The sequence below is a fragment of the Ranitomeya imitator genome, chromosome 7 (assembly GCF_032444005.1).
Source record: "Ranitomeya imitator isolate aRanImi1 chromosome 7, aRanImi1.pri, whole genome shotgun sequence".
NCBI classification, from domain to species: domain Eukaryota; kingdom Metazoa; phylum Chordata; class Amphibia; order Anura; family Dendrobatidae; genus Ranitomeya; species Ranitomeya imitator.
In genome coordinates this window covers 16,369,609-16,500,902 of record NC_091288.1, presented here as the reverse complement: position 1 = coordinate 16,500,902, position 131,294 = coordinate 16,369,609, and the positions used below count along the sequence as shown (strand labels likewise).

The following is a 131,294-nucleotide window of genomic DNA, read 5'->3' as shown; positions in this document are numbered from 1 at the left end:
AACAATGAAGAAAACCAAATCTGACTGAATTTGTGTATTATTTATTATTATTATTATTATTATTAGTATTAGTAGTAGTTTTTTTAAAAGGAGATCTATAAAATTGTCTTGGTCACCCATAGCAACCAATCACGGCAGCGCTTTCATTTTGTATTCTGCTTATGAAAAATGGAAGCTGCCCGCCGATTGGCTAAATTATGCCAATTGCTGCTCTGCTTTCATTTCTTATAAGCAGAATACAAAATGAAAGCTGCACGGTCATTCGCTGCTGTAAGCAAAATATAAACATGGTAGTCAATAGTGACGAGCAAATCTTCTCGTTGCTCGGGTTTTCCCAAGCACCGTCGAGTGGTCCCCGAGTATTTGTTAGTGTTCGGAGATTTAGTTTTCATCGCCGCCGCTGAATGGTTTACAGCTATTAGCCAGTTTGATTACATGTGGGGATTCCCTAGCAACCAGGCGACCCCCCACATGTACTCAGCCTGGCTAGTAGCTGTAAATCATTCAGCTGAGGCGATGAACACTAACAAATACTCGGAGACCACTCGAGCGTGCTTGGGAAAACCCGAGCATCGAGTATATTTGCTCATCAGTAGTAGCCAATCATAATGCAGCTTGCATTTCTTATAAGGGAAATGCAAAGTGACAGCTTAACTGTGATTTGTCACTGTATGTGTATTGTATAGATTCAACTCGTTGGTGGTTGACCTTAGGTAGTGTTCACACAGGCAATGCAGTTTAGGTCCAGACACATGCAGTTTTTATTGCTTTTCACAGGTTGCACAGCACTAAAACACACAAATTTCGGCCTTGTCCAGGCGCTAGCCGAACAGACCCTGCCTGTTTGTACACAGCTGAGCTAGCCCCAAACAAAATGGCTATTGTCCATGGAAACCACTGATACTTGCGGTTCTCTGCACACAGACTTTTCTTGCAGAGGGATTCTGGCCTTTCTTCAGCTCCAATAACTCCTGTCGGGTGCCTATGGTCTGTGCATTCACCAGCGAACACATTTGTCTCTGCTACATCGCGGCAGCCATTTTCCTGAAGCCGAGATGCGAACTCGGCTTCAGGAAAATGGCCGCCGCGATCTCCATCTGCGCACGCGCGGCATCCCGCGGCCATTTTCCTGAAGCCCCGGGCAGCAGAGGACTCCATATGCGCACGCGCGGCCTCAGGAAGATGGCCGCCCCCACAGATCACCAGGGAAATAGCGCAGATCGCGCGTTTTTTCTTCTCCTGCCCAGTGGATTTAGAAGATGGGCATGCGCAAACCACTACGCCACCAACGGAAAAATATGCAAGATCTGGGGGAAGAAACAGCGATGTCGCCACGCCCATCTGACCTGACCAGCCTGATTGACAGGCGAAAACGGCGACTTTGGTAAGTTATTTCGGCAGCATAGGTGGGGAATCGGGGTACACAAAATACACTATAGTAACGCACAGCTCAGGCCCTATTTAACAGTATTCCTATCTCGTACTGAAAAAATGGGGTGACAGGTTCCCTTTAAGAGAAACTATGCAGGCGCTTCTAATCAAACACTGCAGAGCTGGGATGTAACTTCCATCCCAGCTATGCTACACTGTGTATCTGTATTGTATATATCTATCTCAAGCATGCTCACAGTCTCCTATAGCGACCACTGACAGCACCACTTTCTATCTTGGGGTATGTGTCCACTTTCAGGATGGCCGGCGGTATCGCCGGAGCGGCTTAGCCGCTCTGCGTTAAGCCCCGTCCCCTTTCTGGGACGCGATGATGCCGGATGTGTTCACAGCACACATCCGGGATCATCGCTCCCCACCACAGGGCCCTGTGCTATATCTTGCGGCGACGCAGTGTCGCCGCAAGATATACGGACATGCTGCGATCTGAAAAGACGCGCAGCATGTCCGGAGTCGCAGGGCCGCCGCGTGCGTGTTACCACGCATAGTGGAGATGGGATTTCATTCAATCCCCTCCACTATGCTGTAACATCTGGACACTGCGTGTCTGACGCTGCGGCTCTATGCAGCGTCAGACACGCAGCGTTTCCTGCACGTGGAAACATACCCTTATAGAAAGTTACGCTGTGGTTGGTTGCTACAGGCAACAATCTTTGTCAGCATGTGTTAAATCTGACATCTGTAAGATGTAAATGTCAAATATGGTGGAATACTTCTATGGTTTTGGTCAGGCTGGGTGACCTGTATTTGAACTGTTTAACACGGCCAACAATTGCGGTCTGCAGTGGCCACAGCCTTCCTGATCTGAACTCGCCCTCCACATACAGTGGGGCAAAAAAGTATTTAGTCAGTCAGCAATAGTGCAAGTTCCACCACTTAAAAAGATGAGAGGGGTCAGTATTGGGACCTGTTCTCTTCAACATATTCATTAATGATCTGGTAGAAGGTTTACACAGTAAAATATCGATATTTGCAGATGATACAAAACTATGTAAAGCAGTTAATACAAGAGAAGATAGTATTCTGCTACAGATGGATCTGGATAAGTTGGAAACTTGGGCTGAAAGGTGGCAGATGAGGTTTAACAATGATAAATGTAAGGTTATACACATGGGAAGAGGGAATCAATATCACCATTACACACTGAACGGGAAACCACTGGGTAAATCTGACAGGGAGAAGGACTTGGGGATCCTAGTTAATGATAAACTTACCTGGAGCAGCCAGTGCCAGGCAGCAGCTGCCAAGGCAAACAGGATCATGGGGTGCATTAAAAGAGGTCTGGATACACATGATGAGAGCATTATACTGCCTCTGTACAAATCCCTAGTTAGACCGCACATGGAGTACTGTGTCCAGTTTTGGGCACCGGTGCTCAGGAAGGATATAATGGAACTAGAGAGAGTACAAAGGAGGGCAACAAAATTAATAAAGGGGATGGGAGAACTACAATACCCAGATAGATTAGCGAAATTAGGATTATTTAGTCTAGAAAAAAGACGACTGAGGGGCGATCTAATAACCATGTATAAGTATATAAGGGGACAATACAAATATCTCGCTGAGGATCTGTTTATACCAAGGAAGGTGACGGGCACAAGGGGGCATTCTTTGCGTCTGGAGGAGAGAAGGTTTTTCCACCAACATAGAAGAGGATTCTTTACTGTTAGGGCAGTGAGAATCTGGAATTGCTTGCCTGAGGAGGTGGTGATGGCGAACTCAGTCGAGGGGTTCAAGAGAGGCCTGGATGTCTTCCTGGAGCAGAACAATATTGTATCATACAATTATTAGGTTCTGTAGAAGGACGTAGATCTGGGGATTTATTATGATGGAATATAGGCTGAACTGGATGGACAAATGTCTTTTTTCGGCCTTACTAACTATGTTACTATGTTACTATGTATGAGAGGCGTCTGTAATTTACATCATAGGTAGACCTCAACTATGGGAGACAAGCTGAGAAATAAAAATCCAGAAAATCACATTGTCTGTTTTTTTAAAAATGTATTTGCATATTATGGTGGAAAATAAGTATTTGGTCAGAAACAAACAATCAAGATTTCTGGCTCTCACAGACCTGTAACTTCTTCTTTAAGAGTCTCCTCTTTCCTCCACTCATTACCTGTAGTAATGGCACCTGTTTAAACTTGTTATCAGTATAAAAAGACACCTGTGCACACCCTCAAACAGTCTGACTCCAAACTCCACTATGGTGAAGACCAAAGAGCTGTGAAAGGACACCAGAAACAAAATTGTAGCCCTGCACCAGGCTGGGAAGACTGAATCTGCAATAGCCAACCAGCTTGGAGTGAAGAAATCAACAGTGGGAGCAATAATTAGAAAATGGAAGACATACAAGACCACTGATAATCTCCCTCGATCTGGGGCTCCACGCAAAATCCCACCCCGTGGGGTCAGAATGATCACAAGAACGGTGAGCAAAAATCCCAAAACCACGCGGGGGGACCTAGTGAATGAACTGCAGAGAGCTGGGACCAATGTAACAAGGCCTACCATAAGTAACACACTACGCCACCATGGACTCAGATCCTGCAGTGCCAGATGTGTCCCACTGCTTAAGCCAGTACATGTCCGGGCCCGTCTGAAGTTTGCTAGAGAGCATTTGGATGATCCAGAGGAGTTTTGGGAGAATGTCCTATGGTCTGATGAAACCAAACTGGAACTGTTTGGTAGAAACACAACTTGTCGTGTTTGGAGGAAAAAGAATACTGAGTTGCATCCATCAAACACCATACCTACTGTAAAGCATGGTGGTGGAAACATCATGCTTTGGGGCTGTTTCTCTGCAAAGGGGCCAGGACAACTGATCCGGGTACATGAAAGAATGAATGGGGCCATGTATCGTGAGATTTTGAGTGCAATCCTCCTTCCATCAGCAAGGGCATTGAAGATGAAACGTGGCTGGGTCTTTCAACATGACAATGATCCAAAGCACACCGCCAGGGCAACGAAGGAGTGGCTTCGTAAGAAGCATTTCAAGGTCCTAGAGTGGCCTAGCCAGTCTCCAGATCTCAACCCTATAGAAAACCTTTGGAGGGAGTTGAAAGTCCGTGTTGCCAAGCGAAAAGCCAAAAACATCACTGCTCTAGAGGAGATCTGCATGGAGGAATGGGCCAACATACCAACAACAGTGTGCGGCAACCTTGTGAAGACTTACAGAAAACGTTTGACCTCTGTCATTGCCAACAAAGGATATATTACAAAGTATTGAGATGAAATTTTGTTTCTGACCAAATACTTATTTTCCACCATAATATGCAAATAAAATGTTAAAAAAACAGACAATGTGATTTTCTGGATTTTTTTTCTCAGTTTGTCTCCCATTGTTGAGGTCTACCTATGATGTAAATTACAGACGCCTCTCATCTTTTTAAGTGGTGGAACTTGCACTATTGCTGGCTGACTAAATACTTTTTTTGCGCCACTGTATGTGCATTCTGAGACTAACCTCAAGCCAGGAGACCTACGGTCTTGGAACCATAAATGTGTGAATCCGGTCGAGGTTTAGCTTTTATCTCCACTAGATTATTGAAGACGTTTTTACACCTCTCTTTTCTAGAGTTGTTATATATTCTCTCGTCCAGATGTTTTGATCGATGTATAATTATGAATTTTTGGAATGTTGCAAAACTTCTACATCGTGATGCACCAATACCCTAGTGGAGTAAAAAAAAACACAAAAAAAACCTTAACTATTTTATTTACACGCTTGAAGACCGCCCAACTTATTTGATTTGTTGAATTTTGTCTTTTTCTGTTTTTTTTTTTTTTTTCTCAGCACCCTGTTAAATCCTTAAAATTTTTCAGAGAAATCTGATCTACTTTAATCAATTGCCATTTTTTTTTTTAATCGCCTGAAACCATCCCCTAAAAAAAAAAAAAAATTGCAGATACACATGAAAAAGATTTGATAAAAGGTTCATATGTAAAGAATAAGGCTAGGTTCACACTGCGTTAGTGCAGTCCGTTCAAACAGTGACGGACCCGGAAACGCTGCAGCCCGCGTCTCGGGTCCGTCACTCAAATGATGGCACATCGCTAGCGCACGCCCATTGTGGGTGTGCGCTAGCGATGCGTTCGCTATTGGAAGTAATGGCGACGTTAACGGACAACGTTATGCCGCGGTGTAACATAGTCCGTTAAACGGGTTCACACTAATGCAGTGTGAACCCAGCCTTAGGTGCAATTGAAAAGCGGGTGAAAGACCAAAAAGCGCAAATGCAGTAATGAGTCGGGTTCTAAGTAGAGTTGAGCGAATTTTTCAAAATCCGCTTACGATCGGCATCGAATATTATTTTTTGCAATATTTGCCAACCGTCATTGGAGTCAATGTGAGTAGAAATTACCGGATATGTTCGAAACCGATCATCACAAACAAATTCAGCACGAATATGGCAAATTCAGATTCGGTGACCGAATCTGAACATATTCGCTCGACTCTAGTTCTAAGTGCTCATTCATGTTATTCACTACTACAACTGCCCATTGTAGTCTACGCAGCTGTTGACATCCATGGTTTTTATTCAACGTTCGCAAAAAAAAACAAACGGAAACTGGTCCAGCTCACATGTCAAACTCTCACATTCACCTGAGTGGGTCAGTATTTAAGTTAGTAAATCTATCAGTAGAAGATTTGAAGTATTCTTTTCCTTTTGGTCACCGGCTCCACACCTCCTCCTCTACTGCTGGAGCTCAATCAGGTTTCTCACATTCCTGAACTGAGTCCAATTTCTTGGGTAACATTTAAAGAGTCAATGTCTGACTTCTGCTCCCTCCCTTCTCATGTCTTAGCAGTGATGTCTGTGCCTGCACCGAGTGTGATGAATCAGATATTAAACTGAGCAGACGTTTCTCCGCTGACACCTAGATGTGCACCCAGCAACTATAGAAAAGTTACGTAAGATTTCCGTCTGTACAGTATTAACGGGCTTTGGAATGAGGATAAATGCATAAAACACTGTGCAATAGGGTGAAGACAATGAAAATATTATGTTGATGCAGAATGAGTATTTCCTGAAGGGACTAATCAACCAAACCAACTTATTGCTTGTCTATTTATGTAATAGCTACAGCTTTAGAACTGGTTCAGTGTGAGAAAGTGCTTTAACTGTAAAACATGGCTGCTGATCAGATCACTTTCCTTCAATTGCTGCCTCAACCAATTAGCAAACACATTTAATCCTAATCTTTTAACAACTGCATAAATTTATAGCTTTTATAATGCAGTCCCCTAATTGGAAGAATCACTGATCTAATGCTCTCTCATGTATAATAGAAGTGCTATAATACTGCCCCTATGTACAAGAATATAACTACTATAATACTGCCCCTATGTACAAGAATATAACTACTATAATACTGCCCCTATGTTGAAGAATATAACTACTATAATGCTATCCGTTCTTACAAGAATATAACTACTATAATACTGCCCCCTATGTACAAGAATATAACTACTATAAAACTGCACCTATGTACAAGAATATAACTACTATAATACTGCCCCTATGTACAAGAATATAACTACTGCAATACTGCCTCTATGTACAAGAATATACAGTGGGGCAAAAAAGTATTTAGTCAATCAGCAATAGTGCAAGTTCCACCACTTAAAAAGATGAGAGGCGTTTGTAATTTACATCATAGGTAGACCTCAACTATGGGAGACAAACTGAGAAAAAAAAATCCAGAAAATCACATTGTCTGTTTTTTTAACATTTTATTTGCATATTATGGTGGAAAATAAGTATTTGGTCAGAAACAAAATTTCATCTCAATACTTTGTAATATATCCTTTGTTGGCAATGACAGAGGTCAAACGTTTTCTGTAAGTCTTCACAAGGTTGCCACACACTGTTGTTGGTATGTTGAACCATTCCTCCATGCAGATCTCCTCTAGAGCAGTGGTGTTTTTGGCTTTTCGCTTGGCAACACGGACTTTCAACTCCCTCCAAAGGTTTTCTATAGGGTTGAGATCTGGAGACTGGCTAGGCCACTCCAGGACCTTGAAATGCTTCTTACGAAGCCACTCCTTCGTTGCCCTGGCGGTGTGCTTTGGATCATTGTCATGTTGAAAGACCCAGCCACATTTCATCTTCAATGCCCTTGCTGATGGAAGGAGGTTTGCACTCAGAATCTCACGATACATGGCCCCATTCATTCTTTCATGTACCCGGATCAGTCGTCCTGGCCCCTTTGCAGAGAAACAGCCCAAAAGCATGATGTTTCCACCACCATGCTTTACAGTAGGTATGGTGTTTGATGGATGCAACTCAGCATTCTTTTTCCTCCAAACACGACAAGTTGTGTTTCTACCAAACAGTTCCAGTTTGGTTTCATCAGACCATAGGACATTCTCCCAAAACTCCTCTGGATCATCCAAATGCTCTCTAGCAAGCTTCAGATGGGCCCGGACATGTACTGGCTTAAGCAGTGGGACACGTCTGGCACTGCAGGATCTGAGTCCATGGTGGCGTAGTGTGTTACTTATGGTAGACCTTGTTACATTGGTCCCAGCTCTCTGCAGTTCATTCACTAGGTCCCCCCGCGTGGTTCTGGGATTTTTGCTCACCGTTCTTGTGATCATTCTGACCCCACGGGGTGGGATTTTGCGTGGAGCCCCAGATCGAGGGAGATTATCAGTGGTCTTGTATGTCTTCCATTTTCTAATTATTGCTCCCACTGTTGACTTCTTCACTCCAAGCTGGTTGGCTATTGCAGATTCAGTCTTCCCAGCCTGGTGCAGGGCTACAATTTTGTTTCTGGTGTCCTTTGACAGCTCTTTGGTCTTCACCATAGTGGAGTTTGGAGTCAGACTGTTTGAGGGTGTGCACAGGTGTCTTTTTATACTGATAACAAGTTTAAACAGGTGCCATTACTACAGGTAATGAGTGGAGGAAGGAGGAGACTCTTAAAGAAGAAGTTACAGGTCTGTGAGAGCCAGAAATCTTGATTATTTGTTTCTGACCAAATACTTATTTTCCACCATAATATGCAATAAAAATGTTAAAAAAACAGACAATGTGATTTTCTGGATTTTTTTTTCTCAGTTTGTCTCCCATAGTTGAGGTCTACCTATGATGTAAATTACAGACGCCTCTCATCTTTTTAAGTGGTGGAACTTGCACTATTGCTGACTGACTAAATACTTTTTTGCCCCACTGTAACTACTATAATACTGCTCCTATATACAAGAATATAACTACTATAATACTGCCCCTATGTACAAGAATATAACTACAATACTGCCTCTATGTACAAGAATATAACTACTATAATACTGCTCCTATGTACAAGAATATAACTACTGCAATACTGCCTCTATGTACAAGAATATAACTACTATAATACTGCTCCTATATACAAGAATATAACTACTATAATACAGCCCCTATGTACAAGAATATAACTACAATACTGCCTCTATGTACAAGAATATAACTACTATAATACTGCTCCTATGTACAAGAATATAACTACTATAATACTGCCCCTATGTACAAGAATATAACTACTATATTACTGCCCCCTATGTACAAGAATATAACTACTATAATACTGCCCCTATGTACAAGAATATAACTACAATACTGCCTCTATGTACAAGAATATAACTACTGTAATACTGCTATGTACAAGAATAGAACTACTATAATACTACCCTTATGTACAAGAATATAACTACTATAATACTGCTCCTATGTCCAGGAATATAACTACTATAATACTCCCCCCTACGTACAACGATATAACTACTATAATACTGCCCATATGTACAAGAATATAACTGCTATAAAACTGATCCTATATACAAGAATATAACTACTATAATACTGCCCCTATGTACAAGAATATAACTACTATAATACTGCCCCTATGTACAAGAATATAACTACTATAATACTCCCACCTACATACAAGGATATAACTACTATAATACTGCCCCCTATGTACAAGAATATAACTACTATAATACTGCCCCTATGTACAAGAATATAACTACTATAATACTGCCCCTATGTACAAGAATATAACTACTATAATACTCCCACCTACATACAAGGATATAACTACTATAATACTATCCGTTCTTACAAGAATATAACTACTATAATACTGCCCCCTATGTACAAGAATATAACTACTATAATACTGCCTCTATGTACAAGAATATAACTACTATAATACTGCCCCCTATGTACAAGAATATAACTACTATAATACTGCCCCCTATGTACAAGAATATAACTACTAAAATACTGCCCCCTATGTACAAGAATATAACTACTATAATACTGGCCCTATGTACAAGAATATAACTACTATAATACTGGCCCTATGTACAAGAATATAACTACTATAATACTGCTCCTATGTACAAGAATATAACTATAATACTGCCCCTATGTACAAGAATATAACTACTATAATACTGCCCATATGTACAAGAATATAACTACTATAATACTGCTCCCTATGTACAAGAATATAACTACTGCAATACTGCCTCTATGTACAAGAATATAACTACTATAATACTGCTCCTATATACAAGAATATAACTACTATAATACTGCCCCTATGTACAAGAATATAACTACAATACTGCCTCTATGTACAAGAATATAACTACTATAATACTGCTCCTATGTACAAGAATATAACTACTATAATACTGCCCCTATGTACAAGAATATAACTACTATATTACTGCCCCCTATGTACAAGAATATAACTACTATAATACTGCCCCTATGTACAAGAATATAACTACAATACTGCCTCTATGTACAAGAATATAACTACTGTAATACTGCTATGTACAAGAATAGAACTACTATAATACTACCCTTATGTACAAGAATATAACTACTATAATACTGCTCCTATGTCCAGGAATATAACTACTATAATACTCCCCCCTACGTACAACGATATAACTACTATAATACTGCCCATATGTACAAGAATATAACTGCTATAAAACTGATCCTATATACAAGAATATAACTACTATAATACTGCCCCTATGTACAAGAATATAACTACTATAATACTGCCCCTATGTACAAGAATATAACTACTATAATACTCCCACCTACATACAAGGATATAACTACTATAATACTGCCCCCTATGTACAAGAATATAACTACTATAATACTGCCCCTATGTACAAGAATATAACTACTATAATACTGCTCCCTATGTACAAGAATATAACTGCTATAAAACTGATCCTATATACAAGAATATAACTACTATAATACTGCCCCTATGTACAAGAATATAACTACTATAATACTGCCCCTATGTACAAGAATATAACTACTATAATACTCCCACCTACATACAAGAATATAACTACTATAATACTGCCTCTATGTACAAGAATATAACTACTATAATACTGCCCCCTATGTACAAGAATATAACTACTATAATACTGCCTCTATGTACAAGAATATAACTACTATAATACTGCCCCCTATGTACAAGAATATAACTACTATAATACTGCCCCCTATGTACAAGAATATAACTACTATAATACTGCCCCCTATGTACAAGAATATAACTACTATAATACTGGCCCTATGTACAAGAATATAACTACTATAATACTGCTCCTATGTACAAGAATATAACTATAATACTGCCCCTATGTACAAGAATATAACTACTATAATACTGCCCCCTATGTACAAGAATATAACTACTATAATACTGGCCCTATGTACAAGAATATAACTACTATAATACTGCCCCTATGTACAAGAATATAACTACTATAATACTGCCCCCTATGTACAAGAATATAACTACTATAATACTGCCCCTATGTACAAAAATATAACTACTATAATACTCCCACCTACACACAAGGTATAACTACTATGATACAATCCATTCTTACAAGAATATAACTACTATAATACTGCCCCTATGTTGAAGAATATAACTACTATAATACTTCTCCTATGTACAAGAATATAAATACTATAATACTGCCCCCTATGTACAAGAATATAACTACTATAATACTGCTCCTATGTACAAGAATATAACTACTATAATACTGCCCCTATGTACAAGAATATAACTACTATATTACTGCCCCCTATGTACAAGAATATAACTACTATAATACTGCCCCTATGTACAAGAATATAACTACTATAATACTGCCCCCTATGTACAAGAATATAACTACTATAATACTGCTCCTATGTACAAGAATATAACTACTATAATACTGCTCCTATGTACAAGAATATAACTACTATAATACTGCTCCTATGCACAAGAATATAACTACTATAATACTGCCCCTATGTACAAGAATATAACTACTATAATACTGCCCCTATGTACAAGAATATAACTACTATAATACTGCCCCTATGTACAAGAATATAACTACTATAATACTGCCCCTATGTACAAGAATATAACTACAATACTGCCTCTATGTACAAGAATATAACTACTATAATACTGCCCCCTATGTACAAGAATATAACTACTATAATACTGCCCCTATGTACAAGAATATAACTACTATAATACTGCCCCTATGTACAAGAATATAACTACTATAATACTGCTTCTGTGATAAAACACAAAATCACTTCCAAAACTTCTTTTCTACCAACATATAGGTGCTTTGTGAAATAGCTGAACATGAAGTGGTCTCTAGTATGATGTGAATAGGTAGATTTGCCGTTCTGGAGTTGGAGCTGGTTCCTGCTGTGATTATGATCTATCGTTCTATTTCATGCACAGTAATTCAGTCTGAGTCTTATGAGGGATTACACTATTCCTAGTGTCTCGGCTGTGACATTTGTCTGGTCATTGACTTTCACGGAATGTTCTTTTCATGACGTCTTTGTTCAGAATGACAGTATGGTATTAATGAATGTATTAATTGTATTTTTTTGTTGTTGTTGTTAGAATCAAGCTGATGCAAATTATTTTTTTACTCTTTTTTTTTTTTTTTTTACCAACCCTCAAAATTATGATATAAAGGCCACAAGCAAGAAGTCTCATTTAGAGCCTCATTTATTTTGCCTGGGGGTCATTTGGTGGGTGCAGAGCACCCATAGTCTTGTGTCTATGATGATATCACGTAGACACCACAATATCTAGTGATCCCTCTAGTGGCGGTAAAGGAACACCGCAGATAAAACATACATTGTATCTTGCCTGAATCTGCACTAGACATATTGTATCAGTTTTATCAATCAAATGTTATTTACAATATTTTGACACATAGAATATCCAATGTTATCATTGATGTGATCCAAGGGCTAAGACTTTTATCAGATATGTACAGCCAGGATATATATATATATATATATATATATATATATATATATATATATATATATAATTTTTTTTTTCAGATTTATTTATTTTTAATAATTTTCTTTTTTGTTGTCATATTCTAGATCAAATCTCTTTATTCTAAATGTTTGCAAAAAGCCAGAAAGGTGAAGACATAAATATATACTAATTTTTTGCAGATTGAAGCGTATAGGAAACAACGAATCTCTGGGTACCTGTGCAGTCGATCGCCTTCCTTCAATCCACAAACTTTCTGATGGCGCCTGCAGGGTTATTACATTGGAACTGAGGCACTGATAAAGGAACTTTGATGGGTTTGTGCCATGTTCTGTCTTCAGGAGCGCACTGCTCTCTTGACTCGCGGCTTCCATTTTCCGGGGGCGATGTACCCCTGAAGATTGGTAGTTGTCTCCGGCGGCATGGTTGCTCTACACTACAGCTTTATCTCTGCACCACTGGAGGGGCTCTGTCCAGATTTAGCAAATATTACCTAGGAAAGTGGCCACCTCTGATGGGCAAGAAGCAGTATACTAAATAAAATTTTCCTCCTTGAGGACATGTTCACACTGCATCTTTTTCCAGCGTATTTTGACCAGCTTTGCTCCCAGAAAAAAGCACTTAAAAAATGCTCCAAAAAAATCATCCTATTTGTTTCCATGGAGAAAAAAAAAATGACTCGCGGTTCATATTTTCAGACTTTTAAAAGCTGCAGACTTAGAAAGACGCAAAACAAAAGAAATGACATATCCATTCTCCAAACGTTTTCCGCTAAGGAAACGCTCCATACTGTACAATGAAAGTCAATGGGAAGGCTTGAGCATTTTTTTTCTTAAATGACGTGAGTATTTAACTCATTGCTTAATGGATTTTTTTATTTTTTTTTAAAAGTCAGAAGAGCCCCAATAAAAAGCACAAAAAACTCTGAAAACTCCTTAACCAAATAGACTGGTGAAAAAAACCAACAAAACGCTTTGTGAAAGGACCAAAAACACTAATAAAAGGCTCGGGCTTAAAAAAAAAAAAAAAAAGTATAAAACGATTAATTAGGCGTCTTCTGAATGAAAAAACTGATGTTTTTGACCACTGTAGAAAGTCGCAGTGTGAACATACCCTCAGGTAATTCGCAACATTGTTTGTTTTGATCAGTATTTTTCAATTGTACCCATTTATGAAGAAGTCACAACCTCTGACATTGCAGAGAAAATGTATAAAGTTATTAGCAACAGATTTTTTTTTCTTTTGTTTCCAAAAAGCCGCAATGAATTTTGCATATATATTTACACAAAAATTTGCAACTTGTTGCTATTTTACTCTGCACTTGCAACTTTCAGAAAGTTGTTAAGAAAGCAGTCATGGTTAGATTTAGGAATTGCAAAAGCTTGAAAAAAGATTCAATTTGTTCTTCATTAGAGGGAGGTATACAAGGGTTGAAGCCTCACTAGATAGAAATGTGTCAAATTTCTCAAAAACTGTGCAACACTTTGAAGAATTTGGCACAAATAACTAATGAACTTACAAGCAAAACAGACTTTAACATTTCCCCTGGTGATGAAGTCCCACTTTTGTGCTTAAACTTTCTGCAGTTTTAGTTAACGGTTTCATTGCAGCAACCTTTGGCCATAAGTTCATGGAGTTTTTTTTAGGTTTCTATAAAAAAAAAATCCTGCTCAAAACCACTTGGAAAAGTTTTTCTATTCGTATGTATTTGAGATCCACTTTTGCTGTTTTTGAGCTTTAATTTTTTAATGTATGGGTTTTGAAAACGTCTGGTAAAAAAAAAAAATATGCAAATTGCCTCTTCTGAGAAAAAGAGGACTTAAAAAAAGAAAGTGCTTGTTTTTCTTTGACACCAATCCTGAAGGAAACCTCTACATAATAGGCACTGTCCAATCAAATGGCTGCAAAGAAAATTTCAGGGAAAAAAAAACACTTTTCCTCAACTCTTCAATGCCTTTTCAAAGCCGCGTCAAGGGATTAAGAAGCGTTTCTTAGAATGGTTTCAGCTTGAAAAACTCATCGTTTTTCGAAGACTCAAGAAGTCCATGTGAACATAGTTGTAGAAAATGTATCTCTTTAAGTTAGTTACCTACAAAGTTGTGATTTTTATTAGCAGATATAGTCAGTGATTCATCATGTAACCAAGAACATACAGACAGACCATGGGGCAGTTTTTGCTGCTTTAGCCCTGGTTGGCCCCAAGTGGGGAATTGGGTAGGGATTGGGCTTAAGGCCGGCGTCACACTGGCTTTTAAAACGGCCGAGTGCAATGCGATAAAAAATCGCATTGCACTCGGACCAATGTTAAGCTATGGGGCCGCTCCCAGCAGCCGACTTTTTGTCGGCCGTTTTTCTCGGTCCGAGACAATCGCAGCATGCTGCGATTGTCTCGGACCGAGGAAAACTCGCGGCTCACTCGCACCCATATAAGCCTATGGGTGCGAGTGAGACAGCGCACACCACTCGGATATCATCCGAGTGATGTGCGCTATAAGCGGACCCCAGCAATGGAGGAGATGGAGAAATTCATTTCTCCGCCTCCTCCGCAGTTGTGCTCCGATCCTCCCTGTGCGAGAGAATCGGAGCACAGACGCATGACTGCGAGCAGGAGCCGAGTGTCATTAGCATATCGCATCCGATGTTCCCGCATCGGATGCAATACGCTAGTGTGACGCCGGCCTAATGGCCATGGCGGGATTAACAAACTCAAGGCTTTTCTGTCCTGAATGTTAAACCTCAACACCATAACATTTTGATCTTTGCTATGAGTCGCCCTCTTTTCTACCTACATCTGACCTAACCATACTACAGCATAGAGGAAGAACATAGTTGCCTAATCTTATATAACGACTGGAAATTCTATACTTTGGACATTTGGGTTCAGCTACAGGCGCAGTCTTGGGTCAGCAAGTTTGGCACCGTTTCATATCGGAAGGAGAATCCACCATCTGTGGTGGTGGTGACTCTCAAAGGCTTCATGGTGCTGGGTAGTGCTGCACAACAGTTCCCCCAGTGTAGAGCTGTACTTAGACCATGGTTTGGGGAACAAGTCCCATGGCAGTAGTGAAACTGGAAGCTTCCAGGATGGACAATCCACTGGTTCCAACCCAACTCTTCAAAGGATATGTTGAGTGATCCACGATGACATTGAGTACTGTCTGCTCCAGGTGCTGGAGGCCTCTGCAGAAGCTCCAGAGCAGATGGGGACCATGGAACTCCTGACCTCCGACCACGCTGGCTAGGATGGGTGCTGTACATTAGGAATGGTGTATGTTCAGGCTGCTCAGAACAAGGACATGTGGGACAATGGACTAACAGAACAAAAAGGCTGCTTGTGACATAATTCAAGAAAGCAGGAGCCAGGTGAAAGACTGTCCAGTCATCTATCTTCTCTACTTTGGACGTGGCCACAGTGACCGGCTTCTGCTGTGATAGTACCTGTATGTCCACTACATGATGGAGTGTCTCCTCCTTAGTGATACTATTGACAGGTGAGACAGAATCCTCTTTTTCGCCCACTTTTTCATCTCCGAGGGTTGTGGACTCATGAGATGATACTTCTGTCACCATAATAGGTGGCTCTGTTGTCTGGACACTTGCATCTTCTGTGGACATGTTCTCGTACCAGGTGAAGTTGGCTATCGGAGACTCACCGGTGAAAAACCAGAATTGCACAGAGGAGACGCGACGACTCAAGATGTGCGGAGACGGACGGAAGATGTAGGTGAAACTGTTGCCTTCTTCTGCCATTGGAACATCAAGAGATGGAGTCTCACAAAGAATATCTGCAAGAAGGTCATATGTCATAACAGTCATAAAATTATATAAAAAAAAACAAAAACTAAAGATCCTAACACACAACCATATCAAATCATCCAGTTTTCAGCCTTCCTCATCCTATTACCCTGTGAAATATAGAAGGACTAAGAAAATAATAATACTACTAATAGTAGTGGAGGAAGGGTCGTTCATAGATGGAGACCTTAACAGCCTTCTGGGTGTAATTACAGGTAGAGCGTGAGAGACCCCGCACTACACATGGAGGACAGGTAGAGAGTGACACATCCTGCACTACACATGGAGGATAGGTAGGGAGTGACAGACCCTGCACTACACATGGAGGATAGGTAGGGAGTGATAGACCCCACACTACCCATGGAAGACTGGTAGAGAGTGACAGATCCTGCACTACACATGGAAGACTGGTAGAGAGTGACAGATCCTGCACTACACATGGAGGATAGGTAGGGAGTGATAGACCACGCATTACACATGGAGGACAGGTAGAGAGTGACAGATCCTGCACTACACATGGAGGATAGGTAGGGAGTGATAGACCCCGCACTACACGTGGAAGACAGGTAGAGAGTGACAGACCCCGCACTACACATGGAGGACAGGTAGAGAGTGACACATCCTGCACTACACATGGAGGACAGGTAGAGAGTGATAGACCCTGCACTACACATGGAGGGAAAGTAGTGAGTGATAGACCCCGCACTACACATGGAGGGAAAGTAGTGAGTGATAGACCCCGCACTACACATAGAGGACAGGTAGAGAGTGACAGACCCTGCACTACACATGGAGGGAAAGTAGTGAGTGATAGACCCCGCACTACATATGGAGGACAGGTAGAAATATATGCAGCCGCACACTCCGGTCCCAAGTGCCAATGGCAGTGCCGGGTATTGATGCGTGAGACTCGAGCGAGTTTTTCCCATTGCAGTCGCCAGTGTGACCCCGGCTGTAGTCTGTGAACAGCGCACACGGTAGAGATGATGTGACACCAACTGGCAGCTGGAGAGAACTACACCCAATGCAACGCTTCACCGAACTGGGGCAATATTTGCTCTTTTGTCAAGTCCAGTTTGCTGCAAATTCTAAAATATCCCTCAAAACCTCCAGATAACCTGAAATATCTAAACCTGCAGCTCCATCACCTGAGAGGTCATACTGGGTCCATTATTGGGCATATTTGCAAATTTTGTTACTTGCGGTTCGGCAAAATATTTTATTTACTAGCAGAAGTCCTGATGGTGCCCCACTAGGACCTCCATCGCAGTATATTGTAAGAAATCTGTCCCCAGTGTAGACCGATGTCTTCATGTTTCCCTTCATCTGGAATCTAAAGATTCAGCAGAGACCCCAAATCTGACTCTGACGGAAGCTGAGAGATGTGGAGCTGTTTGTCCTTCCATTGAGTAATGGACATGAAATTCTATACTTCACTCTTTGACCATGAAGAATTACCTTTTTATTAGCAATATAGGACATAGGAGAGGTAACATGCTTCACATCCACCCTTACCAAAGAGCGTGGGGCTCCTGGACAATAATGCTCGTGACCACCTTGCCAGCCACCCTGGTTGCAATACACCTCAATAAGGGGTTGAACTTTTAAATATTTCTTTAGAAATCCACACCGCTCATGTTTACAGGTTATGTGTGCTACTGCAGCTCAGCTTAATTCTACCAAGATGGTGCTGAGATGCAATACTAGATGCAACCTGTAGATGGGTGTGGCGCTGTTTTTGGAAAAAAAAGCAGCCATGGTTCCCTAATTCTAGAAAACCTCTTTAATTCAGATGGTCACTGGCCTTTGAATAATGTCCCAATATCTAAAATGTTCTCACCTGATGACGGGAAGAGAATGACCTGAGACATGTCCTCCAGTCCAAGCCTTCTCGTGTGGCTGTGCCTCTTGCGTAGAATCCTCTCCTCCAACTTGATGGGTCCATTTGGGTTTGGAGATGGAGCAATAGATGAGGCCGTAGTTGGCGGAGGAGACCCCAGCGCCTCCACAATCCTCGTTTTCACCTTGCCCAGGATAACCTGGCGGTCGGCCTCAGGCATCTCACAGCCTTGGCTTATCTCGGTGACCATCATGGCAAAGTAGAGGACAGACACGAGAGCCATTGACGAGTGAAGAGTGAACCAGCTATTAGGGAGTAATGTGGTCTCTGAACGTCTCTTGTAGGAGCGATCACTGGGACTGTCCCCGCCGTTTCGTCTCACGTGTCTCGGTTCTGCCCTGGCACTGGGTACGTCTTCTCTCTTGACCTCCTTGGACTGTGATACATGGACTGAAGCTGACTGTCTCCAGAAGTGTCTGCTCCCTGCGGATGTCTCAGAATGCTCTGTCCTTCTGCACAGTTTTTGCATGTTATCAAAGTTGGCAGAGAGAAAGTACTGGGCACAGAGAAAACTATCCGTAACAGACGCCTGGAATGTATTGTTTGCCCCAGAGATAATGCAATCGGACCACCCCAACCGGCCGTTTCACATGGGAACCATCCCCTTCCTCCCAAACAGACCTTGAGCCCAGTAACAGCGGTAAATGTTTTATTATTTTATGCATATGGATTATAACAGGGACAATCAGCTACAACCAATGAAAAGAGAGGAAATGTGTAGTTCTGCTGAGCAGAGCGCCCTCTACAGTACAGTGTAATTATAGGAAAATTACCACCTTGGGTATTTTTGGCGTATTCACAGCACTCAGGATCAGTGATCTGATTGCTCCTGGACGCTGCATTCTCCAGACCCTTCAATAGTCTTTGGATCTTCTTCCTAATTGATTAACGCCCCAGTGGTGGAACGTCCGCCTATCCAGCATTTATATTGTATCCCCTTTAATTTAGAAAGTAATACCTCCAACGGATCCTGCAAATGTGCCCGCAGGATCCGTTTTTTTCCCCATAGACTTGTATTAGCGACGGATCGCGACGGATGGCCACACGTCGCATCCGTCGTGCGACGGATCCATCGTGTTTTGGCGGACCGTCGTCTGGAAAAAACGTTCAATGTAACGTTTTTTGTCTGCATCGGAAAAACGTGTCACGACGGATCCTGCGGCATACGTCGTTGACTAGAATGGAAGCCTATGGACGCAGGATCCGTCGTGACACGTCGTATGACGGAATCCAGTGCTGGAATCTGTTTTTTTTACACTGAGCATGCTCAGAATCAGGAATTTGTAGCCAATTGGCCAGACAGGCTCCAAATCTACATAAACTTGGCCTGGGGCGTCACCCCCAAATGTGCCAGCAAGGCTCCTGCCAGCTTGAAGACAGCCAGCCAGCCAGTCAATATATTGGTTTCCCTATTTTCCAGTAGCCAATCACATTTGGGAGACTCCCATTTTTAGGCATGGAAAACCGATCCATCAAAAAAAAGGATGAAACGGATGGTAAAAACGGATGCAACGGATCCAGTTTTTCGACGGAACCGTCTAGCGGATCCGTCGAAATACTGGATGCGTTGCATCCGCTTTCGCTATTTTTGACGCATCCGTCGATACGTCGCGCCGACGCATTGTGACGGATTTAAAAAAAACGGAAGTGTGAAAGTAGCCTTATGCACAAGAACAAACCTAAAGGAGTTGTACCTTTTGTAGCCGGTTGCTACATTACCCTAATGTTGAAGGGATTTGGACCCTCCGCTCGGGCTGTGCACCCTACTGGGGTAAAGATGGGGGTCTCAGGACAGGACAGGGACAAGGACTGAGCAACCAAAACTCAGTTCTGGCCCACAGCGAACACAAACACGTGTGTCCTGGACCCACTTCATGCCATTTGTTTGATTTGGGTGTTTCCTCCTCAAAAAAAAACCTGTGTTGACTACGTCCTCCTCTTCCACCTACACCGTCACGTCCACCTCCTCCTCCAGTTGGACCTCCGCCCCCAGGTTGTAGCTTGTTAGTTTATTTTGGGTTTAGTTTACATTTTTTTTAAGTCAGTTCCCTAAAAAAACCCCACAAAAAATAAACAAACCGTGCTGGATTACTCCTCCATTGCCACTTCCATATATACCTCCACGTCCACCTCTTCCTCCACTTTTACCCGCGCTTCTTGGCTTTAGATACCTAGTTTTAATTTGGTTAAATCTAGATTGTTTTAAGTCAGTTCCATAAAAAAAAAACAAAAACACAAATAACAAAAAAAAAATATTGGATTACTCCGCCCTTGCCTATTCCACCCATAACACCATGTCCACCTCTTCTAGATAGCTAATTTTTCTTTTGTTAAATCTAGGTTGTTTTAAGTCAGTTAATTAAAAAAATATATAAAAATCATGAAAAAATATATAAAACTATATAAAAATATGAAAATAACAAAAAAATTAGAATGTTGGAATACTCCTCCCTTGCCTCTTCCAGCCATACTGCCACGTTCACCTCTTCCTCCACTTGAACCAACTCCTCCTGGTTCTAGATCGCTAGTTTTAGTTTTGTAAATTCTAGGTTGTTTTAAGTTAGTTCCATAAAAAAAAAATAAAAAAAAATGACAAAAATATATAAAAAAAAATACAAAAAAACAAGAGAGTGTTGGATTACACCTCCCTGCCTCTTCCACCTATACCGCCGTGTTCACCTCTTCCTCCACTTGGACCTACGCCTCCTGGTTCTAGATTGCTGGTTTAATTTTGAAAATTCTAGGTTGTTTTAAGTCAGTTTTATAGTGAGGGGCATGAGCCTCGAAGAGAGTTTTCTGCAGAATTTCACCATATACATTTATACGGATATAGAGCGAAAGGGACGAACCTCAGATTAGGGTTTAGTAGTCCCGTCTCCTGGGATCCCTCTACGGCACGTACGCCCTGGTAGGTAACCGATACTTCAGTGAGGTTTTAGCCATCTGTTTGTGGCTTCAGACCAGATAAGATGCTGGTAAACCATGACCTTGTTAGTGAGGATGAGACAAACTTTCATGTGGGTTTGTGCTGCTTATTATTATCTATGAATTCTTCCTCCGGAAAACTGCATTTTTTTTTAATGAATTCTTAGTTAACAATTTATTAGCCATTTTTTTTTGTCAGTACAGGATAAATAATGTGATGTATGTACACAGTGACTGCACCAGCAGAATAGTGAGGGCAGCTCTGGGGTATAATGCAGGATGTAACTCAGGATCAGTAATGTAATGTATGTACACAGTGACTGCACCAGCAGAATAGTGAGTGCAGCTCTGGAGTATAATACAGGATGTAACTCAGGATCAGTAATGTAATGTATGCACACAGTGACTGCACCAGCAGAAGAGTGAGTGCAGCTCTGGAGTATAATACAGGATGTAACTCAGGATCAGTAATGTATGTACACAGTGACTGCACCAGCAGAATAGTGAGTGCAGCTCCAGAGTATAATACAGGATGTAACTCAGGATCAGTAATGTAATGTATGTACACAGTGACTGCACCAGCAGAATAGTGAGTGCAGCTCTGGAGTATAATACAGGATGTAACTCAGGATCAGTAATGTAATGTATGTACACAGTGACTGCACCAGCAGAATAGTGAGTGCAGCTCTGGAGTATAATACAGGATGTAACTCAGGATCAGTAATGTAATGTACTGTATGTACACAGTGACTGCACCAGCAGAATAGTGAGTGCAGCTCTGGAGTATAATACAGGATGTAACTCAGGATCAGTAATGTAATGTATGTACAGAGTGACTGCACCAGCAGAATAGTGAGTGCAGCTCTGGAGTATAATACAGGATGTAACTCAGGATCAGTAATGTAATGTGTGTACACAGTGACTGCACCAGCAGAATAGTGAGTGCAGCTCTGGAGTATAATACAGGATGTAACTCAGGATCAGTAATGTAATGTATGTACACAGTGACTGCACCAGCAGAATAGTGAGTGCAGCTCTGGAGTATAATACAGGATGTAACTCAGGATCAGTAATGTAATGTATGTACACAGTGACTGCACCAGCAGAATAGTGAGTGCAGCTCTGGAGTATAATACAGGATGTAACTCAGGATCAGTAATGTAATGTATGTACACAGTGACTGCACCAGCAGAATAGTGAGTGCAGCTCTGGAGTATAATACAGGATGTAACTCAGGATCAGTAATGTAATGTATGTACACAGTGACTGCACCAGCAGAATAGTGAGTGCAGCTCTGGGGTATAATACAGGATGTAACTCAGGATCAGTAATGCAATGTATGTACACAGTGACTGCACCAGCAGAATAGTGAGTGCAGCTCTGGAGTATAATACAGGATGTAACTCAGGATCAGTAATGTAATGTATGTACACAGTGACTGCACCAGCAGAATAGTGAGTGCAGCTCTGGGGTATAATACAGGATGTAACTCAGGATCAGTAATGTAATGTATGTACACAGTGACTGCACCAGCAGAATAGTGAGTGCAGCTCTGGAGTATAATACAGGATGTAACTCAGGATCAGTAATGTAATGTATGTACACAGTGACTGCACCAGCAGAATAGTGAGTGCAGCTCTGGGGTATAATACAGGATGTAACTCAGGATCAGTAATTTAATGTATGTACACAGTGACTGCACCAGCAGAATAGTGAGTGCAGCTCTGGGTGACACAAATGTAACTCTGAGGGTTGAGAAGTAATATGACTGGCAATGTTAGATTTTAATCAGACAAGAATTTAGGAACAAGATATGACTTCTCACACTTCTAGACTATAGGCCACAATGTGGTAGAAATGATGATTAGACCAGTGTTTCCCCATCTCCAGTCCTCAGGGCCCCCAACACATCATGTTTCAGGATTTCTTTAGTATTGCACAGGTGAGAGAACTTGTGGCAGTTCCTGATGTCTTAATAATAATACTAAGGAAATCCTTAGAACATGATGTTGGGCCGTGAGGACTGGAGTTTGGGAAACACTGGATTAGACACTGCTGTTTTTGATATAATAACACAATCTGCGTCATTGCACGGATCAAGGCCATATAACTGCAAGGCGTGTTATGTGACCAAAAGCCAACAACAAATTCCCCGACCCTTACCCTTCTGGAGAAACCTTTCTGCCATATTTCATACAAACAGCTCAGTGATTGAGAGCAGAAGGTCTGATGCAATGACACCGTTAATATACTTTATAAGAACGCTGAGGACTGCGGGCAACGTGAAATGTATGATGGGATTGTAGGAGTAATGTAGATTCAGCGGGTTTCACTAAGATCACCTTCATTAAAGTGAAGTCCATTATAGGTCCTATACCTCTACAAGGGGAGCTTTATTTTTTTCTGAATTCATATATAATATAATTTTGGCTCCTTGTAGCCACCACTAGGGGGAGCTCCCTGGGATCTGTAGGTCTGTAAATACCGATGTAGAGAGCTCCCCTAGTGGTGAATGCAGGTAGGACACCTGACAATGTAGGGCTCCTTTCCCTGACACATCGCAGATCCGTGCTCTGCCTCTGTTACAAACTACCTGAGTATTCAGAAACAAAAGACAAGGGGTCAGAGGGAGAGGTTTATTAGCAAAGGCCAAAAGTGGAGAGTACACAGGCGGAGGGACATGTAGAGACAGTCTCACATCTTCTGGGAGAAGCAAATCCCCAGCAGCGTGGTAATAAATTAATTCACAACAATCAGCCCCCAAAATACACGTTACCTAGATCCTACATCGGACTGCGAGTGCAATATTCCTTTTTTAGGTTTCAAAATTTTGGAATTTTTGTAAAACAAACGTTACTACCCTCACTTCACAATCTAGCGCTATCTGCCATATCTTCTCTTGAAAGCTTTAATGGGCAGTCCAGTGAAAATGTTTTTTTCTGAGAGGTCAGATACATGTGAGGAGTCTGCAATCTAGGGTTGTACCGAACACTGAAACCCCTTTGGCACGACACGGAGACTTCTATTAATGGAAATGTAAGACAGCATTCTAAGCAAAGCCAATCTAAACCGTACCAAAGGGGCTGGAGAGCTTTACAGAACCTTACCTATCCATGGTGGTCTCAGATCACAGATTTTACCATATACCTCACAACTTTTGATCGTCAGGGAAATTAGGGGTGCACAGAGCCCAAAATGTCCATACTTAACCTTCCCCCTTTTTCAATGTCACAACCATTCCTATCTCTGTACCCGCGACCCCAAGACACTAAGCCACAGAAACCTTCCAAGGTCTCTGGATTCCAGGAGTTTACGGACAGTTTTGGTGGGATCAAGGAGACGTGACGATTCTTCCTGGAGTCTGAGAAGTCTTTGGGAGTCTTCTGAATATTCCTGAGGACTTGTCAATTTAAAAAATTACCATTTTCTGTTCCAATCTGAAGATATTTCCACTGGATTTTCCCTTTAAAGTGGACCCGTCACTTGACATAAATAGGAAATGTAGCCTGATGTAAATGCTTCTGTTCTCTTGAATCCGATGTTGTTCTTCTTTTGTTCCTGCGCCTTTCCGTTCCTGAGATATGGTCCTTTCTTCCGTGTATATAAACCTAGTGTTGTTAGCCAAGTGGGTGTGATCCTCAGCTCTACTTCGTGGTCATCTTTTTTGAGGACCATGCCCAGTTGACTAAAAAGAGAAGAGGGACGAGGAGGCCATATCTCAGGAACGGAAAAGTGCAGGAATAAAAGAAAAACATCGCCGGACTCGGGAGAACAGCTGCAGTCACACTACATGTAAAAAGTTACATGTTTATGGTAGGTCACAGGTTCCTATTAAGAGTGAAATTCGGGGTCAACATCAAATTATATCCAAAAGGTTGTATCGTATATCTGCAGGTAATTAAGATGATTTTTTTCAAAGGTGTTTTTGTCCCAAAACCTAAATATTCTTGAGATCTGTGACCCCAAACCTATTTGTCAGTCATCATCACCCTACTGATCCGAAGGTATTCCACAGTGGAATGTGACTATTAAATCATGCAGTGGACCCTTTACCTACAAACCATAGATGTGACTAGTAGACTTTGGGTATTTTGGTGTCTATGACCTTGTGACCAAGATTTTCCTCCATAGTTATTAAAAATGGCTGCAACTTAGCTCTTCCTAGATACACTTACAACATAGGTTCTCCAGATGCCAACTCTCCAAGCATGCCACGACAGCCACAGCTGGACACCATTGATCTCCAAGAAGTGGTCAGGTTTGGCTGTATCACAAAATTTGCTAGATATTGCAGTCCCAATAATTTGTGGGAGATTCTATGAATCCATTTGGATAAAACACACCTAAATTTAAAGCATTGTGTGACTACATTTCCATTTTATCATCCATTTTCCAATACTCCGGTGTCTTCTTGTATCACTCCCATAGCTCCATCTTGTCCATATTGTCCCTTGTCTCCATCCACCAGTCACTCTCCTGGTCTGTATACATCCATCCACTTGTCTCACCACCTTCCAGTTGTGGAGGGAAGGTTTAAGGTGAGGGGTAGAAATAAATTAACGAGCGCTGAGAATACAAGGGTTTAAAACTCATTCCTAAGAAAAGCTTGGCTTCAACCGAGCCTTGACACTTGGCATTGGTATGAGCTCTGCTCTACCTAATCTGGGGCTGGGAGGAGAGGAACCCGGGCTCGAAAATAGTGCTAACACTTATGGAAGAGATGATGCTGGATCCAGCAGACAGACACATGTTTCTATTGTTCTGCTGAAAGACAAAAGCAAAGAAAATGTGTTATAACTTGTTTGGCCACAAAAACGAGCGTATGTCCACTAGGGCGTATTGTGATAGTGGAGCCTGACGTACACACAAGATCATTCGCAGAAACACATGACTGTCGATGGAAAGAAAAATATACTATGTATTCAGACACCTGCCACTGCTGCAGATGTCCAGGAGAGGATTATGAGAAGCCCCAGGAAATCAATGAGAAAATGGTCCAGGTAGGCGCAAGTCATGAAAGCAACATGTCTCTGCATACTGAAATCACTTCCACAGAAGCCACCGAGTGCTAGCAAAGATATGAGTCGGTGTTCTGTAATCGGCCAGTGGCTACGGTCATAGTTATTTGGGCTTCTGTTCTTACACTACCAGGAGGAACAGAAACATTGATGAATGGGTTAGGAGACCTTTAGGGGTATTGGTGGACCCAGTGATGATCTTTCTTCTCTAGCTCTCTAATGCACCCAAAAATTCAATATGGTGGACTATGCCAGGCCACCAGAATACCAGAGAATCCTCCAGTGGGCCCAGGATATGATACAATCGTGGACCACAAAGTTTCAACAGAAGACACCACATTTGGATCCAATCACTCGCTATTTGTGTTCTGCCCAGATGGAGGGTGGATCTAAGAATGATTTTTAGACCAAGAACTCTTATTGCGATTTCTCTCTTCGAGCCACAGACTTTTATTTATATATTTAATGGCCTTCGGTTCATTCTCAAGCCATGGCGACTTAATGGTAGAACGCTTGGTAGGAAGATCAATCATGGGCAAGTCTAGACAGGTCCACCAGGGTCTTCTCTGTCTTATCTTGTTAGTATCAAGCCATCGGGTCTCTGCTCTTCCTCTTCGCCTTGTTACTTCTATTCTTCCGACCATGATGTCCTTCTCCAGTGATCGCTCTCTTCGTATGATGTGTCCACAGTAGACAGTAGCTTGGTGATCCTTCCTCTGAGTGACCTGTCTGGCCTGATTTGTTCCAAAATTGATTGGTTTGTTCTTCTTGCCGTCCATGGTAATGACAATATCCTTCTCCAACACCACATTTCGAAGGTTGTCGATTGTTCTTCTGTCTTGTTTCTTTATCGTCCAGGTTTCGCATCCGTATGTTACCACAGAAAAGACTAAACTATGCATGAGCGCTAATTTCGTCGCCAATTAAATGTTCCTCAATTTGAAGACCTCGTCCAGTGGCTTCATTGTTGATTTGCCCATAACTATTCTCTGGCATCATCGCTACACAGACTTTTACCAGAACTTAAATATGGGGTTTCGCAATGGTTGGCTAATTGTACACTGTGCACAAAGGCTGGAAATTACAAGGCATAGGCAATATGTCTGGACTCTAGGACTGGCAGTCAGGATATATACACAGATATTGTCAGATCTGATTGTGTGGTGCTGTGTATGGAAACTTCTGTTACCTTGCACGATGAGCTGTGCTTCGGAACGTGTTTTCCCAGCTGCGAATCTGACGGTTCCTGACATTGCAGGATATGTATTCCGCAGGGTGAGCTTGTGCCGGTTCCCTCTGACCTCGATAGCGATGTCACCTCCGTTGTGCAACATGGCCCCATTTAGGCTCCACTGTGGAGGTCTGGATGGAGGAATGGAGACCTCACACTCGAAACAAGCGTCATCGGGGGCCGTCACTCTGACATCTCTCAGGTTTTTATATAGTTGAATGGTTAAACCTGAAACCAATCGATTTAAAGATTTAGAGACAATGTAATATTGCAACTCTCCAACTAGTATTTTCCCAGGATAGGACTTCTTATCCTCTGCTGTCATGTAAAACATAAACATATACAGTATTTTTTTTACTTTCTACTATAAAATAAGATGTTTATTCATAGGTATGTTATGTCACAAATCACTTTCTTGCCTCTTCAATTAGTAGAAACGTTGATTGGTGCTCACCCTCCACTAGCAAACGGCCTGAGGTCTGGCCTCCTGTGGTCTTCATAGTATAGAGGTCCTCATCTTCCGGGCCAACGTCATTGATGAATAGTGTTCGATAGGCGTCCTCACTGGTGATCTGGTACTTGTTACAGGAAGGAATCACTTGGCTTCCTTTCAACCAACTTACCGAAGCTCGTGCTGGACTGACCTTGCATTCAAATATGACACGATGACCTTGTAGAGCCGTCTTGTCTCTCAGTGATTTTACAATGCGGACAGGTAGCTCTAAAGGAAGATTAGATGAAGGCAGTATTATAGTAGTTATATTCCTGCACATAGAGGGCAGTATTATAGTAGTTATATTCTTGTACATAGGAGCAGTATTATAGTAGTTATATTCTTGTAAATAGGGGCAGTATTATAGTAGTTATATTCTTGTATATAGGGGGCAGTATTATAGTAGTAATATTCCTGTAATAAGGGGCAGTATAATAGTAGTTATATTCTTGTACATAGGAGCAGTATTATAGCAGTTATATTCTTGTACATAGGGGCAGTATTATAGTAGTTATATTCTTGTACATAGGGGCAGTATTATAGTAGTTATATTCTTGTACATAGGGGCAGTATTATAGTAGTTATATTCTTGTACATAGGGGCAGTATTATAGTAGTTATATTCTTGTACATAGGGGCAGTATTATAGTAGTTATATTCTTGTACATAGGGGCAGTATTATAGTAGTTATATTCTTGTACATAGGAGCAGTATTATAGTAGTTATATTCTTGTACATAGGGGGCAGTATTATAGTAGTAATATTCCTGTACATAGAGGGCAGTATTATAGTAGTAATATTCCTGTAATAGGGGGCAGTATTATAGTAGTTATATTCTTGTACATAAAAGCAGTATTATAGTAGTTATATTATTGTACATAGGGGCAGTATTATAGTAGTTATATTCTTGTACATAGGGGCAGTATTATAGTAGTTATATTCTTGTACATAGGGGCAGTATTATAGTAGTTATATTCTTGTACATAGGAGCAGTATTATAGTAGTTATATTCTTGTATATAGGGGGCAGTATTATAGTAGTAATATTCCTGTAATAGGGGGCAGTATTATAGTAGTTATATTCTTGTACATAAAAGCAGTATTATAGTAGTTATATTATTGTACATAGGAGCAGTATTATAGTAGTTATATTCTTGTACATAGAGGCAGTATTATAGTAGTTATATCCTTGTACATAGGGGTAGTATTATAGTAGTAATATTCCTGTAATAGGGGGCAGTATTATAGTAGTTATATTCTTGTACATAAGAGCAGCATTATAGTAGTTATATTCTTGTACATAGGAGCAGTATTATAGTAGTTATATTCTTGTACATATTGGCAGTATTATAGTAGTTATATTCTTGTACATAGGAGCAGTATTATAGTAGTTATATTCTTGTACATAGGAGCAGTATTATAGTAGTTATATTCTTGTACATAGGAGCAGTATTATAGTAGTTATATCCTTGTACATAGGGGTAGTATTATAGTAGTTATATTCTTGTACATACGGAGCAGTATTATAGTAGTTATATACTCCCCTCCAGCCACCGCTAACACAGGGTTAATGCCGGCGGTAACGGACCACATTATGCCACGGGTAACGCACTCCGTTATCTCCGCTATTAACCCTGTGTGTCCCCAACTTTTACTTTTGATGCTGCCTATGCGGCATCAATAGTAAAAAATCTAATGTTAAAAATAATAAAAAAACAAAAAACCTGCTATACTCACCCTCCGTTGTCCGCAGAGCCGGCCGCCATCTTCCGTTCCCGGCGATGCATTGCAAAATTACCCAGAAGACTTAGCGGCCTCGCGAGACCGCTAAGTCATGTGGGTAATTTCGCAATGCATCCTGGGAACGGAAAATGGCGGCAGCCGTGCGCTACAAGGGGCCCTCGGATTCGAAGGCGAGTATGTTAATTTTTTATTTTTTAACCTGTGACATGCATGGCTGGGCAATATACTACGTGGCCCTGTGCTGTATACTACGTGGCTGGGCAATATACTACGTGGACATGCATATTCTAGAATATGGGTAAGAATCTCAACGCGTTTCTGGAGACTAGGCTCCCTTAATCATGGGTCATGATTAAGGGAGCCTAGTCTCCAGAAACGCATTGAGATTCTTACCCATATGGTTGTGCTGAAGTCTGTATCCTCCATGTTTAAAGTTTGTGAATAAAGAAAACGCTTTTTTACGGACTCGGTGAAGCTGGACATTTCTTTCTTTTTTTGGATTTTGTACGCCTGGACACAGCGGGTCCGTGCTCCCGAGGTTTCGTTGTTGAATTACGGGTGAGCTGGTTTATGTTCCTTCTTACAATATATTCTAGAATACCCGATGCGTTAGAATCGGGCCACCATCTAGTAGTAGTTGTATTCCTGTACATAGGAGCAGTATTATAGTAGTTATATTTTTGTACATAGGAGCAGTATTATAGTAGTTATATTCTTGTATATAGGGGCAGTATTATAGTAGTTATATTCTTGTACATAGGAGCAGTATTATAGTAGTTATATTCTTGTATATAGGAGCAGTATTATAGTAGTTATATTCTTGTACATAGGAGCAGTATTATAGTAGTTATATTCTTGTACATAGGAGCAGTATTATAGTAGTTATATTCTTGTATATAGGAGCAGTATTATAGTAGTTATATTCTTGTACATAGGAGCAGTATTATAGTAGTTATATTCTTGTACATAAGGAGCAGTATTATAGTAGTTATATTCTTGTACATAGGGGCAGTATTATAGTAGTTATATTCTTGTACATAGGAGCAGTATTATAGTAGTCATATTATTGTACATAGGGGCAGTATTATAGTAGTTATATTCTTGTATATAGGAGCAGTATTATAGTAGTTATATTCTTGTATATAGGGAGCAGTATTATAGTAGTTATATTCTTGTACATAGGGAGCAGTATTATAGTAGTTATATTCTTGTATATAGGAGCAGTATTATAGTAGTCATATTATTGTACATAGGGGCAGTATTATAGTAGTTATATTCTTGTACATAGGGAGCAGTATTATAATAGTTATATTCTTGTACATAGGGGCAGTATTATAGTAGTTATATTCTTGTACATAGGGGCAGTATTATAGTAGTTATATTCTTGTACATAGGGGCAGTATTATAGTAGTTATATTCTTGTACATAGGGGCAGTATTATAGTAGTTATATTCTTGTATATAGGAGCAGTATTATAGTAGTTATATTCTTGTACATAGGGAGCAGTATTATAATAGTTATATTCTTGTACATAGGGGCAGTATTATAGTAGTTATATTCTTGTACATAGGGGCAGTATTATAGTAGTTATATTCTTGTACATAGGGGCAGTATTATAGTAGTTATATTCTTGTACATAGGGGCAGTATTATAGTAGTTATATTCTTGTACATAGGGAGCAGTATTATAATAGTTATATTCTTGTACATAGGGGCAGTATTATAGTAGTTATATTCTTGTACATAGGGGCAGTATTATAGTAGTTATATTCTTGTACATAGGGGCAGTATTATAGTAGTTATATTCTTGTACATAGGGGCAGTATTATAGTAGTTATATTCTTGTATATAGGAGCAGTATTATAGTAGTCATATTATTGTACATAGGGGCAGTATTATAGTAGTTATATTCTTGTACATAGGGAGCAGTATTATAATAGTTATATTCTTGTACATAGGGGCAGTATTATAGTAGTTATATTCTTGTACATAGGGGCAGTATTATAGTAGTTATATTCTTGTACATAGGGGGCAGTATTATAGTAGTTATATTCTTGTACATAGGGGCAGTATTATAGTAGTTATATTCTTGTATATAGGAGCACTATTATAGTAGATATATTCTTGTACATAGGGGCAGTATTATAGTAGTTATATTCTTGTACATAGGGGGCAGTATTATAGTAGTTATATTCTTGTACATAGGGGGCAGTATTATAGTAGTTATATTCTTGTACATAGGCAGTAGTATTACAGTTAGTAGTATAGAAGTTAGCTACATTCTTGTAAATCTCTTTACTCTTTTCTATATATTATATTTTGAGCTACTTTTGTAATTATCGCTGAACATTTTGATTTGCAAACATTAATCTCTTAACAAGCCCACCCAGATTAGGGAGAAGATTTTGTCTCTTACCTTTGACTTTGAGGTTTGCTCTTGACTCTACTCTTCTGGCTTGAAACAGAATTTCTCCAGAGTCTTCACATTGAGCCCCACAAATAAGAAGAAAGTGTCTTCTTCCTGCAGAAACATGAAACACTATGTAACAAAGCTGAAAAGGAGCATTTTGCAGTTGGGAATGCGTTCAGTTTGATGCTATTGTAAAAGATTAGAGTTCGGTCAATGCCAGCTCCCAAATAATTTAATATGGAGAACGGTATTTGTATTGATGTCTATGAAGAAAAATGTCTGTTGCAATGGTGTAATGGGGTATTGCATGGCAAAACTAAATGTAAATTGTAGTAACATTAGAAGAAATCATTTCTCTTATATAACATAAAGGAAGCTAGAAAATAATACAATACATTAGGTAAAATATAAAAAAAGCTTTTTGATGTATATGGGAGATATTTATTTTAATTCTCCAAGGCATGGACTGAATTACTAATGGGGGTATTGATTTTTCTATCACTTTGTATTGAAAAAACTTCAATCAGTGAAATGGCTGATAACAGGGAGCAATGGATGACATTCACCTGCATGGCATAGAGACATGATGGATTTAGGTGTATTGTCCCTATAAATCGCACTAGCTCATATGCGTTAATATGGAACATAATTATCTATATACAGCACTAAACACCTTCTTGTCGGATCTTCGTGGTGGATGTTACTTTGATTTTCTCCCCATTTTTGAACCATTCTCCTTTGGCCTGGGCGCAGGATAATTCGCAGATGAATGCCGCGTTGTCGTTCTCCGCGATCTCAACGTCCTGCAGGTCTTTTAGGATTTGTGGTTCTTGCTCTGTCGATATTGAACATATAGAACATTTATAATAATTTATTAGATGTAAAAAAAAACTACAAAAGCCCAAAATAACCTCTGTCAGGTACTATAATAAAATCAATTACCCTGTACCAGACGCCCCATAAACAAATTTCACAAATCTCAGACCAGACCCCCTCAATAAATACAAAACTCCGACCAGAGCCCCCATATAAGTATGATCCCCCAGAGCCTTTTAACTAATACAGACCCAGACCAGACCCCCTCTTAGCGCAGAGTCTGAGCCAGACCCCCTTTAGTAAAGACCCCAGATCAAGATATCCTAAAATGCCTCTCCCCATTACCCGTGCTTGCCAACTTTTGCTGTTTGAGGAGAGAGAAGACCTCACTCCATTTTGGGTGGTCACATCCCTCTACTCCAGACCTGGGCAAGATGCGGCCCGCGGGCCGCATCCGGCCCGCCTGACGGTTGTAAACGGCCCGCCGCCCCAGGCACCGCTCGGCTCCCCTTTCCTTCAGCCACGCCTGCGCCTGTGCGCCCTGCATTCAAACTCCTGTCCGCTGAGAGGCGCTGACCGCCGCTGGCACTTCCGCATCAGGGAAGCGCCAGCAGCAGGTGACGTCCCTCAGCGTGACACATGCTGCTGCTCTGCTCCGTTGCGCCGGACGCCGGTGTTCTGTGTGGCACTGCAGCGCTGTACTGAGGTCACTTGTGGAGTCGGACGGTGCCGGTGGTCGGTGGTAAGGGCTCTGGGTTATCTGCTCCTCAGTACTTGTGCACTGGGTCATCTGCTCCGCTGTATTTGGGCTCTGGGTTATTATCTGCTCCTCAGTACTTGTGCACTGGGTTATTATCTGCTCCTCAGTACTTGTGCACTGGGTTATTATCTGCACTAATGAAATCTGGACATTATGGGGGCACTAATGAAATCTGGACATTATGGGGGCACTAATGAATGAAATCTGGACATTATGGGGGCACTAATGAAATCTGGACATTATGGGGCCACTAATTAATGAAATCTGGACATTATGGGGGCACAAATGAAATCTGGACATTATGGGGGCACAAATGAAATCTGGACATCATGGGGGCACTAATGAAATCTGGACATTATGGGGCCACTAATTAATGAAATCTGGACATTATGGGGGCACAAATGAAATCTGGACATTATGGGGGCACAAATGAAATCTGGACATTATGGGGGCACTAATGAAATCTGGACATTATGGGGCCACTAATTAATGAAATCTGGACATTATGGGGGCACAAATGAAATCTGGACATTATGGGGGCACTAATGAAATCTGGACATTATGGGAGCACTAATGAATGAAATCTGGACATTATGGGGGCACTAATGAAATCTGGACATTATGGGGCCACTAATTAATGAAATCTGGATATTATGGGGGCACAAATGAAATCTGGACATTATGGGGGCACTAATGAAATCTGGACATTATGGGGGCACTAATGAATGAAATCTGGACATTATGGGGGCACAAATGAGATCTGGACATTATGGGGGCACCAAAATGAATGCCCATCATATGTATCATGTAACCCGCCCGCCATAAATTAATAGTACTCATGAAGAAAAGAAACCTTGCAATATTTATTGTATAAAACTGCATTTTCTCCTTCTGCAGAGAATCGTGACTCCCATCAGAAGAATTAGCCCTTACATATGTCTGCTAAAAAAAGAAAGATTGATGGAGAATGCAGAGTTTTTAACAAGGAATGGACTTCTAAATATTTATTTACTGAAACCAAAGGCAAAGCTGTGTGCTTAGTTTGTGGAGAGCAAATAGCTGTGTTTAAAGATTATAATTTAAATCGCCATTACGAAACAAAACATGCACAGAAATACAAGAACTTGACAGAGGCAGAGCGGGCACGGGCATCTGAAGATTTGCTATCAAAACTGCAAACGCAGAAAAGATTTTTTACAAAGCTCCACGCATCCAGGGATGCAGCCATCAGGACAAGCTTTGTAATATCCCACAAAATTGCTAGAAACAGTAAGCCATTCTCTGATGGGGAGTTTGTGAAAGAATGTTTGGTGGACTCTGTAGCAATAATTTGTCCTGAGAAAAAAGAAGCATTTTCACATGTGTCCCTCTCCAGGCGAACCGTAACAAGACGGGTAGAAGACATTGCGGGGAATTTGGAGTTGCAGCTTAAAAACAAAGTTGATCATTTTATTTTTTTTTCCCTGGCTCTGGACGAGAGCTGTGATGTCCGTGATACTGCCCAGTTACTTATCTTTGTACGCGGAATAACAAATAACTTTGAGATGACTGAAGAGCTGGTAGCTTTGCGATCATTGAAAGGTACCACGAAAGGGAGTGATTTGTTCACCGAAGTAAATGCATCCGTGGACAAACTGGGCTTAAAATGGAACACATTAGTAAGTGTTATAACCGATGGATGTCCAAATATGACAGGGAAAAATGTTGGACTTTTGAAGCGGATGCAAGATAAAGTGAATGAAATAAACCCAGAACAGAAATTGATATTTTTGCATTGCATTATACATCAAGAAGTGCTGTGCAAGTCGGTGCTACAAATCAGCCATGTTGTTGATGTTGTAACTAAGACAGTTAATTTCATCAGGGCAAGAGCACTGAATCACAGACAATTTGTTTCACTGTTGGAGGAACAAGAAAGTGAACATAGTGACATAGGCTACCACACAGCTGTGAGGTGGCTCAGCCTTGGGAAGGTGCTTAAAAGAGTATGGGACCTCAGAGCTGAGATTCAGACATTTTGTCAAATGAAAGGCAAAGACATCCCTGAATTCTCAGATAAGCACTGGATAGCAGATCTGGCCTTTGCCATTGATGTGACTACACTAATGAATGAGCTGAATACCAAGGTGCAAGGCAAAGGCCTCTTTGCACATGAAATGTTCTCCTTGGTGACAGCTTTCATGAGAAAATTGAAGTGTCTTTCTAGCCAATTGAAGATCAATATTCTCACTCACATGCCAACACTGAAAGAAGTCACACCATCAGCTGATCACCTCGACAAGTATTCATCCATGTTTGTGGCTTTACATGATGAATTTTCCAGAAGATTTGAAGACTTTAAAGCAGTGGAGAGTGAAATGCACATGGTTTCTTCTCCTTTTACATGCTGTGTGGAGAATGCCCCCAGTGATATCCAGTTAGAACTCATTGATCTGCAGTCTGACAATCTACTGAAAGAGCTTTTTAAATCCGTATCACTGCTGGAGTTTTATTCTTCTCTCAAAGAGGAAAACTTTCCACACATAAGGAGGCATGCTCAGAGGATGTTAGTTCTCTTTGGATCTACCTACGTATGTGAACAAACATTCTCACTGATGAAGTTCAACAAATCCAGATACAGATCCTCTCTCAGTGATGATCACTTGTGTGCTGTTCTTCGCATATCCACCTCAGATATTGAACCTAACTTCAGTGAACTTGTTCGGGCCCAAAACAGGCTAGATTACTCTCATTGAAGATTCTCATGTTATTGAAATGGTTAATGTACTGTTATTTACCAAGTTAAAGGGATGCCGGTTAAAAAAACTAACATATCTTGATCTACAACACTGTTGTAACAACAGCAAGTTTTCTACAGTTTTCTACAGTTAACACAAGCTCGTTGCAGTGCAGTTCATCATCTCATCATTAAATAATGATGTAAGTATGTCTTCCGTATTTTCTTTGTATTGTAAATCTCTGCATTGTTTAACATACTGTTTGTTCATGAAAATATAGCATATGTATACTACAGTATTGGGTAAAAATTAGTTAATTATATTAGTCCGGCCCTCTAAAACCATCCAAATTTCTCATGCGGCCCCATGGCAAAATTAATTGCCCACCCCTGCTCTACTCCCATTTTCCGCACTCCCATTTCATGGCCCCTGTCTACTTAAGACTGAAGGGCACATGAAATTGCCAATTTATGGGAAATTTAGAATATTTTCATGGTAGATTGTGGATTCTTTCTGGCGTCTGTTAGGGCTTTACTTTTTTCAGGAACATTATGAACTTTCTAGGAGAGTTGGCGGCAAGTACAGTATGTCAGAACAGAAGGATCTGTCAGCAGGATGTTCAACCACAAACTAAAGGCATGAGTGTAAAGTCCCTTTAATGTTCAGTGCATTCATACCTTGCTTGTAGTATTTTGTTGAGGCATTTTTCGAGAAATCAATTCTTGAAGTTTTAATCGCAAGTGCAGTGGGGCAGGCACTGCACTTCCAGCTCTGTTGTGTCTTCCCTTCACACCGCCTCTGTTTTTTGATTGACAGGTTACTCTTCTCTTACTGACCTGTCTCCCCAGCAGGTGCCGCCATCAGAAGGGGCAGCAGGTCCGCACCGAGCTCCTACTGATATTGCGGAAGCCGGTCTATTAATCTCACAACGTCATTGGGAGGTTATTGTGCATGAACTGCCCCTTTTTATTAATCATGCCTCAACAATGATGGTTCCTGCACAAGGGAGACAGGTCACTAAGAGAAGAAGACCTGTCAATCAAAGACTGGAGGCCGGCGGTGGGCAGGGAAAAGGGAAGCAGCACAGCAGAGGAGGAAGTGCAGTGCCCACCCCGCTGTACCTGCAATTAAAACTTCAAGGGTGGGCTTCTCAAAAGTGCCCCAACAAAATACAGCCAGCAAGGTATGAATGTAAAGGGTCTTTACTCTCATGCCTTTAATTAGGGCCCCTAGAGGTTGAATATCCTGCTGACAGGTCAACGCTAAGCCCTGGTGCTAAGACCAACATTAGGATGTCCAGGCATGATAAAGAGTGCGAAACTGGAAAGTTGTTGGGATATTTGCTGCTAGAGGAACTTGTCAGCTCTTCTGGCTTTCCAAAATGAGCATCTTAGTGGAAGACTTACCAAGAACACGCAACGTTGCAGAGGCACTAAGGTCGTCCGCGTGGCATGTGTACGTCCCAGCATCTTGAGGCCCACACTGACTAATGTGAAGTATTCTCCGGCGCCCCACAGAGAACATACGACACAATGTGCTCAGGACCAACTTTTCCCCGTCCTACAAGAAAATCGGAACAGTTCTGAGAATCACAGGGAAAAGTGTAAAATGCTCAGCATGAAACTTCAAACACCGCTCTGTATGTTCTGCTTCCTTCATATCTACAGTTAAATCTAGAAGTTTCCATCCACTATATAAAAAGACACATCTGCATTTTTTTTCTCAATATCTGACATGAGATCAGAACAAAACTTTCCTGTTTTAGGTCCATTAGGAATACCATAATTATTAATATTTGCCAAATGCCAAAATAATCAAAGAGAGAGATTGAGAATGTTTGAAGGCATTTTTATTCCTTACTGCAAAGTCAAAAGGTTTACATACACTAAGATTACTATGCCTTTAAACAATTCTGCACTGCCCATATGATGATGTTATGTGTTTGGAAGCTTCTAATATTTTTTTTTTTTTTTAGCAAAATCTGAGTAAATTAGAAACACACCTGTGGATGTATTTTAATGCACACCTGAAACACACTGCTTCTTTGTGTAGAATCATGGGAAAGTCTAAAGAAATCAGCCAAGATATCAGTAAGAGAATTGTGGACTTTCACAAGTCTGGCTTGTCCTTGGGTACAATTTCAAGATATTTGAAGGTGCCTCGTTCATCTGTACAAACAATTATACGCAAGTACAAGCAAGATGGGAATGTCCTTCCATCATACCGCTCAGGAAGGAGACGGGTTCTGTGTCCCAGAGATGAACATGCTCTGGTCCGACATGTGCATATCAACCCAAGGACAAAAGCAAAAGACCTTATGAAGATGATGGCGGAAGCTGGTAAGATTGTGTCAATATCCACAGTGAAACGAGTACTGTAGCAACATGGGCTGAAAGGCCACTCTGCCAGGAAGAAGACATTACTCCAAAAGAAACATAAAAAAGATAGATGAATGTTTGCAAATTCGCACAGGAGCAAAGACCTTAATTTTTGGAGACATGCCATGTGGTCTGATGAAACTAAAATTGAACTTTTTGCGCATAAAGACCATTGTTACATTTGGAGGAAAATGGCAGAAGCTTGGAAGCCTAAAAACACCATCCCCACTGTGAAACATGGTGGTGGCAGCAGCATGTTGTGGGGTTATTTTGCTGCAGGAGGGACTAGTACACTTCACAAAATAGATGGCAGCACGAGAAAAAAGAGATTATGTGACAAAACTGAAGCAACATCTCAAGACATCAGCCAGAAAGTTAAAGTTTGGGAGGAGATGGGTCTTCTAAATGGACAATGACCCGAAGGATACTGCCAAAATGGTGACAAAGTGACTTAAGCATAATATAGTCAATGTTTTGGAGCGGCCATCACAAAGCCCTAATGGCAATCCTATTGAAAATTTATGGGCAAAGCTGAGAAGGCCGATGCGACCAAGGCGACCTACAAACCTGGAGCAGTTACACCAGTTTTGTCAGAAGGAATGGACCCAAATTCCGATCAACTATTGTGAGAAGCTTGTGGAAGAAAATCCCAAACGTCTGACCCAAGTCATTCAGTTGAAGGGCAATGGTAACAAATACTAATGAAATGGATGGAAACTTTTGACCTTGCAGTAAGTAATAAAAATTCCTTATAACATTCTCTCTCATTATTCTGGCATTTGGCAAATATTAATAATTATGGTAATCCTAATTGACCTAAAACGGGAAAGGTTTATTCTGATTTCATGTTAGATATTGAGAAAAACATGCCGATGTGTCTTTATATAGTGGATGGAAACTTCTAGTTTCAACTGTACAAGTGAAAGCCCATATTCTTGTCCAATAGGGGGCAGTATTATAGTAGTTATTGTCTTGTCCATAGGGGCAGTATTATAGTAGGGAAAGGAACCCTTTGCGTTACCTTGCTCCACGTCACCACGGCTTCCTGTTTGGAGACCTCGCATTGGAATGTCGCAAGCCCGGCTTCATGGACGACAAAGTCCTGAGGTGGTTGCGTGATGGCAAGCGGGTGCTCAGTGACAGTCAGCTGCGCCATGGTTCTCAAAGTCTCAGTGGTAAAGGCAATCACTGAAGTATCGGGTAGTGCAAGGTCCACAAGACGTAGAAAATGTTGCCGCCCACTCGATCTTATGACGCAGCCATCATCAGACGTCAGGCGGACGCCACCTTTCCACCATTCTCCTTTCAAATCATCGTGGGACAACTCCACCGAAAACTCAATGTCACTTCCCTCCTCGCATCGCACGTCTTGTAACCCTTTCTTTATAGCAATACTTCGAGCTGTGGTGGAGAGTAACAAAGTAAACCAAAAGGGAACTGAAAAAGACTTAATTTTTTCCAAGAAAAATACTATAATACTTACGTAGCACATTGAGACGGCAATCGGTTCTGTCATGAAGACTTTCACAGCTGTACCTGCCCCGGTCGGAAGCATGGATGCCATGGATGGTAAGCGAATGGTTGTGCCCATTCTCCTGAATGGTAAATCTATCACTGGGCTGAATAACAACACCCTGCTTCACCCAATGAACTTCTGCCTTCTCAGTGGAGACCCGGACCTCAAAGCTGACATCTTGGTCTTCTTCCACCTCCATGTCCTCCAGCCCCTGAGTAAACATCACATGAGCCTCTGCAGAAAAAAAACAGCAACATAAGTCTCCTTAAAGAACTCTGTGTGTGAATCTCAAAAAATTAAAGGTAGACAAAAATGTAGCAATCACATATAAAGAGCATGAAGAAAAACCTCATCATGTTGTATCCGTTGTAACCACTCATCTATACCTTCTCAAATAACTGGCAATGATGTTGACATACAAGGCTAAAACCGTATGCCAACTGTGGCCCGTGTACCCTTTGTAGGCAGAAAAACATATTCATCGCTAAGAACAATCTCAGGTTCCACACATCAGTCCAATTCCCCACAATTGTTCCAACCCTACGATTCTATTCCAACCTAACTCCTTTTCTCTTCCTTTCTCAAAGGTGCAATTATTGAGGGACTGTTTTGTGGTTTTTGGTGGACAACCATTAGATTGAAAATGTAAATGTACCCAACTGGAGTCGGTTTTAACACTAGCAATGCATACGTTTTGGATTTTCACGTACAACTTTTTCCAATTTGCAAAATCACCTTCAATGAAAACCAAAACTTCTAGTCTACACCTCTCCTTGTATTCTTTGTTTTCAGACAATTATAACAAAGTCCAATGTTCGTGAATTCTTGTTAAAGATATCACATATTTAGTATCCGGCCAAAAAGAATGGGGTGAATGATAGGCAACAAAGGTATGGACCAGATCGTACTCGACGCATGTTCCTACCTTGGACTCTTAGTCTTGCCCGTGAGATGAGGCCTTCAGCATTAGCAGTGATGGTTCCAGAGTCGGAGAGGCGACAGCCATGCAAAGTCAACGAGTGACAGAGTCCATTACTCGCCATGCTGGCTCTCCGGTCTGAATTCAATGGGGAACCATTGAGTTCCCAGTTGAGAATCACATCCTCCGGAGATACAACACATTTGAAAGTGGCAGTGTCTCCTTCCAGGACAGTGATGTTCTGGAGCTCAGTGATAAATTCCACTTGCCGTGGGGCTAGAAATACAACCATCGAAAAAATATATCACTATGCAAAACGGCTAATGACATCACCAACCAACACAAAGCTGCCCCAAAAGATAAGATCCATATATGAACTAAAGGTCTTTACCTTCCACATGGACTTCAGTATGTAACTGATCCGTGCCGGCATCACAAGTGTACCTTCCGGAGTCTGAAGGTCGAACACTTTGTATGGTAAGTTGTCGGTGAACTCCTCGAGATATGATTTTGACCCGGCCTCCAGACACCAGCTCCTCACCATCTCTCAGCCAGGTCACCTTGAAATTTGGACGTGATAGCTCACAAGAAAGCACCAGGTCATCCCCGGTAATCAAAGTATGGTGCTCTGGAGTTCCAGTGTTGCCCACAATGGTGACCGGAGGTGCTAAGAGAGAGGAAAGCAAATTAGGGCCCAAACTAAAATATTCTAAATCAAAACCAAAAAATGACCGCCAAGCAAGAAGTGCAGCCCTTCTCAGCCGAAACAGCAAACGTCACTACGGGCAATGTCATCTGAGAATAGGCACTGACAGGGAGGCATTGCAAGCATGGGGGTTAGGAGGTTTGCAGAGGCACAGCACAATATAATGGAGGCATGACAGGAGGGAGGAAGGAGGCAAAGCAAGGACACAGAAGGGCAGAGGAGGGGATTATAGAGGGGCTTTGGAAAATTTAGGAAATTAATTAGCTTGGCTACAAGCAGGCAACATGTTAGATGCAGAAAACGTGTTATTATGTTTGATTTTTATGGTAATGACCACATCAAACTTTATAACGTGGGGATATATAATAGAAAGAGCAATACGTGTCATTATAAAAGATAGAATGGAAACTGCACCCAACAATTTCTTTTGAGCAATAACCATTAAATGATGCATGAGCTGATCGCTAAAAAACTCTTCACTACACTGACATCAACTCGCCAGTCCCTACAGGCTTACAACACCAGAGAAATTCCAGTGTAATATAAACTTTATATCCCTGTACATAGGGGCAGTATTATAGTAGTTGTATTCTTGTACATAGGAGCAGTATTATAGTAGTTATATTCTTGTACATAAGGGCAGTATTATAGTAGTTATATTCTTGTACATAGGGGGCAGTATTATAGTAGTTGTATATAGTAGTTATATTGTTGTACATAGGAGCAGTATTATAGTAGTTATATTCTTGTACATAGGGGCAGTATTATAGTAGTTGTATTCTTGTACATAGGGGCAGTATTATAGTAGATATATTCTTATACATAGGGGCAGTATTATAGTAGTTATATTCTTGTACATAGGAGCAGTATTATAGTAGTTATATTCTTGTACATAGGGGCAGTATTATAGTAGTTGTATTCTTGTACATAGGGGCAGTATTATAGTAGATATATTCTTATACATAGGGGCAGTATTATAGTAGTTATATTCTTGTACATAGGGGCAGTATTATAGTAGTTATATTCTTGTACATGGGGGCAGTATTATAGTAGTTATATTCTTGTACATAGGGGCAGTATTATAGTAGTTGTATTCTTGTACATAGGGGCAGTATTATAGTAGATATATTCTTATACATAGGGGCAGTATTATAGTAGTTATATTCTTGTACATAGGGGCAGTATTATAGTAGTTGTATTCTTGTACATGGGGCAGTATTATAGTAGTTATATTCTTGTATATAGGGGAGTATTATAGTAGTTATATTCTTGTACATAGGAGCAGTATTATAGTAGTTATATTCTTGTACATAGGGGCAGTACTATAGTAGTTGTATTCTTGTACATGGGGGCAGTATTATAGTAGTTGTATTCTTGTGCATAGGAGCAGTATTATAGTAGTTATATTCTTATACATGGGGGCAGTATTATAGTAGTTATATTCTTGTATATAGGGGCAGTATTATAATAGTTATATTCTTGTACATAGGAGCAGTATTATAGTAGTTATATTCTTGTACATAAGGGCAGTATTATAGTAGTTATATTCTTGTACATAGGGGCAGTATTATAGTAGTTGTATATAGTAGTTATATTCTTGTACATAGGAGCAGTATTATAGTAGTTATATTCTTGTACATAGGGGCAGTATTATAGTAGTTATATTCTTGTACATAGAGGCAGTATTATAATAGTTATATTCTTGTACATAGGGGCAGTATTATAGTAGTTATATTCTTGTACATAGGGGCAGTATTATAGTAGTTATATTCTTGTACATAAGGGCAGTATTATAGTAGTTATATTCTTGTACATAGCGCAGTATTATAATAGTTATATTCTTGTACATGGGGACAGTATTATAGTAGTTATATTCTTGTACATAGAGGCAGTATTATAGTAGTTATATTCTTGTACATAGAGGCAGTATTATAGTAGTTATATTCTTGTACATAGAGGCAGTATTATAGTAGTTATATTCTTGTACATAGGGCAGTATTATAATAGTTATATTCTTGTACATAGGGAGCAGCATTATAGTAGTTATATTCTTGTACATAAGGGCAGTATTATAGTAGTTATATTCTTGTACATAGGGCAGTATTATAATAGTTATATTCTTGTACATGGGGACAGTATTATAGTAGTTATATTCTTGTACATAGAGGCAGTATTATAGCAGTTATATTCTTGTACATAGAGGCAGTATTATAGTAGTTATATTCTTGTACATAGGGGCAGTATTATAGTAGTTATATTCTTGTACATAGAGGCAGTATTATAGTAGTTATATTCTTGTATATTGGAGCAGTATTATAGTAGTTATATTCTTGTACATAGGAGCAGTATTATAGTAGTTATATTCTTGTACATAGGAGTATTATAGTAGTTATATTCTTGTACATAGAGGCAGTATTATAGTAGTTATATTCTTGTACATAGGGGCAGTATTATAGTAGTTATATTCTTGTACATAAGGGCAGTATTATAGTAGTTATATTCCTGTACATAGGGGCAGTATTATAGTAGATATATTCTTGTACATAGGGGCAGTATTATAGTAGTTATATTCTTGTACACAGGGGGCAGTATTATAGTAGTTATATTCCTGTACATAGGGGCAGTATTATAGTAGTTATATTCTTGTACATAGCGCAGTATTATAATAGTTATATTCTTGTACATGGGGACAGTATTATAGTAGTTATATTCTTGTACATAGAGGCAGTATTATAGTAGTTATATTCTTGTACATAGAGGCAGTATTATAGTAGTTATATTCTTGTACATAGGGCAGTATTATAATAGTTATATTCTTGTACATAGGGAGCAGCATTATAGTAGTTATATTCTTGTACATAAGGGCAGTATTATAGTAGTTATATTCTTGTACATAGGGCAGTATTATAATAGTTATATTCTTGTACATGGGGACAGTATTATAGTAGTTATATTCTTGTACATAGAGGCAGTATTATAGTAGTTATATTCTTGTACATAGGAGCAGTATTATAGTAGTTATATTCTTGTACATAGGGGCAGTATTATAGTAGTTATATTCTTGTACATAGGAGGCAGTATTATAGTAGTTATATTCCTGTACATAGGGGCAGTATTATAGTAGTTATATTCCTGTACATAGGGGCAGTATTATAGTAGTTATATTCTTGTACATAGAGGCAGTATTATAGTAGTTATATTCTTGTACATAGCAGTATTATAGTAGTTATATTCTTGTACATAGAGGCAGTATTATAGTAGTTATATTCTTGTACATAGGAGCAGTATTATAGTAGTTATATTCTTGCATATAGGAGCAGTATTATAGTAGTTATATTCTTGTACATAGGGGGCAGTATTATAGTAGTTATATTCTTGTACATAGGGGGCAGTATTATAGTAGTTATATTCTTGTACATAGGGGCGGTATTATAGTAGTTATATTCTTGTACATGGGAGACAAGGTAATTTTTTCTGTGTTTACCATGTAACTCGCGGAATTCGACACTTACTGGAATTTCTCTTTAGGTCTCATGATGTGTGATACTATGATGTTCTTTTCTGCCATAATTCATTAGATTATTAATTTTTATTTAATGGTGATTACATCCAAGAGACTTTGTTGGGTGAAGCGAACATTTAACATCTCAGTGGGATGCAATACAGGGTCCCACAGCATAGGCTGGGTGGAGGGGTGGATGCAGGGGTTTAGGTGTTATGGGGCTATGATGCAGGAGGGTTTTGGTTGCAGTGCCTCTTCGTCACTCCTGTTACCTCCCACAGTGACATAAAAGCTGAAGCTGTCGTTTCGGGCATCGCACAGATATTCCCCTGCGTCATCACGCACTGCTCCAAGGATGGTCAGCAAGCGCTGTGCTCCCCGCTCCTCCATTAGTATGTGCGGATTGTCCTGTAGCCGCTCGCCGTCCTTGTACCATCTCACTTCACCGTCATATCGGGACAGAGAGAGTGCCAGCCTGAGGTCCTCAGACACAGTGCACAACCTCCGCGGCATGATCTGCTCACGCTCTAAGACCACCACTACAGCCTCTTCCAAGAACCAAACATCGAGAGGAATTAAGAGTCCCAGGTGATAACGAAGAGGGACAGAATTTAACTGTAATTTCAATCCCCCTTTTAATTAGGTTGCAAAGCACATAATATTGACAAAAAAAGGCAAATAAGGCAATGATCACACCACAGACGCAGCAGACATTCACCGAAGACATTTACCTCCAAGCCATAAAAAAAAAAAAAAAAAAATTCTAAAGTTCTAGGAAAATCTGATTACTAAGGCAAGTTGAGCCGTGGAACAGTATGAGATGACTATGTGTAACTTCCTGGCTTCAGCCAGCAGAGGGCAGAGTTGGCTTTAGTATTATGTGAAACTTGTTGTTTTACAGCTTTATTAATCAGATTTTTGTCAGCACGCATGCAGGTGGACGATCCCTTTAATTTGTAATTAGAAATTTTGCACATAAATTTAATTTCTTTATTACAGTTTGAGCTAAACTGCCTAAATTTGTTTATGAAATCCAAGCGCAAAAATCATTTTTGAACCCAACTGTCTGATAAAAAAAAAAGAAGCTATGTCTGCTTCAAAACTACAACTCCCAGCATTCTATGGCATTTACAGGCTGTCAGGGTATTTTAAAAGTTGGAGTTTTTCGAGAATTGGAGTGCCACATATTAGGTTAGCCTGGCATAGAGGAAATGACCACGATACTTTAGTGCACCACCGTAACCAGCTGTACCATCAAGGTCAGCAGCAAATCATCAGCCACCGATGGGAAGACACACGTGGCTGACAATATACAGATGTATCATTGTAACGACACATTCATCAATAATTGCAGGGGATTTATTATTCCGACCTAGGCTTAGATTAGATCATCAATATCATATTGGTGGGAGTCTGACAACAACCCCAATGATCTATATTTATTGGGCTGTGAAGCACTGGAAGTAAAACAGTTCCATACACCATGTAGTGCCCATGAATGGTACCGTCCTATAGAAGTTAATGGGAGACAGCATGCAGTACCGTTCACAACCACTACACATCATCCGGCGCTGTGGCATTTCTCTCCAGCTGTAGCTGATCGCGGTGATCGCCTGGGGTTCTGATTTTCATGACCAATTTTAAGGATGGGTCATAAATATTAAAGTTCCTTTAAATGATGTAATTCGATTTCACATATAATGATATATCTCTGTTTACTTCTGATACAAAATTTCAAACACCGTCCATACACATTTTTAAATGGACTGAATCGGGAACAACAACAAAAAAAATACACTTTTTGTTTTTTTGCCAATTTCTGTATTTTACGAGTATATCTGCTGCCCAGCTTGCACCTTTGTGTTGCCCCGACAGGTACCATGTGGTGCATAGAGATCGGGTGCGTGCCCAGGAGCACAGACTCTACGAGGTGGTGATATTTTTTTTATACTGATGGTCCTGTGCTTTTTATAGTACAAAAGTTTGATGACAATGCAACATTTGATCCGCACACGTCTACATGGCTTTATAGGCTGTTACTCACCATCCACTGTGACTTGGAAGGTGCGGGAGTCGGTGCCAACGCTGCACTCGTACTGCCCCGCATGCTCCGGCTGGGCACAGAGCAGACTTAGGGTGCACTTTTCTCCCTCGTCGTCCATAGTGAGATTCCCATCTGGTGCCACTTTGGTCCCATTCCTAAACCAACGAATGACATCTGGTGTACGAGACAGCTCGCATTGTATGGACAGCGGATCCCCCTCGGTCACGTGCAGCACAGGAGGGGAGCAGCCGGCGCTTACAAACTTGGCGGGGGGCTCTGAATAACATTAATAGAGACACAAAGGAAGTTAAATAAAAAATAATATTTGTAAAAAAAAATAAAAATCTAGATTTAATAAACTGAGCCCCCTGTTATTCAATAGGCAAAATCTTAGAAAAATCTGATCAATAGTGCCGGCTGAGACGAGGAATGACTGATGGGACTGATTCTTTCCTTGTGCGGTTGGAACACTAGGACTACACAGCTCTGATCTAGGGATGCACTGTCCGACAACATAAGCTTTCATATTATGGAGTTGTCAGACAGTAGATCCCGTAACAATCAGTCGGACTCGGAGTCCTCCCGGATTGTCAAGAATGACTACTGAGCTTCATGCAATTTAGGGTCAACAAGAATTAAGGAGGCTTGGAGCGGTGGGACTTAGACTAAATCGTTATTAATCAGATTTTTGTAGAAAAATAAAGAACTTCTTATTTTGAGCAAATTACTTATTTTCCTTATTAATCCAATTTTTGTAAAAAAAAAAAGTGAAAAACTTTTCATTTTGAGCAAATCTTTTACTGTCGTTATCAATCAGATTTTTTTGGAAAAAGTAAAGATCTTATTTTGAACAAATCTCTTCACTGTTATTAATCAGATTTTTGTAAGAAGTAAATAACTTTCTTATTTTAAGCAAATCTCTTACTGTTGCTATTAATCCAATTTTTGTAAAAAAAAAAAAAAGAAGAAAATATTTAGAACAAATCTACTGTCCTTATTAATCTGGATTTTGTAGAAAGTGAAGAACTTATTTTGAGCAAATCTCTTACTGTTCTTATTAATCGGATTTTTGTAAAAACTAAATAACTTCTTATTTTGAGCAAATCTTTTCCTGTCGCTATTAATCCAATTTTTGCAAAAAAAAAAACAGAACATATTTTGAGCAAATCTTCTACTGTCATTATTAATCTGAATTTTGTAGAAAGAGTAGAACTTTTTATTTTGAGCAAATCTCTTGCTGTCCTTATTAATCCAATTTTTGTAAACAGTGAAAAACTTTTTATTTAATCTCTTACTGTCTTTATTAATCAGATTTTTGTCAAAAGTGAACTTATTTTGAGTAAATTTCTTTCTGTTGTTATTAATCTGATTTTTTCAAGGTGTGAACTTATTTTAAGCAATTCTTTTACTGTCATTATTCAAATTTTTGTTAAAAATTGAAAAACTTACTTAGAGTTAATTTTTTTTCTGTTGTTATTAATCAGGTTTTTGTAAAGAGTGAAGAACTTTTATTGAGCAAAAACTGCCTTAATCACCCTCAATTTTGATACAGGAAAGAAATATATCTTGGTACCGTGTTAGCCAGTAGATAGGAAAATATTTAGAACTGAGAGTCCTCAGTGGTTGATACCTTTTAATGGCTAACTGAAAAGATGGTAATAAATTGCAGCTTTCGAGACTACACAGGTCTCTTCATCAGGCAAAGACTAAAACAAATTCTGAAGAATCACATATTTATGCACAACATGGCATAGAAGAAAAAAAAAGGAAAAACCATGGATAAGACAGGTGACATGAAGCAGAATTACCATGAGTGATAAACAGTTATGTCCATAAATATAGGGCCAGAATGGATCTACCTGTGGCAATACATTTTTGTCTCCCAAATCATAACATTATGGACATGAAATGACTTGTGTTAAAAGGTAGCTTCAAATCTCAGAGAGACAGAAGAGTCTGGGAATATAAACTGATGACGACCTTTGACACACTTAGTGCAGGAATGAATGTGTCGCATGGATTTATGTCTTTTTACATCAACTAAGGAACTTGCCCCTCAGACTATGAGGGGTCATCACAACAGAACCAGACCCCAATAAAACAATCCTTGTCTAAGAACTGGCCCAATATTTATGGACGTAACTGTGTATCACTCATGGTAATTCTGCTTCATGTCACCTGTCTTATCCATGGTTTTCCTTTTTTTTTCTTCTATGCTATGTTGTGTATAAATATGTGATTCTTCAGAATTTATTTTAGTCTTTGCCTGATGAAGAGACCTGTGTAGTCTCGAAAGCTTGCAATTTTGTTACCATCTTTTCAGTTGGCCATTAAAAGGTATCAACCACTGAGGACTCTCAATTCTAAATATTTTTTAATCACCCTCAGACATTTTTATGATTGTTCTATTGGCCACCCGGCATGTGGCCCAACTTTCTCCAAGGGATCAGGAGAAGATCACAGATAGCTTTGTCGCGTTCCAACCATCTCTTACTCTGTTCTGCATACCATAAAAGCCGATACTGTTGAGGAAACTGCCAAGTCAGGCTGCATGGGGAAGATCACCCTATATTTTCACAATTGGGCACCATGGTCAGTATTTAGATTGGCAATTTAGATTGGCATGGTTGGCGTAGTCACAGAGAGTTTCCAACATATGGTGAAGCTTGAATTTCCTTACCAGATATCTTGACATCAAATGTGATAGAGTCGCTGTCTGTGTCACAGATGTATTCCCCAGAGTCGTCAACATTGGCTCTTGACAAGATCAAACATCGTCGAGTTTCCTCTGAGATCACCTGCAGGTTCTCATCTTCATCAACCTCCAGGCCATCCTTAAACCAGCGGACTGCACCACCGCTACGTGATACTTCCAGTGCCAGCTCCACCCGCTCCCCTACAATATACTCTATCTCCTGTGAGCGGACTTCTGGGAACACAATCTTTGTGGGGGGCTCTAGAAAAACACAAAAAGTAATAATATTCATATATGCAGTTCATGAAAAGTGGAAGGAAACACAAAGTATGCTAAAAAAAAAACTCAGTAAAGCAAATTAGGCAACATGCCTACCGAATCATATTCTGAGTGACGACAATATGGAAAGGAATTTGAGTTTGATATGAAAGATGGGTGGAAAATGATATGGAAGAACAACGAAGTTATGAAGCAGGGTAACAGTATCAGGACTTAAGAAGGGTGGAGTTGTGGTAATGTTGGAGGACCTTGGAATGGAGATATGACAATCGTTGGGTTAACGCAAAAAGTGCAGGAGGGTGGAGAACGATGGAGGAGTGAGGATAATCTACAAAAGCATCTTCTACAAGAGTTGGTATCATGTAGGATGGTACATTTGTAGGGTGAGATTTTGTGCCCCACCTTACAGCGCCACTTTTCTTAGTGTTGCATAATATGGCGCTTACATGACCTCAAGGTCTCTTACCTGTCACTAATACACTGTAGAACACAGCATCGTCCCTGGCATCACAGACGTACTCTCCCGAATCCTGTGCCTGTGCCGAGCGTATAACCAGTCTGCGTATTCGACCATCAGACTCCAACCTGACGTTCTCGCATTCCTCCACCGTTACCCCATCCCTGTACCAGCGCACATGGGCGTTCTCCCGAGACACCTCACAACTTAATACCACAGGGTCCCCGTTCACACACGACAACTCCATGTCTTCACTTGTGTTGACAAACTTCACTGGTGGCTCTAGAAAACAATGGCAAAACATTAATAAAATATCTGTGGCCTGATATAGACCCTAAGATTATAATATGATATTACACAATTATAACACCAATATATCAGGATGAAATTTATAGTTTATTACCATATGCTGCTCAATTCTAGGTCTGACTCAAAAGTATGTGACCTTGTGGGCCCAAGATCTAATTTCTTTTTTGATGGCACTGATCTTTACATAATAATTGCTGTTTTTAGTGCCATGCATAGAGAATGAGGAGAAGCGGTGTTTCATCGCAATGATAAAAATGAGCATGCTTTCAGGTGCTGCTTGACACCAGCACACGTCTTTCACTTGGAAAGAAAGTCCTAATGCCCCATGACTATTTTCATGACTACATTTTCCATATGTTTCACCACTTATGGAGATCATAACCTTTTGCAGGTTTTCACTACCTATTGAAAATGGTAGCAAGACCAACCCAGAATTGGTCCATATTTCTTGGAGCACCATGGGTTGGATTTATGGTATGTGACACTCCAGGGTATTTTGCCTTCAAGTAGATAGAGTTGAGCAGATTGACCTGGCCAGCTCCTTTGCGTGGACCCACCAGATGCATTGGGTGGACAGGTTTGGCATGTTTTTATAATTGACTTTTATTCTAGTCTGGTGTCCAATCTTCAGTTCATGGTAAAGTTGGTTATTGACTCTCTTAATGGTAGTCAATGCTGTGCTCAGAAGCACCACCATCACCAGAGAAGTCTCCAGGATGAGACACCATCATCAGTGGTGTGGACCATAAACATGGCATTGTCAAACTTTTGTGGGGAAAAACCAGCTTCGCTTACTGGCAACTTTTACGTAGTAACTGATGCAGTCATCTCCAGCATCACAGATATACTCTCCCGAGTCTTGGGTTTGGGCAGAGAGGATGGTAAGCCCACGATGCGTCCCATCCGATTCCAGACTTATGTTTTCCATCTCTTCCACCAAATCTCCATCCTTGTACCATCGCACAGAGGCGTTCTCTCTGGACACCTCACATCTCAGCTCCACTTGCTCCCCGGCCAGATACATCATATCTGTGTCAACACTAGTATTCACCAGCTTCACTGGAGGTTCTGGAAAACAGGACATTAATAGACCATCACCATTCAAGAATGAACCATTGAAGAGAAGCATCAGTCTATATTCCAGTTGGAGATCATAGGACCATGGCATGTGTTATGCATGTGTCACAATCTATGGTGGAGACTGTATGAAGGAGCACTGACCTGTCACCAGAACATTATAGAAGACACAGTCATCTTTGGCATCACAGACAAACTCTCCAGAGTCTTTTACTCCAGCGTTTTGGATGATGAGTCTACGATGCTTTCCATCTGACTCCAAAACAAGGTCCTCACTTTCTTCTACCTCCACTCCATTTTTGTACCAACATACTTTAGCATTTTCCCTGGACACCTCACAGCTGAGTATCACTCGTTCTCCACTGAGACGCTTGTGCTCTACATCGTCACTTGTGTTCACAATTTTCACTGGAGGATCTGAAAGGAAAGAGAAGGAAATGAGTTTATCAATTGTGCATCCAAAAATAAGTTCCCCGCATCATATTATCAATGACGTTACTGGTCCCTGGCTGCTAAATATCCCTGCACTTATCTGCTAAAAACCATGTGCGTGCATCATAGGCTCAGCGTCCAGCCCAGGTATGGCTTCATATATATGTATGACAGACTCATGACTTCACATATTTCCAGTGTTGTTGTGTGCCAATATTCTGCATTATTATGTCACTATGCTAGTTTTCCAAGATTGCAAGTCTTGCCATAGTTCTAGGACACAGGGTGCAATGCGCAAAAGTTCCAGCTGCACAGCTGCATGTACTTTGAGACATCAGCCCCCTCTATATCATATACCGTACCTATGTAAGTGGCAATGACTTATTTGGTGAATATTTGTCTTAGACTCTCAATTCCCCCTGAATGATGGCTCCAGGGTATTAGGTTATTGTTCTAGAGCTCCAAGTGCATTTGAATTATTGTTCTAGAGCAGTGTTCCCCAAGTCCGGTCCTCAAGAGCCACCAGCAGGTCATGTTTTCAGGATTTCCTTAGTATTGCACAGGTGGTGCAATTATCACCTGTGCAATACTTCGGAAATACTGAATACATGACCTGTTGGTGGCTCTTGAGGACCGGACTTGGGGAACACTGTTCTAGAGCCCCAAGTATCAGTAAGCGATTGATTTTAAAATCTATATGTCAATGAATCATTGCTTTAAAGTTACGCATTTCATCAAACTATTGTTCTTTAGTCTTAATTGTCAATGAATAATTGTTCTAGAGTGCCAAGTTTTGCTATTTAAGCAACCAAGTCCAAGTGTTATCAAGTCACTCTTCTAAAGCCAAAGTGTCACTGAATCATTGGCATAGGTATCATTGTGTCCTTGTTCAAAAGCCCAATGTGTCAGTGTTTTGCCACTGAGTCATTGTTCTTGTGCCAGAAGAGTTATTGAGTCATCGCTCTAGAGTCCAAGAGTCATCGTGTTATTGTTCTATAGCCCCAAGTGTCATTAAGCCATTGTTCTAGCACCACAAGTGTCATTAAGTCATTTTTTCAGAACCCTAAGTTATTTGAGTTTGTATTCTAGAGGACTAAGTGTCAGATAATCAGAAAGTATCATTGAGTCATTGTTGTGGGACCATCCATAAATGTCATTGTTGTACAGTCCAAGTGTCATTGACTTATTCTCCTACAGCCCCAAGTGTTCAAGTTTCCAGTTAAAGTTTGAGCAATGCAAAAGTAATACTATAGGGCATACGGAATGGAATTTGAATGTCGGCTATGTCTTTGAGAATGGTGCCAAATTTAAGCAAATGAAGCAAACACAAATAATAGGCGCACAATCACGAGCTACATGGACCTCTCTACCATATTTGTGGCCTCTTGTGTTCTAAAGTTTCCTCACCGGTCACAGCCACATTGTAGAATATTGAGTCATCTCCAGCGTCACAGACAAACTCCCCCGAATCTTGTGTGTGTGCACAGAGGATGACTAGACGGCGACGTTTCCCATCGGACAGCAGCCGGATCCTCTCATTCTCTTCCAATCTCTCTCCATCTTTGTACCATCGGACGAGGACATCCTCCCGGGAGAGCTCGCAGCTCAACACCAGCTCCTCCCCGCTGAGACACCTCTCATTTGTGTCATCATCCGAATGCAGGATCTTTACAGGAGGCTCTAGGGGAAGAAAAAAAAACATGTTTGGATTTTTAATTTTTTTGCTCATAAAGTCAATGCATAATAATGATGGGATGAAAGAGATACGTGGTGGGCTGAAAATATGTAGGCTGTTACTCAGCTACTGATGTGGATGGTGGGTGACGGCACTTTTACCTTTATGTTCTTGAGAGTGCAATTGACATTGGAGTAGTTTTTGGGCACTACTATGGGAACACGACTGTCCCACCACCGTTTTGTCTCTTTCTGGCCACACTGGATGATGATGTCATGTGAAAGCTGTGACATCATAGCTCTCATGTACATGATGCCCAATGTGTGACATTATGAAGGGTACGTCGGGTACAACCAAGACGAGTACAGTAAGATACCAATTTATTTTATTAGATATTGGTAATTCTACATGTACAAGCATTTTTCCATGACTTTCATGCGGTTCTCATCCATGGTGGTGGTGTACTCGGCAATGTGAAAAGTGTATGTGCCTCAATGAATCAAAATAAATAAGAAATGACTCTTCATTGTCACTGACCTGTTACCGTCACATTGTAGAAGACTGAGTCATCTCCAGTGTCACAGACATACTCCCCCGAGTCCTCCGGTTTGGCACAACTAATAATCAACCGGTGATGTCTCCCATCTGACTCCACCTTGATGTTTTCATTCTCCTCCACCTCCGCACCATCCCGGTACCAGTGCACATTGGCGTTCTCCCTGGACACCTGACAGCTGAGCACCACAGCTTCTCCGCTGTCACATTTATGTTCTGTGTCATCATCTGCATTAATGATCTTCACTGGAGGATCTAGATGTAGAATGACAGCCATCATGAGCTTAGCAAGAATTGAAGGATAAACCTGTCATGGTTAGGACATGGTTAATGTCCTGTTCTCTCAGGGTTAATTTTGCTGGCCTCCCTTTGGATCTGGAAGGGGTATTTATACTCACTCCAGACTAGGATTCCTTGTCAGCTATACTTTCATTCTAGTCTGTGTGCCTGACCCCTGGAGTGTGTGCTCGGTTGCAATATTGTTCCTTGCTCTTCGTGCTTTACTCTGATCGTTTATTCCTTTGGATTTCTGACCTCTGGCTTCTCTTCTGACAATCCCGTCTCCCCCTTTGGTACCTCGTGATCTCCTGGTTTTGATCTTAGCTTGTTTGACTACTCTCCTGTGTGTATCGTCTCCTCTGCACCCCGGCATCTGGCTCTGCCCCCGACCACCTCCCACTCTGTCACATGATTCAGGTCCTGTTTGTTACCTGGTTAGTAACCCAGCGCTTTGCTCAGCTCCCTTGCTGCTGTGTGCAGCTCTCCCCGCAGCAGTATAACCGGGAGTTGTGACAAAACCACAAAGTAGTTTCAGGTGACTTGTCAGAATAAGGTATCATATGTAAGTATATGCAGAATAACACTATTTCCGGACATTATATGACTTGTAATTTTCACCAGTTTTACCCTCTTCATGCTCTAGCTACAATTTTCAGTTGTCTCTGAGCAGGTGAGTGGAAACCAACTTCCTTATGACTCACATACACTGCACACACATACATGAGATTCCGGCTCTCATTTCTCTATGTAGCAAAAGTTCAGATACAGCATGGAAGGACATTATAGAGCAGTGTACCTGTGAATCCAGCACTGGGGTGAGATAAATACTTTTTAGAAAATTGAAGCAAGAAGGATATTGTTAGTCCAGCACTGAGATGAGATAAACAATTACTAGAAAGCTTCAGCCTCATTTTCTGCTTTTTCTCTCTCATTGAGCTCCACCCTCCTCTCTCCATAGGTTTTAATAGGTAGCTGTAATCTGATCCCTCAGTTAGCTTGCAGGCAATTTGTATTGAATGATGAGTTCAGGAGGTGGTGGAGGAGGATGTGGCTGATAAGTGGAGTAGGAAGCATGAATCTCTGATAAGAGATATTTCTTACATTTACTTCTACAGTTTATTTATGTGAAGTTTGTAGTGACCGTCCAACGTTGGGTTATTTTGGAGTACAGCACCAGGGTAGAGATCAGTATGATAAAACTGAGGATTCCTGGCAGTCCTACATCTGTACATCTGTCTCACACTGACCTGTTACAGTTACATCAAAGATGGCGGAGTCATCGATGGCATCACAGACAAATTCACCGGAATCGGCCATCTCTGCTGACAGAATGATTAGCCGGCGGTGACAGCCATCTGCCTCCAGGATGATGTTCTCACTTTCGTGTAATTCTTCATCTTCCTTATACCAGCAGACCTGCGCGTTTTCTCGTGACACCTCACAGCTCAGCTCCAGTCGCTCTCCACTGAGAAACTCCCTGGTGTCACTCATGCTTATTATCTTGACGGGAAGGTCTGCAGAGAAAAACGGAGGCAGGATTACAAGGACTCATTGCTCTGGATCAATAAATATCATTGATTCAGTGTTTTGGGGTCTTAATTGTCACTGGATGAAGGTTCCAGAGAGACAAAGGTCTCTAGGCCGTTGTTCTAGATCCCCAAGTGTCATTGAGTCACTGTTCTAGAGACGCAAGTGTCACGGAGTTATTATTCTAAAGCAACAAGTGTTATCATATTATTGTTCTAGAGTTACAAGTGTCATGGAGTTATTATTCTAGAGCATCTGGTACTGAGTCATTGTTGTAGAGCTCTAAGTAGCATCGAGTTATTGTTCTAGAGCCACAAGTTTTATCACATTGTTGTTCTAGAGTTACAAGTGTCATTGAGTTATTATTCTAAGGTCTCGTGTGGCATTGAGTCATTGTTCTAGAGCCCCAAGTTTCAAACGATTGTTCTAGAGCCTCCCATGGCATTGAGTCTTTATTCTATAGCCACAATTGTCATCATGTCATTATTCTAGAGCCACAAGTGACAAAGAGTTATTGTTCTAGAGTCACACATGCCACCAAATCATTGTTCTAGAGCCACAAGTGTCATCTAGTCATTGTTCTAGAGCAACAAGTTTCACCTGGTCGTCGTTCTAGAGCCACAAGTGAAATGAAGATATTGTTCTAGTGCCAAAAGTCTCATAAAATTGTTGTTCTAGAGCCCCAAAGGTCTTATGGCCTAATTGTTCTAGAGCCTAGGTGTCTTTGTGTTATTGTTCTAGAGCCACAAGTAATCAAGTCATTATTTTAACGCTCCCTGCATCAATGAGTCAATGTTCTAGAGTTCCATGTCATTGAGTCATTGTTCTAAAGCCCCAGGTGTCATCAAGTCATTGTTCTAAAGCCCCAGGTGTCATCAAATCATTGTTCTAAAGCCCCATGTGTCATCAAATCATTGTTCTAAAGCCCCAGGTGTCATCAAGTCATTATTCTAGAGCCCCATGTGTCATCAAATCATTGTTCTAAAGCCCCAGGTGTCATCCTATCACTGTTCTGGAGGTTTAAGCACTAGTTTATGCCAGATAAACTGTTAGGTGCAAATGACACAGTGCAGTCTGGAATTTCTCCAATTTTTCCTAATACTGTTGATTCAGGGGCGCAAGCACAGGATGGGAGTAAAATGCAAGTTTCTCATATGAACAGGATTGATCTTCTGCTGCTATTATTTGAGTATCATATGGTAATATTACTTACATGGCACTGTTACTGAAGTGTATGGCATTGTATGTAGGCGGTATTGATCACTGAATTGTGGGGTCAATCTATGACATTATTTAGGGACACCCCATAGTGGAGAGGGTGCCTATGGAATTTTCCACATAGAGAACCAACCTCGGCCCAGTGCTACAATGGGCGAACCAATAATCCGACATTCATCAATTGCCATGAACAATATATTAATAGTTACCGACCTTTCACAAAGACATTGTAGAAAATAGAGTCGTCTCCGGCATCGCACACAAACTCTCCGGAATCCTGGGTTTGGGCAGATCGGATGATCAGTCGGCGGTGACAGCCGTCCACCTCCAGGACAACGTTGTCACTCTCCTCCAGCTCCTCACCGTCCTTGTACCAGTGCACCAGGGCGTTCTCTCTGGACACTTCACAGCTCAGCACCACGCGCTCCCCGCTCACGTGTCGGTGTTCTGCATCGTCGTCACTGTTCACAATTTTCACTGGAGGCTCTAGAGTGGCAGCAAACCCCGATTAATGCCCTGTTATGGGACTTTTTAAAAAATTTCCATTTTCTATGTAATTTTTCTTACATACATTCATATTTTCTCCCACTCTTCTCTGGTCCCAGTCTACAACTTTGTATCACATAATGCACACTTAGATAAAATCCCTCCTAGACCTCTATGTCCCGTGCAGCCTCGGTATACATAATTCTTCCTAATATATCGTCGCATTATAATGCCGGAGGATACATTCCCGCAAAGAATCTGCAACTCGAAGAAGCACAGACTGCGGCGGGAGAAGGAACAAGAGAGGAGACTTTGAGATGTCTTCAAGTCTGAGGAGCGTCTGTGATTTATAAAAAGCTTTCCTCCCCTATCCGGTGGCACTTTCATGGCTGCTGCCTGACACTGTGCTGACGCATTCAGATTTTTATCTTTTATCATAAGAAGGTCTCTGACAAAAAGCGTGCAAAAGTCCCAGACAGGTAAAAAAAAAATATATCGATGCTGAATAATAGAATAGAAAGAGATTTCAGAAGTAAAATGACACAGGATTATAGATTGAAATTATGTAAGGAAGCAACAAATCTAAAGTTTATTTTATCTCTATTTTTAACGAGTTATTGTTCCCCTGTTGTCAGCCACTTCGGGCTACGTGCAGACTTAATATAACACATACTTGCAAATTTTTCAGGATGCCTATTCTGGAAGAAAAATATTGTGGCATCTTAATTTATTTTTACAGCCATGCTACGTTTAAGGATGTGTACCCTCTGGTGGTGACTGTATATATCTATATGCAGTGAGCTCCCTCTAGTGGTGGCTGTATAAATCTGTATGTAGTGAGCTCCCCCTAGTGGTGGCTGTATAAATCTCTATGTAGTGAGCTCCCTCTAGTGGTGGCTGTATAAATCTCTATGTAGTGAGCTCCCCCTAGTGGTGACTGTATAAATCTGTATGTAGTGAGCTCCCCCTAGTGGTGCCTGTATAAATCTGTATGTAGTGAGCTCCCTCTAGTGGTGGCTGTATAAATCTGTATGTAGTGAGCTCCTCCTTGTGGTGGCTGTATATAAATCTGTATGTAGTGAGCTCCCTCTAGTGGTGGCTGTATAAATCTGTATGCAGTGATCTCCTCCTAGTGGTGGCTGTATAAATCTGTATGTAGTGAGCTCCCCCTAGTGGTGGCTATATAAATCTATATCTAGTGACCTCCTTGTTGTGGTGACTGTATCAATTTGTAATAGTGAGCTCCTTCTAGTGGTGGCTGTAGAAATATGTATATCATGAGCTCCCCCTATATAAATCTGTATGTAAACATATCAGTCCATAAATATCCTATACTGCCAGGCTCCACCCTATCTCCACCTCCACTTCTCTATGCTTCCACACACCCACCCCACACTCTTGGAAAAACTCCCTTTCTGCACCACGTTCTCACCAATCACACATTAACAGTTCCCATTGAACACCAGATCACATACATAGTCGGCAGCATTTGTTTTGGCCAAACAATGGTGGAATGGGAGGTTGGAGGGGCGAGTAGGTGGGTGAGTGGATGGGAGGACACGCAAACCTCATACCTTTTGGGACCTCAACTCCTGCATATAAAGTTCCGCACGGGCCTGGGGTGCGCCGGCAGCTTAGGAGCAGATGACAGGCTGGCAGCGTCTGACGTCACTGAGAGGTCAGAGACGGAAGCCCCCTCTGCAGCGGCCATACAATGTAAGTAGCTGCGGCTCGAGACCCTGGGCTTAATAAAGTAAAGTAAGTAGCCTGGGCCCCAGTGTGCTGTGCGGTCTGCCAGGCCGTTTATACAGTGGCTCGGCTGCGCAGCATGTCTTATCCAGTCCGAACTTTGCTTCTGCTCACCAGGCCCCATACACCAGTAATGGCAGTAATGCCCTGATGGCGGCCCTGCTCCATAGTGCTGCTGTACACATCTGTATAATGTGAGCTCCCTCTAGTGGCGGCTGCAGTTATCTGATATGACAATGTTACAGCAAGCAGGAAAAATGGTTGTGTTAGGTCCGTGCCACCATGGGCACCATATCAATCGCATGCCCTCCGTCTATGGTAGACACACCACTAGTGATAAAGGTCTTCAGCAAATGTTAGTGGCATGGTGACACTCACTGACCTGTCACAGTCACACGGTAACAGACGGAACTCTGCCCAGCGTCACATACAAACTCTCCAGCGTCTTCTGTTCTTGCAGCAGAAATAATTAACCTTCGTTCCCGTCTATTTGATTCCATTTTAATATTGTCGCCCTCCTGTATCTCCACGCCATCTTTGTACCAACGCACGGGTGCATTCTCTCCGGAGACCTCGCAGCTCAGCACCACGCTCTCGCCGAGCAGGGACTTGTGCTCCACGTCGTCACTAGTGTTCACTATGGTCACAGTGGGCTCTAAGGAAGACAGACAGGACTAAGCGGGGGAAAGTGGAAACCGATAGCAAAGGGAACAATGGCCTCTGTTTTGTGACTCTATAGTTATTAAAGGGATCATCAAGATTAGAATATTAAAGGGGTTTCCGGTTCAAGATCTCAATTAATTATCCAGAGACTTTCCTTCTCTGGAGGACTGAGCTACATTGACTTTAATGTTGATCATGTAACTCTTAGTTTTGCCTGCGGAGGCGCTGCAGAGAAAATGAAAACTTCCAATGATTATGGAACTTATGATTATGGACTTCTGGTCTTTTGCACTTATATAAAATATTACTTCCCCAAGAAGTGTGGCCGATTCCATCAGACTCAGTATTAGATCGCATTCTATTGATGGGAGAATATTCCCAAGATAGAGTGTTGTATTGAGACGCCATATGGTGCCATATGGAGGGCCCAAATCTCTACAGTATGCCGTACAGGCTTTGTGCCCAAGGTGTACTTAATTATGCATTAAGACACCTGCCTCAATACTTCAGATTTCATCTCCTGTTTTTTTTTTTTACATTATCAAATCCTTATTATTTTTTTTAACCTTTTCTGTGTTCTTAATTATTTGTCTTTTTAATATTATTTTTTTAAATAAAAATTTTCTGACTTAAAATTCATTTATTGCTGTTTGCACAGCTATGTCTAGGTGTTAGTTGTTGTTTTTTATCTTCATTTTACTAAACAAGCCGTGGGGGACAAGCTGTAAGATTTTAGCTTTGAATACTGCAGAATTATGAATTCAGCTCTGGTTGAACCTGCATCCATCAGAATTAATGTTTTGATTCCTGAAAGAAACCCTGCAAGAATCTGTCCTTCGGATTGATCGTCTATGTGTCCTGATCAGCAGGACAGGTTTGATCCAATTGTCTCCCAGAGAAGAACTTGTCATGGGCGCTGAGGACTTGTTTAGTTTATTGTTCATTGATGTTTTATAGAATTCTTTTAGGGAAACGCTTATCGTACAGATTGCTTTAGTCATTTTTTTAGAATGACTCAATGCTCTGAGACGCACAACGTTTGTTTTTTGTTTGTTTTTTTTACCATTTTTCAAACACGACTTTTATATTGCATTATGTCAGATCTTTGACCGTGCGTGCGATGATGAGGACGTGTAGGTCTATCTATCGTCACCGACCTGTCACCATCACATTGTAGAAGACCGAGTCATCTCCAGTGTCGCAGACAAACTCCCCCGAGTCCTCCGGTCCGGCACATACAATAACCAATCTGTGATGTCTCCCATCTGACTCCAGCCTGATGTTCACGTTCTCCTCCACCTCCATCCCATCCTGGTACCAGCGCACATGGGCGTTCTCCATGGACACCTCACAGCTGAGCACCAGGGGTTCTCCACTGCTACATTTATGTTCTGTGTCATCATCACTGGTGTTTATGATCTTCACTGGAGGATCTGTAGGAGGTAAGATTGTAACGGTATGTTCACAGTGACCAGCAGAATAGTGAGTGCAGCTCTGGAGTATAATACAGGAGGTAACTCAGGATCAGTAATGTAATCTATGTACACAGTAACTGCACCAGCAGAATAGTGAGTGCAGCTCTGGGGTATAATACAGGATGTAACTCAGGATCAGTAATGTAATGTATGTACACAGTGACTGCACCAGCAGAATAGTGAGTGCAGCTCTGGAGGATAATACAGGATGTAACTCAGGATCAGTAATGTAATGTATATACACAGTGACTGCACCAGCAGAATAGTGAGTGCAGCTCTGGAGTATAATACAGGATGTAACTCAGGATCAGTAATGTAATGTATGTACACAGTGACTGCACCAGCAGAATAGTGAGTGCAGCTCTGGGGTATAATACAGGATGTAACTCAGGATCAGTAATGTAATGTATGTACACAGTGACTGCACCAGCAGAATAGTGAGTGCAGCTCTGGGGTATAATACAGGATGTAACTCAGGATCAGTAATGTAATGTATGTACACAGTGACTGCACCAGCAGAATAGTGAGTGCAGCTCTGGAGGATAATACAGGATGTAACTCAGGATCAGTAATGTAATGTATATACACAGTGACTGCACCAGCAGAATAGTGAGTGCAGCTCTGGAGTATAATACAGGATGTAACTCAGGATCAGTAATGTAATTTATGCACATAAGGACACAACTTTTTAGTAGGCTATATGTGCAATATATGTTAGGGATTATTAAAAGTTATCCTACCCCTGTAACATTATCGGTGCACTTCTAGTTGGACATGCACTAACAGTATCAGATTTCTTGGCTGTTACCTGAAATGGAGACATTGTAGAAGACAGAGTCTCCTCCAGCGTTGCAGACAAACTCTCCAGCATCCTCTGGTTTGGTGCACATAATAACCAATCTGTGATGTCTCCCATCTGACTCCAGCCTGATGTTCTGGTCCTCCTCCACCTCCACCCCATCCCGGTACCAGCGCACATGGGCGTTCTCCCTGGACACCTCACAGTTCAGCACCAGGGGTTCTCCGCTCACACACTTGTGCTCTGTGTTATCGCTGGTGTTTATGATCTTCACTGGAGGCTCTGGAATCAAAATGTAAAGAATTTAGAAATAAATAAATATAATTTGTGTTACCGTTTTCTGAGATCCACAACTTTCTTATTAACTGTTAATGGAGCTGTGTGAGGTCTTGTTTTTTGAGCTGACACTTTTATTGTTAATTTTGGATGAACAGAATACACCCATTGTAGTGTTTTTATACTTTTTTTATATAGTGTTCACCATGGGGGTTAAATAATGTGATCGTTTTATAGTTCGGGTCATTACGGGCAGGGCTTCACCAATTAAAGGTCCTTTATTTTTCTTAATATTTTTTTATATAGTAAAACAATTTTAATTAGGAAGAAAGGTTTATTAGTGTTTATTTTTCCTTTTATTAATATTAGTAAATATTATTGAACTTTTTTCAAACTTTATTTTACTTCTGCCAGTGGACCTGATCACGCAACCATCTGTTTAAATACTTTGTATATTGCAACATATTACATCTGTGTATGTAACACTGACAGGCAGTCAATTAGGCTCTGGCAGGTGTAATAGGTGGGAGACTTGGGGGGCCATCGTTAGTAGCTGCAGGGCTCATGGAGCCAATGAAGAAGAGGTCCCAAGGTGCCCAGAAGGCAGCATGGGTCAACAGGGACATTGCCCATTTTCACCATGAAGCATGGAAATGAGCATGTGTATTTTTGCAAATCACTATGGAGCAATCATAAAGTGAGGATCATTTTTAGTGATTCTTACCAGGCACAGTGACGGTGAAGCTGGTGCTGTCATTCCCCAGATGACAGGTGTATGTCCCACTGTCTAAGGGGTCCAGGGATGAGATAAGAAGTCTTCTCATTCTGCCGTCTGCCTGTAGAGAGAAGCGTCCTCCTGCCTCCACCTCCTGCCCATCCTTCATCCAGCGCACTTTAGCCCCGGAGCTGGGCACCTGGCAGCTGAGACACATGGGTTGTCCGGCATCCAGTGTCCTATTAGATGGTTCTCCGGAGGCCGGGGCAATACTAGACCCCCTGGCTAAAAAATAAAAATTGATAGCCTGTCAAATTCCAAATTCCTTTTACTATTATGTTACAAGTTGAGTCATAAGGGCAGTATTCTGTAACACTCAACACAGCTACTGCAGAACCTCTTCCAGAAGGAAAGGTGTTCATCAATCAGGAACTGGTATGAAACCCCACTTTGTTTTCCCATTTAGTAGCAGATAGGATGTGCACTATGTCTCACTGTTGCCAAACTACTTTTAAACTTTTTTTTTGTTAGGGTGATAACAATTAAAAAAAACTTTTATACTTTTTCCCTGGAATCAGTCCCCCCCGCTGAGAGGTATTTTAAGGAGAAAGAAATCTCCTAGTTTATTTCTATTGCCACATTCACACGCTCAGTATTCGGTCAGTATTTGACTTCATGTCTTTAAAGGGACTCTCTCACCTCAATTTGGTGGTATATTATAATGAGTTGTTACCGGTCACATGGGCGGTGTATCCTTGTAATTTCTCCACCCCTTTTTTCCGCAGTAGTTTAGTGCATAAGAGTATGCGTGCGCCATAGATGGCGCGTGCGCCTGCAGTCTTCGGTGGCGCACGCGCAGTATGCTTTGCCCTACTGCGGGCAAAGACGAAAAGCATTACTGCGCATGCGCCCACGCACTATGTTCCGTAAGTATTTTGCTGTGTTCCGGGACATAGTACGCGGGCGCATGCGCAGTAATGTTTTTGGCTTTGCCCGCAGTAAAGCAAAGCATACTGCGCTTGTGCCACCAAAGACTGCAGGCGCCCGCGCCAACTATGGCGCACGCATATTCTTATGCACTAAACTATTGCAGAAAAAAGGGACGGACAGGGTGGAGAAATACGACTTTGTAAAAGTTTACCGATTGGCGGTGGTATCATGCCGCCTGTCCATCTGTGTAAACGGACTTTAATGCTGGGTTTAGATATGTCGATTACGGCCATTAAACAACTGCCTGTACGCTACGTGCAAATTAATTAATGGTCACTGAATAGACTGAAGGCCAACGAATACAAAACTATGTAAATCAAGAAAGATCAAATAATAAAGAACAAGATACATCAAATAATAAACACCAATCTAATACAAAACAATAGAGACCAGTAACTCCAACTAAAGGAGACCACATAATACAAAACATTAGGGACCGAGTAATGTCAAACAATGGAGACCAGGAATGTTAATAAATGAAGACCAAGAAAGTCCAAGTAATAGAATCAAGAAAGTCCAAATAATGTCTAAGTGTTCAAAAATAAAGTCCAAGAAATTCCAAACAATGGAGCCCAAGAAGGTCCATAGATGAATAAGTACCATCCAACAATGAATACTAAAAAGTATGAAACAATAGAGAAAAGGAAATGCCCCGCTCCTTCTCTATACACTTTTCATTGTTACCACTGATCATAGGGAAGCAATAGACGAGGGACTTCGGATTTCTCGACCAGATTTCTACGGCAGCGTTCTATCAGACATCCAGGGATCTCTACAGGGAGGTGGAGAAATAGAGGTTTTGTTCCTTCTTCATCTCCAGATTTCCTTCTTTCTTTAAGCTGTAGCTTCCTCTCATTCATTATTATATAGAGTTTCTCCTAAAGTCTTTATTTCTAGGATACATTATAGGATCTGTGAGGAGGAGCACACAAAAAGCTCCAAAGACCACATCATGTGTGTCACTGTCTACCGAATTGTGGTATCTAAGCCTATTAGATGTGATCCTGTCGGCCGAGCTTGTGTATCTGAGCTTGTCATGTGTGATGGTGTGTGTTAAGCTACTGTATCTAAGCTTATTATGTGTGATGCTGTCGACAAGTCTTGTGTCCGCTCTACCCTAACAGTATACAAATAGACATATTAAAGGGTCTCACCGGGCAATATTGCCCCCCTGTTTTATGCCGAGCATGGCACAGTCACAGAGAGAATCCTGTGCTATGCCCCGCCCCATTGGAACACAATGTATCAGTTTTGTTCTCCTGACTGTTCCTTTAAGAAATTACTGAAAATGAAAGTTCCTAATGTGGAATCAATGGTTGTACAGGAGAGTCTGCGACTTTAAAGAAATTCTTCACAAGAGACTGGAAAAGAGATTGAGCTGTTATGATTCAGAACGCCGACCATACGGAGAAGCATTTGGTTATCTCATTAGTCAGACATGTCCCCGCGCCATGTAGGATTTCGTTAATCCAACAATATTCATAGAAGAGGTGGCTCAGCACTGCACGGCGTCTTCAGCGCCCGCGGATTAACCTCCGAAATGCCAAGAATGCTCAACAGAAATCAACGTTAACTCCTACTCATCATCTTGTGTCACTGAACTGTATCAAGGTCTAACATTCCTTAAAGGCTTACTCCCAACATTGCAGATTATCACCTATTTACAGGATAGCTGATTGGTGGGGGTCCGACCGCTGGGCCCGAGAATAGGGCTCTGAAATGCCCCCATTAAAATGGTGCAGTGACCACGTGCTTCCTATTCATTCATTGTCTATGGGACTGCTAGAGAATGCTGAGTACAGTATTTCAGGTAGTCCTATAGACAATGCTCTCTGCTCTTTTAAAACATGACCTCCATTTTCGAGACCAATGGGGGTCCCAGTGGTTGGACTTTCTACTCATCTATATACACTACTCTGGGGGTCACTCATCATTATACACTACCCTGGGGGTCACTCATCCTTATACACTACCCTGGGGGTCTCTCATCCTTATACACTACCCTGGGGTTCACTCATCATTATACACTACCCTGGGGGTCACTCATCCCTATACACTACCCTGGGGGTCACTCATCCTTATACACTACCCTGGGGTCACTCATCCTTATACACTACCCTGGGGGTCACTCATCCTTATACACTATCCTGGGGGTCACTCATCCTTCTACACTACCCTGGGGGTCACTGATCCTTATACACTACCCTGGGGTCACTCACTCTTATACATTACCCTGGGGGTCACTCATCCTTATACACTACCCTGGGGGTCACTCATCCTTATACACTACCCTGGGGGTCACTCATCCTTCTACACTACCCTGGGGGTCACTCATCCTTATACACTACCCTGGGGGTCACTCGTCCTTATACACTACCCTGGGGGTCACTCATCCTTATACACTACCCTGGGGGTCACATCCTTATACACTACCCTAGGGGTCACATCCTTTTACACTACCCTGGGGGTCACTCATCCTTCTACACTACCCTGGGGGTCACTCATCCTTCTACACTACCCTGGGGGTCACTGACACTTATACACTACCCTGAGTTTGAGACTCATCATGATATACTACCCTGGGGGTCACTCACCCTTATACACTACCCTGGGGTCACTCATCCTTATACACTACCCTGGGGGTCACTCATCCTTATACACTACCCTGGGGGTCACTCATCCTTCTACACTACCCTGGGGGTCACTCATCCTTATACACTACCCTGGGGGTCACTCACCCTTATACACTACCCTGGGGTTCACTCATCATTATACACTACCCTGGGGGTCACTCATCCTTATACACTACCCTGGGGGTCTCTCATCCTTATACACTACCCTGGGGTTCACTCATCATTATACACTACCCTGGGGGTCACTCATCCTTATACACTACCCTGGGGTCACTCATCCTTATACACTACCCTGGTGGTCACTCATCCGTATACACTACCCTGAGGGTCACTCATCCCTATACACTACCCTGGGGGTCACTCATCCTTATAGACTACCCTGTGATCACTCATCCTTATACACTACCCTGGGGGTCACTCATCCTTATACACTATCCTGGGGGTCACTCATCCTTATACACTACCCTGGGGGTCACTTATCCTTATACACTACCCTGGGGGTCACTCATCCTTCTACACTACCCTGGGGGTCACTGATCCTTATACACTACCCTGGGGGTCACTCATCCTTATACACTACCCTGGGGGTCACTCGTCCTTATACACTACCCTGGGGGTCACTCACCCTTATACACTACCCTGGGGGTCACTCATCCTTATACACTACCCTGGGGGTCACTCGTCCTTATACACTACCCTGGGGGTCACTCGTCCTTATACACTACCCTGGGGGTCACTCGTCCTTATACACTACCCTGGGGGTCACTCATCCTTATACACTACCCTGGGGGTCACTCATCCTTATACACTACCCTGGGGTCACTCATCCTTATACACTACCCTGGGGTCACTCATCCTTATACACTACCCTGGTGGTCACTCATCCTTATACACTACCCTGGGGGTCACTCATCCCTATACACTACCCTGGGGGTCACTCATCCTTATACACTACCCTGGGGTCACTCATCCTTATACACTACCCTGGGGGTCACTCATCCTTATACACTACCCTGGGGGTCACTCATCCTTATACACTACCCTGGTGGTCACTCATCCTTATACACTACCCTGGGGGTCACTCATCCCTATACACTACCCTGGGGGTCACTCATCCTTATACACTACCCTGGGGTCACTCATCCTTATACACTACCCTGGGGGTCACTCATCCTTATACACTATCCTGGGGGTCACTCATCCTTCTACACTACCCTGGGGGTCACTGATCCTTATACACTACCCTGGGGGTCACTCATCCTTATACACTACCCTGGGGGTCACTCATCCTTCTACACTACCCTGGGGGTCACTCATCCTTATACACTACCCTGGGGGTCACTCGTCCTTTTACACTACCCTGGGGGTCACATCCTTATACACTACCCTAGGGGTCACATCCTTTTACACTACCCTGGGGGTCACTCATCCTTCTACACTACCCTGGGGGTCACTCATCCTTCTACACTACCCTGGGGGTCACTGACACTTATACACTACCCTGAGTTTGAGACTCATCATGATATACTACCCTGGGGGTCACTCACCCTTATACACTACCCTGGGGTCACTCATCCTTATACACTACCCTGGGGGTCACTCATCCTTATACACTACCCTGGGGGTCACTCATCCTTCTACACTACCCTGGGGGTCACTCATCCTTATACACTACCCTGGGGGTCACTCACCCTTATACACTACCCTGGGGTTCACTCATCATTATACACTACCCTGGGGGTCACTCATCCTTATACACTACCCTGGGGGTCTCTCATCCTTATACACTACCCTGGGGTTCACTCATCATTATACACTACCCTGGGGGTCACTCATCCTTATACACTACCCTGGGGTCACTCATCCTTATACACTACCCTGGTGGTCACTCATCCGTATACACTACCCTGAGGGTCACTCATCCCTATACACTACCCTGGGGGTCACTCATCCTTATACACTACCCTGTGGTCACTCATCCTTATACACTACCCTGGGGGTCACTCATCCTTATACACTATCCTGGGGGTCACTCATCCTTATACACTACCCTGGGGGTCACTTATCCTTATACACTACCCTGGGGGTCACTCATCCTTCTACACTACCCTGGGGGTCACTGATCCTTATACACTACCCTGGGGGTCACTCATCCTTATACACTACCCTGGGGGTCACTCGTCCTTATACACTACCCTGGGGGTCACTCACCCTTATACACTACCCTGGGGGTCACTCATCCTTATACACTACCCTGGGGGTCACTCGTCCTTATACACTACCCTGGGGGTCACTCGTCCTTATACACTACCCTGGGGGTCACTCATCCTTATACACTACCCTGGGGTCACTCATCCTTATACACTACCCTGGGGTCACTCATCCTTATACACTACCCTGGGGGTCACTCATCCTTCTACACTACCCTGGGGGTCACTCATCCTTATACACTACCCTGGGGGTCACTCACCCTTATACACTACCCTGGGGGTCACTCATCCTTATACACTACCCTGGGGGTCACTCATCCTTATACACTACCCTGGGGGTCTCACCCTTATACACTACCCTGGGGGTCACTCATCCTTATACACTACCCTGGGGGTCACTCATCCTTATACACTACCCTGGGGGTCACTCATCCTTATACACTACCCTGGGGGTCACTCACCCTTATGCACTACCCTGGGGGTAACTCATCCTTATACACTACCCTGGGGGTCACTCACCCTTATACACTACCCTGGGGGTCACTCATCCTTCTACACTACCCTGGGGGTCACTCATCCTTATACACTACCCTGGGGGTCACTCATCCTTCTACACTACCCTGGGGGTCACTCATCCTTATACACTACCCTGGGGGTCACTCATCCTTATACACTACCCTGGGGGTCACTCATCCTTATACACTACCCTGGGGGTCACTCATCCTTATACACTACCCTGGGGGTCACTCATCCTTATACACTACCCTGGGGGTCACTCATCTGTAACTGACCCTTTCGGTCTCACTTACCTTTCACCCGGAGATGACAGGAGGACTCGGAGAGCCCCGCGTGGAACTGTATAATACCGGCATCTTTTTGTGTTACCCCGACCATCACCAACACATGGGTCCTCCCAAAACTTTTCACAACCGTTCTATTATCCTCGGAAAGGATGTGTCCGTCACGGGTCCAACCGACCTGCTCCACTTCACTTTCAGTCTCGGCACAAAATGCTGCATTTCCACCTTCAGCAACTTCCAACCGTCGAGGCAACTTCTTCACAATGGGTCCTAAGAAGGAAATGCCACGTTCTGGTCATGAGTGGGTATAATACTATGGGCTCCTACACAGGGGCCACGAAATCTCATAGAAAAGTGCAGCCTTACACTGCACAAACCTATACACACCGCTCACATCTTGCGTTATGATTATTGCAGCACAGACACGTGCCTCCATCATAAGTATCTGGGCCTCAGATGGGGGGGGGTTGATCCTGATTCCAGGGATGTGTCACATGCTCAGCTGTAGTTATTATACAACCAGTATTTTATCAGCAGGAGATTATCACTGCAGGACTTGGTGTGACATACCAGGCAGTCCTGCTAATCTGTGTAAGCCCGCCCACACCAATGATTGGTAGCTTGATGACAATGAAAACAGGAATCTGCCAATCAGGGGTGTGGGCGGGGTTATACACAGCTCAGCATTCTGAGCAGTGATACATCTACAGCAGAGAAAACAGGGATTCCATCAAAACTGCACCAAGCAGTCTAGTAAGTGACACATCACTAGAATCAGGGTCTCAGCCTCTACATTATGCTACTGTCAGATTCCACAGCAAAAACCTTCTGACAGATTCCCTTTAGTTTAGGCTTATACATTAACGTCTCCGTCAAAAGAAGGGCACCACATTGGTAACCAGGTTTGCCCATAATTATGCAAAATAAGGCACTATAACTCCAGCTCTCTCATATAGTCACCACCAGTGGCTCCTGGGAGCTTACAGGCGAGTCCGGCCCTATTAATTGCCTGGGACCCTGACAGCAGTACGCCCAGTCCTATTTACCATATGTGCACCCACTATGGATATGCTATGAATGTCCAAGATGGAACAACCCCTTTAAAGAGGAGTTTTCACTAGATATTTTTTTTTATTAAAACTGATTACTTTCTTCATCTCTTGCTTCTCCGCCGATTCTGAAACATATTTTCTTTTTTTCCTGTGCCCCTCTGTTCCAAAGTTTTGCTTTCGGTAATAATGGAGCAAATTTTTCCTTCAACCAGCTGTGGGTTATGTGACCGATCTCTGTGGGCGTGGCCGTGTTTTTATTGGAGCAGATAAAGCAAACGCCCACAGGGTAGTCCTAGGGTGCACGCCGTGTTGGTTGGAGGGAACATTTGCATCTTTATTTACGAAGGGCATAACTTTGGAGCGGAGGGGCGCAGAAGAAAAAGAAAAACTGTTCCAGAATCAGTAATCGGCAACAAACGGAGGAGGAACGCAGTTTCAATTAAATAAATCTAGCGAAATGTCCCCTTTAAGAATGAAATTGATTAATACATTGTAAATGGATGTGGAGCTCACCTCTTACAGCGACTTCGGCAATACTCTGTGCTCCTCTATGAGTCTGGCATACGTAGACACCATCATCGTCGGTCCGGGCCCCTAGGATGATCAGTCTTCTGATGGTACCATGTTCCTCCATAAGATGTCGCTTTCCTGGATGAAGTCTCTGATCCTCCAGGTACCAGGACGTCCGTGTCCCTTCCGGAACTGAACACTCCAAAACGGCGTCTTGCCCCTCTCTCACCGCTATGTCTCTCAATGGAGCTGGAAAGCGATCGCCCACCTCTGGAGAAGAGGGATAACGAGGGTCATAATTGTCACAAAGTCATATTATTCCACCTCTGAAAATCAAAATGTTCCTGTACAAACTGCAATGAACTCTCAGAAGCCAAATGCAAAAAATCTAAACAAATGTCCGGATGAGATAGCCGTACAATAATTTACATTTTGTTCAGGCTGTCTACCTAGAAGTCCTCTACCCTAACAGGGATATTTAGATTTTTTTTGCATCCTCTTGTTTTCTATTCCCCCAATGCATCTGAAATGAAATATGAAAAAAACTTTGCCAAACTTTCTTCTGTATTGTGCATGTAGCTCCTGAGCAGCCCTAAGTATCCCAAACCCTATGCATGGTCGTCCATTGACCCCACGGTGATATAACATGAATTATCTGCCCTTATAAGACCCTATTTAAAGTTTTTCTTACATATTTATATTAATGGACTCTCTATGCTCGATTGTAGCAACCTTTTAACATTGGAGATCCTGGACTGGCTGAAGCTTCTATGTTTAGGTTATACGACCCCTCAAATAGATCTCATCGGTGAATGTCGAGCAATATTTACTGATCACTTTACCAGCGCGACCAGCGCATGACCATCTGGTGCCATTTTTGCAGTTGACTTACGTCACGAGCTTTACTGTGAATGTCTTCTAATGCCACCATTGAAGAGGTTCTGACGTACACAAGTGCTTTGGCCCCAGAAACCAGACGGGTAATGGATGGCCAGCACTGAGGATAGCAGAGGGCTCAATAGTAATGCCAAGGGGGTGAGGAGATTGCAAATGCATCGGGGCCTCGGAAACGGCCTGCCGCTGCAATACTAAATGCTATCTAATATAGGGGGTGTGGAGGTAGCGTAGGTTTTGTATGGGGTCCAGTCCTTTTAAAGGGCATTTTTAACTTTTAAAATAATGGCAGATAACTGGGATGTTCCATCACTTGATGACTGTGGAGGACCCTAATTTTTCCCCGTACCGCAGTGCACCTAATTGCACCCAGCTCCATCCACTTGATCGGGGCCACGCTGCTGCTCCCTGGACAGCTGGGTGTTCTGAGCACTGAGGCAGAAGAATGAAAGAAATGCAGAGCAAACTGTCAACCTGTCAATCTTCATTCTCATGGTATCAAAAGGATCGTAGCTAAGTGTGTGCTAAGGGTGCAAGGTCCAGGAGATCAACCTGCAGAAGTCCACGGTGCCCCCTTCCGTGGTTTGGCTCCTTGTGTGACCCCTGTTGCTTGCTTTTGAACGCCACAAGTTAGCCTAAACTATACCATATAAAGTAAATCTCTTCTACGCGTCTTATGCCCACCCTACGTACCTCTTACGTGTAACATGACGGCACTGAGCGTGTTCCCAGCTGTGTTTGAGGCACCGCACACATACAAGCCTCGGTCATGTTGGCGACAGAACAGCACCTTGAGTATAAAGTGCCCATCACGGTCTTCATAAATGAGAGTCCGGCGACAAGGGCTGACCGCACGCCCGTCTTTGCGCCACACAATCTCAGGCCTTGGTTTACCAGTAACCAGGCAGCGTAGCTTGGCATGTTTTCCTTCATTGACTGTGAACACTTTCACCTGAGCCGGGGGGTCCCCTGGAATCGGTTCCAGACCTTGATGTGTAGTCGGGTCCACCAACAGTACAGCTGCTGCCAAGCATTGCCCAACAGAATTAGAGGCCCGACATACGTAGACGCCAGCATCAGGGGGGCGGACATGAGTAATGTTTAAGGTATGACCCCCAGGAGACAACTGGTAGTGAGATCTATCGAAAATCTCTTCAAGGCCCCTTCCATCTTTCTCCCAACGTATTGTAGGCTCTGGTTTCCCTAAAACTGTGCAAGTGAACTCTCCACTTTCACCACGGGTCAACCTCTGCGACCTCGGAAGGAGCAAGAAATATGGGGAGAAGTCAGGACCTTCGGAGTGGTGGTGGGCATCACTGATGGTCATATCCAATTGGATTGTTTCGGCAGAAGGCTCTGCGATGGAGGAAGACATGTTGGCCAACTTTGTGGAAGGAAATACTTCATTCCATGGACCGATACATGGCTCGTTGACCACAGTGCTGTTGAGTGTCACAGTTAGCTTGGCCCCCGCGTAGCCTTCCCCTGACCAGTTACTAGCTCTGCACATATAATGTCCCGAATCTTCCAGTTGCAAGTCGCTGATCACCAACTGGTACCAGTCCCCGTCCCTCTGAGCGTAGCATCTGTCCCCCAGCTCCAGCCGGATATTTCCAACACGTTCCCACAATACATTGGGCGGTGGATCTCCACTTATACGACATCTCAGGATGGCGTGAGTGCCAATGGGCGCTGTGACTGAACGAGGAAAAGACAGAAAGCGAGGGGCGCTCCCCGGCATGTCTAATCCCACGTACGAGCTCTGTGGAGGGAGGGACAAAGCCGCCATCTACCTGCAAGAAAAAATAACATCCCCATTAAAAGCAAAGAACGAGAGAAGAACTGCAGCACAATTCAGATCAACTGGCAACCGGAGACAATAGGGCGGATTATTGCATAAAAAAGTTTCTAACTTAAAATTCTTTACTATTTTCAATGACTCTGCTTACTGTCAGTGAATGAGAACATTCTTGTTTACACCCAAATTATCAAAAACCATCCTTTCCTAAAGTTATTTTATTTTAATTCTCCCACTGATCAGCTCATTTTAGGGTCTGGTGAGTCCCGTGCATTGTTTACACAGCTCCAAAGTAGCAGAGCACTCGCTGCTTCATTGCAGCCCCTTAAATCAGTTAATTGGGGGTGTTACTGGATCTTGAACCCCTACTTATCTGGTATTTGTTTATCCTAGGAATAGATCATCAATATGAACGTTCTGGAAAACATCTATAATACTTCTCACTGCAGAGAGTTTGCTACAATTGTATCACTTGTATGTGAGTTACAAAATCTACAAACTGTAAGGCTAAGTTCACATTGGCGTTGTGCGGCGCAGCGTCGGGCGCAGCCGCGGCGACGCATGCGTCATGCGCCCCTATATTTAACATGGGGGGCGCATGGACATGCGTTGCTCTTGCGTTTTGTGACGCATGCGTCACTTTGGCGCAACTGTCAGGGCACAGAGGACGCTGCATGATGCAGTTTTTTCTGCGCCAAAAATCATGCAAAAATGAACGCATGCGTCACAAAATGCTGCGTTGTGCATGCGTTCACATTTGCATTGTGCGTTGCGTCACCGACGCTGCGCCGCACAAGGCAAATGTGAACGTAGCCTTTCATTGTATCAAATGGTCAGGACAGGAGAAAGGTTTGTTCTTCTGCTGATGTGTTTATTGTTTAGACTGGATACAAATGTAGCAAAGTCTCAGCTGTGAGTAGCATTAAACCAGGACAGGATTTCAGTCTCAGGACCTAGACAAGTTATTTTCCATTTCCTGACAGACAATAGAGAGGGGTGAAAAAATTAGATACATAGACCCAGATACATTTTTTGCATTTTTTTAAAGTGACTTTTCTATTTTGTCTTGATGTATTTGTTGATTTTTTTGGCTAAAAAATTCTTCAAAATGATGCAAGTAGTTTTCCCAAAATCAAAAAGTCTTTTTTTTTTTTTTTTAACTTGTGTTTTAACTTTTTGGAAGCTTTTTAGAGCAAAATGTCACAGGAGAAAATGTTGCACTAAAGACTTGACAACAATAAAATTTGACAGATTTTGCTCTCCACTCGGGTAACTGGAGCACAATTGCAGGAAAATGTAGCAACATTTCGAAAAGTCGCAAATGGAGAATCGTGCTACAAAGTCCCCGATTCTTCATTTGCATTTTTTTAAAGCCTTTTTCCTTTTTTTGCTTTGTGGTGTTAGTTGCTGTTTTTGGCACCACATCATTCAAAGTGATGACAAAAAAAAAATTGCATGGTTTGCAAAATGGTGTTAATTTTCACCAAAATGCTGGCATACTCAAAATTATACATGGGGGGAGCGGAGTGGAGGTGCGCCAAAGCTTGTGACTTTTTAAAAAATGCACAATTGATGAATCAGCAGCGTGGACAGCACGGTGGCTCAGTGGTTAACACTGTTTGCAATGCTGGGGTCCTGGGTTTAAATCCTACCAAGGACAACATCTGCAAGGAGTTTTTGTTCTCCCTGTGTTTTCATGGGTTTCCTCCCCATACTCCATATACTTAGAAAATTTAGATTGTGAGTCCCAATGGGGACAGAGATGACGATGATGTCTATAAAGAGCTGTGGAATTAGTGGTGCTATATAAGCAATGCATAATAAATAAATCAGGCGAAAACATCTAAACATCTAAAGTCTCCTCTGGAAAACAAAACAGGGCATCACATATAAAACAGAAGGCACAAATACAATAATGAATTAGGTGCAAAAAAAAAAAAATACAAAGCTGGACAAAAAAACATCAAAGGCAATGATGAATCGGGGCCAAAAAGTAAAAAAAAACAGATGAAACCAAGGTAACTTCTTTTTTTTTAGAAAAAGGTGCAAATTAAATAAAGGATAAAGTGCAAAATATAAGTCATCGTTAGATTCAGTTTAACTCTGGAAAAAAAGCACAAATGTGATGAATTGGGGCCAAAGTGTATTAGAAAGTTGTAAAACTTTGTACAGCACCATGGAATTAATAGTGCTATATAAATAAATAATAATAATAATAATAATGTGAGAAATAAAGCTCAGGACAGGTTTAGTGAATTTGGGTTGGATCTTTTGTGCTGAATTATCAGGGTATGTGCACACGTCAGGATTTTTAGCATTTTTTTTGAGGATTTTCCCCATAAAAACGCTATAAATCCGGTAAAAAAACGCTAACATTATGCATCCTATCATTTAGAATGCATTCCGCATTTTTTGTGCAGATGTTAGCGTTTTTTTCCGCAAAAAAAATGCATCCCGCAAAAAATCCGGACATGCTCATTCTTTTTCCGGATTTTTTGCGGATTTGCTATCAAAAAGGTCATTCAGGAAAAAAAAAATCCGCAAAAATTCCGCAAAAAATCAGCGCAAAAACCGCGCAAAAAACGTGGAAATTCCGCGAGAAATCCGCGCGAAAAAAGACGCGGATTTCTGGCAGAATTCTCAGGATTTTGTCAGAAAATAATCCTGACGTGTGCACATACCCTCAATCTACCAACTGTTGGAGCATGCTGAGAGTTGTAGTTTTGCAATGTGGAGCCTGGAGATCATTGGTGTGCACAGTCCGGTGACAATCTATTCTATAGACTTTGGTAGATTTTAAAGGGGCAGATATGGATCCAACGGTCGATCCTAGATAACAATAGATTACATTTTAGATCTGATCTCCTTAGGCTGCCATCACACTATCAGTATTTTACATCAGTATTTGTAGCCAAAACCAGGAGTGGAACAATTAGAGGAAAAGTATAATAGAACCACATGCACCACTTCTGTATTTATCACCTACTCCTGGTTTTGGCTACAAATACTGATGTAAAATACTGACCAAATACTGCTAGTGAGACGGCAGTCTGACTCTTCGTTACCTTTGATATCGCCTCCCGCTCTGAGGTGTCGGTTCTGGTTCCTGTAGACCCTGATGACTTCTGGGGTCTCGTGAAGGATCCTTTGTCCGGGGGGTCTTTTTCGTGTGGATCCGAGCTGTGGACAGACGCCGGCTCCTCCTCACCCAGAAACAATCCTAATTTTAGTCTCCAGATAAAATGTTCTAGCAGCTGATTCTGTCATAAGCCGCAGAAACACAGAAGAGAAGGAGCTGACGGCTGAGCAGAAAGGGTTGTAATGCAGAAACAGGTGGAAGCCGAGACCCGGTCATGAACGCCTCCTGGTGGGATCTGTTTCATATTTAGGAGTATGTGGCGGCCATGCCAGTGATTGATTGGTACCGGTAGGCATGCCATGGCCGGGGCGTAGCACAGACATTTCTTCTGGGCATTTCTTTTGGGTATAAGATAACGTAATGGTCGGGACCCCCCCACCATGTAGTAGATGAATGTCAGCAATGCATTCCTCTCCTATCACTTCCGACATAATCACTGCGCCCTACTGGTCTGCGATCCATCACACCAGCTCCTGTGGGACAGTCTGACACCCCCCACCCCGGACGAGACAGCGACACAAAAAGATATTCGGCGTGTGGCATGAGCCTGTCACAGCTTGCCGCTGGCACCGCTCACATACCAGCCCGTTACAGTATCTCTGCGCTTAGAATACACCGGATCGCTGATCCCACCCGAATCAAACACCCGGATCGTGTATCCCGTAAGACTACAAATCAGCTCCTGGAACGGGTCACATACTTACTCTGTGCCACCACCCCATAACTGGCAGGGCAGCCGCCGGGGCGGGACGCTCGTCCCAATGCCAGCAATCTGCATTACTGACACTTAAAAGGGTTCTTCACATTAACTGTCATAAAAATTAATATTGGTCATGTTTACTGTTAAAAGAAAGTTATGTAGTGTTCTTACATAATATGACATCACCTGGTGTTAAAGTATATAGCAATGTGCACTTCCATCCAATGAGTTGAGTGCTGCAGGACTCACATGCTCAGTCACATCCACCTAATGAGCTGAGTGCTGGAGGGCTCACATGCTCAATCACATTCACCTAATGAGTTGAGTGCTGGTAGACACACATGCTCAGTCACCTCCACCCAATGAGTTGAGTCCTAACTAATGTATGCAATCCCTATCTGATGTATTTAAAAACCACACAGGTTATATACAGATGATCAGGTTTTTAAATACATCAGATAGGGATTGCATACATTAGTTAGGACTGCTCTGATAAGGGTATACCGTGAAGATTGGTAGAGCAGCTTAGTATACATTTTTTGCAAAAAACGTATCAACCAAATACCCTGTTTTTTACATTTTTTACTAGCACTTGCGGATTACTGCAACATTTTTTCAAACTGAGTGTTTTTGGTTTTACTATTCTCTTTTGTGTCTTCAGGTTTCTTGGTGGTGTGTGAACATGATCATACAGACTTGTTCACTGTGCAAGTAGCCCATGTGTTCCTGTTTCCATAATTGTTCTCTTGTGTCTACAAGACTGGGGAGTTCCACCACTCCTCTTGGGCTAGCTGCACAAAAGCTGTTCTACCCTGTATGCACACATGGATTTTTCCTCTCTGAACCCTGTTCACACAGGTTGTATACAGATGATCAGGTTTTTAAATACATCAGATAGGGATTGCATACATTAGTTAGGACTGCTCTGAAAAGGGTATACCGTGAAGATTGCTAGAGCAGCTTAGTATACATTTTTTGCAAAAAACGTATCAACCAAATACCCTGTTATTTACATCTTTTACTAGCACTTGCGGATTACTGCAACATTTTTTCAAACTGAGTGTTTTTGGTTTTACTATTCTCTTTTGTGTCTTCAGGTTTCTTGGTGGTGTGTGAACATGATCATACAGACTTGTTCACTGTGCAAGTAGCCCATGTGTTCCTGTTTCCATAATTGTCAGGAAAGGAGCAGACTCTGCAGTAGCACAGCAGCATAGAAGACTCCTTCTGTCTGGAGGGCTGTGTCTTATACTCACCTGCACGGTGCTGATCTGCAATACCAGACACTGTCTGGATAGGGGGCGCTAGTTCAGGAAAACTCTAATCTCACAACCCCTTTAACCATAAAAGAAATCCCAAATTAGATGATTTTTAATAATAAATGACCCCCCATCTTTCATTAGAATAGAGGTCTCCTATACTTTGCGCCTTTTCTCCTGTGCTTACTGTCGCGCCCTGCTGGACAATAAGTGGGACCCTCGCTAATCACCACAATGAGATGGTCTTGGTGTTCCTAGAAGCGATCAATCGTCTTCTTTATCCTTATCTGTATGGTGTCATTATGTGAATTGCCAAAGGACCCATAGAGTCAGATCTAACATTTTTACATTGTACCAAACCCTCAGTTCTGAGAGAAGAACTGGCTAATGACAAGATCGTTGGATCTGAATGAAAACGGCAATGCTTAATACACTGACAGCAGGCAGAGATAGTGAAAATGAAGGTGAATTGAAATGCAAAATATATTAGAAAGTTGCAGAACTTTTCATTTATACACTGATCCAGGAGCAGAAAATTGATGGACTTCAATCTTAGGGTAGACCTTAAATGTCTGACTGGTGAGGGTCCAGGTCTTCATACCCCTGCCAATTTTTGTAAAATGACAATGTTGCTTTACCCAACAAGTGTGATGGTGGGCCTCCAGAACGTCCCTCCTACGGGGTATTGGTACCTGATGGTAGGTCTCCAGGCTGTCCCTCCTCCGGGATATAGTTACCTGATGGTGGGTCTCCAGAGCGTCCCTCCTCCGGGGTATTGGTACCTGATGGTGGGACTCCAGAGTGTTCCCCTTACGGGTTATTAGTACCTGATGATGGGTCTCCAGAGCTTCCCTCCTACAGGGTATTGGTACCTGATCGTGGGTCTCCAGAGCATCCCTCCTATCGGCTATTGGTGCCTGATGGTGGGTCTCCAGAGTGTTCTTCCTACGGGGTATTGATACTTGATGGTGGGTCTCCAGAGTATCCCTCCTACAGGGTATTTGTACCTGATGGTGGGTCACCAGAGTGTCCCTCCTACGGGGTATTAGTACCTGATGGTGGGTCACCAGAGTGTCCCACCTACGGGGTATTGGTACCTGATGGTGGGTCTCTAGAGCATCACTCCTACAGGGTATTGGTACCTGATGGTGGGTCTCCAGAGCGTCCCACCTACGGGGCATTGGTACCTGATGGTGGGTTTCCAGAGTGTCCCACCTATGGGGTATTGGTACCTTATGGTGGGTCTCCAGAGCATCCCTCTTACGAGGTATTGGTACCTGATGGTGGGTCTCCAGAGTGTCCCACCTACGGGGTATTGGTACCTGATGGTGGGTCTCCAGAGCATCCCTCCTACAGGATATTGGTACCTGATGGTGGGTCTCCAGAGCATCCCTCCTACGGGGTATTGGTACCTGATGGTGGGTCTCCAGAGTGTCCCACCTACGGGGTATTGGTACCTGATGGTGGGTCTCCAGAGCATCCCTCCTACAGGATATTGGTACCTGATGGTGGGTCTCCACAGTGTCCCACCTACTGGATATTGGTACCTGATGGTGGGTCTCCACAGTGTCCCACCTACGGGATATTGGTACCTGATGGTGGGTCTCCAGAGCATCCCTCCTACAGGATATTGGTACCTGATGGTGGGTCTCCAGAGCGTCCCTCCTACGGGATATTGGTACCTGATGGTGGGTCTCCAGAGCATCCCTCCTACGGGGTATTGGTACCTGATGGTGGGTCTCCAGAGTGTCCCACCTACGGGGTATTGGTACCTGATGGTGGGTCTCCAGAGCATCCCTCCTACAGGATATTGGTACCTGATGGTGGGTCTCCACAGTGTCCCACCTACTGGATATTGGTACCTGATGGTGGGTCTCCACAGTGTCCCACCTACGGGATATTGGTACCTGATGGTGCGTCTCCAGAGCATCCCTCCTACAGGATATTGGTACCTGATGGTGGGTCTCCAGAGCGTCCCTCCTACAGGATATTGGTGCCTGATGGTGGGTCTCCACAGCGTCCCTCCTACAGGGAATTGGTACCTGTTGGTGGGTTACCAGAGTGTCCCTCCTACGGGGTAGTGGTACCTGATGGTGGGTCTCCAGAGCATCCCTTTCTCTGGAGCATTGGTACATGATGGTGGGTCTCCATAGCGCCCCTCCTACGAGATATTGGTACCTACTGGTGGGTCTCCAGTGTCCCTCCTACAGGGTATTGGTACCTGAAGCAGAAAAAAGAAAAAAAAATATACCAGCTCACCTGTCGGCATGTGTTGTGGGGAAGCACAGATAACGTGTAGTCATCACGTGAGCAAGCAATCCAAAAAAAGAGAAAAAAATCCAGCTTCCAAAAACTTACAAATTTATTCAGGATAAAAGGCAAAGTCCAGTCCAATCCAATAAATCACATAGTGAAGAGTAGCAAGCTACGCGTTTCGAACAATGGTATGTTCTTTCTCAAAGCACAGAAAGAACATACCATTGTTCGAAACGCGTAGCTTGCTACTCTTCACTATGTGATTTATTGGATTGGACTGGACTTTGCCTTTTATCCTGAATAAATTTGTAAGTTTTTGGAAGCTGGATTTTTTTCTCTTTTTTTTGGATTGGTACCTGAAGGTAGGTCTACAGAGCGTTCCTCCTACAGGGTATTGGTACTTGATGGTGGGTCACCAGAGTGTCCCTCCTCCGGGGTATTGGTACCTGTGTGTTATGCAGCATCAGATACAACACAAGAGGCTACAGGAAAGGGGGAGGGAGTTGCAGCTGCCATTCCCAAAAATACCGCAGTACTGACACAGCCACAGAAGAGGGTCAGTCTGCCTATTCACAGCCTCAGCCCTATGTATAGACTGTTAAGCAACCTGAGACGAGCCCTAAAACGTACCTATAAACCAAGAAAAAAGCAAGTAACCTTGGCAAAAACCCCACCGCGAAGTGACCCGGCAGAGACCTCGCTGTCATAGACTGCGCCCAGGGAAGCCCACATGTGCACAGAGGTACACCTATAAATACGCAGCAGGACCCCCGCAGAACACGCGCTGACTTCATGGAAATTCCCTATATAGATTTCACAGAATCCCGATGCACTTCCCAGAGCTCCTGTATGCACCCGATGATCGTCCCATTAAGGCACAGGGGGAGGGGTATTAGATTTAAGGTGTAAAATGTAATAAAAAACACCAGTAACAGGAGTCTGTGAGTCGTCTTGTTTGTCTTATTTTCTGCTTCTAAGATGCTGGGCGGCAGCTAGTACGGAGCGTGGGATACCAGCGCCCGGGCAAAGGCAAGTATTGCGCCCTAAACCCAATAATAATACCCCTGCAGAAAGTATTAATGCAATCTTAGAGTCTCCATAAAAAATAATGATACCCCTCCAAAAGTAATAATGGCAGATTTGTGCCGTTGCCTGCAAAAAAAAGGCAGATTCCTCATTGCTTTCACGTTTTTTTGTTTTATTTAGTTTTGCGCCTGTTTTTTGTTTGAACCATATTCATCTTTTTATATCTTTGTATTTAGGCCCCTTTTAAAGTAACTTTTTTATGTGTTCATCAGTGTTGTTTTCATTTTTTGGGGGTGGGGTTTAAGCTTCCCAGGTGCTATCACTTGATTCATGATTTGTGACTTTTTAAGAAGTTGCAACATTTATGTGCAAATGTGCTCCATTAAAATCTACGGAGAAGAAAGGAGGAGAGAGGAGCTAAGAGAGCCACAGACACACATAAACTCTGCTGCTTTCTATTAAGTCGAACCCTAGACCTGGATTCACAGCTACACTGCTCAATACTACTCTCTAGTCTCATCCATTTTGCTATTGTAGTAAGTGTTTATCTTACCCCAGAGCTGGATTTACAGCAGAGGTCAGCGGGTGTTCTAGTCCACTGGCCCAAAACCGCATGGACCTGGGCTCATCCTACTACTCAGACAACACACGGTGAGGGTAAAACAATGTGGCAATACTTTATTGAACCACAAAACACACAATAACACATAGAATAATCCCAGCAAATAAACAAGATAGTGCAAAATTACAGAGTCTCACCCTTCCGCTGACTCGCCAGGATTATAGCAGCTGCGACTTCAGAGCTTCCAGGGCCAACTACCCCACCTGTGGCACACACAGAGAGAAGGTAATAACAAGCATAGGAAGCTGACAGTCCATTGAGGTATGTAACCAGGTGACCGGAGAGTCACAACCTAACTTCTCCAAACGTCTTCATTGAGCCAGGTGACCGGAGGGTCCCAATCCTGTGTTTCCCAAATGTATCCATGGGACTCAGGTGATCAGTGGGTCCGAGTCCTGGATTCCCCAAACATCTCCATGGGTTCAGTGATGGTCAGTGGAGCAGATCTGTAATCTTTCAGCCGGGTCCATGGTTCCCTAAGTTGACATCCTGTAGAATGTCAAATCTGTGTCCCTCGTGATGGAGCCATGATGTCCTGACTGCTGTCCTGTGGAGTGTTCCTGTAAAGAGTCTCTGGTTCTTTCAGAAGGATAGACAATTGTTGTGAGTTCTGTTTTTGGGCTCCCTCTGGTGGTTACTGATGGTACTGGGTGACTTGTCTTTCCTGGGTCTCTGGGTTCCACCTGTTCCATCAGGATATGGGAGTTTCCTATTTAACCTGGCTTTGCTGGCATTTCCTCGCCGGTTATCAATGTATCCAGTGTGTCTTGTTACCTCTGCTCCCTGCTCCTAGAACCTTCTGGTCAAGCTAAGTTTGGATTTTCCTGTTTTGGTGTTTTGCTTTATTTGGTTTTTAGTCCAGCCTGCAGATATGTGATTCTCTGCTGCTGGTTGCTCTAGTGGGCTGAAATTGCTCCTCATGTACCATGAGTTGGCACATGAGTTCAAGTAATTTCAGGATGGTTTTTTGAAGGGTTTTTCGCTGACCGCGCAGTTCACTTTTGTATCCTCTGCTATCTAGCTTTAGCGGGCCTCATTTTGCTGAAACTGTTTTCATACTGCGTATGTGCTTTCCTCTCATTTCACCGTCATTATATGTGGGGGGCTGCTATTTCTGTGGGGTATTTCTCTGGAGGCAAGAGAGGTCTGTGTTTCTTCTAATAGGGGTAGTTAGATCTTCGGCTGGAGCGAGACGTCTAGGATCATCGTAGGCACGTTCCCCGGCTACTTTTATTTGTGTGTTAGGTTCAGGGTCGCGGTCAGCTCAGGTTCCATCGCCCTAGAGCTTGTTTGTATCTGTGCTTGTCCTTTAGTGATCCCCTGCCATTGGGATCATGACAGTATAACCGGCCCACAAAGTGTTAATTGTATTGGCTGAAGTAGGAGGATAAGTAGTCTGAGGAAGTTTTTTTTTTTTTCCCCTCAGAGTTTGCTGCCTAGCCTTATTGCAGCCTGGCTACTTCCTCCTCCTCTTAATCTTTGAATGGCTCTGATCTCAGCTGTTTATCATGGACGTCCAGAGTTTGGCTTCCAGCCTGAATAATCTTGCCGCTAAGGTTCAAAATATACAGGATTTTGTTGTACATGCTCCTATGTCTGAACCTAGAATTCCTGTCCCAGAGTTTTTTTCTGGAGATAGATCTCGTTTTCTGAATTTTAGGAACAATTGCAAGTTGTTTCTTTCTTTGAAATCTCGCTCCTCGGGAGACCCTGCTCAGCAAGTCAAGATTATTATATCTTTCCTGCGGGGTGACCCTCAGGATTGGGCATTTGCATTGGCACCAGGGGACCCTGCGTTGCTTAATGCGGATGCGTTTTTTCTGGCATTGGGTTTGCTCTATGAGGAACCTAACCAAGAGATTCAGGCTGAAAAAGCTTTGTTGGCCCTCTCTCAGGGGCAAGATGAAGCAGAAATTTATTGTCAAAAATTTCGGAAGTGGTCGGTGCTTACTCAGTGGAATGAGTGCGCTCTGGCTGCAAAGTTTAGAGATGGCCTTTCTGAGGCCATTAAAGATGTTATGGTGGGGTTCCCTGCGCCTACTGGTCTGAATGAGTCTATGACTATGGCTATTCAGATTGATCGGCGTTTACGGGAGCGCAAACCTGTGCATCATTTGGCGGTGTCGTCTGAACCGTCACCTGAGATAATGCAATGTGATAGAATTCAGTCCAGAAGTGAACGGCAAAAGTATAGGCGGAAAAAAGGGTTGTGCTTTTATTGTGGTGATTCAGCTCATGTTATATCAGCATGCTCTAAACGCACAAAAAAGGTTGATAAGTCTGTTGCCATTAGTACTTTAGAGTCTAAGTTCATTCTGTCTGTGACTCTGATTTGTTCATTATCATCCATTTCCGTCGATGCCTATGTGGATTCAGGCGCTGCCCTGAGTCTTATGGATTGGTCATTTGCCAATCGCTGTGGGTTTAGTCTGGAGCCTCTGGAAGTCCCTATTCCTTTGAAGGGAATTGACTCTACACCTTTGGCTATGAATAAACCTCAGTACTGGACACAAGTGACCATGTGTATGACTCCCGTTCATCAGGAGGTGATTCGCTTCCTGGTACTGTATAATTTACATGATGTTCTAGTACTTGGTCTGCCATGGTTACAAACTCATAATCCAGTCCTTGACTGGAAATCAATGTCTGTGTTAAGCTGGGGTTGTCAGGGGGTTCATGATGATGCACCTCCAATTTCTATCGCTTCATCTACTCCTTCTGAGATTCCTGTGTTTTTGTCTGATTATCGGGATGTTTTTGAGGAGCCTAAGCTCAGTTCGCTTCCTCCTCACAGGGATTGCGATTGTGCTATAAATTTAATTCCAGGCAGTAAATTTCCTAAAGGTCGTTTGTTCAATCTGTCAGTGCCAGAGCATACTGCTATGCGGGATTATGTTAAGGAGTCCTTGGAAAAGGGACATATCCGTCCATCTTTGTCCCCTTTGGGAGCAGGTTTTTTTTTCGTGGCCAAAAAAGAAGGTTCCTTGAGGCCTTGTATAGATTATCGTCTTTTGAATAAGATTACCGTAAAATATCAGTATCCTTTGCCATTGTTGACTGATTTGTTTGCTCGCATTAAGGGGGCTAAATGGTTCACTAAGATTGATCTTCGGGGTGCGTATAATCTTGTGCGGATTAAGCAGGGCGATGAGTGGAAAACCGCATTTAATACGCCTGAGGGCCATTTTGAGTATTTGGTAATGCCTTTCAGACTTTCTAATGCTCCTTCAGTCTTCCAGTCCTTTATGCACGATATTTTCCGTGAATATCTGGATAAATTTATGATTGTGTATTTGGATGATATTTTGTTTTTTTCTGATGACTGGGAGTCTCATGTTCAGCAGGTCAGGAAGGTGTTTCAGGTCCTGCGGGCCAATTCCTTGTTTGTAAAAGGCTCAAAGTGTCTCTTTGGAGTCCAGAAGATTTCTTTCTTGGGGTATATTTTTTCCCCTTCTACTATTGAGATGGATCCCGTCAAGGTTCAGGCTATTTGTGACTGGACGCAGCCTACATCTCTTAAGAGTCTACAGAAGTTCTTGGGCTTTGCTAATTTCTATCGTCGTTTTATAACTAATTTTTCTAGTGTTGTTAAGCCTTTGACGGATTTGACTAAGAAGGGTGCTGATGTTGCTGATTGGTCTCCTGCGGCTGTGGAGGCCTTTCAGGAACTTAAGCGCCGGTTTTCTTCTGCTCCTGTGTTGCGTCAGCCAGATGTTTCGCTCCCTTTTCAGGTTGAGGTTGATGCTTCCGAGATTGGAGCGGGGGCGGTTTTGTCACAGAGAAGCTCCGATTGCTCAGTGATGAAGCCATGCGCGTTTTTTTCTAGAAAGTTTTCGCCGGCTGAGCGGAATTATGATGTTGGTAATCGGGAACTTTTGGCCATGAAGTGGGCATTTGAGGAGTGGCGTCATTGGCTAGAGGGTGCTAGACATCGTGTGGTGGTCTTGACTGATCACAAAAATTTGATTTACCTTGAGTCTGCCAGGCGTCTGAATCCTAGACAGGCTCGTTGGTCACTGTTTTTCTCTCGTTTCAATTTTGTGGTTTCATACCTGCCAGGTTCAAAGAATGTGAAAGCGGATGCTCTTTCTAGGAGTTTTGTGCCTGACTCCCTTGGAAATTCTGAACCCACTGGTATTCTTAGGGATGGGGTGATTTTGTCTGCTGTCTCCCCAGACTTGCGACGTGCTTTGCAGGAGTTTCAGACGGGTAAACCTGATCGTTGTCCGCCTGAGAGACTGTTTGTTCCGGATAATTGGACCAGTAGAGTCATCTCCGAGGTCCATTCTTCTGCGTTGGCAGGTCATCCTGGAATATTTGGTACTAGAGACTTGGTGGCCAGGTCTTTTTGGTGGCCTTCCTTGTCGAGGGATGTGCGTTCTTTTGTGCAGTCTTGTGAGGTTTGTGCTCGGGCTAAGCCTTGCTGTTCTCGGGCCAGTGGATTGTTGCCACCTTTGCCTATCCCGAAGAGGCCTTGGACGCACATTTCCATGGACTTTATTTCGGATCTCCCTGTCTCTCAAAAAATGTCCGTCATCTGGGTTGTGTGTGATCGCTTTTCTAAAATGGTTCATCTGGTACCCTTGCCTAAGTTACCTTCCTCCTCTGAGTTGGTCCCTCTGTTTTTTCAGAACGTGGTTCGTTTGCATGGGATTCCTGAGAACATCGTTTCTGACAGGGGATCCCAGTTTGTGTCTAGATTTTGGCGGACGTTCTGTGCTAAGATGGGCATTGATTTGTCCTTTTCGTCTGCATTCCATCCTCAGACGAATGGCCAGACTGAACGAACTAATCAGACCTTGGAAACTTATTTAAGGTGTTTTGTTTCTGCTGATCAGGATGACTGGGTTACCTTTTTGCCGCTGGCCGAGTTTGCCCTTAATAATCGGGCTAGTTCTGCTACCTTGGTTTCTCCTTTCTTTTGTAATTCGGGGTTTCATCCTCGTTTTTCCTCTGGTCAGGTGGAACCTTCTGATTGTCCTGGAGTGGACATGGTGGTGGATAGGTTGCATCGGATTTGGAGTCATGTGGTGGACAATTTGAAGTTGTCCCAGGAGAAGGCTCAGCAGTTTGCTAATCGCCGTCGCCGCGTGGGTCCTCGACTTCTTGTTGGGGACTTGGTGTGGTTGTCTTCTCGTTTTGTTCCTATGAAGGTCTCTTCTCCTAAGTTCAAGCCTCGGTTCATCGGTCCCTATAGGATCTTGGAAATTCTTAACCCTGTGTCGTTTCGTTTGGATCTCCCGGCATCGTTTGCTATTCATAATGTGTTCCATCGGTCGTTGTTGCGGAAGTATGAGGTACCTGTTGTTCCTTCGCTTGAGCCTCCTGCTCCAGTGCTGGTGGAGGGAGAATTGGAGTATGTTGTGGAGAAGATCTTGGATTCTCGTGTTTCCAGACGGAAACTCCAGTATTTGGTCAAGTGGAAGGGTTATGGTCAGGAGGATAATTCTTGGGTGGTTGCCTCTGATGTTCATGCTGATGATTTGGTTCGCGCTTTTCATAGGGCTCATCCTGGTCGCCCTGGTGGTTCTCGTGAGGGTTCGGTGACCCCTCCTCAAGGGGGGGGTACTGTTGTGAGTTCTGTTTTTGGGCTCCCTCTGGTGGTTACTGATGGTACTGGGTGACTTGTCTTTCCTGGGTCTCTGGGTTCCACCTGTTCCATCAGGATATGGGAGTTTCCTATTTAACCTGGCTTTGCTGGCATTTCCTCGCCGGTTATCAATGTATCCAGTGTGTCTTGTTACCTCTGCTCCCTGCTCCTAGAACCTTCTGGTCAAGCTAAGTTTGGATTTTCCTGTTTTGGTGTTTTGCTTTATTTGGTTTTTAGTCCAGCCTGCAGATATGTGATTCTCTGCTGCTGGTTGCTCTAGTGGGCTGAAATTGCTCCTCATGTACCATGAGTTGGCACATGAGTTCAAGTAATTTCAGGATGGTTTTTTGAAGGGTTTTTCGCTGACCGCGCAGTTCACTTTTGTATCCTCTGCTATCTAGCTTTAGCGGGCCTCATTTTGCTGAAACTGTTTTCATACTGCGTATGTGCTTTCCTCTCATTTCACCGTCATTATATGTGGGGGGCTGCTATTTCTGTGGGGTATTTCTCTGGAGGCAAGAGAGGTCTGTGTTTCTTCTAATAGGGGTAGTTAGATCTTCGGCTGGAGCGAGACGTCTAGGATCATCGTAGGCACGTTCCCCGGCTACTTTTATTTGTGTGTTAGGTTCAGGGTCGCGGTCAGCTCAGGTTCCATCGCCCTAGAGCTTGTTTGTATCTGTGCTTGTCCTTTAGTGATCCCCTGCCATTGGGATCATGACAGACAATCCCTTTATATATCCACTTCCGTGGCTCAGATCATCATCCACAGGTCAGGGAGAAGGTGGGATGAGTATAACTCTCATTGTTTGAGTATTTAATCAATCTGGATGGTTTGTCCTTCTCTGTTTTGCAGTCCAACAAACTATCCAGCCAGGATAATGTGTAATTAACATATTAACACACACATCTATTGTTCAATTACCTTGCGTCACTGTCATCCAAGATATCAACACAATATGCTACAGCAAACGTCAACTCACAAATAAACGCTGAAGGCTCAAACAAACAATAGTCTGTGTTTTTTTGAGCAACCAAAGACACATACATTCAAAGTCAACATAAAAATAATAATGTAAGTCTCTGGGGCTGGCCTACTCAATTTACAACTGGATAATTTAAGATTAAATGCTGTGTCATCACACACAGCTCAGTACTACTGTAAATGATCATCCATACTGCTGCTGTTGTAGTGTTTATTACACCCAGAGCTGGATTTAGAGCTACACTGCTCAGTACTACTTACTGTATAACAGTGTTCCACAGCTCTGGTCCTCAAGAGCCAACAAAACTTCATGCTTTCAGGATTTCCTTAGTATTGCACAGGTGATGGAATTCTTGCTTGTCTAGGTGATGCAATTATCACCTGGGCAATACTAAGGAAATCCTGAAAACATGACCTGTTGGTGGCTCTTGAGGATCGAAGTTGGGGAACACTGCTGTATAACATCTTCCATTCTGCTGCTTTGTAGGAAGTGTTTTTCTCACCCCAGAGCTGGATTTACAGCTACACTACTCAGTACAAATGTATAATGTACTGCACACTGCTGCTTTATAATAAGTGTTTTCTCTCATCACAGTGCTGGATTCCCAGCTACACTGCTCAGTACTGCTGTCTATTATCATCTATGCTGCTGCTATTGTAGTAAGTGTTTATATGATCCCAGAGCTGGATACAGCTACAATGCTCAGTACTGCTGTATACATACTACTAGTATTTATTACATCCCAGAGCTAGATTTACAGCTACACTGCTCAGTACTACTTACTGTATAATATCATCCATTCTGCTGCTTTGTAGTAAGGGTTTATCTCACGCCAGAGCTGGATTTACAGCTACACTTCTCAGTACGGATGTATTATGTACTACATGTTGCTGCTTTGTAGTAAGTGTTTTCTCTCAACAGTGCTGGATTCACATCTTCACTTCTCAATACTATTATATGATGTCCTCCATGCTGTTGCTGCTCGAAATGTGCTACATAGAGACAGGAGAACAAAATCCCTCTTTTCAGTTTGTGCTGTGTGTGGGAAAAATACCAGCTAGTCTTCACCCGCCATCTCAGAGACATCTGAAAATCATGTACACAGCTTATTCTGAGCAGTAAACTGAAATAACAGGTGCACTTTAAAGGGAAATAACTTTTAACCCTTAAGACTCCCACAGTTTGGTTATAACAGGTTGATTATCTGACAATATTGCAGCTTCGTTCCCACTTCACTCTCTCCCTCCAACACAGCAAGGAATCTGGTGAATTCATGTCCAGACAAGGAGAAAATTAGAGGTTAAGTGGCGCTTTCCTGAGCTAAGTACTGCAGATAAGCGATGACAGGACCAGGTTCTGCTTATGTAGGGACATATTTGTGTTTATGTAGAGAAAACCAGGCCATGTTGTGCGCCACCCTAGCCCTTGGCTCAGGCTTAGAGGGATAGGACCAGGCTGCCAATGGGCAGGAACAAGTGTTCAATGGTGTGGGAAGGATTAGGTGTTTCCAAATTAATATGTTTACAAAAATGTCCCTAATATAGTATATAAACCACATAGTACAGCCCATAATGCTGAGAGTAGTAGTGCCATCTGGTGGCCACATGGGTTACTGCAGTAAAAACTGCTTATTAACTCAGAGGGGTCATCCAACAGCACTCTATAAAGACATCATAGATGGGGGTCTTCACTGGGGACCTTCCAGACTCAAACCATCCATGTATTATACTTCTCTGAATACACTTTAAAGGCTAGCTAGCTTCCAGCTTTGTATGATCAGTAGGGGGCGCTGTTAAGGTAATGGAGATGTGGTCAGGGGTAATTTGCTGACCATACAGAATAAAGGCAGCAGATGCTTTGTGCTACTTCACTTCTGATTCAGTAATAGTGGTGAGAAAGGTCATGGGGATTACGGTATTATTATATGAGCCCTACTGACAGCACAGCTGGTGCATGTCAGAAATCCTAAATGACGGATGTATTAATTGTGAAGTACCGATTGCATCACATAAATGTCCGCATCTTCAGGATTACCCACTTGGCAGCCGGAGACATTTTGCCAGTACAGAATAAGTGTGTCATAGAGTTATTCTGAGCCTCACACTCCATGAGCAAAAACATACAATAATCACCATTAAGTACAGGGGACACCGGGTCCTGTATAATAATAATAATAATAATATTTTTTATTTATATAGCATTTTTATTTATATAGCGCCAACATATTCAGCAGCACTTTACAATTAATATATCAGGACACTCTCCTAACTACAGGGAAGCCCCCTCCTGTGCTCATCGGCGCCCCCTTCTGACCAATACATTTTGTGTAAGAAGATCAGGAGAGGGGAAGTGAAAAGTTATTTAAAGGGAACCTGTCACCCCGTTTTTTCAGATTGAGATATAAATACTGTTAATTAGGGCCTGCGCTGTGCGTTACAATAGTGTATGTAGTGTACCCTGATTCCCCACCTATGCTGCGAAATACATTCCCAAAGTCGCCGTTTTCGCCTGTCAATCAGGCTGGTAAGGTCAGGTGGGCGTGGTGACATCGCTGTTTCTTCCCCAGCTTTCCGTTGGTGGCGTAGTGGTGTGCGCATGTCCAAGTGCCGAATCCACTGCGCGCACGTGAAGAAACAGCGCGCGATCTGCGCTATTAGCCTTGTCATCGGTGGGGGCGGCCATCTTCCTGGGGCCGCGCGTGCGCATATGGAGTGCTCTGCTGCACGGGGCTTCAGGAAAATGGCCGCGGGATGCCGCGCATGCGCAAATGGAGATCGCGGCGGCCATTTTCCCAAAGCCGGGTTTGCATAGCCGGGATTTTTGCGGGCACTGTGTATAGCGGGATTTTTGCGGGCACTCTGTATATAGTGGGGTTTCTGCGGGCACTGTGTATATAGCGGGATTTTTGCGGGCACTGTGTATATAGCGGGATTTTTGCGGGCACTGTGTATATAGTGGGGTTTTTGCGGGCACTGTGTATATAGCAGGGTTTTTTATTGCACTGTATATATAGCGGTATATTTTGTGGGCACTGTGTATATAGCGGTATTTTTGGGGGGCACTGTGTATATAGCGGGATTTTTGCGGGCACTGTGTATATAGTGGGGTTTTTGCGGGCACTGTGTATATAGCAGGGTTTTTTATTGCACTGTATATATAGCGGTATTTTTGTGGGCACTGTGTATATAGCGGTATTTTTGGGGGGCACTGTGTATATAGCGGGGGTTTTGCGGGCACTATATATGACACTATTCTTCTGGCATTATTTGTACGACACTTTTGCTATATCAGTATAATTTACTGAGTCGTTCTGGAAATAATGGGACACATTAGTGAAGACTTGAAATAAATTACTTTAATGAAGAATCGGGTCATATTTACAAGAGACGTGGGGTTTGGCACAGATAAAAATATTTAAAACAAGAAAACGTCTCCCTCCCACAGTAGCTGAAGCGAGCGTCTTCTCACATGCAAGTCAAAATCCTGTCATCCGCAGACACAGTGAGGCCGTCACATCCACTTCTTCCATGGCATGGCGTGTGCTGCTGACACCGGGGGAAGCGGCCATTTTGTCAGCCTCACCGATAGCTGGCTACTTATCAGTGACCTAAGAAACAACCTGTGCGTTTTATGACGATATTCGTGCCTGTAATCCGATTTACTGCAAATTTCATGAACACCCACAAAATGGCCACCAGACACTTCCATTCTTTAAATGCTAAATCCCTAATTTTTTAATTAAAAAAAAGGCTCCGGCTGACTGAACTGTTCTCTGTGCAGACTCAGCTCACAAAATGGCGGCATGGTTTGTGATTTAGGCAATGGGTTTCACTTGAAATTCTCCTTTCTTCCACAATCCTGAAATATATATATCTACCATATAAAATATTGGTTTGTGATTGTGCGGTATGAGATAAACGCCATCACGGGGGCACTTTGGCGAATTTTCCCTGCAGAAATATGAGATGACAAGACGTATGGCATTTTAAATAAAAGCCGAATAAGTTCGCTGACCAATAAGAAATTTACTTTCACTTTCTAAACAACACTGGATTGGTTGCTATGGGTAACAAGGCACATTGGCCTCATGTATAAAAAATAGTGCAGACTAAAAAGGTTGGTGTTGCCCATAGCAACCAATTCATGAAAAGTGGAATTGGACAAGTTGTCATGAATCCCGTATATAAATGTTTAGAGAAACTATGGAAGATGTAGAAAATGGACCGATTGTACAAGACCTCTTTTCGCCCCAATCTTTTGACATGTTGTTGAGCTATATCCAAACAGAATAGAGGTGCCATGGGCGTATATATAGTAGGGCCAGGGATTGCAGTTGCACTTGACCTTGGAGTCTGCAAAGGCCCAAAAGGTCAATTTAACCATAGGAGAGGACCAATATTATGAAAGGCCAGTGATAGTTGGGGGCAATGTTGCAGATTTTGCTTTCAGGCCCATGAGCCTCAAGTTACACCAGACAGAATGGCCTTTGATTCTCAAATATCCACCATCCCCCTATGGCCTTTTCCTGGGGATCTCATATCTCCAGGCACCATTGACTGCATTTGGTTCGATGGGATGTAATGCCTTCTAGTGCAAAGATGAAATCCCCAGACCAAGGACCACCACCAATGCTTTGACGACAAGGGAATGTCCCAATAAGAGGTTACTATACTCTATAAATTGAGCGAATAAACACCAAAGAAGTGCAGGTTTCGAGAACATTGTTTTTCTGATCTTGGTCACATCTTTGTGTCTACAGCCATTGAAACCCTAAAAATGAACATCTAAACCTGTAGAATCCATCTGGTTCCCATTTTTGTCAACCTTCCAGAACATCCAGGAGACTCCCGCAAAATGGGAAGACCCTAAAAGACTAGGTATAGATTTGGCAAGGCCAGGCAGAGAAGGCTTCTTTTGTAGAGGGGGCATGGAAGAGGCGTGGAGGAAGTGAGGGCTACAAAATGGGGTGGCTTTGGAGAAAAATGCACTGTCCTGTCAGAAGGCTCACCCGAAATTGTTAAGTTGGCAAGTATAATGCTAAGGCCTCCGTAAACATTAGATAACAATCAGCCAAATGAGGCGATTTCGGTGGGACTGATCGACCATTTGATTTGTATGGTGGTTTCCCAATTCTTCCCCGACAGATGTCACGGAAGTGAAGAATTTAGATTTTCAACGTCTGATTCTTTTGTTTTCAAAGGACAGAGGATTTTCAGCATCTTTCTCCTTTTTCCGAAAAAACAAGCACTTGGCCAAACTGAGCGCTCATGTGCATGGTGAAGTTGGGAGAGGACAGTAGGCCATATATTCGTGTGTGTAGCCAACTATATGTGTATAGACAACTTTACCTTTAAGAGTCTCGCAATCTAAATTTTGATTTTTAAAAATCTGATTAATAATGCAAACTGAGATGCAGATGGTCATGGCTTATCTCCTGTTTTCAGGGTCTGTTTTTTGTTTTTACACAGAAACGTTACAAGGGATTTGAGACAGACTGGTACCTAAAGATCTGAGACAGACTGGTACCTAAGGATTTGAGACAGACTGGTACCTAAGGATCTGAGACAGACTGGTACCTAAGGATCTGAGACAGACTGGTACCTAAAGGATCTGAGACAGACTGGTACCTAAGGATTTGAGACAGACTGGTACCTAAGGATCTGAGACAGACTGGTACCTAAGGATCTGAGACAGACTGGTACCTAAGGATTTGAGACAGACTGGTACCTAAGGATCTGAGACAGACTGGTACCTAAGGATCTGAGACAGACTGGTACCTAAGGATCTGAGACAGACTGGTACCTAAGGATCTGAGACAGACTGGTACCTAAGGATCTGAGACCGACTGGTACCTAAGGATCTGAGACAGACTGGTACCTAAGGATCTGAGACAGACTGGTACCTAAGGATCTGAGACAGACTGGTACCTAAGGATCTGAGACAGACTGGTAACTAAGGATCTGAGACAGACTGGTACCTAAGGATCTGAAACAGACTGGTACCTAAGGATCTGAGACAGACTGGTACCTAAGGATCTGAGACAGACTGGTACCTAAAGGATCTGAGACAGACTGGTACCTAAGGATCTGAGACAGACTGGTACCTAAGGATCTGAGACAGACTGGTACCTAAGGATCTGAGACAGACTGGTACCTAAGGATCTGAGACAGACTGGTAACTAAGGATCTGAGACAGACTGGTACCTAAGGATCTGAAACAGACTGGTACCTAAGGATCTGAGACAGACTGGTTGCGAACATCAGGCTCATACTTAGTAACAAGGTTTTCAGCCTTGCTGGCAATGAGCTGAGGGCAGAGGAAGGCCTGGATGCTCTCCTCAATCTCTTACTGTCATACTAGTCAGATTTTTTTCTAAAAAAGGGTCTAAACAGTGGCTTAGTACCAGTTTGAAGCATCATGCAGACCATCATGTTACTTTGATGTCAGCAGAAATGATTGAGGCGCAGCCTGGTAAAGCCAATTAGATAAATTGCATCCTGAAAAATTAAGTATGGGTTAGGGTTACAAAATGATACTGGAATAACCCCTTTAAAAAATATTATGTCAGAAATTTCATTCCCTCTTTGGCCCTTAGGGGGCAGTATAGCAGCTAGTGCTGTAAACATACTCTACTTATTTTATCAGAGCAGCAGCTTAAGTTTTAAAGGGGTTATTCCTACTAGACAACCCCTTATGAAAAGCTTCAGGCTTCTGCATAAGTTAAAAAACCATACCACTGGGATTGGCGCCGTTCCTACACACTCAGCCGTGACTCCCATCGATGTCCTGAAGTTACATCTTTTTCCACTCGGATGGCTGCAATCAATCAGCGGCCGCTGCGCTGGCCATGTGATATTATTTATATTTGGAGACTGACGGGGGACACAGGGCAAAGAGTGAAGGATACGAACCGATCCTGGGGGTTGATACAGATTTTTTTTTTACTTATACCGCACCCTGAGACAGTTAACAGAGATTGTATAGTGGTGGATAACCCCTTTAAAGGGAACCTGTCACCTGAATTTGGCGGGACCAGTTTTGGAAAGGGTGATTCAAACACCTGAAAACTCCGCCCATATGACCCAAAACTGGTCCCGCCAAATTCAGGCGACAGGTTCCCTTTAAGAAACGATAACTATTAGGATATGCTCAGAACAGTTACCACTTCTATTCCGCCCTGAAGGAGACGACAATTAGCATAGCAAAAAAAGACCTCCCAGGTGAATAATATGGAAAATACATGAACACAATGGTAAGATTGCCAATGACCTCCATCCGTTACTATATCAGGCCACTAACATTCACAAATGACTTCGAATTGTACATAACCGTCCTCTCGTTGGACGCAATCCACAAGGTGATACATTGTTGCACAGCATAATGAGGCCACAAACTCGTTATATCTACAGAACATATGGGAAGGAAGAGTTGGAGACCCGTGACGATGACAACTGTGTCTTCATCCTTCAGTCCGTCATGCGCCATGACCAACCATACCACAACATACATGAGCCGCTCATTCTGTCGCCCACCCTCGTCCCATAATAATAATAATTTAAAAAACATCCATTGAAAAACTTCAGAAAATTCTAATGTTTACCATCCAAATCAGTCTTGTGGCTTTTGTTCCTGAAATTGATGTTTTTGAACCTCTCCCGCTGGATCTTAGAAATTAAATTTTTTAAATAAATTAAATAAAATGATAATATACACGATAAATCCTTGTTCGTACATCTGCACATGATAAAAAGCCATTTAAAAAAAAAACAAAAAAACAACAAAACATGCCCGGATGGTCTTAAACACGGCCACTAGCCGACACTGGTACAGGCTCAGGGTAAGACGTCGGTTAATTGGGTGGATTCCCATTGTGGTCCTTCGTCCAGTAGATCCAGTTCTCAAGGTGAGAGGTAATGGAGGTCCATGTAAGGAGAGATCAGAGCTTGAAGTCTTACCACCGGGAGGTAGGTTGGAATGTCTATGTGTGTGGTGTTTGTAGAGAGGTAGGTGGGAGTCATCGCACAGTGCACGCAGCGGTCGAAGAGTCTGCTGCTAGTGTCCGCTCACTGCAGTGGAATATGTCATGTAACTCCGATGGGTTCTCATTGTCACAGTGTTGGAGTTGTTACAGCGCAATGTCTTGGTGTCATTGGGATTCCCTTTCCTCCCGGGTCATCCTCCCAGCTCTTCTCCCTCTGTGCTATACTCGTACGGCCGTGGCAGCTCCGGAGGTTAATGGTACCCTGGAGCCGCAGTCATAGTCCAAATCCACCACCGTGTGAGCACCGGTCATCCGGCCCCGAGATGAACCGGACTGTTGGTCTCGAAAACTCTGAATGTAGCTCTGCAAAAAGACAAGATAAGGTCAACAGTGAGACTCTCCCAATACCAAACACTGTACATCCTAAAAAGTAGAGAAGGGGGATTGTGTGGTCCCATTAATACAGGAGCCACCCCAGTCATGTAGCTATAGGAGGTGCAGAGGTAGCAGAAAAATTGGTCAAGGAACATCCAGCCTCCTCCTTCTCATGGACCAGAGATTTGTTAGATTCTCTTGAGAACATCAGCTTTTGGGTGGTCAGGAACACCATGGACCACGGAAACATTTCCCAACTTCAGACCTAACTATCGTTGAGCTCATTCCTTCTCAAAGGTGAAGATATCAATAGAACGTTCCCCCCACCCGTCAAATCCACTAAAAAAGAAGCAGATTCACTCACTGATATTCCAAAACACTTTACACACATTACACACATGATGGATTTTGGTGGAGGTCCCCTTTAATAGAGATATTATATTTCCAGTACTCACAGGGGAAATCACATCACCATCAAATCGCCGAATAGGAGTAGGTTTCCTACGGAAGGCTGGCTCGGGTGGATGCGGTGTTTTGTGCTGTGGGTGAGGATGATGATGAGGTCTCTTCTTCTTTTTCTTTTTCTCCTTACGCTCCTCTCTCTGCTTTATTTTCATAAGTTGAACTCTACGCTGCTGCCGACTGATGATAACTGTGGGGAAGGAGAGAATGGAAAATGAATAGAGGTCTCAGAACATATATCAGAAGGTCCCCAGATTATACCAGCATGCTCCATATCACTATACTCAAGAAGGTGTGTAACATATAACAGCTGTAGATATAAAATTATATACAGAAGACACCCAGGTTATACCAGCTGTACATATATAATTATATACAGGAGATGCCCAGGTTATACCAGCTGTACATACAGTGGGGCAAAAAAGTATTTAGTCAGTCAGCAATAGTGCAAGTTCCACCACTTAAAAAGATGAGAGGCGTCTGTAATTTACATCATAGGTAGACCTCAACTATGGGAGACAAACTGAGAAAAAAAAATCTAGAAAATCACATTGTCTGTTTTTTTAACATTTTATTTGCATATTATTGTGGAAAATAAGTATTTGGTCAGAAACAAAATTTCATCTCAATACTTTGTAATATATCCTTTGTTGGCAATGACAGAGGTCAAACGTTTTCTGTAAGTCTTCACAAGGTTGCCACACACTGTTGTTGGTATGTTGGCCCATTCCTCCATGCAGATCTCCTCTAGGGCAGTGATGTTTTTGGCTTTTCGCTTGGCAACACGGACTTTCAACTCCCTCCAAAGGTTTTCTATAGGGTTGAGATCTGGAGACTGGCTAGGCCACTCCAGGACCTTGAAATGCTTCTTACGAAGCCACTCCTTCGTTGCCCTGGCGGTGTGCTTTGGATCATTGTCATGTTGAAAGACCCAGCCACGTTTCATCTTCAATGCCCTTGCTGATGGAAGGAGGTTTGCACTCAAAATCTCACGATACATGGCCCCATTCATTCTTTCATGTACCCGGATGAGTCGTCCTGGCCCCTTTGCAGAGAAACAGCCCCAAAGCATGATGTTTCCACCACCATGCTTTACAGTAGGTATGGTGTTTGATGGATGCAACTCAGTATTCTTTTTCCTCCAAACACGACAAGTTGTATATCTACCAAACAGTTCCAGTTTGGTTTCATCAGACCATAGGACATTCTCCCAAAACTCCTCTGGATCATCCAAATGCTCTCTAGCAAACTTCAGACGGGCCCAGACATGTACTGGCTTAAGCAGTGGGACACGTCTGGCACTGCAGGATTTGAGTCCATGGTGGCGTAGTGTGTTACTTATGGTAGGCAGCTCTCTGGTCCCAGCTCTCTGCAGTTCATTCACTAGGTCCCCCCGCGTGGTTCTGGGATTTTTGCTCATCGTTCTTGTGATCATTCTGACCCCACGGGGTGGGATTTTGCGTGGAGCCCCAGATCGAGGGAGATTATCAGTGGTCTTGTATGTCTTCCATTTTCTAATTATTGCTCCCACTGTTGATTTCTTCACTCCAAGCTGGTTGACTATTGCAGATTCAGTCTTCCCAGCCTGGTGCTGGGCTACAATTTTGTTTCTGGTGTCCCTTGACAGCTCTTTGGTCTTAACCATAGTGGAGTTTGGAGTCAGACTGTTTGAGGGTGTGCACAGGTGTCTTTTTATACTGATAACAAGTTTAAACAGGTGCCATTACTACAAGTAATGAGTGGAGGAAGGAGTAGACTCTTAAAGAAGAAGTTACAGGTCTGTGAGAGCCAGAAATCTTGATTGTTTGTTTCTGACCAAATACTTATTTTCCACCATAATATGCAAATAAAATGTTAAAAAAACAGACAATGTGATTTTCTGGATTTTTTTTTCTCAGTTTGTCTCCCATAGTTGAGGTCTACCTATGATGTAAATTACAGACGCCTCTCATCTTTTTAAGTGGTGGAACTTGCACTATTGCTGACTGACTAAATACTTTTTTGCCCCACTGTATATAATTATATACAGGATATACCCAGGTTATACCAGCTGTAGATATATAATTATATACAGGAGATACCCAGGTTATACCAGCTGTAGATATATAATTATATACAGAATATGCCCAGGTTATACCAGCTGTACATATATAATTATATACAGGAGATGCCCAGGTTATACCAGCTGTAGATATATAATTATATACAGGAGATACCCAGGTTATACCAGCTGTACATATATAATTATATACAGAAGACACCCAGGTTATACCAGCTGTACATATATAATTATATACAGGAGATGCCCAGGTTATACCAGCTGTACATATATAATTATATACAGGATATACCCAGGTTATACCAGCTGTAGATATATAATTATATACAGGAGATACCCAGGTTATACCAGCTGTAGATATATAATTATATACAGAATATGCCCAGGTTATACCAGCTGTACATATATAATTATATACAGGAGATGCCCAGGTTATACCAGCTGTAGATATATAATTATATACAGGAGATGCCCAGGTTATACCAGCTGTACATAGATAATTATCCAGGAGATGCCCAGGTTATACCAGCTGTACATATATAATTATATACAGGAGATGCCCAGGTTGTAGCAACTATACATATATAGTTATACACAGGACATACCCAGGTTATACCAGCTGTACATAGATAATTATATCCAGGAGATGCCCAGGTTATACCAGCTGTACATGTATAATTATATACAGGACATACCCAGGTTATGCCAGCTGCACATGTACAGTTAGGGCCAGAAATATTTGGACAGTGACACAATTTTCGCGAGTTGGGCTCTGCATGCCACCACATTGGATTTGAAATGAAACCTCTACAACAGAATTCAAGTGCAGATTGTAACGTTTAATTTGAAGGGTTGAACAAAAATATCTGATAGAAAATGTAGGAATTGTACACATTTCTTTACAAACACTCCACATTTTAGGAGGTCAAAAGTAATTGGACAAATAAACATAACCCAAACAAAATATTTTTATTTTCAATATTTTGTTGCAAATCCTTTGGAGGCAATCACTGCCTTAAGTCTGGAACCCATGGACATCACCAAACGCTGGGTTTCCTCCTTCTTAATGCTTTGCCAGGCCTTTACAGCCGCAGCCTTCAGGTCTTGCTTGTTTGTGGGTCTTTCCGTCTTAAGTCTGGATTTGAGCAAGTGAAATGCATGCTCAATTGGGTTTAGATCTGGAGATTGACTTGGCCATTGCAGAATGTTCCACTTTTTGGCACTCATGAACTCCTGGGTAGCTTTGGCTGTATGCTTGGGGTCATTGTCCATCTGTACTATGAAGCGCCGTCCAATCAACTTTGCAGCATTTGGCTGAATCTGGGCTGAAAGTATATCCCGGTACACTTCAGAATTCATCCGGCTACTCTTGTCTGCTCTTATGTCATCAATAAACACAAGTGACCCAGTGCCATTGAAAGCCATGCATGCCCATGCCATCACGTTGCCTCCACCATGTTTTACAGAGGATGTGGTGTGCCTTGGATCATGTGCCGTTCCCTTTCTTCTCCAAACTTTTTTCTTCCCATCATTCTGGTACAGGTTGATCTTTGTCTCATGTGTCCATAGAATACTTTTCCAGAACTGAGCTGGCTTCTTGAGGTGTTTTTCTGACTATTTTTGGTATTGATGAATGGTTTGCATCTAGATGTGAACCCTTTGTATTTACTGTCATGGAGTCTTCTCTTTACTGTTGACTTAGAGACAGATACACCTACTTCACTGAGAGTGTTCTGGACTTCAGTTGATGTTGTGAACGGGTTCTTCTTCACCAAATTAAGTATGCGGCGATCATCCACCACTGTTGTCATCCGTGGACGCCCAGGCCTTTTTGAGTTCCCAAGCTCACCAGTCAATTCCTTTTTTCTCAGAATGTACCCAACTGTTGATTTTGCTACTCCAAGCATGTCTGCTATCTCTCTGATGGATTTTTTCTTTTTTTTCAGCCTCAGGATGTTCTGCTTCACCTCAATTGAGAGTTCCTTTGACCGCATGTTGTCTGCTCACAGCAACAGCTTCCAAATGCAAAACCAAACACCTGGAATCCACCCCTGACCTTTTAACTACTTCATTGATTACAGGTTAACGAGGGAGACGCCTTCAGAGTTAATTGCAGCCCTTAGAGTCCATTGTCCAATTACTTTTGGTCCCTTGAAAAAGAGGACGCTATGCATTACAGAGCTATGATTCCTAAACCCTTTCTCCGATTTGGATGTGGAAACTATCATATTGCAGCTGGGAGTGTGCACTTTCAGCCCATATTACATATATAATATTATTTCTGAACATGTTTTTGTAAACAGCTAAAATAACAAAACTTGTGTCACTGTCCAAATATTTCTGGCCCTAACTGTATAATTACCTTATATATTCACGTATAAGCCGAAGCACCTAATTTTGGCACGGAAAACTGGGTAAGCTTATTGACTCGAGTATAAGCCAGGTATACATTGTCCCCTCATCCCTGTCCTGCTATGCGTGGCTCCCCCGTCACTCTCCTGCTATGCGTGGCTTCCCTGTCACTGTCCTGCTATGCGTGGCTCCCCCGTCATGTCCTGGTACACCAGGACAGCGACGGGGGAGCCACATATACCAGGATAGGACGGGGGGGTCCTGTCCTGGTATATGTGGCTCCCCCCGTCGCTGTCCTGGTGTGTGTGGCTCCCGGTGTTGTATACATGGCTCCCCTGGTCCGCATAGCTCACCCCCCATCCCATCATTGTATGCACGGCTCACTCCTCCCATCCTCACTCTCCTCACGCTGCCACTGCATCTCCTTTGTCCCAGTGCGGCAGCTCTCCTGTGATGAGCGGTCACGTGGTACCACTCATTAAGGTAATGAATATGCGATCCACGCCTATGGGAGTGGAGACGCATGCATATTAATTACCTTAATGAACGATACTACGTGACTACTCAGCACATGAAAAGCCACCGGGATGGAGATACAGGGACAGAGATGCAGCGACGGCACCAGGAGGGTGAGTATGATGTCTTCTGTTTGCCGACTCCTGCCGCCGTTCCCCCTCCCTCGTTGGCTTTCTGGACAAAGACTCATGTATAAGCCGAGGGGGGGTGTTTTCAGCACAAAAAAATGTGCTGAACATCTCGACTTATACATGAGTATATACGGTATATACAGGAGATGCCCAGGTTATACCAGCTGTACATATGTAATTATATACAGGTGGTGCCCAGGTTATACCAGCTGTACATACATAATTATATACAGGAGATGCCCAGGTTATACCAGCTGTACATATGTAATTATATACAGGAGATGCCCAGGTTATACCAGCTGTACATATATAATTATATACAGGAGATATCCAGGTTATACCTGCTGTACATATGTAATTATATACAGGAGATGCCCAGGTTATACCAGCTGTACATACATAATTATATACAGGAGATGTCCAGGTTATACCAGCTGTCCATACATAATTATATATAGGAGATGCCCGGGTTATACCAGCTGTCACGGCCGCCTCTGCTGCCGGGTCCACCACCGCTTCAGCTCATATTTAACTGCTCCAGCGCGCTCCTCCTGTTCCTCCAGCTGCCGGGTCCACCACCGTATTCTCTGCTTCTTCTCACCCACGGCGGCGCGCTCCTCCTGCAGGCACACGTCCTCTTGCTGGTTCTCGGCGGGTGCGCATGCGCACTCCTCGCTCCACAACCTCTCTGCGCACGCGCACCTCGCTTTCCTGAACTACAGGCGCTCCATACCTTTTCTCTATGATCCTGGGAGGACTCTGATTAGGAAGTCCTTCAGCATGTCTTGTATATAAGGTAATTCCTTCCTCTGCTCTTTGCCTGTTTGTTAATTGTCCTCATTTGACCCAGAACCCTCTCAACCCCTCACTCTTTCTGTTCTTTTACATCTGGGTAATAAACGCTTCTCTGACTCTGCTTACGGGGCAGCCGGGAACTTTATCCAGAGACTCCTCGACAGATTGCCTCAGTCGATGGCCAACCTCTGCGGGAGTCCGTTACGTTGGTTACTGAAGAATTGGAACTCCAAATTGGAATCCTGCATCGTGAGAAGATCGTCTTCTATGTGCTGCCTTCTTTGTCCCACACGTTTCTTCTTGGACTTCCTTGGTTAACGACTCACGAGCCTTGTATTGACTGGCGGTCTGGCGAAATCCTGCGTTGGGGACTCTTCTGCCAGAGTAACTATTTACTTCCTGTGTTTCCAAGAGAATCTTCTCGTCCTATCTCGGGGTCCTCCAATTTACCTTCCGCGTATTTGTCTTTTCTGGATGTCTTCGATAAGAAAGAGGCTGAGACCTTACCTCTGCATCGACCCTACGACTGCCCAATTGATCTAGTTCCGGGCTCTACTCCTCCCCGAGGTCGAATCTACCCGTTGTCTCCTGCCGAGACTCAAGCCATGACTGAATACGTCCCGGAGAATTTAACCAAAGGTTTTATTCACAAATCCTCCTCCCCCGCAGGTGCGGGTTTTTTCTTTGTTAAGAAGAAGGATGGGATTCTTCGTCCGGGTATGGACTACCGTGGCCTCAACAATCTCACAATCAAGAACAAGTACCCGCTACCACTCATACCTGAGCTGTTTGATCGCCTGAGAGGAGCCCAAATTTTCACGAAATTGGATCTTCGTGGAGCTTAAAACTTAATCCGTATTCGTTCAGGAGACGAATGGAAAACTGCTTTTAACACCCGGGATGGTCACTATGAGTATTTAGTCATGCCTTTCGGCTTATGTAACGCTCCAGCAGTATTCCAGGAGTTTGTGAATGATGTTTTCTGAGATCTACTCTACTCCTGTGTGGTGGTGTACTTAGAAGACATTCTGGTGTTCTCCGCTGACCTTGCTTCTCACAGAAGTCTTAGAGAGAATCGTATCTACGCCAAACTCAAGAAATGCGTTTTTGAGCAGTCTTCGCTACCGTTTCTTGGCTTTCTTGCAAATGGACCCGCAGAAAGTGTCTGCTGTGCATAACTGGCCACACCCTCAGGGAGTGAAAGCAATTCAACGTTTTCTTGGGTTCGCTAATTACTACCGGCAGTTTATTCCACATTTATCCACTCTGGTCGCCTCAATTTCTGCTTTGACTCGCAAGGGGTCAAATCCCCACATCTGGTCTTCCGAAGCTGAAGATGCTTTTCGGTCTCTGAAACATGCATTTGCCTCGGCTCCTGTACTCCGTCGGCCTGAGATCAACAAACCCTTTATTCTTGAGGTTGACGCTTCTGCCATTGGAGCTGGTGCAGTACTCTCCCAGAGATCTTCTTCTGGACGATTGGCTACTTGTGGTTTCTTTTCCAAAATCTTTTCCGACCCGGAGAAGAACTACGCCATTGGTGACAAGGAACTATTGGCCATAAAATTGGCGCTGGAGGAATGGCGTTATCTCTTAGAGGGAACTGTTCACCCTTTCAAGATCTTTACAGACCACAAGAACCTTGAATATATCCGCTCTGCGCAAAGACTGAATCTCCAACAAGCCAGATGGTTGTTATTCTTTGCCCGTTTTGACTTTGAACTACATTTCCGTCCTGGCGACAAGAACTTTAAAGCTGATGCTTTGCCCAGGTCATTTATTGCATCCGATGTTGTAGAGGAACCAGCACACATCGTGGACCCCAGCAAAATTATTCTTGTGGCTCCGGTCAGCTTGTCTACCTTACCATCAGGCAGGGGCGGATTATCAGAGGGTCAATATGGGCGGTAGCCCAGGGCCCAGTGGTCTGGGGGGGCCCTGGGCTACCGCACAGATTGACCCTCCGCTAATTGTCTGAATCCCCGCCGGCATTTGTGTGCCCCGCCGGACCCGGTTGGCAGAGAGAGGGGGCGCGGATTGGGCCCCTTCTCATCTGCTCACCGGGCCCTTTTCGGCACTGCGGCGTTTTCCTATTGACGTTCGGGCGCGCGCGCCCGCACGTCAATAGTTAACAACAACAGCTGCCAGCCAATTGGAGGCTGGCAGCTGAAGTCGGCGCAGTGCACACGTCGCCGGCGTCTGACGTCATTGTCAGTCGCCGGCGAGTGTGCGCTGCTGAAGGGAGCTCACCGCCTGGAGCGCGGACAGGTGAGGAGACTGTTTTTGTTTTTTTTTATCAGTTAACGGTGGACACACTGGGGGGCAATGCTGGAGGACATACTGGGGGGCAATGCTGGAGGACACACTGGGGCAATGCTGGAGACAGTGGGGCAGATTGCTGGAGGACACACTGGGGGTAATGCTGGAGACAGTGGGGCAGATTGTTGGAGACAGTGGGGCAATGCTGGAGACAGTGGGGCAATGCTGGAGACAGTGGGGCAGATTGCTGGAGGACACACTGGGGGCAATGCTGGAGACACTGGGGCAGATTGCTGGAGGACACACTGGGGGCAATGCTGGAGACACTGGGGCAGATTGTTGGAGACAGTGGGGCAATGCTGGAGACAGTGGGGCAATGCTGGAGACAGTGGGGCAGATTGCTGGAGGACACACTGGGGGTAATGCTGGAGACACTGGGGCAGATTGCTGGAGACACTGGGGCAGATTGCTGGAGACAGTGGGGCAATGCTGGAGACAGTGGGGCAATGCTGGAGACAGTGGGGCAGATTGTTGGAGACAGTGGGGAAATGCTGGAGACAGTGGGGCAATGCTGGAGACAGTGGGGCAGATTGCTGGAGGACACACTGGGGGCAATGCTGGAGACAGTGGGGCAGATTGCTGGAGGACACACTGGGGGCAATGCTGGAGACACTGGGGCAGATTGCTGGAGACACTGGGGCAGATTGCTGGAGACAGTGGGGCAATGCTAGAGACAGTGGGGCAATGCTGGAGACAGTGGGGCAGATTGTTGGAGACAGTGGGGAAATGCTGGAGACAGTGGGGCAATGCTGGAGACAGTGGGGCAATGCTGGAGACAGTGGGGCAGATTGCTGGAGGACACACTGGGGGCAATGCTGGAGACAGTGGGGCAGATTGCTGGAGACACTGGGGCAGATTGCTGGAGACACTGGGGCAGATTGTTGGAGACAGTGGGGCAATGCTGGAGACAGTGGGGCAATGCTGGAGACAGTGGGGCAGATTGCTGGAGGACACACTGGGGGCAATGCTGGAGACACTGGGGCAGATTGCTGGAGACACTGGGGCAGATTGCTGGAGACAGTGGGGCAATGCTGGAGACAGTGGGGCAATGCTGGAGACAGTGGGGCAGATTGCTGGAGGACACACTGGGGGCAATGCTGGAGACAGTGGGTCAGATTGCTGGAGGACACACTGGGGGCAATGCTGGAGACACTGGGGCAGATTGCTGGAGACACTGGGGCAGATTGCTGGAGACAGTGGGGCAATGCTGGAGACAGTGGGGCAATGCTGGAGACAGTGGGGCAGATTGTTGGAGACAGTGGGGAAATGCTGGAGACAGTGGGGCAATGCTGGAGACAGTGGGGCAATGCTGGAGACAGTGGGGCAGATTGCTGGAGGACACACTGGGGGCAATGCTGGAGACAGTGGGGCAGATTGCTGGAGACACTGGGGCAGATTGCTGGAGACACTGGGGCAGATTGCTGGAGACACTGGGGCAGATTGCTGGAGACACTGGGGGTAATATGCTGGACACACTGGGGCAGATTGCTGGACACACTGTCTGGGGGCAATATGCTGGACATACTGGGGCAGATTGCTGGACACACTGGGGGTAATATGCTGGACACACTGGGGGCAGGACTGGAGGCATGGGCAGAATGGAGACACGGGGTAGAATGAAAGACATGGGGCAGGATTGGATCATGGGGCAGGATGGATACGATGGAGACAGATGGGGCAGGATGGGGAGATCAAATGGTGTAGAATGGATACTCATGAGTGCAGGATGGGAGAACATATGGCTGGAGCCAGGAATGAGACACACGGGGCCAGGATGGGGAATATTATTACCATAGGGGCTAATTAAGGGATATTATTACTGCAGTGATGTATTTATTTTATTTTTTGAGTGTACTGTTTTAAATGGGGGGCGGTCCTGTTACTGTGCAGAGTGACACTATATCGCCTTTTTTTCTTCATGTGGTGTAATGTAGAAGTTGTGAAAAATTAAGTAATGTGTTCTGCAAGCAGAGCTCGAGATAACTGTGTTATTTCCTGCAGAAACGAGTCCTGGCTGGAAGAAATAATGGCGGTCTGTGCTGGATGAAAGATGAAGGACTTCACCTAGAGACGTCACTGGTGAGTCAGTGTTACTTATACACTGACACTATACACTGTATACTATATACAGAGGTCCTGTGTACAATGTCACCAGTGATCACTGTATTACCTCTACACAGACACTGCATACTAAGTACAGATCTCCTGTGAATACTGGCACTTATGGTGATAGTATTGTGTTTTTGTTTTTTTTTATTACTGATCAGTATTGTAGTATTCAGTCACTATGTGGTGGTAATATGTGGTCTGGAAATGGTGTTGTGGTATTTGTCCCTTGTATGTGCTATTTGGTCACCAAGTGGTAATATGTGGTCTTGACACGGTGCGGTGGTATTTGTTCCTTGCATGTGATATTATTCGATCACTGTGGTTGTAATTTGTGGTCTGGTCATGGTGCGGTGGTATTTGTTCCTTGTATGTGATATTATTGGTCAAGATATACCTAAATTGTATTGCAGATTTTAACAAATATTTAATAGGTTACAGTAGAGTAGGGCCCGGCCCTTTTTCTGGAATAATCTGGTTCGGGTATATCATGACCCCCGTCACATGACCCCCGTCACATGACCCCCGTCACATGACCTGGGGGGGCCCACAGTGTGTGAACAGCCCGGGGCCCTGGCTACCCTTAATCCACCCCTGCCATCAGGTAAAACTCTTGTCCGGGTGAACGAGAGGTCTCGAGTCCTACGTTGGGGCCATGCCTCAAGACTGGCAGGCCATGTCGGTTACAAGAAAACGCTTTCTCTCATCTTACGTCATTAATGGTGGCCATCCCTTCTTTCCGATGTTCGAGGTTTTGTCGCTTCGCTTTCTATTATAAGGGTATGTGCACACGTAAGAATTTCTTGCAGAAAATTCCTGAAGAAAACCGGACATTTTCTGCAAGAAAACCACGTGTTTTTTTGCGTTTTTACCGCGTTATTTCTCGTTTTTTTTATGGAGCTTTCCCAATGCATTATATAGCGGGGAAAAACGTAAAAAAACACGCAAAATTAATGAACATGCTGCGTTTTTTACCGCGATGCATTTTTTTCGCTGAAAAAAACTCATCATGTGCACAGAAATTGCAGAATGCATTCTAAATGATAGAATGCATATGTATGCGTTTTTATCGCGTTTTTATAGCGAAAAAAACACGAAAAAAAACGCAACGTGTGCACACAGCCTAATAGTAGCATAGTAGTTGTATTATAATAGGCTAAATAAACATGGTATAACCACAGGGAAATATTCAACAGTAGTCTCAAAACATATCATCAATGAACTGTAACTCAGCTTTTCCAAGATCACCAGCAGTCTTAGGAAATATCAGTACTAAAAACATAACATCTCTGATATGCAATGCAGTCTTAGAACATGTCATCACTGTTACCCACTTTTACCACTGATTGTGTTAGCTTAGTGACAGAACCTGACTGGAGCTGTAGGAAAGCTAGGTTACAGTAAAGTAGTGTTATGTGAGCTGTTATGATGATCTAAACAGTGGAAAAGCTGGGTTACAGCTCACAATTTTGCTGCAGGCTCTCAATACTACAAACACAGATGTTTACTAAAATCCTGGAGAACAGAAGTCCCAGAAGATTGGAGAAGGGCAAATATTGTCCCTCTCTTCAAAATGGAAAGAAGATGAAGCCAGGAAATTACAGGCCAGTGAGTTTTACTTCTGTACCAGGAAAGATATTTGAACATATTAATTATTAATCAGCATGTATGTAAGTACTTGGATAAGAATACAGTAATTAACCAGAGCCAGCATGGGTTTGTAGCAAACAAGTCATGTCAGACTAATCTAATTTCCTTCTATGATGGAATCACTGACTGGGTGGATCTGGGAAATGTGGTAGATATAGTATATATCGACTTCAGCAAAGCATTTGAAAAAGTATCTCATACTATCCTTATTGAAAAAATGATTAAGTATGGAATGGACAAGGCTATGGTTAGGTGGATTCATAACTGACTCAGTGATTGCACACAAAGACTGGTCGTAAATGGTTGCACATCCAATTGGAAAAGTGTTTCAAGTAGGGTACCACAAGGCTCTGTCCTGGTCCCAGTGTTGATCAACATTTTTATATATGATCTAGATAAGGTGTTATGCTGTGCTATCAGGCAACACAGTGTGCAGTAATCAGCGCACATACAGTGATATGGCAATAACCCAAAAACAATAGAACGAGCTCTGAGACGTGGAATCTCTGCAGACTGCAATACCTGAACCTATCCTCACACAACTAAAAGCAGCAGTGGATTGCGCCTAACACTACCTATGCAACTCGGCACTGCCTGAGGAGCTGACTAGCCTGAAGATAGAAATACAAGCCTGACTTGCCTCAGAGAAATACCCCAAAGGAATAGGCAGCCCCCCACATATAATGACTGTTAGCAAGATGAAAAGACAAAACGTAGGAATGAAATAGATTCAGCAAAGTGAGGCCCGATATTCTAGACAGAGCGAGGATAGCAAAGAGAACTATGCAGTCTACAAAAAACCCTAAAGCAGAACCACGCAAAGGGGGGCAAAAAGACCCACCGTGCCGAACTAACGGCACGGCGGTGCACCCTTTGCGTCTCAGAGCTTCCAGCAAAAGAGAATAGCACAGCTGGACAGAAAAAACGGAAACAAAAACAAAGTAACACTTATCTAGCAGAGCAGCAGGCCACAGGAAAGATGCAGTAGCTCAGAACCAACACTGGAACATTGACAAGGAGCAAGGAAGACAGACTCAGGTGGAGTTAAATAGCAAGGCAGCCAACGAGCTCACCAAAACACCTGAGGGAGGAAGCCCAGAGGCTGCAATACCACTTGTGACCACAGGAGTGAATTCAGCCACAGAATTCACAACAATAAGGGAACTGAAGGTAAATTAATCAAATTTGCAGACGATGCAAAGGTAGGAGGGATAGCTAACACTGGAGAAGACAGAGAAAGGATTTGGAAGGATCTAGATAAGCTTGAACAATGGGCAGTAACTAATAGAATGGTATTTAACAGGGAGAAATACAAGATTCTACATCTGGGCAAGAAAAACAAAAATTGCATCTATAGAATGGGAGGAATAGAACTAAGCAACAGCACGTGTAAAAAAAGACTTGGGTATACTAATAGATGACAGACTGCACATGAGTCAACAGTGTGATGCAGCAGCAAAAAAGGCAAACACGGTTCTAGGATGTATTAACAGAAGCATAGAGTCTAGATCACGTGAAGTAATTATCCCCCTCTACTCCTCCTTGGTCAGGCCTCATCTGGAATACTGTGTCCAGTTCTGGGCTCCACATTTATGAAAAAAGACATTGAAAAAATGGAGCAAGTTCAGAGAAGAGCTACCAGGATGGTGAGTGGACTGCAAAGTATGTCCTACGGGGAACTGTTAAAGGATTTGGAAATGTTTAGCTTACAAAAAAGAAGGATAAGGGGAGACTTAAGAGCTGTCTACAAATATCTGAAGGACTGTCACAGTGTAGAGGGATCATCATTATTATTATTTGCACAAGGAAAAACTAGAAGCAATGGAATGAAACTGAACGAGAGAAGATACAGATTAGATATTAGAAAATACTTTTTGACAGTGAGGGTGATCAATGAGTGGAACAGGCGGCCACGAGAGGTGGTGAGTTCTCCTTCAATGGAAGTCTTCAGACAGAGGCTGGACAGACATCTGTCTGGGATGATTTAGTGAGTCCTGCATTGAGCCGGGGGTTGGACACGATGACCCCGGAGGTCGAACTAACTCTAACAGAAGCCTTCGTTTAAGCCAACAGGCTGCAGCAGTGCAGGAAGTCTGTTTTAAGCCCCGCCTTTGGTCGAAGCCACGCCCCTTCAGCAGTTTCCCAATGGCAAGAAAAAAAAAATTGCAGGAAACTGTCTGAAAATGCGGAGAGACACGAATGGTAATAATGAATTATAGGGCCGGTGATGTAGTGTTGGAGGAGATCTGAGCTCAGGCTCTGCAGACGCTTTCATTAGGAGACAAATCTCTTTACTCTCCCCTGTGATAAAACATCAGTTACAATCAGAGAGACAGCGATATCTTAATTACGCAGCACTGTCGCCTCTTTTATCAATATTTTCCATGTGATAGAATCTGCTCGGTGCTAAGGGGGGTCAACGAGGAGCAACATGGAGGTCACAAAGCTGCTCCCTGCAGATAGAAAATTCTATGTTCGAAGCCACAGCAGCAGAAGAGGCCGCAGCAGCAGAAGGGGCCTCTGTAGCAGAAGAAGAGGCCGCTGCAGAAGAAGCCGCTGCAGAAGAAGAGGCCGCCGCAGCAGAAGGGGCCTCTGTAGCAGAAGAAGCCTCAGCAGCAGAAGAGGCCGCCGCAGCAGAGGAGGCCGTAGCAGCAGCAGAAGAGGCCGCCACAGCAGAAGAGGCCTCCGCAGCAGAGGAGGCTGCCACAGCAGAAGAGGCCGCAGCAGAAGAGGCCACAGCAGCTGAAGAGGCTGCTGCAGCAGAAGAGGCCGCAGCAGAAGAGGCTGCTGCAGAAGAGGCCACAGCAGCATAAGAGGCCACTACAGCAGAAGAGGCCACTACAGCAGAAGAGGCCACCACAGAAGAAGGGGCCACAGCAGCAGAAAAGGCCGCCGCAGCAGAAGAAGCCACGGCAGCAGAAGAGGCCGCTGCAGCAGTAGAGGCCACAGCAGCAGAAGAGGCCACAGCAGAAGAAGAGGCCGCTGCAGAAGAGGCCGCCGCAGAAGAAGAGGCCACAGCAGCAGAAGAGGCCACAGCAGCAGAAGAGGCCACAGCAGCATCAGTGATTATTATACAGGAGGAGGCGGTGAGCTGTGATATCTCCTATTGTGAATGGTGGATCCTGCGTTATCTACTGTATATAGAGGTGTTATCAGTCATTGTACAGGAGGAGGAGGTGAGCTGTGACATCACCTATTGTGAATGGTGGATCCTGCATGATCTACTGTATATAGAGGTGTTATCAGTCATTGTACAGGAGGAGGAGGTGAGCTGTGACATCATCTATTGTGAATGGTGGATCCTGTGTTATATACTGTATATAGAGGTGTTATCAGTCATTATACAGGAGGAGGTGAGCTGTGAGGCCACGGCAGCAGAAGAGGCCGCTGCAGCAGAAGAGGCCACAGCAGCAGAAGAAGCCGCAGCAGCAGAAGGGGCCTCTGTAGCAGAAGAAGCCTCAGCAGCAGAAGAGGCCGCCACAGCAGAGGAGGCCGCAGCAGCAGCAGAAGAGGCCGCCACAGCAAAAGAGGCCGCCACAGCAGAGGAGGCTGCCACAGCAGAAGAGGCCGCAGCAGAAGAGGCCACAGCAGAAGAAGAGGCCGCTGCAGAAGAAGAGGCCACAGCAACAGAGGAGGCCACTACAGCAGAAGAGGCCACTACAGCAGAAGAGGCCACCACAGAAGAAGAGGCCACAGCAGCAGAAAAGGCCGCCGCAGCAGAAGAGGCCACGGCAGCAGAAGAGGCCGCTGCAGCAGAAGAGGCCACAGCAGCAGAAGAGGCCACAGAAGCAGAAGAGGCCGACGCAGAAGAAGAGGCTGCTGCAGAAGAGGCCGCCGCAGAAGAAGAAGCCACAGCAGCAGAAGAGGCCACAGCAGCAGAAGAGGCCACAGCAGCATCAGTGATTATTATACAGGAGGCGGTGAGCTGTGATATCTCCTATTGTGAATGGTGGATCCTGCGTTATCTACTGTATATAGAGGTGTTATCAGTCATTGTACAGGAGGAGGAGGTGAGCTGTGACATCACCTATTGTGAATGGTGGATCCTGCATGATCTACTGTATATAGAGGTGTTATCAGTCATTGTACAGGAGGAGGAGGTGAGCTGTGACATCATCTATTGTGAATGATGGATCCTGTGTTATCTACTGTATATAGAGGTGTTATCAGTCATTATACAGGAGGAGGAGGTGAGCTGTGACATCACCTATTGTGAATGATGGATTGTGTTATCTACTGTATATAGAGATGTTATCAGTCATTGTACAGGAGGAGGAGGTGAGCTGTGACATCATCTATTGTGAATGGTGGATCCTGTGTTATATACTGTATATAGAGGTGTTATCAGTCATTATACAGGAGGAGGTGAGCTGTGACATTACCTATTGTGAATGGTGGCTCCTGTGTTATCTACTGTATATAGAGGTGTTATCAGTCATTGTACAGGAGGAGGAGGTGAGCTGTGACATCATCTATTGTGAATTATGGATCCTGTGTTATCTACTGTATATAGAGGTGTTATCATTCATTATACAGGAGGAGGAGGTGAGCTGTGACATCACCTATTGTGAATGATGGATCGTGTTATCTACTGTATATAGAGATGTTATCAGTCATTGTACAGGAGGAGGAGGTGAGCTGTGACATCACCTATTGTGAATGGTGGATCCTGTGTTATCTACTGTATATAGAGGTGTTATCAGTCATTATACAGGAGGAGGTGAGCTGTGACATCACCTATTGTGAATGGTGGCTCCTGTGTTATCTACTGTATATAGAGGTGTTATTGTACAGGAGGAGGAGGAGAGCTGTGACATCACCTATTGTGAAGGGTGGGTCCTGTGTTATCTCCTGTATATAGAGGTGTTATCAGTCATTGTACAGGAGGAGGAGGTGAGCTGTGACATCACCTATAGTGAATGGTGGATCCTGTGTTATCTACTGTATATAGAGGTGTTATCAGTCATTGTACAGGAGGAGGAGGTGAGCTGTGACATCACCTATTGTGAATGGTGGATCCTGTGTTATCTACTATATATAGATGTGATATCAGTCATTGTACAAGAGGAGGAGGTGAGCTGTGACATCCAGTATTTAATGATGATCCGTCTATTTATTCCACAAGCTGTGCATGTTCAGCACGTTCAGGTAAACAAATGACAGTAAGGGTATGTGTCCACGGGCCGGATTACATACGGATTAGCTGCGGACTGAACGCTGCGTACAGCCGCAGCGTTCAATCCGCAGCGTCCAGATGTTACAGCATAGTGGTGGGGATTTTATGAAATCCCATATCCACTATGTATGCGAACACGCACCCGGCGGCCCTGTGTTTACGGACATGCGGCACATCTTTTTAGACTGCAGCATGTCTGTTTACCTTGCGGCAATGCCCCATCTCTGCAAGGTAAATAACACAGTGCAATGTATAGGGTGCAGCGATTCCAGATGTGTTCAATGAACATATCTGGAATCACCGCGTGTACAGAAGGGGGCAGCGCTTTGGCTGGAGTGGGGTTTCAGCTCCGTCCAAAGCGCAGACAATACAGCAAGTGGAGACATACCCTAAAGAAACAATACCCATTTTGCGTCATATGTATCCTGCTGCAGTACATCTTAGTGGCCTGATGGTGGCGCTTTAGCAGCACTGGATAAAATCAAACACCATTTTAAGTCCTATTTGTGTTGTAATCAACAAGGCAGATTGAATTACTGTTATTGAAGTCTCCTCCCGGGTGCGATTCTGATTTATTACATCCAGTCTACTGCTGCTTAATTGCATTTCTCCTAATTAATTAATTACAATCTATTTTGCAGGGAAAAAAAACACAAAAATGAAAAGTTGTTTTTTTTTGCATTGTGTACTATTTATAATTTCTTGTGCATTTTTCTTGTAAGAATGATCATTCCTTTGGTGTTTTTTATATACCTGAAATGTTTGCATAACTATCTTACAGGGAATGTCCACCTTTGGGGACATTTTTTTTCTTTACTTAATCACATGTATTTGGGACTAAAAATAACTTTTGCAAATTGGTTTTATTAAAAATGTTACACGTTATTGGCTTTTATAGGTTGTTATTCTCACTGCACATTCATCCTCGGTCTGTGGTTATAAATCAGATGAGAGGAGCTCGGAAATACAGCAATAAAAGATAGATCAGATAGTTATAGTGAACTCACTGATGGATCCACAGTTAACTCATTCTGCAGCCAACAATAGTTACAGTGAAACCCAGGAGGCTACAGAGGAAACTGAGCAAAAAGTTTTAAAGGAATCCAATTGCTAACCTATCCCCCACTAGCAAAAGAATGTCAGGGTCTGCAGGATCAGACTGCACAGGGTTTGTTTGTACTCAGTTACCATGGAAACATATAGGTCTGTATAGGACCTGTAGACAGAAAACATTCAATCCCTGAAGGTACTGAATTGTATTGCAGGAAGGTTGTAATATTGACCAACGAGTAGCTGGACTGTGTGACATCACCGACAGATTATCAAAAAGTAATGTACTGATGTCATAAGCCACACCCACATTGTGTGATGTCATATAAACCACACCCTCATCATATATTATCATATATTATGATATTATGATATCATATCTTGTGTTATCATATAAGCCACACCCACATCATGTGATGTCGTATAAACCACATCTACATTTGATATGACATCACTTATAGTGAATGGTGGATCCTGTGTTATCTACTGTATATAGAGGTGTTATCAGTCATTGTACAGGAGGAGGAGGTGAGCTGTGACATCACCTATAGTGAATGGTGGATCCTGTGTTATCTACTGTGTATAGAGGTGTTATCAGTCATTGTACAGGAGGAGGAGGTGAGCTGTGACATCACCTATTGTGAATGGTGGATCCTGTGTTATCTACTGTATATAGAGGTGTTATCAGTCATTGTACAGGAGGAGGAGGAGGTGAGCTGTGACATCACCTATTGTGAATCGTGGATCCTGTGTTATCTACTGTATATAGAGGTGTTATCAGTCATTGTACAGGAGGAGGAGGAGGTGAGCTGTGACATCACCTATTGTGAATGGTGGATCCTGTGTTGACTACTGTATCTAGAGGTGTTATCAGTCATTGTACAGGAGGAGGTGAGCTGTGACATCACCTATAGTGAATGGTGGATCCTGTGTTATCTACTGTATATAGAGGTGTTATCAGTCATTGTACAGGAGGAGGAGGAGGTGAGCTGTGACAACACTTTTTGTGAATGGTGGATCCTGTGTTATCTACTGTATACAGAGGTGTTATCAGTCATTGTACAGGAGGAGGTGAGCTGTGACATCACCTATAGTGAATGGTGGATCCTGTGTTTACTACTGTATCTAGAGGTGTTATCAGTCATTGTACAGGAGGAGGTGAGCTGTGACATCACCTATAGTGAATGGTGGATCCTGTGTTATCTACTGTATATAGAGGTGTTATCAGTCATTGTACAGGAGGAGGTGAGCTGTGACATCACCTATTGTGAATGGTGGATCCTGTGTTATCTACTGTATACAGAGGTGTTATCAGTCATTGTACAGGAGGTTGTGAGCTGTGACATCCCCTATTGTGATTGGTGGATCCTGTTTTATTTACTAGTGATGAGTGAATATACTCGTTACTCAAGATTTCTCGAGCATGCTCGGGGGTTCTCCGAGTATTTTTTAGTGCTCGGAGATTTAGTTTTTCTTGCCGCAGCTGAATGCATAAGTACATGTGGGGATTCCCTAACAACCAGGCAACCCCCACATGTACTTATGCTGGCTAACAGATGTCAATCATTCAGCTGCGGCAAGAAAAACTAAATCTCCGAGCAGTAAAAAATACTTGAGGACCCCCGAGCGTGCTCGAGAAATCTCGAGTAATGAGTATATTCGCTCATCACTATTATTTACTGTATATAGAGGTGTTATCAGTCATGGTACAGGAGGAGAAGGAGGTGAGCTGTGACAACACTTTTTGTGAATGGTGGATCCTGTGTTATTTATACATAGCTGCTGCAAGATTTTTTTTAAAAATCTAAAATTCTTAAAACTCCATGAAACATACACATGTGAGTAACAGAAGGCCACTTGTTGATGACCCCCTGCTTGTATACAGTGACTAGCTGGGCTCCTACCTTCTGTGTGTGAGTAGCCCTCGGCTGTAACTTTCCACTGGACCAGGACTCCCAGTAGACTTAGTACTGGCCAGATGCCGAGGATAACCCAGCTGTACCAGCACACGGGCTGCGGAGGGTCCACCTTCATGCGCTGGTACACGTACTGCACCAGCAGAAAGAGCTCGATGAAGTAATCCACAGTCACTGTCATGATGGCGCTGCCAAAGACGGCAGTGGAGAGCGTGGTGAAAAAGCGCTGCCACTGCAAGGTCAGCACTGCAAACAGCATCCCAACCCCGAGCAGCAGAGCCACCGGGACCCAGACGGTGCGCGGGTGGTAGAACTGCTCCATGACGATCAGCGTGGCTATGGCTAATAGTAGGCCGAGCAGTAAGCCCACCATGAAGAGTCCCACGCTCCTCACCAGCATGGTGACCAGGCCACACAGGACGCCTATGCCCAGGCCGATGCCCACACTGGCCTCCACGCTCAGCTGTGTGTCCAGAACCCGCTCCTTGTAGCACAACATGAAGATGACCACCGAGCCAAACATGAGACCCGTCAGGAACATCACAGCCTTAAAGCAGCGGTAGCCTGGAGATAGAAAGGGGAATAATGAGGTGAGGAGACGCCAAATATAAAGCCATAATCAGAACGTCAGAGCCACTAAGTACAGTGATTGGTTGCAGCGGTGGTATAATGTCAACACTGCACATGAACGCTACAACCCATCACTCAGTTCAGTGCCGCCTACATGAGCAGAGCTAATGAGCTCAATGATTGGCTGCAGTGGTGACATCATATCAACAGCACACATCAACGCTGCAACCAATCACTTCAGTGCAGTCTACATGAGCATAACTAGTGAGTTCAGTGATTGGCTGCAGCAATGACATCATGTAAAATGTGCACATCGACGCTGCAACCAATCACTTCACTGCAGTCTACATGAGCATAACTACTGAGTTCAGTGATTGGATGCAGCAATGACATCATATAAACATCACACATCAACGCTGCAACCAATCACTCAGTTCAGTGCAGTCTACATGAGCACAGCCACTGAGCTCAATGATTGGCTGCAGCACAACACAGAGACAGGAGCAGCAGCGAAGAGCTGGTGATGGATTGGGGAGAATGGTTTGCGTTTGTTATTTTCAGACTGCAATCGTTTGGGCGCCACTTGTTTTTTTTTTTTTTAAACAGAGAAAATTCCTTTAACAGACTGAGATCCCAGTTCAGATATTCGGGTCATTTTACAATTCATTTGGATTTAATTCCTCTTCAGGATCTTTGCTTGTTGTCAGTGATGGACGCCGTCTTTGTTTACATCCAGATGGTAGAAACCTTAGGGTATGTTCACACTCAGCAATTTTCCTTTATTTTTGTAATCAAAGTAAAAAATGCAGACAATTTGGCAAAGAATTGGCAAAAAAAATAAAGATTCTCATGTTTTTTGGCACTGGGACTTCTTGATTTCAATGGGGACAAATGCAGTAAAAACACTAACAGGCGAGCCACGATACTTCTTTTTCCATCAAAGTTTTCAAAACATTGACGGAAAAAAACATCCTCTCTAAAGACTTCCATTGACATGAACAGGAAGCGCGTTCAAAGAGTATTTGAGAAGATTTCGAAGAGGATTCCGGAGCAAATCCGCTCTAATATTATCCTAAAAACTCTGAGTGAACCTCGCCTAATACTCACTAATAAGCCCTATGTGCGTAATCTGGAATCTGCCTGCTCTGCAGCCTCTGAAGGTGAAGAGAAAAATGTTTCCATTCACTGGAGAAAATAGTGAAGAATTGGAACAAAATATGTTACATTGTTGCAGAAGTTGTTACTTTGCAGTTAGTAAGCAGACTGTGCACGAAATCAGAACCCCCCATAATGTCCAAGCATTGACCTAACGATTCAATAGAAAGGGGGCTCTGACCGTTTGGTTGTTGGGGGTCTACGTCTGTGTTGCCTTTCCATTATCCTTGCTCTATCTTGCTAGACCCCCAATAACAACACTAACTGACCCCCCCCAGACCACACTGCCAGGCTTATTGATCACACGCCATTTTTTAAGATGCAAAAAAAAACTTTGCACTTTACGTTGCCAGCAAAATGGATGAGATTTCTGAACACTAATGTATGTGCTGCTGTTATTTATCCTTGGTATTTTAAACATCAATGCTTTTTTAGAATCTGCAGATTTTCTATTTTTTCAGTGTTTTTTCAGCGTTTGTTACCCACTGAAAGCATAAAAAAAGCAAGTAAAAAAAGTAAGTAAAACTGCATAAAAAATGCAAAAAAAATGCGCGTTTATACTGTTAAGAGATACATTTTTAAAGCAAAAAAAATGCTGCAAAAACTCAACGTGTGAACAAACCCTGAGCGGCTTTTAATGCAAACATTGAATGAGTTGATGATGGGATTAGGTGGAAAGTGAGGGAAGGTTACACCACGGGGGATGAATTATAATAATAATAATAATAATTTTATTTATATAGCGCCAACATATTCCGCAGCGCTTTACAAATTATAGAGGGGACTTGTACAGACAATAGACATTACAGCATAACAGAAATACAGTTCAAAACAGATACCAGGAGGAGTGAGGGCCCTGCTCGCAAGCTACAAACTATGGGGAAAAGGGGAGACACGAGAGGTGGATGGTAACAATTGCTTTAGTTATTCGGACCAGCTATAGTGTAAGGCTCAGGTGTTCATGTAAAGCTGCATGAACCAGTTACCTGCCTAAGTATGTAGCAGTACAGACACAGAGGGCTAATAACTGCATAAAGTGTATGAGAACATGATGCGAGGAACCTTTTTTTTTTTTTTTTTTTTTTTTTATTATAAATAGGCCACACAGGGATCGTTAGGTTAATGCATTGAGGCGGTAGGCCAGTCTGAACAAATGAGTTTTTAGGGCACGCTTAAAACTGTGGGGATTGGGGATTAATCGTATTAACCTAGGTAGTGCATTCCAAAGAATCGGCGCAGCACGTGTAAAGTCTTGGAGACGGGAGTGGGAGGTTCTGATTATTGAGGATGCTAACCTGAGGTCATTAGCGGAGCGGAGGGCACGGGTAGGGTGGTAGACTGATACCAGGGAGGAGATGTAGGGTGGTGCTGAGCCATGGAGTGCTTTGTGGATGAGGGTAGTAGTTTTGTACTGGATTCTGGAGTGGATGGGTAGCCAGTGTAATGACTGGCACAGGGTAGAGGCATCGGTGTAACGGTTGGTGAGGAATATGATCCTGGCAGCAGCATTCAGGACAGATTGGAGCGGGGAGAGTTTTGCAAGAGGGAGACCGATTAGTAGAGAGTTACAATAGTCCAGACGAGAATGAATAAGTGAAACAGTCAGAGTTTTTGCAGAGTCGAAATTAAGAAAAGGGCGAATTCTAGAAATGTTTTTGAGATGCAGGTAAGAAGAGCGAGCCAGTGATCGGATGTGGGGGGTGAATGAAAGGTCAGAATCAAGGATGACCCCAAGGCAGCGGGCATGTTGCTTTGGAGTAATGGTGGAACCGCACACAGAGATGGCAATGTCAGGCAAAGGTAGGTTAGTAGAGGGAGAGAACACGAGGAGTTCAGTTTTTGACAGGTTTAGTTTCAGATAGAGGGAGGACATGATGTTAGAGACAGCGGTAAGACAATCACTGGTGTTTTCTAAAAAGGTCGGTGTGATATCGGGAGCAGAAGTGTATAGTTGGGTGTCGTCAGCATAGAGATGGTACTGGAAGCCAAATCTACTGATTGTTTGTCCAATAGGGGCAGTATACAACGAGAAGAGGAGGGGGCCTAGGACTGATCCTTGAGGAACCCCAACAGTAAGGGGAAGGTGAGAGGAGGAGGAACCAGCAAAACATACAGTGAAGGATCGGTCAGAGAGATAGGAGGAGAACCAGGAGAGAACGGTGTCCTTGAGGCCGATGGAGCGGAGCATAGTGAGGAGGAGCTGATGATCCACAGTGTCGAATGCTGCAGAGAGATCCAAGAGAATTAGCATGGAGTAGTGACCATTAGATGCTGATTGCTGGGGATCTGACTCGGGAACCCCCAGGTTGGGATCAAGAAACTCAAGAATAAGCTCTGGAGCCCCATCCTGAATGAAGCAGAGATGTGGCAGCTCAACTTCAGCTTCATTCATTGTCTAGGGGACTGCTAGAAAAAGCTTCTAACGTGTTCTCGGGTCTGACCACTATGGATTGGGAATAACTTATATTTTTTAGGGGGGTAACCCTTGAAATACTAAAGCTAAAGCTGGCCATACACAATAGATGGCTGTTGGTCAAACAATGCTCCAGCCGATCTCAGATATCTCTCCCATAGACGGGAGCCTCGCTCGGCTGAGCCCTCCTATGTCATCTATAGAGAGTAAGTAACAGACACGTGAGCCAGAGACTTATCTCAAGGATAATGATGCGATCGGCAGTCCGAAATTGGACATGTGCAATCAATATCTCTCCCGACCATCAGTCGGATGGCGCCCCCATAAACATTAGACCGTTGGCCGCACCCTTCCATATTATTGGGTTTCACTGGCATTAGTCGAAGGTGTATGGGGGTCTTACCTCTGTCTTCTCTATAGTTTTGTTAGGGCTGTTAATGATCCTTTATTGTTCCATGTTATCAGCCATTTACTGCAATAGTGTATACAATAGATACTTTCAGAACAATGCATATTAACCAGTTACATGATGCCCATCTGTAGGGGTAAGAGCCCTTTAAATGATTTGTATGGGTCACGTCACTTACCAAAAAAACAGTAAATGATTCCAAAAAGGCAGCACATTGCACAGACAACGGACGGGACCACCTGGTATCTCCGCTCTATCTCCTGCTCACAGGGTGGAGGCCAGTCCTGACCCGGCTCGTCGCCAAACTGCTTAAAGTGAAAGGCTTGCATAGCGGCGGTCATCTCGCGAATAAGAGAACCTGGAAATCCTGGGGCCGACCTCAGCGCCTTCTCTGCATTAAAGTAGTGGGTTCCATACAGTGACTTGTCCCCGGTCCTGGAAAACAGCAGCACAGCAAGGTAAGGGTTAAGTTTCCGTAGAGCGCAGTGTGCGGCGGCGGCGGTACAATGAGAGCAGTCAGGATGAGCCGTACATTAGACACGATTTCCAGGAACAGGAAGCTGCAGATGTTTGGGATGTAAAGCTCAATCATTCTGGTGTTACGGGCACGGAAAGGTGAGCGATTGCATTTCTATCAATTGTACTCATTTAGCAAGTAACTGCCCCAATAAAAATGCCCTGCAACGTAAATGTGTAAATCTATACATAATGTGGACTAACTTTTCCATTCTACTTACTTTACAGGTTTTTTAATAGATTATATATTGTTCTCTAGTCACAACCAAAGCTGTGTTTCAAAATTCTGATGGTTGCCCTTGGAAACAGACTGCAGACTACAGTTTAAGCAGGCTGCATAGTCATGTGACCTGACAGGAGGCACAGCAGTGGCCCCATGAACATCTGTGGATTCCTGTGATGGCTCAGTGCCACAAGTATCCGTTATTATACGCTCATGTGAACGAGCTCCTACGTCCCACAATTACGTAAGTCATCGCAGCAAAAAGGTCCATGGTTGACGGATCTCCTACAATGAAATCCAGTAGACTTTTACATGCAGCTTTGGATGGGACTAGAGTATAATGCTAGATTTAACTTTGGACCAGGGACAGGATAGGCAACGCAGAATATCTCCAAATCACTCAAACCGACCGGCAATATCCTGTGTAAACTGAAACTAATGATATAGCAAAGTTGAATGTGTCATTTGGCACACTCAGCTCTGCCGTTTTACATGGGACTGCATGCAAGCCGCCATCATGTTTTAATTCTGGCCAAAATAAACGGACACACTACAAACACTGCTCTGCTGCATTGGGATATCACAATGAAGTCATGGGTTGGATTTCCCAAGACTCCACTCACTGCATTAACCCTGTATAACCTGGACGAGTCAGAGGGTCTTGTAGGAGCCCCACCACCGTCTGGCATCACATATCCCACCTGCCAAACCCCCAGTCTCACTAAAGGGTTTCAGATCGATCCAGTCCAATATTTCAGCGAGGTCTGCCCATTCCCATGCCTGGCATTCATAGCTTTATCCATGGCTTCCTCTGTACACCTCTCCTCCTCCTTCACAGGATTACACATTAAAGCCCCTTGTGGGGCAGAGCGTGAACTAACCTGGCCCCGCACACAGATAACCCAGCTCCACCATGCCAACCCTGAGCTGTATACAACATGGCGGGATATCCAGAGGTATATATCTGTATATATCAATGAGCGTATCCCCGCTGATGAGCACAATACCCTGCCTGAGACTTCTGAGCCCCTCGCCCATTATGTGACCCCCAGGCTCATCACCCGCTGCGTGACCCCAAGCTCAACATCCATTGTGTCGTTCCTTGCCCATCACCCACTGTCTGTGAGAAGTCATCCATCACATTACAACAATGTACACATCATTCATAGATATTATAGATACTGAGATAATTACAGTAGATAGATAGATGATAGATCGATAGATAATAGATAGATATAGATAGATAGATTGATGATAGATAATAGATAGATGATGGGTAGATAGATAATAGATAATATATAGATAGATAATAGATAGATCATAGATAGAAATAGATAGATGATAGATAGATAATAGAGATAGATAATAGATAAATAGATAGATGCACAGATACAGTGTATGACATTTGTTGCTCACACTCTCCATTTTGCCTCCCACTTTACAAACACAACACAGTAAACAATCAGCCATTGCAAGCTCAACCTGGACTGCCTGTATACAGCCATGTATGAGACACCAGATATATAGAATGTATACAGCTCTGTATCAGACACTATATATATATATACACACACAATGTATACAGCCCTATATCAGACAATATACTGTATATAGATATACATACAATATCACAATATACACAGCCCTGTGTCAGACATTACACACATATATATATATATATATATATATATATATGTTGCCACATGTATAGTAGCAGCATCCTCTGTACCCCAGGCTGCCGTCCCATCCCCCTCATGCAGACCCCTGACACCTGCACCCCCAGCATTCTCTGTACCCCAGGCTGCCGTCCCATCCCCCTCACGCAGACCCCTGACACCTGCACCCCCAGCATCCTCTGTACCCCAGACTGCCGTCCCCTCCCCCTCACGCTGACACCTGCACCCCCAGCATCCTCTGTACCCCAGGCTGCCATCCCCTCCCCCTCACGCAGACCCCTGACACCTTCACCCCTAGCATCCTCTGTACCCCAGGCTGCCGTCCCATCCCCCTCACGCACACCCCTGACACCTGCACCCCCAGCATCCTCTGTACCCCAGGCTGCCGTCCCATCCCCCTCACGCAGACCCCTGACACCTGCACCCCAGCATTCTCTGTACCCCAGGCTGCCGTCCCATCCCCCTCACGCAGACCCCTGACACCTGCACCCCAGCATTCTCTGTACCCCAGGCTGCCATCCCCTCCCCCTCACGCAGACCCCTGACACCTTCACCCCTAGCATCCTCTGTACCCCAGGCTGCCGTCCCATCCCCCTCACGCACACCCCTGACACCTTCACCCCTAGCATCCTCTGTACCCCAGGCTGCCGTCCCATCCCCCTCATGCAGACCCCTGACACCTGCACCCCCAGCATCCTCTGTACCCCAGGCTGCCGTCCCATCCCCCTCACGCAGACCCCTGACACCTGCACCCCAGCATTCTCTGTACCCCAGGCTGCCATCCCCTCCCCCTCACGCAGACCCCTGACACCTGCACCCCCAGCATCCTCTGTACCCCAGGCTGCTGTCCCATCCCCCTCACGCAGACCCCTGACACCTGCACCCCTAGCATTCTCTGTACCCCAGGCTGCCGTCCCCTCCCCCTCACGCAGACCCCTGACACCTGCACCCCCAGCATCCTCTGTACCCCAGGCTGCCATCCCCTCCCCCTCACACAGACCCCTGACACCTGCACCCCAGCATCCTCTGTACCCCAGGCTGCCGTCCCCTCCCCCTCACGCAGACCCCTGACACCTGCACCCCCAGCATCCTCTGTACCCCAGGCTGCCGTCCCCTCCCCCTCACGCAGACCCCTGACACCTGCACCCCCAGCATCCTCTGTACTCCAGGCTGCCGTCTCATCCCCCTCACGCAGACCCCTGACACCTGCACCCCCACCATCCTCTGTACCCCAGGCTGCCGTCCCATCCCCCTCACGCAGACCCCTGACACCTGCACCCCCAGCATCCTCTGTACCCCAGGCTGCCATCCCCTCCCCCTCACACAGACCCCTGACACCTGCACCCCCAGCATCCTCTGTACCCCAGACTGCCGTCCCCTCCCCCTCACGCAGACCCCTGCACCCCCAGCATCCTCCCTGTGGACCTCAGTGGTGCTGGTACAAGGTGCCGGAGGAGCCGCAGAGAAGCTCCGAGGCCTCTGGTCCGTCCTCTTCCCAGCAGACCTCACCCCCTGGTACCCACAGGCAGCCGCCGCTACACAGGAGGGGAGTTTAACCTTTTGCCTCCCAGGCTCAGGCCCAGCTGGCACAGCATGGTGAGGGCACTGCCAGGGGTGGGTAGCAATGATTGGATTAATACCAGGGGCAGGTGGGTATGGTGGGTGGGTGAGTCACATCCGTGGGAGGCGTCCTGGAGACTCACCATGATGGGAGCTGTCACTAGGTCCTGGCAGCAGTCTCTTCTCATCCTATTGAATGTGATGCAGTCTCTGATCTGCAGCCAGGAGGGGTCTCTGAGGCTGAGCTGTCAATGGCTGTCACATGTCTCCCTGCAGTCTCTGATACATGGTGTCTGTCTCCTCCATGCCTGGCATCTCATGGTCCTGCTGTGGATGAGGCTGTGCCCTCTCTCCTGCCATCACTCTCTTCCTCTCTTCTTTGTCCCCATCTCTTTTCTCTCCTTCCTTCTCCCTCTGTGGTTGGAGGGGCTTTGTGAATAGAGACCTCCCCCCGCTCCCCTCCTCCCCCTCACCCTGCCCTCCCTGTGTCTGCTGTCTCTGCCTCTCACACCTCCTGTCTTCCTTTTAGCACTTCTGTGGTTTTGTAGCAAGAAGTCTGTGCCCTGTTACATCAAGGTATCCTGACAGCTAATGCCGACTATTACCTGTGGTACTTCTGACAGCTGATGCCCCCTGGTACCCGAGTATCCTGACAGCTGATGCCGTCTATTACCTGTGGTACTTCTGACAGCTGATGCCCCCTGGTACCTGAGTATCCTGACAGCTGATGCCCCCTATTACCTGTGGTGCTTCTGACAGCTGATGCCCCCTGGTACCCGAGTATCCTGACAGCTGATGCCGTCTATTACCTGTGGTACTTCTGACAGCTGATGCCCCCTGGTACCTGAGTATCCTGACAGCTGATGCCCCCTATTACCTGTGGTGCTTCTGACAGCTGATGCCCCCTGGTACCCGAGTATCCTGACGGCTGATGCCCCCTATTAACTGGTACTTCTGACAGCTGATGCCCCCTGGTAGCCGAGTATCCTGACAGCTGATGCCCTCTATTACCTGTGGTACTTCTGACAGCTGATGCCCCCTGGTACCCGAGTATCCTGACAGCTGATGCCCCCTATTACCTGTGGTACTTCTGACAGCTGATGCCCCCTGGTACCTGAGTATCCTGACAGCTGATGCCCCCTATTACCTGTGGTGCTTCTGACAGCTGATGCCCCCTGGTACCCGAGTATCCAGACAGCTGATGCCGTCTATTACCTGTGGTACTTCTGACAGCTGATGCCCCCTGGTACCTGAGTATCCTGACAGCTGATGCCCCCTATTACCTGTGGTGCTTCTGACAGCTGATGCCCCCTGGTACCCGAGTATCCTGACGGCTGATGCCCCCTATTAACTGTGGTACTTCTGACAGCTGATGCCCCCTGGTACCCGAGTATCCTGACAGCTGATGCCCTCTATTACCTGTGGTACTTCTGACAGCTGATGCCCCCTGGTACCCGAGTATCCTGACAGCTAATGTCGTCTATTACCTGTGGTACTTCTGGCAGCTGATGCCCCCTGGTACTCCTAAGTATCCTGACAGCTGATGCCATCTATTACCTGTGGTACTTCTGACAGCTGATGCCCCCTGATACCCCTAAGTATCCTGACAGCTGATGCCGTCTATTACCTGTGGTACTTCTGACAGCTGATGCCCCCTGGTACCCGAGTATCCTGACAGCTGATGCCCCCTATTACCTGTGGTACTTCTGACAGCTGATGCCCCCTGGTACCCGAGTATCCTGACAGCTGATGCCCCCTATTACCTGTGGTACTTCTGACAGCTGAAGCCCCCTGGTACCCGAGTATCCTGACAGCTGATGCCCCCTATTACCTGTGGTACTTCTGACAGCTGATGCCCCCTGGTACCCGAGTATCCTGACAGCTGATGCCCCCTATTACCTGTGGTACTTCTGACAGCTAATGCCCCCTGGTACCAGAGTATCCTGACAGCTGATGTCGTCTATTACCTGTGGTACTTCTGGCAGCTGATGCCCCCTGGTAGCCCTAAGTATCCTGACAGCTGATACCCTCTATTACCTGTGGTAATTCTGACAGCTGATGCCCCCTGATACCCCTAAGTATCCTGACAGCTGATGCCGTCTATTACCTGTGGTACTTCTGACAGCTGATGCCCTCTGGTACCCGAGTATCCTGACAGCTGATGCCCTCTATTACCTGTGGTACTTCTGACAGCTGATGCCCCCTGATACCCCTAAGTATCCTGACAGCTGATGCCGTCTATTACCTGTGGTACTTCTGACAGCTGATGCCCTCTGGTACCCGAGTATCCTGACAGCTGATGCCCTCTATTACCTGTGGTACTTCTGGTAGCTGATGCCCTCTGGTACCCCAAGTATCCTGACAGCTGATGCCGTCTATTACCTGTGGTACTTCTGGTAGCTGATGCCCTCTGGTACCCCAAGTATCCTGACAGCTGATGCACTCTATTACCTGTGGTACTTCTGGTAGCTGATGTCCTCTGGTACCCCAAGTATCCTGACAGCTGATGCCGTCTATTACCTGTGGTACTTCTGACAGCTGATTCCCTCTGGTACCCGAGTATCCTGACTGCTGATGCCCCCTATTACCTGTGGTACTTCTGACAGCTGTTGCCCCCTGGTGCCCCAAGTATCCTGGTAGCTGATGCTTTTTCTTACCCCTGGTTATTTTCGAGGATGATGCCCTCTCTGACTCCTGGGCATTTCAGCTAGCAAGCTGCTCCAGCTCCTGAGTTTACCACCTGGTTCATTCTTCTGCTGATCCCTGGGTATCTCAGCTATTGCTCCATGCCTACTTCCCTACTGTTTGTCAATCTAACAATCTATATTTTTTTTCAACTGCTGAGTGTTCCATGTGCTTGACTGTTTATGCTTTTGCCAACCCTATATAAACTCATGACAAATATCACCTGTGTATCCCAGTCAACAAGTCATGCCCAGTCCCTCAGTGTATCCCAGCTAGCAATTCATGCCCAGTCCCTCTGTGTATCCCAGCTAGCAATTCATGCCCAATCCCTCTGTGTATCCCAGCTAGCAATTCATGCCCAGTCCCTCTGTGTATCCCAGCTAGCAAT

The 131,294-nt window shown here is 43.7% G+C and overlaps 3 protein-coding genes across 3 annotated transcripts; all 3 read right to left on the bottom strand.

Moving 5' to 3' along the window:
* Positions 1–14,892: 14,892 nt before the first annotated feature.
* Positions 14,893–18,866, bottom strand: INHA (inhibin subunit alpha). Its single transcript, XM_069735313.1, has 2 exons — positions 18,449–18,866; positions 14,893–16,598 (listed from the first exon to the last, which is right to left on the bottom strand). The coding sequence occupies exons 1-2, from the start codon at positions 18,729–18,731 to the stop codon at positions 15,694–15,696; spliced, it is 1,188 nt and encodes a 395-aa protein (XP_069591414.1). The 5' UTR covers positions 18,732–18,866; the 3' UTR covers positions 14,893–15,693.
* A 5,189-nt stretch (positions 18,867–24,055) lies between these two features.
* On the bottom strand, positions 24,056–78,385 carry OBSL1 (obscurin like cytoskeletal adaptor 1). The gene is made up of 27 exons (XM_069732826.1): positions 78,302–78,385; positions 74,132–75,231; positions 72,548–72,814; positions 70,992–71,252; positions 64,359–64,634; positions 63,368–63,640; positions 62,242–62,517; positions 60,804–61,076; positions 58,400–58,672; positions 56,689–56,955; positions 55,145–55,417; positions 54,340–54,612; positions 52,645–52,917; positions 52,219–52,491; positions 51,124–51,396; positions 50,364–50,639; positions 47,684–47,959; positions 41,823–42,098; positions 41,438–41,707; positions 40,480–40,746; positions 40,018–40,397; positions 38,025–38,178; positions 32,999–33,160; positions 32,332–32,436; positions 28,137–28,403; positions 27,641–27,910; positions 24,056–26,197 (listed from the first exon to the last, which is right to left on the bottom strand). Exons 2-27 carry the CDS (start codon positions 75,225–75,227, stop codon positions 26,187–26,189), a joined length of 7,341 nt encoding a protein of 2,446 aa, XP_069588927.1. The 5' UTR covers positions 75,228–75,231; positions 78,302–78,385; the 3' UTR covers positions 24,056–26,186.
* A 15,766-nt stretch (positions 78,386–94,151) lies between these two features.
* Positions 94,152–128,637, bottom strand: TMEM198 (transmembrane protein 198). Its single transcript, XM_069732825.1, has 5 exons — positions 128,365–128,637; positions 124,425–124,681; positions 119,688–120,263; positions 99,623–99,819; positions 94,152–99,155 (listed from the first exon to the last, which is right to left on the bottom strand). Exons 2-5 carry the CDS (start codon positions 124,585–124,587, stop codon positions 99,012–99,014), a joined length of 1,080 nt encoding a protein of 359 aa, XP_069588926.1. The 5' UTR covers positions 124,588–124,681; positions 128,365–128,637; the 3' UTR covers positions 94,152–99,011.
* Between the last annotated feature and the right edge of the window lie 2,657 nt (positions 128,638–131,294).

Bases quoted from the DNA above. Each gene is read 5' to 3' on its own strand.
- INHA (XM_069735313.1), bottom strand. From the start codon at position 18,731: ATGGCTCTCGTGTCTGTCCTCTACTTTGCCATGATGGTCACCGAGATA. The intron at 16,599-18,448 runs GTGAGAACATTT...ACCTTCTTGCAG, and splicing joins CATTCTCTTCCCGTCATCAG to ATATTCTTTGTGAGACTCCA.
- TMEM198 (XM_069732825.1), bottom strand. From the start codon at position 124,587: ATGACCGCCGCTATGCAAGCCTTTCACTTTAAGCAGTTTGGCGACGAG. The intron at 120,264-124,424 runs GTAAGTGACGTG...TTCTATCTCCAG, and splicing joins AATCATTTACTGTTTTTTTG to GCTACCGCTGCTTTAAGGCT. The intron at 99,820-119,687 runs GTAGGAGCCCAG...CCTTCCCCACAG, and splicing joins GGGCTACTCACACACAGAAG to TTATCATCAGTCGGCAGCAG.
- OBSL1 (XM_069732826.1), bottom strand. From the start codon at position 75,227: ATGGCGGCTTTGTCCCTCCCTCCACAGAGCTCGTACGTGGGATTAGAC. The intron at 38,179-40,017 runs GTAACGCAAAGG...ATTTTCTTGTAG, and splicing joins CCGTGGTGACGTGGAGCAAG to GACGGGGAAAAGTTGGTCCT. The intron at 28,404-32,331 runs GTAAGAGACAAA...ATCTTCCTTTAG, and splicing joins AGCAAACCTCAAAGTCAAAG to AGCTACCTGTCCGCATTGTA.